The following is a 144,179-nucleotide window of genomic DNA, read 5'->3' on the forward strand; positions in this document are numbered from 1 at the left end:
GGCCATTCAGGTCCAATTCTTTCCTTTAGTTCAGATACATGAACAGTCAATTTTTGCTGTCTTCAGTCAAAGCTGTAAAAGCCTCTCTCTGGTTCAGTCACAAAAGCACTCAAGTTGCTGTCTGAGTAGAAGCTATAAAAGCCTCTATCTCTCTCTCTCTTTTTCTTATATTGATTGAACACGCTATTTATAGACGAGAATCAGTTAAGAAAATTTCTGCGATAAAGAAAGATTTACGTCATTAATTCTTATAATACTTAACAAAATATCACGTGATAACAAGGCGTGGTTTAAACCTTTTTCACACTTATTTCTGACGCGAAACATACAAATTTTACGTCAAAATGCGATTGCGAAACAGCCTCTGCCTCCAGTTAAAATGTCAACAGTTTAAAAATCACACAACCGGGGAAACCGACTAATGTTCAGACCGCGGTGTTTTGAAACATATACAAAAAAACGGATGTAAATACCTTGACGCATAAAAATTGGTGTCAACAATTTGAATTTTGCAAATTCGCTGCAAATATTATGTGGTTGCAAGAAATCTACGTAACGGAATTTTACCGAAAACTTTCCGCTTATCGTTTGCACATTGGCTGCAAGGAGTAACGTAAACATTAGAATATGGTTACAAAGAATTTAGGCCATAGATTTTTACTGAAAATTTTCCGTTACGACACATCGATTAAAAAACAAAAATTCTCTGTGTAAACACAATATGACAAAATGGCTTCTACAATCGTAACCGAACCAATTATTTTTAATCATAAAAGCGTTTTTTACCAATAATCAGAACGTTTATTTAAACTTGAAAAATAACTATCTAGTAGAAAGGCGCATCCCTACATCAAAGTGTCTCTCGGTGAGCTGACTTTTGTTTCTTTACACCAAGCTATATAATATATGTGAATGCTAGCCTCCACATAATGTTACTATATCAAAAGTAATTGTTGGTTGTCGTGATTGCCGCGATTGTTTTAAATTGTGAACAAACAATGGCAATTGGTTGTATAACAAACTTAATATTTTCTGAAAATTGGCTCTATAACAAATTGAGCTTTTTTGTCAATTGGCTAAATAACAATTTTAGTGTTTTTTGGGCAGGGCTTGCGTGCCATTTTTTATTAGGTCGCATGCCAAATGTGGCACCTTGTTGGACACCCCTGCATTAAACCTTGGCCCAACTGAAAATTTGATGCCACTCACCTGAGGTCTTGACCAAATGTGCCATGAAATGCTGACTGAAAACAACACATTTAACGGTTACTAATACTATTTTACCTTGCCAATCCTGTCTTCGACATGTAACTTGGCATCATTACAATTTTATTTTAATCACATGTGATAACTATGCAGTGCAAAGCGTTTTAGTAGAGTCAGAGCTTTATTATTCATGATATACTTTAAAAAAGGCAATACAGCAATCAACCGCAAAACAATTTGCTAACATTTATATTAATATCATGAAATTAAAACAAATATTCAACATTATAAACAAGTGACATTTCAAAAAGTTGTATAAATTGTAGTCCATAACTACCAACAAAAAATATCATAACAGAAACACCTGGTTGTTGCCCAAACTTAATTTTTTGTTTATTTAATGAGTGCGGTGCAGCACAATGAGCTCTTTACAAAAGGGGGGGGGGGGGGGGGACTGTTGTATTCTATTTAAGTTTTGCTACAACTGATCTGGTTATCCAGCTGAATATGATGCTGAAAAGAACATGTTACTATTTGCCATTAATATCTTATTATCACTGGGTAAATACACTGTAAATTAACCTTTGTTAACCTCGAGTAACCCCATGCAAATATTATTATTAGGCGAAGGTTAACAGCAAATAATTAGAAAAACGCTGGTGTCGCAGTACATGGCTACCTTTATAGCAAGTACAGTAATTGTATCGCCCGCTACAGACCTTTATTCAAACTTGCCACTTGCGTATGTACAATTAGGAGCAACTCTTTGCACGACAAGCTCAACCTATACTTCAAGCTAAAAACTATATTGGTTCCAACCATCAAATACAGCAAAATTAGATACAATATAAGCTTAAAGATCCTCTATTAAATATTGAATATCCCTATGTTTAACCCACTCTTCAGCTAAGCATAATGGGTGCAACAAATTCAGTCTGCAATTTCATTAATATTTTAAATTGCGTATGTACAATTGAGGCAATTCTTTGCTGTAAAACTTGAACTATATGGGTTTCAACATCCAAAACAGAGAAATTAGATACAATATAAATTTGGATTTGAATCTTAAGATCCTTTATTAAATATTAAATATCCCTATGTTTAACCAACTGTTTAGATAACCGTAATAGGTGTGTAGAAGCCACTTTGTCATATTGTGTTTACACAGAGAATTTTTGTTTTTAATCGATGTTTCGTAACGGAAAATTTTCAGTAAAAATCTATGGCCTAAATTCTTTGCAACCACATTGTAATGTTTGCGTTACTCCTTGCAGCCAATGTGCAAACGATAAGCGGAAAGTTTTCGGTAAAATTCCGTTACGTAGATTTCTTGCAACCACATTGTAATGTTTGCGAATTTGCAAAAATTCAAATTGTTGACACCAATTTTTATGCGTCAAGGTATTTACATCCGTTTTTTTTGTATATGTTTCAAAACACCGCGGTCTGAACATTAGTCGGTTTCCCCGGTCGGGTGATTTTCAAACTGTTGACATTTAACTGGAGTCAGAGGCTGTTTCGCAATCGCATTTTGACGTAAAATTTGTATGTTTCGCGTCAGAAATAAGTGTGAAAAAGGTTTACACCACGCCTTGTTATCACGTGATATTTTGTTAAGTATTATAAGAATTAATGACGTAAATCTTTCTTTATCGCAGAAATTTTCTTAACTGATTCTCGTCTATAAATAGCGTGTTCAATCAATATAAAATGGCTTTTATAGCTTCTACTCAGACAGCAAACTCGAGTGCTTTTGTGACTGAACCAGAGAGAGGCTTTTACAGCTTTGACTGAAGACAGCAAAAATTGACTGTTCATGTATCTGAACTAAAGGAAAGAATTGGACCTGAATGGCCTCACGAAGACAGGCCATCTCAAATCTTGTAGGAGTGTGGTCGATTCATCTTGGCAATTATATAAATGAAGACTCATTAATCTGACCCATACCCCTACAAATTGGTGCCCCGAGTGAGGAACGAACCACCTGCAAACTACTTTCCCAAGAAGCCGGACGACGAACTCTATTTTCCCGCATATATCTTATGGACAAGAAAAGATGTGCCTTCCAGCTACAAGCGACCGCCTAAAAACTGTCATGTTTGGAACTTGCAAGAAGCCAGCTTTAGAAGAAAATAATCTCATCGAAAGATACGTGAAGAGACGCTCCATAGCGTCAGCAAAGCATTTGCTTGGAATTCGAAACACGAAATACAAACAAGCGTTGCCGATAAAGACATCACCACCGTTTGGAATGATGGAAAACGAAACGGAAATATGGATTTCACAATAACTGATTCTGCCTAGTTTATCAGGTGAAAATCTATTATACTTTTAATATATATATATATAATTATTAAAATACCGACTGAAAGGTCTGTAAATTGTTTATGCGACATTTTTTTGAGCCATTCAAATGTGTCCAAATTTTGCCCGCGTCAAAGCACGCGTAGCGGAAATACTTCGTAAAAGCATAGTAATGTCATTCACAAGCGAAAAATATGCTTCAACTCGTGTAAGTCTATAAACACGACTTTAGGGATAAAACCCTGCTCGCGTTCGTAATGTGTTAAATGTTTTATGTAAATATTTTCAATGCATCGCTTGCCTTCGTGCTTTTCAAATGCAACCCCAATTAAATAGGCGTAAATCAAACAACTTCCGTAACGGCACTCTACGTGGAAACTGAACTCGTTTCCAACCGCATTTTCCCTTCCTAAAACAAACAGCGTGTCTATAAACGGATCCGCAGCTACTTATAAAACGCAAGCCAGTCAAAATGACTAATTTTAAGTGTACACTTCTATACGTCTAATATATTATATCTCATGAACCATTTTGTGAAACTCACTCGCAAAAGCGTACTATTTTAACACGGATTGCCAGTACGCGTTAAGACACTTGACCCTACCTAAAAAGTAGCTTGTTCATCTGTAAACTTACGCCCAAGGCGTGCCTGGCTTACAAGGCTTAGTTGCCACTCGATCGCTTTTGAATATGTTGGTAAGCTAGCAACCGACAAACCCATTAGCGGTGTTTCCGTAAGTTAGCACTTTTCGACGCCGGTACTTAATCCCTCCAAGCGAAATGTAAAGCAAAAATTCTACGTTTCCAGATAAATTTTACTTATCTTTTCAAAAGAATACATAGCATACGCATTAGTTCTCAGCGAGTGCTATAAATGTATTCCGCAAGTTACCAATGATATTCGGTAACGTCAAATATCCTATAGCTTGCTAGGTCACGAGTTTTCATCGCTAACGTGTTGTTGCTATGTTGACCCTAAATATATCATGGTGGTTAATTCTACCATTTCCACGATAAGAAAATCCCCTTATCCGACCAAGACCTATATGCGGTCGCAAATACAAAATAGCTGGATAGAATTTCCAACAACGCCTGTCCTACTTTACAAACCCTAGAGTTGCCATGCCAAATGAAGTTATGATAAACTTCGACTAGCCAGTCGAATGACGATAACCAATTTCAATGAAAATGCACGTTGCTCGCGAAATGCCCCACAAATGTTCACTTGTTGCAAAATTGTTATAACTATAATCATTGTATGTATCGCTTTTGAAGCGAAGAAATGTAAAAATGTTACCATTATGTATAAGTTACTCTATGTATCGCGTATAATGTAAATTAAATAACCATGTAATCGCTATAAAGTATATGTCATTGTATGAATCGCAAAGAATATAAATTTAAATGAATATATTGCAATAATTAATTATTTCAAACTTTAAGTGTAACCTGTCGCGCCTATATATATATATAAGTATAAAAAATATGTATGTCTATAAACAAAATGTTAATAACCTAAGTTTGAAGTGTTGCAATAAAAATGTTCAAGACATACGAACACACATCTGCCGGAAAATATTTCGCATTTTTCAGAATACAAAAGCACGTTGGACAGCGAAAGGTCACAGCACAGCGCAGCGCACAATGAATGGCTTTCCGGTGACGTCAAAATTACAACGCACCAAACAGGGAGTTTCCCCTGCTGCCGCACAGATCGCCTGAAAAGCTCAATCCACAGCAATGCAATGGTGTGTCAAGCACACAACAATTTCGAGCAACTCAGCGAACGCTGACATCAAAGTCCTTGGTTGCTAATTCAGGCACCAAAGAGAAAACTTTCTCGAGGAATCAGGAATCTGACTAAAACAATTGCGCATATGCGTTATGTGATCGAACAATTTTCGCGTCCACGTGTCCACACACATTTCACAAACAAATAACCAGCTTTTAATATGCAAGCTGTTCCAAAATCTAGCGTGGGAATATTTGTAGAAGCCACTTTGTCATATTGTGTTTACACAGAGAATTTTTGTTTTTAATCGATGTGTCGTAACGGAAAATTTTCAGTAAAAATCTATGGCCTAAATTCTTTGCAACCACATTGTAATGTTTGCGTTACTCCTTGCAGCCAATGTTCAAACGATAAGCGGAAAGTTTTCGGTAAAATTCCGTTACGTAGATTTCTTGCAACCACATTGTAATGTTTGCGAATTTGCAAAAATTCAAATTGTTGACACCAATTTTTATGCGTCAAGGTATTTACATCCGTTTTTTTTGTATATGTTTCAAAACACCGCGGTCTGAACATCAGTCGGTTTCCCCGGTCGGGTGATTTTCAAACTGTTGACATTTAACTGGAGTCAGAGGCTGTTTCGCAATCGCATTTTGACGTAAAATTTGTATGTTTCGCGTCAGAAATAAGTGTGAAAAAGGTTTAGACCACGCCTTGTTATCACGTGATATTTTGTTAAGTATTATAAGAATTAATGACGTAAATCTTTCTTTATCGCAGAAATTTTCTTAACTGATTCTCGTCTATAAATAGCGTGTTCAATCAATATAAAATAGCTTTTATAGCTTCTACTCAGACAGCAAACTCGAGTGCTTTTGTGACTGAACCAGAGAGAGGCTTTTACAGCTTTGACTGAAGACAGCAAAAATTGACTGTTCATGTATCTGAACTAAAGGAAAGAATTGGACCTGAATGGCCTCACGACGACAGGCCATCTCAAATCTTGTACGAGTGTGGTCGATTCATCTTGGCAATTATATAAATGAAGACTCATTAATCTGACCCATACCCCTACAGGTGCAACAAATGTCCATCAACAATTTCATTAATATTTTGATTACTTTTTGATAAACCGTCCAATACAAATCAGTTATTTTTTCGGGTTTACAAATCTCTTTAATGCATAGGTGATATTTTAGTTATATCTAAATAACAAACAGCTATGAAAATGCCTCAGAAAAACAAGATGCTGGTTATTTTAGAAAAATGTTGTTGGAAATATCTCTTATTGCAAGACAGAATCACAATTATGTTTAATGTTACTTTATGCCACTGGATTCTAAATAAAAAATTATATGTAATTTTTTGAACTGATAATATTTGAGACTACTAAATTATTTTCCCTTGGTTTTTACACATTATCAGCAAAGATGTACAGTGTAATTTATACTTATGTCTTATCGATAGATAACTTTAAGTATTTCAACCAGCACTTCTGCTAAACTATATATTGCCCTTCAAACTTCATGAGCATTTTGAGGCATTTTGCTAATAAAGTGTATCTGTACTGGTACGACATTCTCGATTACTAGATAATATTGGTATTTTGGAGTTCTAACAACCAGTTTATATTTGTGTCATTAATTGGAAAATACCAATCAAATTTTAACTACACTTCTGTTTTAATTTTTACATATTTTTAATAAACAAATTCTATTAGAATGTTGACTAAAAAAACAACATGACTAGGCATTTGTTTAAAGAATTGCTTTGCCTGTATTAAAATTGGGGTTTGAAGGCATAGGTTTAAACAAAAAAATCAGCTTCCAGACATTTTGTTAGATAACAGGAATCCTAGTTCCTTTTTTCAGCTTTAGGAAAAATTAATTACAAATTGGTCACTTGCTTAAATCCTATAGATGAAATGTGGAACAGTTTAACATTAGTTTTTTAATCAGGATTGTTTTTCTTCAATTTGTATTTTAGAATTTAGCAATAGTCTATCAAAATGTAAAGTTGCTTTTCTCTGAAGAACTGATACCAAATGATAAATATGATATTATTATGCTACATGTTATGATAAACCAGATGAGATGAATATTGAGGATATATCATTGTAAAATAATTGATCAATCAATACAAACAGGTGTTTAAAATTAAAATGACTAAGTTTCATATTTCATAAAACAGGGAATTTTCTTTTTCAGTTTTAGTCAGATATTGACGTTAAAGTTTGCCCACCATATACTTTAATAATTACTGCCAGATAACAACAACTTCTGTATATATGTATGTACAGAACAACTTGAGGGATTCCAATGTCAGCTTAACAAAGACAACTGATTTCAAGTTAAGCACAACACGCTTTCTCGCAAACTAATGTTGCTTGATTAAAGATTTATTCAAGCGTTTCAACAATGCTACATAGTTCTCTATGGGCTTTGATTTTGTTTAAGACAACTACAACCTCTAGTTTGTGTTCCAAGTTCATAGACTAATTTGTTAAAAAACTAATATATATGTTTCAAAAAAGGAATAATTTGTCACTCGCATTACAAGTGCATGTATGTTTAGTTTATGCGTTTATTTTTGTACATTGTTTTTCATTTTTGCTACATGACGTTAATTAATTAATATTTTCAATAGTGCATGATGTTTTTAAGGGGTTAAATAGCAATTGTACGAATTCGTCAACGGTTTGTTAAGTTGAACAAAGCTTAACTACCACTTATTTACCCAAATTGACATCCCTATTCCAACCCTTAACCTAACCCATTTTATAAACAAACAGATCAGTGCCCAATCTTCCCATTGCTCTCTAAGCTAAATATTTTGATGTTTTGATTTCAACGTAAGGGTATTTTGGTTGGCCACGGTCTACTCTGTCTTTGGATTATATTTAGGCTACATAAAAACTCTTTTTATTGCTATTTTGGGGCTAATGGTGCTTGTTCTTGCTTTTCTATTACGCTGTGGAATAAGCTTAACTGTCATATGTATTTCTTCGATTTGTGTCTCTTACTCACTAATTGGCTCACACTTTTGTTAAGAATTGCAACTTTCTCATTGACAATTTAGAACAAACTACTATGCCATGTAAAAAGTATCTGTTTTGTGTTGCTTTTGGGTGATATTGTTCATTTTTTTCCGTATTTATCTGTTTCGTAACCTTCTACTCTAAAACGGTTATCAATTTGGGGCGGCCTTCATTTTAAACGTCATTTTGAATATGCTTCCGTGTAAAAAAACAAATACTTTTCAAGTTATTCACTAACTTGATCGATTAATATTGTCATAAATCGTCATCTCTTGTCGTATAACGTGCCAAGAGTAAAATTTGATTGTGCTTAATAATATGAAATAAACAAAACAGTTGTTAATGAAAGACGATTTTAATGCTGTTAACAAGTCATTTAGAAATGTAGTCCCAGTCAAATCAAGAAAACCATTACGTGGTAAATAACGTGGTATTACAAAAAAATATTTCAAGAATGTTCTTAAATAAAAAAGTCTGGTATTTTTGACTAAAACGCTAAAATGTCAAGTCTTCAAAAACTAAAACTTGAGTGCATTTTATCATAGGAATACAATGTTGAGGAAAAAAACAGCTGTTGTGTAGTGTAGTAATCAAGTGACCTTGCGGGCAACAATTAAGTTTTGCGAGCCAAGTTTAAAAACGACTTGGATAACTTATTGTTATCTAATATACTTTTAAGAAAAGCAAAGAATTTAGTGTAAAGCAGGTTTAGTTACGTTATTTTGAAATAGAAGGTTAAAAATGTAACAAATCACATGTTTTTTTCCGCTTTTGTGTAACGTGTACGATGGAAAAATTTTATCTATCTGTATCTATGCCTATTAATTACATATTTGTGTTGGTGTTTTACCAATTTTTATTGAGAATGGTTTAATCTTGCTTTAAAATAAATCCGTCGTATGCTTGGTCAGCTGTGTTGTAGTGTTTCAGTGCAGACGACGTTTAATTCGCCCTCGCAAATTGTACAAACGACCTTGTTATTGCGGTGAATTCTATCGCTACCTTGCGGATTACATAATTCTGTAATTTTGTCAATTTATATAAAATTTTTAAATCGAATTTTATGCCTAAGCCTCGACAGATATAATTAAGACAGATGTACAACGTTCTAAAATATCAAAATTATTATCGATTAGGCCTAAATTTTACCTCAGTAAATATTGTTGCACATTTACTTCCGAAACAAGGTGAACATTTTAAGATCGACACTGATCAGAAAAGTTTTGATATCCACCTACTATAACTTCATAATCGAAATACAGATTTCGAGTTTAACTCATTTACTTCACAAGCGAGATGAATATTTCAAGATCGACACTGATCGAAATATAAGTTTTGATATCGACTTATTAACTCCACAAACGAGATGAATATTTCAAGATCGACACTGATCGAAATATAAGTTTTGATGTCGAATTATTATTTACTCCGCGATCGAAATATAGATTTCGTGTTTGACTCATTTACTTCACAAACGAGACGAATGTTTCAAGATCGTCACTGATCGAAATATAAGTTTTGATATCGACCTATTAGCTCCGCGATAGAAATACAGATTTCGTGTTTGACTCATTTACTTCACAAACGAGACGAATGTTTTAAGATCGACACTGATCGAAATATAAGTTTTGATATCGACTTATTAACTCCGCGATCGAAATACAGATTTCGTGTTTGACTCATTTGCTTCACAAACTAGATGAATATTTCAAGATCGACACTGATCGAAATATAAGTTTTGATATCGACTTATTAACTCCGCGATCGAAATACAGATTTCGTGTTTGACTCATTTACTTCACAAACGAGACGAATGTTTTAAGATCGACACTGATCGAAATATAAGTTTTGATATCGACTTATTAACTCCGCGATCGAAATACAGATTTCGTGTTTGACTCATTTGCTTCACAAACTAGATGAATATTTCAAGATCGACGCTTATCGAAATATCAGTTTTGATATCGGCTTATCAACGTTGCAATAGAAAAATATATTTCGAGTTTGCTTCATAATCAAGATAGCAATTTTGAGTTTGACTTATTAGCTCCACGATTGGGACCAACCTTCGAACGATTACATTAAGAATAAGATCAACATGTTTACTTTATGATCGAGATGTTTTAATATCGTCATACATACTAAGTAGCGGTAAATATTAAAGAACAATCTGTTTTTTTCCTGTAAAAATAGTTATATTTTGATAAAAAAATGAAATGTTTAAGATGATTGTTTTAGAAGATGGCACAAACTCGTAATCTGTATTTCGATTATGAAGTTAATAGGTGGATATCAAAACTTATATTCCGATCAGTGTCGATCTTGAAATGTTAGTCTCATTTCGGAAGTAAATGAATCAAACACGAAATCTGTATTTTGATCGCGAAGTTACTAAGTCGATATCGAAGCTTATATTCCGATCAGTGTCGATCTTGCAATGTCCATCTACTTTCCAAAGGAAATGATTCAAACACGAAATCTGTATTCCGATCAATGTCGATCTTGAAATGTTCCTCTCGTTTCGGAAGTAAATGATTTAAACTCGGAATCTATATTTCGATCGTGAAAACAATGCGTCGGTTTTTAAATGTTTGTCACGTTTGCGAAGTAAATATTCAACCCTTTAATAGTGAATCAAATAAAATGACCTTAATTGTTCGGGCCGTTTTTAATGCAATAAACTAAACTTACAATCTGTATCACGATTCAAGAATTGGATATTGAGATTAAAATATTATATGTCCATTGTAAAGCGAACACGTTAATACTAATAAGGTGTTTATCTCAGCCTCAAAATGTTTGTATCTCTTGTGGTAGTTCATCTCAATCATTTTTTCCACTAATGTAACACTTAGATTATCTTATTTAAAAAAATGTCGAGATAAACCAAGCAATATAGCAGAGCTATACATTTTAGGCTCCTGTTGTTATAAAACCTTACAATATTTTTTGTTAAAAAACGGAACCTTAGAATATTTTTGAGGTAACATTTAGGCCTAATCGATAAAAACTTCGATATTTTAGGACGTTGTACATCTGTCCCAATTATATCTGTCGAGGCTTAGGCATAAAATTCCACTAAAATATTTTATATAAATTGACGAAATCGCAGGATTATGTAATCCGCAAGGTGGCGATAGAACTCAACGCAATAACAAGGTCGTTTGTACAATTTGCAAAGGCGAATTAAACGTCGTCTGCACTGAAACACCACAACCCAGCTGACCGGATTTGTTTCAAAACAAGATTAAACCATTCTTAATAAAAATTGGTAAAACACCAGTGCAAATATCCAAATTAATAGGCATAGATGTAAAGTGATGAAATTTTTCCATCGTGTACGTTAAACAAAAGCGGAACAAATATGTGATATGTTAAATTTTTATCACTACATTTTAAAAGAACGTGACTAAACCTGCTTTACACTGAATTCTTTGCTTTTATTAAAAGTGAATTATATAACAATAAGTTATCCAAGTCGTTTTTAAACTTGGCTCGCACAACTTAATTGTTGCCCACAAGGTCACTAGATCACTACACTACACAACATGGAGCTGTTTTTTCCTCAACAATGTATTTCTATGATAAAGTGCACTTAAATTTTAGTTTTTTTGTAATAACACGTTATTTAGTAATATTTTGTAATAACACGTTATTTACCACGTAATAGTTTTCTTGATTTAACTAGCACTACATTTCTAAATAACTTGTTAACAGCATTAAAATCGTATTTTATTAACAACTGTTTTTTTTTATTTCATATTATTAGGCACAATCAAATTTTACTCTTGGCAAGTTATACTACGCAGGAGATGACGATTTATGACAATATTAATCGATCAAGTTAGTGAATATGGTCAAAAGTATTTTTTTTTTGCACAGAAGCATATTCAAAACAATGTTAAAAAGAAGGCCGCCGTACATTGATAACTGTTTCTTACCATTTCAGAGTAGCACGTTAAAAACGCAGACAAATACGGGAAAAAATGAACAATATTACCCAAAAGCAACACAAAACAGATACTTTTTACATGGCATAGTAGTTTGTTCTAAATTGACGAAAAGAAAGTTGCAATTCTTAACAAAAGTGTGAGCCAATTAGTGAGTAAGAGTCACAATATCTAAGTAGAAAAACATATACCAATGACAGATGAGCTTATTATTACACAGCGTAATAGAAAAGCGTAACGAGAATAAGCACCATTAGCGCAAAATAGCAATAAAATAACGTTTTTATGAAACCCAAATGTAATCCTACGACAGAGTAGACCGTGGCCAACCGGAATACCCTTACATTGAAATCAAAACATCAAAATATTTAGCTTGGAGAGCAATGGGACGATTGGGCACTGGTCTGTTTGTTTATAAAACTAAGGGTTAGGTTAAAGTGTCGTTTGGAATAGGGATATCGGGGTAAATAAGTGGTGGTTGACCTTTGTTCAACTTAACAAACCGTTAACGAATTCGAACAATTGCTATTTAACCCCTTAACAACATCATGCACTATTGGAAATTTTAATTAATTAACGTCATGTAGCAAAAATGAAAAACAATGTATAAAAATAAACGCATAAACTAAACATACTTGCACTTGTAATAGGAGTGACAAATTATGGCGGTTTTAAACAAATTAGTTTTTTTAACAAATTGGCCAATGAGTTTGGAACACAAACTAGAGGTTGCAGTTGGCTTTAAACAAAATCAAAGCCCATAGAGAACTATGTAGCATTCTTGGAACGTTTGAGTAAATCTTTAATCAAGCAACATTAGTCTGTTGAAAATCCTGTTGTGTTTAACTTAAAAGCAGTTGTCTTTGGAAAGTAGCTCTGTATATGTATACATAAGTTGTTATTATCTGACAGTAAATATCAAAGTATATAGTGTGCAAATGTTTCAATATCTGACTAAAACTGTAAAATAAATAGTTCAAGTGCTAGTCGTAGAAAAATCCCTCTTACCGTTACTAAGTTACAACAAACTGTAGGACTGTAAGATACCCATTGAATGTATATGTAAATTTATAAACAGAATAGGTAGTTCGAAAATACCATTTGCTTTATTTTAGTCAACACTGAAATTCCCTGTTTTATGAAATATGAAATTTGTCATTTTAATTTTAAAATACCTGTTTATATTGATTAATCAATTCTTTTACAATGATGTAGCCTCAATATTCATCTCATCTGTTTTTTTATAACATGTAGCATAATAATAGCATGTTCATCATTTGGTATCATTCTTTTCAGAGAAAAGCAACTTTACATTTAGATAGACTATTGCTGAAATCTAAAAAACAAATTAAAGAAAAACAATCCTGATTGAAAAACTAATGTTAAACTGTTGCACATGTCATCTATAGGATTTAAGCAAGTAACCATTTTTTAACTAATTTTTCCTCAAGGTGAAAAAAGGAACTAGGATTCCTGTTATCTAACAAAATGTCTGGAAGCTGATTTTTTTGTTTAAATCTATGCCTTCAAACCCCAATTTTAATACAGGCAAAGCAATTCTTTTAACAAATGCCTAGTCATGTTGTATTTTTAGTCAACATTCTAATAGGATTTGTTTATTAAATATATGTATAAATTAAAACAGAAGTGTAGTTAAAATTTGATTGGTATTTTCCAATTAATGACACAAATATAAACAGGTTGTTAGAACTCCAAAATACCTATATTATCTAGTAATCGAGAATGACGTACCAGTACAGATACACTTTATTAGCAAAATGCCTCAAAATGCTCATAAAGTTTGAAGGACAATATATAGTTTAGCAGAAGTGATGGTTGAAATACTTAAAGTTATCTATCGATAAGAAATAAGTATAAAGTACACTGTACATCTTTGCTGATAATGTGTAAAAATCCAGGGAAAATAATTTAGTAGTCTCAAATATTATCAGTACAAAAAATTACATATAATTTTTTATTTAGAATCCAGTGGTATAAAGTAACATTAAACATAATTGTGATTCTGTCTTGCAATAAGAGATATTTCCAACAAAATTTTTCTAAAATAACCAGCGTCTTGTTTTTCTGAGGCATTTTCATAGCTGTTTGTTATTTAGATGTAACTAAAATATCACCTATGCATTAAAAAGATTTGTAAACCCGAAAAAAAATAACTGATTTGTATTGGACGGTTTATTAAAAAGTAATCGCCCTACATATAACTAATACCAAAAAATGTATTAAATCCTATGGAATGTAATCAAATACTAATCATTCTTATAATAATTTGTTTAATTTTAGTATATTTAAAATATTAATGAAATTGCTGATGGACATTTGTTGCACCTATTACGATTATCTGAACAGTTGGTTAAACAAAGGGATATTCAATATTTAATAAAGAATCTTAAGATTCAAATCCAAATTTATATTGTATCTTATTTCGCTGTTTTGGATTGTTGAAACCAATATAGTTCAAGTTTTACAGCAAAGAATTGCCTCAATTGTACATACGCAATTTAAAATATTAATGAAATTGCAGACTGAATTTGTTGCACCCATTATGCTTAGCTGAAGAGTGGGTTAAACATAGGGATATTCAATATTTAATAGAGGATCTTTAAGCTTATATTGTATCTAATTTTGCTGTATTTGATGGTTGGAACCAATATAGTTTTTAGCTTGAAGTATAGGTTGAGCTTGGCGTGCAAAGAGTTGCTCCTAATTGTACATACGCAAGTGGCAAGTTTGAATAAAGGTCTGTAGCAGTGGCGAAACAAGTACTATACTTGCTATAAAGGTAGCCTTGTACTGCGACACCAGCGTTTTTCTAATTGTTTGCCGTTAACCTTCACCTAATAATAATATTTGTGTGGGGTTACTTGAGGTTAACAAAGGTTACTTTACAGTGTATTTACCCAGTGATAATAAGATATTAATGGCAAATAGTAACATGTTCTTTTCAGCATCATATCCAGCTGATTAACCAGATCAGTTGTAGCAAAACTTAAATACAATACAACAGTCACTGGTGCGCCATGGAAGGCTGCCAGGTGCGCCGCGAGCAAAAGGAAAAAATAATGTAGGTCCTATTATATAAAACATATTTTTTACTTTCCAATTAACTTAGCTCATTGATTTCACAAGGCTTTCAACGCCATATTCGCAGTAATAACCACGACAGAATAAGATCTAAAATAGTCTAGAAAAGACCTAAACATGTCAAAATAAGTCCAAAATTAATCGGAACTAGACTTAAATGGACAAAATAACGTTTTCAGTCTTAAACACTGGAGTCCCTTTAAAGATATGCAACTATTAAACAATATTTAAAAAATTGCAGTAAGAGAAATACCGGGGTACACCTAAAACATTTCTCGCTCGCTTCGCTCACAAGGTGCGCCGCCACGTTTTCATACGTCTTTAGGTGCGCCACCAAGTCTAAAGGTTAAGAAACTCTGGACTAGACCTTCAACCCTTGAAAATGAATATAATAGCAGTTTTTCAACAAATTATATTGGCGGGTACAGTTTTGACCTTAGTTGCATCAGGTCACCCCAAATTTTCTGGCAGTGCAATCGCAAGATTTCATCAAAATCTGTCATATTTCCCATACGGGACAAGGGCGATGGCGGGTAAGCTAGTCAGTTGCTGACTTTGGTTCGGGGGAAAACGAAATATGCCAGGACAGTTTTAAACTAAGATTTGGTCTATTTACACCCAGTGCACAAGTTATAATTTCAAATATGTTGGCTCGCTACATGTTTAGACCTGGGCAACTAGACAAGCCACAAAAAATGATTGTTTAAACGGCTGTGTTTCTTGATAAGTGATAGGTCCAGACTAGTAGTGAAAACAGTTAAATACTAATAAAAATGTGACCGAATGTTGGCGGAAGGCGGGTCACAGACTCGTTCTGCAGGTATAGCGTTATTTGAGTAACAAAGCCCTTTACTATACATTAGGCTGCCCAAATCGGTAGTAAAGACTAGTAAGCAACCATCTTGTATAGGTTAGATTGCGCCTAACATTTTCAACAATATATTATTGCTGCAATGCAATAACAGGGAAAGCTGTTTTTTTTTTTTTATTGAATTATAGTTTTGTCCCCTTATACGAGAGTATAAGTTTTTAAAAAAATATTAAAAATTCTACATTTTCGTATTTCCTAGTTATTCGTAAACTAAATATATTTTTTGCTGTTTTTATTCGTTATTGCTTAAGTAGTTCATCTTTGCATCATTCTCGGGTGAAATCGTTACCTTTGTGTAATAAAAAATCAAAATATTGCGTTTCTCTATAGCCGCTTGCCAGTAAATCACCTTCACGGAGATTCGTGAGTGCTGTGAACCGAGTGGAATAAGCAATTGGCATAAAGCAGGCAAGTTTACCCACCAGTGGGTCAGTGGACATCCACGGGACTGCTTTAAGGCCGAAGAAGTGAAATTATAACGGCTTGAAGCGACCCAAACGAGTCGGATCGGGTGTTCTAACAGGGAGTCGAAACCAAACAACGCTTTATTTAATAGATATTCATTTTTTCATAAACTTTCGAACATGGCATAACTGGACTCTGTTAAATACAAGTTGTGCGGCCATGCTATAGTAGGCCTAAACTGCTTTTCCGACAGGTTCGGTTTAGTTCCGGTTCGGCTCCTTAAAATTTTACAAAAAAACCGGGTCGGGGTCGGTTACGTCTAGAGAAAAATTGGCCCAAAACCGGTTAAGAAACTTCCGGATTTTTTTTTTTTATTATGACTGTCATTTTTTGTACGGGGAAACGTATTAAAACGCATTTTTCTGACACGTCGTTTAATGATTATTACTCAATATCGGATCCTAAAATTCGAATCCAATTCTGTCGTGTAAATCAGGTAGCCTAAGTGAAACCGATAAAATGTGTTCGTTTTATCGTGGAAAGCTACGCCCATAGTAGGCTACCACCCACATACGCGAGTGGCAAGATCAACGCCGCCTATCACTGTGGCGAAAGCGAAATAACATTTGTGCCGCTTGGTGGAGCTTAATAATGTGGCGTTAGTGTATTTTCGGGCGACCAATTACTTGCCGATAACATTCGCCTAATTACTAAGGATCCATCAAATGCTGTTGGGCAATCAACTAACTAACGTGTAATGCCAGGTGCAGATTTTTCGCAATATTTTAAAGGGCGTTAAGTTGCAAAATAAATATTCCAGTGTGAAACGTGCAAATTGCGCTACGGGGTTACTCAAGGTCAACTTTAGGCCGATATCCAGCGTCGTGGTAGTACAAACCTTCGTTATTATCGACTGCATGGCCAGAATAGAATCAAGGATGGGCATAAAAACGTCAGACGTTATAAAACACACGAATCACAGAGGCTCGTTAAGTTTAAAATGAAAATTGCTGACAAATCTTCCTCCTCACATGTGCAATGAAAGCTGGTATATGATAACAGAAGTGAGGGCTCCAGTTTTTAGTGTCTATCCGAGATTGCCCAATCCACTACTCAGCAAGAAGGCCGTCGTAATGTGCGTTTAATTGGCCACTATACCTATCTTTGCGAAGCTGGACTTTCTGATCTGTGTGCAATAAAACGAAATCCAGAAATCGTGTTGGCGTATGTAATGACATTCGCTTGGCTCAATACAAAACAGAGCCGAATAAAAAATACCCTGGCAAAGTACAAAAACAAGCTTTGCAATGACTAATAAGTTAATTTAAAGTGAATTGACTGATCCTATTTGTTATTAACGTGGAGTAGTAAAACAGGTAAAACACATTAAATACACTGCTATAGTTTTTTTTTTATATAAACAGGGGGCCACGAGGGTTGAGAGCCTATCAAAGGGGGCCACAGAAAATAAAAGGTTTAGAACCACTGGTGTAGATAATCACCATCGTGATGCGAACCTTTCTTTTTTTCCGGTGCTCACAACACAGTTAGCCTACGTATCAATTAATTCAGAAAATCCCACCATGATTTACATGTAAAGTGTTTCTATGTAGCTCGATTTTCACTATAAACTAGCTCGTTACCCGGAATGTAAGCAGGGTGACAATAAAAATGTCAATCAATTTTTACGTGATTTTATTAGAAATCAGGCATCGCGTAGGATTTGTTCTATACGCATATCGGTTTTGTCTAACACTCCATATTACAAACGGCGAGGGAAAATCGCGCATACAGCGATGGCGTTTTTTGTTTGTTTAAGCTGTACGTGAGTTGCTGGCATACTGTCATGGTGTTGACCTTTATCATAAACACCGATGTGGCATTTGCAGCAAGTTTTTCGCCTAAAGCTGGATAGAATTTGGCGCATTTATTTATAAGTAACCTATTAAGCTCATAAAAAACAGCCCGTTTTATTACTTGTTTTATCTCGCTTGTTATGGGTGTGGAGCCATCAAAACTGTTTTGCCTATGCTCTACCTTAAAGAGAACAGCACTATCACCACATAAAAATAGTTATATGTTTTCACTGCCGCTGTGCTTCGACATCAACATACGGTTCATCTTTGTACACCTCTTTCAGTTGAATCAAGTGTGTACAATCCTATATTAATACTTTTATTTTTGCTGCGATCTAGGAATGTTTATTTGCAAGTGCTATGATTTTCTAGAAATGACATAAAACTTGTAATATTAAAACGAAATCGTGCACAATGCGCAGCTGAAGGCCGTTTAAACGCACAAAGCGCCAAAAAATCGGTTTATTTGGATTAAATTGGCTTAACATTTAATTTTAAAGGACGCTTTAGCTCAGGGATGTCCAACCTGCGGCCCGCGTTGCGGCCCGCCTGATGTTTACGTGCGGCCCACCACTCATTGTCATTTTCAGTAGCCTTTATTACAAACAATTGTTTTCACATTTTTTTCGACTATCATCAATATGTAAAACTCCCAGTGTTTGATGTAGGCCTAATCTTTTGTTTTTTCTGAGACTATAATCGAGTCTAATGTCGCATTTCAACATCCATCGAACACTTTGTGAACACACCATTGCTAAGCAAGATGCGTGTTTTTCTAAATGTGCATTTTTCCGGACCGTTTTAAGGAAATGTATCAGCCCAAACATGTAAAAATATAAATTTTCCCGCTTCGCCATAATAAAAATAATAAATAAGGTCGAGATTACTTGCATTGCGCATGAGTTCACTCTTGAAGAGCGGGTATTTATATGTTAAGGTGTTTTATGACGTCATGATATGACGTAACTTATGACGTCACCCCTTTAATTTGAGAGGCTTTGCGACCCATCGAAATTTTTAAGTTGCAATGTGGCCCGTTCTGCTAAAAGGTTGGACATCCCTGCAGTTTAGCTATAATAATAAAAATGAACAAGGTTAATGGGTTGGGGGTCGGATGTTTTCATATGCCCGCAATTATATGCTGCGTGATGCTTGATAAGCACAGTCTTGGCTACGTTTGTCATACAACACTTGATAGGCAAAGTACGTTGCCGTCAGGGGTAAACATGTTTTTATCGCGCGAATCGACCTTATAAAAAGTCGGGTCCTTGTAATATTAAAAAGTTAATATTTGACAATGACAACAGTTCGTAGAAACTCAGTTACCGGTTGTTTTCCACTACACTTTCACCCACGCAGTAGCCTTTGCGGGATGAAAGTAGGCAACGAAAAGCGACAGTACCGGTACGCGGATAAACACTTAGTCGAAAGATTAACTTGTCGAAAGAATAGAAAGCTTTGTTTGTTTTCAACTTGTCACTAGACATCTTGTTGGCTTTTGTAATTAACAAATAAGGAAAAATAACTTTGATTTCATTTCGTTTGTAATTTACCAAAAGTGTAATAATATTTCTTCTGTGTAGTTATTTATACTTCATGTTTGTAACATTAATTGACCTTTAAGTTAAACTCTACGGCTTTATATAGTTTTAAATTTGAATAGCTTTAGTATATTCGATCAAAACTTGTCTCATGAAATCGGGTGGTAGGCAGTGACATTAAAACACCAGTATAGGCCTAGCAAAGCGGTTGGAAAATGTTTAGAATCACTCCTTTAAATCGTATAAGATTATAACCAATATCGAAAATCATTTATCTAGTGCGATTATTTTTTGACCTAAAAATGGGAAATGTTGACCTGAAAATTTAAAATTTTGACAAATTTTGACCTAGAAATATTTTTTTACCAAGTTTTGACCTATTAGAAATACATTGAAATAAACAACATATTTTTGTTTGACTTACTGGATTAGTGTCTTGGCGTCGCCAACCACACGTGTTAAATGTTTAACTGACTACCAGTCGAACACAAATCAGCTATGTTTTTGAATTTATGCAAAACTCATGAAAATGCAAGTTGATATTTTTGTGATTTGAAAATAACAAACAAACAAAACGCTGTTTATTTTAGGAAGGAGTTGTGTAAACAATTGAAATACTATAGTGTTTTAATTTTGTAAACGATTTATGGTTTATTTTTATCGATTTTGACTTGAAATAATTTTGACAAATTTTGACTTTTTTTGACAAGCCAACAAATAATCGCCCTATAATGTCACATATTCGAATCTCATTTTAGGCTAAAGTTTTTTCCGGAGGAATACACTTCCACATTTAACGACTCTTTTAAGCATAAGTAAATGTATGTTTTGCGCTTTGCGCGGCTACAATGTATATGTTTATAACATAATTATAATTTATAATCAAATCTGTGAAAAGTAAAAGTTTAGCAAATAAAATGAAATAAGAACAGTATGAATAAGACATAAATCTGTCGGAATAAGGCCTAAATAACGCCTGAAACTGTAGGAAGTAGGTATGGGACCTGTGACGATCGGCCGTTTTGGTGTCGAATTTTAGGCGCACTAGTTTGAAGGGTAATAGGTAAGGTTAGAAATTGGGTTAGTGTTGAAATTATTAGGGGAGTTAGTGATGTACTTAGTGAGAGTTAGTGATGAATAGTTGGTGTGCAGTGCACAAATATTGTTTTGTTTAAGTTCCTTAAAATAGCTATCATACAATGTCAGCTGTGAACTTTGATAAAAGCAAATTTCTTTGTATAAAAAGAAATGGATTGTGCTGCAATTTAACCATTTATGTTCGATAACACAATTTACAATTGTCTTGCCTCAATATTTTGTTGTGTGAATGTGAAATTTTTGTGCTTGCTAAAATCATGGTTTAGTATAACTTTTTCTTTTAATTAAAAGTATATTATTTTCTAGTTTTATATTCACTTACACACCATGTATTTGTGACTCAAAAATGCTTTATAAGCTTACACCCAACAGCATATTTTATTACAATAGTGAATTGTGTTTGTAATTCTGATGGCACTTCTGGCCTAAGGGTTTCTTAGGATGATTTAGTACAAAACTATTTGTTCCTAAAATAACATAAGTTTTATAAAGTTTATCTTCACGTTTGACGCTTTTGTGTAATGTATATTGAATAAATCATGGCAGATCCTGGACCACTGGTACACCATGGTATTATAATACCCCAAGTGTAACAGTTATTCATACAAAAATACTATTTTGATGCATAATATACATGCATGGATATTAATTGCTGAAATTTACCTCGTTCATATTTTTGCATTAGTTGTTTAGTACTGAATATGTACATGTTTAATAAAGTGAATCAAAAGCACCAATGAAATGAGTCATGGCATAAATTTGCTGCTTTCGCAAAATTCTTTAATTGGTTGAAAAAAAAATAAAACGTTCAAAGTAAAGTTGGTTTTAAATCAGTGTGTAACATAGACGCCGACTTTTTTTGACAGCGGTGCTAAGATTTTGTGCTAAATATGACGTTACAGAATGTCCACTAAAAATATAAGTTAAAAAAAACAAAAACAAAAAAAATACCTAAGTGTCATTATTTTTGAAATTAATTTTTTTAATTTTGTTTTATTATGACTGTCATTTTTTGTACGGGGAAACGTATTAAAACGCATTTTTCTGACACGTCGTGATTATTACTCATTATCGGATCCTAAAATTCGAATCCAATTCTGTCGTTTAAATCAGGTAGCCTAAGTGAAACCGATAAAATGTGTTCGTTTTATCGTGGAAAGCTACGCCCATAGTAGGCTACCACCCACATACGCGAGTGGCAAGATCAACGCCGCCTATCACTGTGGCGAAATAACATTTGTGCCGCTTAGTGTATTTTCGGGTGACCAATTACTTGCCGATAACATTCGCTTAATTACTAAGGATCCATCAAATGCTGTTGGGCAATCAACTAACTAACGTGTAATGCCAGGTGCAGATTTTTCGCAATTTTTTAAAGGGCGTTAAGTTGCAAAATAAATATTCCAGTGTGAAACGTGCAAATTGCGCTACGGGGTTACTCAAGGTCAACTTTAGGCCGATATCCAGCGTCGTGGTAGTACAAACCTTCGTTATTACCGACTGCATGGCCAGAATAGAATCAAGGATGGGCATAAAAACGTCAGACGTTATGAAACACACGAATCACAGAGGCTCGTTAAGTTTAAAATGAAAATTGCTGACAAATCTTCCTCCTTACATGTGCAATGAAAGCTGGTATATGATAACAGAAGTGAGGGCTCCAGTTTTTAGTGTCTATCCGAGATTGCCTAATCCGCTACTCAGCAAGAAGGCCGTCGTAATGTGCGTTTAATTGGCCACTATACCTATCTTTGCGAAGCTGGACTTTCTGATCTGTGTGCAATAAAACGAAATCCACAAATCGTGTTGGCGTATGTAATGACATTCGCTTGGCTCAATACAAAACAGAGCCGACTAAAAAAAATACCCTGGCAAAGTACTAAAACAAGCTTTGCAATGACTAATAAGTTAATTTAAACTGAATTGATAGTTTTTTTTTATAAACAGGGGGCCACGAGGGTTGAGAGCCTATCAAAGGGGGCCACAGAAAATAAAAGGTTTAGAACCACTGGTGTAGATAATCACCATCGTGATGCGAACCTTTCTTTTTTTCCCGGTGCTCACAACACAGTTAGCCTACGTATCAATTAATTCAGAAAATCCGACCATGATTTACATGTAAAGTGTTTCTATGTAGCTCGATTTTCACTATAAACTAGCTCGCTACCCGGAATGTAAACAAGGTGACACTAAAAATGTCAATCAATTTTTACGTGATTTTATTAGAAATCAGGCATCGCGTAGGATTTGTTCTATACGCATATCGGTTTTGTCTAACACTCCATATTACAAACGGCGAGGGAAAATCGCGCATACAGTGATGGCGTTTTTTGTTTGTTTAAGCTGTACGTGAGTTGCTGGCATACTGTCATGGTGTTGACCTTTATCATAAACACCGATGTGGCATTTGCAGCAAGTTTTGAGCTTTTGCCTAAAGCTGGATAGAATTTGGCGCATTTATTTATAAGTAACCTATTAAGCTCATAAAAAGCAGCCCGTTTTGTTACTTGTTTTATCTCGCTTGTTAAGGGAGCCATCAAAACTGTTTGCCTATGCTCTACCTTGAAGAGAACTGCATTATCACCACGTAAAACTAGTTATATGTTTTCACTGCCGCTGTGCTTCGACATCAACATACGGTTCATCTTTGTACACCTCTTTCAGTTGAATCAAGTGTGTACAATCCTATATTATTATTTTTTTGCTGCGATCTAGGAATGTTTATTTGCAAGTGCTATGATTTTTTAGAAATGACATAAAACTAATAATAGTAAAACGAAATCGTGCACAATGCGCAGCTGAAGGCCGTTCAAACGCGCGAAGCGCCAAAAAATCGGTTTATTTGGATTAAATTGGCTTAACATTTAATTTTAAAGGACGCTTTAGCTCAGGGATGTCCAACCTGCGGCCCGCGTTGCGGCCCGCCCGATGTTTACGTGCGGCCCACCACTCATTGTCATTTTCAGTAGCCTTTATTACAAACAATTGTTTTCACATTTTTTTCGACTATCATCAATATGTAAAACTCCCAGTGTTTGATGTAGGCTTAATCCTATGTTTTTTCTGAGACTATAATCGAGTCTAATGTCGCATTTCAACTTCCATCGAACACTTTGTGCACACACCATTGTTAAGCAAGATGCGTGTTTTTCTAAATGTGCATTTTTCCGGACCGTTTTAAGGAAATGTATCAGCCCAAACATGTAAAAACATAAATTTTCGCGCTTCGCCATAATAAAAATAATAAATAAGGTCGAGATTACTTGCATTGCGCAGGAGTTCACTCTTGAAGAGCGGGTATTTATATGTTAAGGTGTTTTATGACGTCATGATATGACGTAACTTATGACGTCACCCCTTTAATTTGAGAGGCTTTGCGACCCATCGAAATTTTTAAGTTGCAATGTGGCCCGTTCTGCTAAAAGGTTGGACATCCCTGCAGTTTAGCTATAATAATAAAAATGAACAAGGTTAATGGGTTGGGGGTCGGATGTTTTCATATGCCCGCAATTATATGCTGCGTGATGCTTGATAAGCACAGTCTTGGCTACGTTTGTCATACAACACTTGATAGGCAAAGTACGTTGCCGTCAGGGGTAAACATGTTTTTATCGCGCGAATCGACCTTATAAAAAGTCGGGTCCTTGTAATATTAAAAAGTTAATATTTGACAATGACAACAGTTCATAGAAACTCGGTTACCGGTTGTTTTCCACTACACTTTCACCCACGCAGTAGCCTTTGCGGGATGAAAGTAGGCAACGAAAAGCGACAGTACCGGTACGCGGATAAAACTTTAAGTTAAACTCTACGGCTTTATCTAGTTTTAAATTTGAATAGCTTTAGTAAATTCGATCAAAACTTGTCTCATAAAATCGGGTGGTAGGCAGTGACATTAAAACACCAGTATAGGCCTAGCAAAGCGGCTGGAAAAAGTTTAGAATCACTCCTTTAAATCGTATAAGATTATAACCAATATCGAAAATCATTTATCTAGTGCGATTATTTTTTGACCTAAAATTGGGAAATGTTGACCTGAAAAACGCTGTTTATTTTAGGAAGAAGTTGTGTAAACAATTGAAATACTATAGTGTTTTAATTTTGTCAACGATTTATGGTTTATTTTTATCGATTTTGACTTCATAATTTTGACAAATTTTGACTTTTTTTGACAAGCCAAAAAATAATCGCCCTATAATGTCACATATTGGAATCTCATTTTAGGCTAAAGTTTTTTTCTGGAGGAATACACTTCCATATTTATCGACTCTTTTAACCATAAGTAAATGTATGTTTTGCTCTTTGCGCGGCTACTATGTATATGTTTATAATATAATTATAATTTATAATTTAGTATTCATAGAGTTTAAGTTGACAAAAATGCATTTGTCGAACAAGGCCTTTGTTCATACTTTGTCTTGCCTGATAGTGGTAGATTAGGTCAGCTGATTTCCGTGATGGGGTACGTTATTAGAACATCAACTATTTACAGATTTTTACGTAGATTTCATAACCCTAGTCGCTGTTAACATGTCCCAACAGTTGAAGTGCTGTAAAGTATAACTCGTAAAATGTCTTCCAACCCAGAAAGACAGTCGGAGACCCCTCCAGATGGGGAAATCAACGAACTGCCTGGCACATCGGTAAGCTTTTCTTTTAATCTTTTAGGTTTTATTCTAATATTCTAAGCTATATTTTACATTGCATAAAAAACAATTTAATTTCATAAAAAAATCATCGGTTTTTTACATATTCGTGTACCAAACCAAATTTAGCAAGGTATCTGCTGCAGGCTGTAATACATTTTCTTCCATATGATTTTATAAAAATGTAAGGATTTTGGCAATTTTGAAACTTTAAGTTCTGCATTTTCCTGTCAACATGAATAAAGATTTGCAAATTATCAAAAAATTTATATAAAAAAGCTGGAAATCTGTCGTGATATAATAAAATGTGCTACAGGTGTGATACAGCTTGTAAAGTGATTTTGGGCTTGATTATTCACATTTTGGGGCTGCTGGTCATCAATTGCTGACTCTGGTCTAAAGCTAATGTGTTTGGTGCAGTGTTATCATTTTATCTAAGTTTTTTCTCCATACAACCTTAAAACATTAATTGTATCTGGTCAGCTAGCCGCTGGAAAAGCTATATCTAAATTCCTAATGTATACGCCTCTTTTAACTGAGATACGCTGGATCCTTCGTTTCCTGTCGTATTTATAATATTTACATATACTTAAACAGGTTAACAGCAATTTGAACAACATTGGATTAATTTTGGTAATGTAAAAATACGAAAGTTGAAATGTTTTTTTTGGTAACATAGAAAACGGTTGTCCTCACAAAGTTTCAACTTTTTGGATGATCAGTTCAATTTTACACACGAACACTTTTTTGTCACGTTTTTTAATTATACTGGTGTTGTTGTATTCAGGCTGGAGGCAATACAGTTTATGCTGAGCACGCCTACTTTGGTGAAGTAAATCAATATTTTCATCACCAAGATCGTCACCAATCTTTCACAACTTCAGAAATCATTCAACTCGGTAAGATTTGTTTAGATTTGAACAAACAGTGGCTGTTTCTGTTTAATCCAGGGCTGCAGAATCGGATCAGGTACTCGACGGAGTCGGTTTGCTTGGTAAAGTCTGAATCGGGACTCCAGTTGCTTTAAACACAATTCCATAGCCCTGGTTTAAACGCATGAGAACTGTATTTACAGCTGTTTCGCTATAGATTTCCTAATTACAACAAGCAATGATAAATGTTGCCTACCCGATGAAAAATATAGATGGATATAATTCTTAATGTGTTTTAAAAAGTAAAAATCGTTTTAAAACAACAACAAAAATACGCCATTTAATCTTCTTAAGTCGCTTAACGCAGGAGTCGGCAACCTTTTTTGCACTGCGGGCCGGTTTAAAACTAAGACGTTCTTTCTATCTAGGAATTATTGAACAGTGAAACCCGCGGGCGGCATCCGGCCAGCCAAACAATTTAGTTTAACCCAGCCCACGGCTCATTTCAATAAAACTTTTAGGCCTGTAGGTTTTTTCTTAAATTACGCTTGTATACCATTATTACCAATTCCTATATTTTTACCAGCTTGTCAAAATAAAAATATTTAAAGCATTTATTCTTTCAAAAGAAGTCACACTTTTGTATAACATATAATAATGTATGATCCCATTTTTGACCAGGCCCTACAAGACACTTTAAATAGTTATCCTAGGTAATGTAAAAACGGAAAAAAATTAAAGGCAATATGAAAAAGAACGAACCACAGACCGACACGTATAGCATAGACATACGATACGTACAAGGCTTGCCAGAATGACTTTTTTGACAACAAAAATATTTTTTTAACGTGGTTGATGTCGGAAAAATCATTAGGCTTTTTGAATTTTTTGTCATTTTTATTTAGTCTAAAATTATAGAGGCTAAAACTAATTATAATACATACGTTTTTTTGAAACCTTTCTTGCCTAAATGTCAAATAATAAATTACTTTATTATGGGTCATAGTTTATGAGCATTGTTTGCACTGGCCTAACGTATATGTTTGATCAGTGAGGGTAAAATAACTGACACTGAAAAAAGGTTCAACAATTCCACAATCAGTTCGGCTGACAACCTTTTGTGAGGGGAAATGTTACTCTACATATATATAATGTTCACTTTTCACGTTTTATTCTTTTTGTATTTTAAGTAAATCCACCGTGTTTTTCGCTAATTATATATGGTTGAAACTTATAAATTTTAAACCCTCTTATTTTATATATATATAGTTTTAAAAAATACACAGTTTTTGTGTTTGTTTTGGCTTAATGTTTGTATTTTGTCTATCATTTGCTTTATTCCCTTGTGTTTGTTCGTCCAAAACAAAGGAGCGAAGTCAGTCGAGAAACCAGCGTTGATATACCCGTTTGATGCCAAAATAATTTTAGTCAGGCAGATAGCAAAACGAAATTAGCTCCAATACATTGTTGCATCTATATTTACTGTTAAACAACATTATTTGTTTGGCAGATTCAGTACATTACAACCAGAGCCCAAAGTATTTACTAGCCATTCTAAGCGAGTTGTTTACTGGATGATTCTGGACGCTTGAAAACATGAGTTTTCACTACATATATTTGACCAGGATTTGTCTAAAAACAGCTACTTTCCTGTTAGCAAATCATCGTCAGAAACAGCTTCGTTCGGGCCACAACTATTACTGTGAAAGGGTTTGCGTTTATTGGTTTAAATTGTATAGGTTTTTTATAACAATGAAGAGAAGTGATACATAGAAAAGAATAATTACGATTTTTATTGTATTTATAAGGATATTGTCGACAAATCGTCAAGGTGTGTTCAGCAAAATGTTTATGTTGAGAGTATCAATGACCATATGGTTGGTTGTGCATAAACCCTAAGGCCAATTCCCGAAACGCAATGAACGGTGCGTTTTTTTATCTTCAAATTTGTAATTTGGAGAGATGTTACTTGTATGAAACAAATTCCCTTATTACAGTGGTTCTTACCCTTTTTTCAGCCGCGCGCCTTTTTGGTAATTTTCCTATGTCTTTCGCCCCTCTAGTAAAAGCAATTCGGGATTTTCAATTCAATATCACTGAGAAAACTTGAAAATTGTGAAATTTGTTGTCAGTCGCGCGAAGCGCAAAAAATTGAGTTTAATTGGCGCTAAACTGTAAATTCAAGAGGCTTTTCGCATTGGGCAAACAACAAATTGCTTGTGCTCGACACAATGATTTTTATCGACACATTGATTTTTATCCAGCTGATATTGACAAACGTGTTGTGAGGGCATTATCCTTCACAATTGTAAGGCTGTGATCAACGCCTATATATACAGGCGTTGCTGTGATGTAAAAGTGTCAAGCGCAAAAATTAAACGATCGTTATCGTTTTTCAAAAGATGTTACGACACACAATATAACAGCCATATTGCAAAAAATATTAAAGATTCGATTCCCCTGTTGCTAGCCTGTTATCATATATAAAATATGGACAAAAAATAGTTTGAACATGGGATGACTTTTATCGTTTATCTATAAGTTAGCAAAATTGTAATTAAATAGGGCTGTTATACCCTCGATGATATGAAAACATGCAATGGCACTCAAAGAATTTGGGCTAAACAATGAATTTGGGCTAAAACATAGTCAAGAAAACACAAGATTCGCGCTTAAAGTGTTAAAGCGGGCAAAACCGAGTTTGTAGCCTACAGCGCTGTAGAAGTGGTGTACAACCCAAACGAAACCAATAGAATAATTGCAAAAAATTTAAATATGAACTTGGATCTCGCGCCCTCCTAAGAATTACTTGGCGTCCCCCGGTTAAGAACCGCGAAAAAATATATGAACCAGTATTTAAAAATGTATGAACCATTTAGAAAAACGTCTGAGTGTAAACTCGGCTACTATAAGATCTGATAGACAATACGTTAATACTAGACGAAATACCCGGCGTTGCCCAGGTTAAATAGAATATTTACTGTTATTCTTACTGGTTAAGGAATAATTACACATATAATAACCATCATAATGTACGAAGTTTACCTGAATTTTATCTGGTTAATTAAAATGAAACAATCCACCATACTGCGGGCTCTTTATCACTATTGCACATTACGTTGTAACATGTTAAACTGCTAGCCTCATGTTATAGCCCATGGAAGATAATGTGGTAATCCGTATATACCCAAGAATTAATGTTACAGATAGCGTGAGATCTTCGTAAGAGGCATAAATAATGCAAAAATGTTTTTTTAAATGGCATAACATTGGTAATCAGTATATACCCATACTTTTTTAAATGGCATAACATTGGTAATCAGTATATACCCAAAAATTAATATTACAGATAGCGTGAGATCTTTGTAAGAGGCATAAATAATGCAAAAATATTTTTTTAAATGGCATAACATTTTACTTATGCCTAAACGTTTGCACTGCGTGTCACTAAATGGGAATTTCAAATCATGTAATGTGTTTCAAATCATGTCATATCGTGTGTCTAAAATCGGTTAACCTAATGACACCCCACAGCCTGTGTGAAAGCGGCATTTATGGAATGGCATGCTAAATTACGCCACTTGTCTGCGTGGCTCTAAAGTTCTAATTCTTGGTCTCCGTTGTTAATTTTTGTATTTGGTTAAAACAGTGTAAAAATAAAAAAATTAACGTATAACCTAAAAAATTGTTTTGTGTCTGAAATAGGTCACTATGGAAAGGCACGAACGCACTGTGACCATTTAATCACTAATCACGTGTTATAAGCATTGTATAAGCTTCCTCGCATATTTTCCATAACGAAAACCCGTGACATATGTCGATCGAAAATCACTAACAATCGTAAAAGTGTCGTAGCACCAATTGTTCAAATTGCGCGAATTCAAGCAAATACGTAACCCCGGTAGGTATCAAAATGCATCCCACGAAAGAAAATCCCGTTTAAAAAGTAAATTTGCTTAGTGTTTAAACAGCTGCAATAAACGGGACGCCTGTGGGGAAGCGAGCGAAAGGTGAGGGGTCGCCGGTCCTTTTATTAGGCGATTACATCGTTGCTCGGCCAGCGACCGACAGGGCGAACATATCGCGACAAGCGGACAAACAATGCCATTTATTATAAGAAATAAAGGACTAAATCAGGGGTTCCAACCTTTTTTGCTGCTCGTACCCCGTCAGGCCAGGGCATTCTTCGTACCCCCCAAAAAATTGTGATGGTATTTTTTAGATAGCTAAATTACCAATTAAACGTTAAACAGTTATTAAACGTCAATTATTTTGTCTGTTACTTCTCAGTGAGATATTTGTTGCTGCTTCATCGATAAAATTTGCTTACACGATGGTTCGATTTTATTTAAGGAAAATGAGCATATCATATTTAAAAGGTTTTTCATGTTTATAATTGTTTCGTAAATTGGCACAGCCAATTTCTGTGCACCAAATACCGTCTTTTACACTCTATAGTTTAGAGGTGATAGCAGACCGTTTGTAGCAGATTTACAGCAAGACAACGTTGAACGCATCCTTTATCGGTACATTTTCTTCCAAACTTTGTTATTTGTTGTTTATTGCTGGAGTAAGTAAATTCTTATTTAGTTCTCAATCTCTTAAAGTCGGATGGCGCGGTTAAAATACACATTGTTATGAGACAGTGGGTTTTCTTACTAAATAACAACAATTACATTTTATCCCACTTTAATGTGGATACTTTTTGTCGTTATTTATGTGCTTATTGAAGTGAGGAAGTAGTGCAGTTTGAAGTGAATATGGTTGCCCCCTCCAAAATAAAAATACCGCCAACTTGCTTGTCGGTTCGCATATTTATATGGGCCAAAAATTTATTTTCGGGACATATCTTGTTTTTGCCCGAAAATGTTTCAGACCGATATTTGTCCGAAGCTTTATAGAAAAAGAATACATTGTAGAATTCTTAAAATTTCAGACAAGACATAGAGTGGTATGTAGGTGTGCATAGGAGGTTTATGAGTCTATACCCTTAGGCAACTTTGATTAGGGGACAAAAAGCCTAAAATACTGTGACGTCATCGTTCTAGATTTTGGAAGCTATCGACTACCATCTAGCGGTATAAAAACTCAATACAGAATTCGGTTATAGTGATTGCTTTGTTTAGCCCGCGAAGAGATTGGACGCCTGCTGCGCTTTTTTGTCCCGGGGTGCGTCTTTGATTGAGCGCAGTGGCTCGTCTTAGTAAGTCAAGTATACCATAGGCGTTGAACCATCTTAGAAAAAGTGTACCGGTACATCGTAGAACTTTTAAATTTTCAGACATGACGTAGAGTGGTATGTAGGTGCGCTGTAGAGGTTTACGAGGCTGCACCCCTAGGTTCCTTTGATTTGGGGACATAAAACCCAATAATGTGCCGTCATCGCTTCAGTTCGCTATAGCTATCTACTCCCATCAGTTCGTTTTTGGTTTGCTATGGTTTGCTTGATATGTTTCAGACAGATTTTTTGCCCGGAACTTTATAGAAAAATTTTACATCGTAGAACTTTCAAATTTACAGATATGACGTAGAGTGGTATGTAGCTGCGCTGTAGAGGTTTATGAGGCTGCACCACTAGGTGCCTTTGATTGGGGGACAAAAACCCAATAATGTAACGTCATCGCTTTTGTTCGCTGTAGCTATCTACTCCGATCTAGTTAAATGGGGCGAAAATATATTTTCGGGACATATCTTGTTTTTCCTCGCATTCTTTTTTGGTTTGCTATGGTTTGCTTGGTATGTTTCAAACCGATTTTTGTCTGAAGCTTTATAGAAAAAGTGTATACGTAGAACTTCCAAATTTACAGATATGACGAAGAGTGGTATGTAGGTGCGCTGTAGAGATTTATGAGGCTGCATCACCAGAGGCCTTTGATTGGGGGACCAAAATCAAGAATGTGACGTCATCGTTATAGTTCGCTGTAGTTATCTACTGCCATCAAGCGGTTGAAAACTTCAATACAGAAGTACATATTCGCTTGTTAAACTCGTGAAGCGACGAAGCCACTTGGCACCATGCTGCGTGTTTTATTGTCACTTGGGAAATAAGCCGCGCATGCGACTTGCCTTTTAGAAAAACTAAAAAAAGTTTCTCTTCATATAAAAACTTATTGCTTCTATAACACAACATATTTTGCTGTCGCAAATTTTAATGCGAAATCTGGAGGCAGTGTACACCTCTTTGTTAGCACCTGTTGTGCATATTGCTCCAACCAACATACCAAGACCAGGCCTAAACAAATAAAAATTATACAAGGGCCGCAGAAAGCAAAATGCTAAATTTGAATGCATTTTAGCGACGACGTTAAGCTGCGTCATAAGATGGCTTCATACAAAATTAAATCTTTAAATACACTGCGTTTATTCGGTTTAAATTCGCAAAACTTTCGATTTAAAAGGTGGCGTATTAGGCACATAAAAGAGGTTTGCATATTGCTCGAAACAACAGATTCAAAACATGTATTAACAGAGAGTATACAGATCAAGGCGTGGTAAAAATTTACCAAGTAAAATTGGCAAAAGTATAGCAAACCATAGATGTTAAATTATTTTAAGAGAATGATTATATTTGCTTTTTTTAAAAGGGGGGGTAAAGCGGCACTGATTAAATAAATAAATAAAATGTTTCAATTTCAAAATGATTCTGAAATTATTTGCATAGTTTTTACCAAACTAACGTATATAAAAAAGAATCCCTGGCAACTACCCTTTTCGCTTCTAAGCCATAAATTAGGGCGGGAAGTTTTCGGCCCATATCTGTTTTTGCTTGCAGAAACAAGTTAAGGAAACTATAGAACATGCAACGCATATGCTGAACCACAAAGTGAAAATAATAGTATTTAGCAATAACTCTGTTAAGTAACGCTATTTTTAACGGTCCACTAACCCCCTTCCGCCACAAAAAAAAATAGAAATAAGCACTAAACCGTGAAAATATATCCTCCCAAAATTTGTACAACAACCGCAACCCGTCTAGTTTTTTTTACAGTCAATTTTTTTGTGGCTCACTTTTGACAACGAAAACAACATAGTTGGCACATGCAATTTTTACAACTGTTAGATAGTCTTTGAAAGTTGTTTATAATATAAAATTTTTGTACCCAAGAACTAAGGGGTGGTTTTTAGGGGGGCAACCGGTCATTTTTCGTTGGTTTTAAGTGCTTTTCAGAGATAAAAAATATAAAGGAAATCTGATTTATTTATGGATGATTGATACATGTCATATACAATGTTAAGTAACAAAATTTTAAACCTTACCCCTGAACTGTTCATCCAGGGGGTCAAAATGCACAACACTTTAGGAAATTTCTGTGATATATTTACAATACAAGGAAATGACATAAAAGTCTAAAAAATTTGCAAATGTAAGAGAACCACTTAAATCTAATGTTAAAATAAACATTTTACATTTGGAAAAAGGGGAGTATTTTAGGGGGGGATTTGTTGCGCCCCGCCGCGACCTGCGTACTGGGGCCTGGCCCCTGACCCCATACAGTTGCCCGGCGGGTCGCAACCGCGTAAGTTCTTGTTGTTTGCAAAGGTTTCTGGTCAGATATGCTACCTGTCATAATCACAACTAAAATTCCAATCAAAAGTATATTGTTACAACGAATTAAAACGTTATCAAATAGCATTAGTGAACGTATATCAATTTTCAAGTTAATGTGAGACAGACAGCCACCGCATATTGCAGCGACTGTCGGCTAAGACTTCGCAAAATACTTCTCTAGAGAAAAGCTCAAAGCAGCTAAGAAACGACATGTATATAGCCAATACGTAGGAAGAAAAAGAACACGAAAGTTACGTCATATTTGGCCAATAAGACTGGCCGGCACTCCGAAATCATGGCTAGGCATTACAGCGGCCATTCTAAGGTCAAATTGCTGCGGGAGTCAGACGCTAGCAAAACAAGTGGCAGAACGTGAGAACACCGCCCGCAAGACTGACAGTTATAGATTACGAGATTAAAGGTTACATGTCAAGTTTGAAACGAGGCGAACTGAAGCAGGAAAACTCAGGAATTTTACACACAACAATACGGAAAACTTTACATCATCAAATATGATATTATGTAACTGAAGAACATATTTGGCAAACGAAAGCTGAAACGCGTAATCTAAAGCCCTATTTGAAAATTCGTAAGATAACTTAATATTAATATGAACTCTAAGATTTGGCTTATGGCAATTAACTAATTTGGGTGTTTAAGTGTTAATAAACGTAACAGGATTAAAAAATCGGCCATTTTTGTGTTCGGGGGTGTCTAATAAATTAAAAAAAAAAAACAAAAAAAAAAAAAACATTTATTTTAATGTTTCTCAATTATAAAGACAAACTGCAGGTTTACGGCGCAGCAAAATTTTGACTTTCAACTCAAAATAATTAACCAAAAATATAAAAATTTAGGTAAAAATTTAATAAAAATTGCCAGCGGAAAGAGGTGTACATTTCCTCCAGATTTAAATTTGCGGCGATAAAATGTCTTGTGTTGTAATAGCAATAACTTTATTTACTAGGAGAAGCCTTTTTCTAAAAGGCAAGTCGCACGCGCCCAGTTTCACTGAAACAAGCCACTTCGCACAATGAACTTTGCACGCGCGGGACAAAAAAACGCAACAGAAAGCCAGCCGCTTCGCGACCTGAATAAAGCAAGCGATATGAACGAAATATGTATTGAAGGTTTTCTGCCGCTAGAAAGGAGTATATAACTGTAAAAGAACTAAAACGATGATGTCACAGTATTGACTTTTGTCCCCCAATTAGAGGCGCATAGGGGTGGAAGACAAAATTCTTAAATATTTTTTAATTATAAAGACAAATTTTAGGTTTGCTTTGCAGCAACATGTTGACAAAGACCACTGGCAACCTATCTTGTAAAAGTTCACAGTTGGTTAAAAAACAATCCGAGACCGACTCCGGCCAAATGTGCAATTTCATGGGGTCCCGAGTCCGGCTCAGACTCTACAGCAATGGTTATTAAACTTTTATTTATTTCGCAGCACAAATTAACAGAACAACAATATAGTAACTTTACTATCGTGCTATCTCTCCAGTGTGAATAACAGGTGTTGTTAGTGTGCAACACTTCAAAAAATTCAGTTGAGGAATGAGATATGTATGAGTAAAGAAGAAAAGGAGTGATATACAATTCTGACATTGTATAGTAGGGGTTATTTTCGTGACGTCATACTGACGCTTTCCACGTCAAATATGTATCTTCCTAAGCGTTTTTCAAAGCGACGCTATGCTCAAATAGTAAGATAGGAAATCAAAAAATTGAACAAAATTGGTCTTTTGTAGTAGGTGTGGTAGATCCATACCGCTAATCTATACAAAGTATGAAATCACTCAGAATTGTGTTTCCAAAGTATAACACCAATGATTAGAATGCGACAAGCAGGCATGAAATGATTAGATTCGTATGCTATACACTTTTAGCATACCAGAAGGCTATAGTCAAGTTATTGACCGATCTCAACTAAAGGAAAACATGTCGTTAAACGAGGCATATCCAAACCACTTATTTAAAACTGTATTTTTAAGAATAATGTGACAAATTCAGACACATTTATCATTGCTGAATATTTGTTTTTCCAATATATAACAGTCCGGAAAAAGCTTACTATCTGACGCCTTCATATTAATACAAATATAGAAAAGAAATTCCTTACATAAAGGGCACAGGAGTTTATAACTGTCACCAAAGCACTACATTGTATTCTGTTCTATGCGTTGTAGATGAAACATTACGACAATCACTGAAGGAAAACATTGATGTTGTCTTTGGATCGCAAAGAATCGAACCGGTTCTGCTCGATGTTATTCAAACAAAACAAAAAACTCAAGAAAAATTCGGCATCAGTGGGGGTTTATTACGTCACAAACACGTTACTAGTGACGCAACATTCCTTACTGTCGAAAACATATTTCCTTCTGCAAAGCGAAACGCCGAAACACAGTCGGAATTGGAATGCAACAACCAACCTGCTAAACGTAAATTTATCCAAAAACATGGCAACGTTGTGGGCGTGGTTGGTATTGCTGGAATTGGCAAATCTACTTTTGGAAAGCAATTCTTACAGCACATTAAGAGCACACGTGAGACGAATGGCGACTGTTATCTATTTCTTATCTTTCTTCGTGATTTCAACTTCAGCATCCCCATCTCCATTCTCCAGCTCCTGCTCCGATCTGCTCTTCCTGAGTGGGAACATAGTTCAGAAAGCGACAAGCAACTTCTACAACGTATCAGTAAATCGCCCAATACTTACATTGTGTTTGATGGTTTGGATGAAGCACGACTTCCAAATCTTTCCGAAGCTCCATCTGCTATCGGCTTGTTCGATAAGGCGACTCCTGACATAATCTTCAAGAATATTCAAAACGGTCGTGTGCTTTCTGATGCTCACAAGATGCTCATATCACGACCAGGATCATATGACGACCTCTATCATCTGTGCAAACCTATCTTCACAGGCTGTGTAGTTGGGTTGGGTGAAGAATCTAAAGATTTGTTGATTCGCAGAAATTTACCAAACGAAGAGGAGCGTAATAAGGTTTTAAATGCTTTGGAGAAAAATCCTTCGGCCAATAGCTTGTGTTTTATTCCAGTGTTTACAAACTTAGTGGTGTCATACGCTCAGCATTGTGATTCTGACATGGAAGATTTCTCCATTACAGATATATTTACTTCCTTTGTTATTCGCTGCTTTCAATATTCACATTCAGTTCTGGAACCAAACGATCTGTTTAAGCTTTCACAATTAGCACTAAATGGTATGCTTAAAAACGAGCTCGTTTTCCAATCTAGAGATCTGATAAGTTGCGGAGTGAACGCCAAGGCTTGGGAAGAATTCATCAACCTTCAATGGAAATTCAGCGATTTAAATTCTAAGATTCTAGAAGGCAATAGGAGCTACTTCTTCTCCCATCTTCTATGGCAGGAATTCTATACTTGTTTGCACTTAATGTTTGTCACAGAGATGGACGGATTCATAGGAATCCTTGAGGTTTTAGCGGAGAAAGAGTGGGAGATGGTTTTGCGCTTCCTCTTCGGCCTCATCAATCCAAAAGTCCTCGACAAACTCACATTTCTCATTCCTTCATTGGAAACATGTGATTTCGATACAAAGAAAATCGTGCTGATGGAAATGTTCACTAGAAATATTACCGAGTATAAAAGCTTATGTTTCTCAGATCACCCAGTGCACCATGATGCTATGTTTGAATACGAATATTTAGGCTTTCTGTACAAATTTTTAACTCGTGACGACAACGATTCACTTTTTACACTTTGCAGTTTAGCTCACGAATCCAGGTGTGGTGATTTCACGAACTGCCTTGCCAGTTTTCTCCCAGATAAAATTTTAATCTCGGGTGTAATTCTTCCGAATCACGTGACAAGTCTTTGTTACATGTTACGTGCAACTGACAGGCAAATATCGATCAATGTTGGGGTTTATATGAAACGAGCAACTTTCACGGAAAATGGATTACGTCATTTTTTTGACGGAATATCAACAACTCACCATCAGGTTAATACGTTTGACATCTTTATTTTTGTTGTTTATGCAACTATTTTCTTGTTGATTCTAGGTGATTAAGTGTTGCATTGAAAACACTAAGATAACAACTCACGAAATCGACGAAATTGTTTCTCATGTTCCACATATGAAAGAACTTGTGTTTGTGTCATGCGAACTTTCATGTGAGAGCATCAGAAAAATACTGGAATCCATCAAACTACGAACAAATTCAGTACGTCTAGCCACAGAAGTACATTATAAATTATATATTTCGTATTTGTATGATATTGTTATACTGTTTGCGTAATGGCATTTTCGAAAAGTCTAACTGGGGTCGCGGTAATTATTCGTTTGTCTGTTGTTATCTAAAAAAAGGCGAAAATATGCAGGATATTGCAATTAAGCCGTTTTGTAAGACATTTACGATTGTTATCCAGGCGAAGACTAAACATTTTTCCTGGATAATTGCAAATAGCCTATATTTTTTTACATTTGAAAGGCAATCAAAATGAAAGCTTTGCTTTTTAAAGTAAACCTTTCAATTGCTCAATATAACTTTTAAACGCCATTTTGTTTATTTAAAACTTAGTTACATTATACAGACTAAACGCTGCACACTTTGCATGATCATTGATGACTTTTGATGTTTTACCAGCTGCAAAGAAACTGTTCTAGCTTACCGATTTTAAATTTTTTAGGTATTTTAGTGATGAGCTGTTTGCTTTTTAATACGCCACGAAACTCGGATTTCATATAAGTTATAATTCAATAATTATTCTCCACATTTATTGATACACATTTTTGGATTTAGCGTAACTTAAATTGAATTCGAACCAGATCTTTATAAACCGGTTTTGAAATAACTGTGGTCGAACCGCAGGGCTGAACCGGAACTTTTAAATTGCTCCGAACCCAAACAGGAACTGAACCGTATTCCGAAAATCCTTGAACCCGAATCGAACCTGAACCTGAAAAGTCAAACTGTTCGACTCTCTGTTTAAAAGTCCTTTCAACGTACAAAGACAATAACCTACTTCAAATATATTGTTTTGTCACAATTGCTATATTTTGTTCACAATTGCAAATCGTCCGACCGAATAACTTATATTTATGTTTTGTTTTTCTGCGGTTTACTGAGACTAACTATCAAAAGGTTAGGAAAATAGTTCCATTAACAACATAGATCGTTGTATTATTATAACATTTGTTCCTGTTTTAGGGAAAACAGACTGGTCATGAAATTGTTTTTCGCTGGTAAATTAGTGTGGTTCTAAATATTAAAAAGAAGAATTTCTTACTTATAATAATAGACCTCCCATGGTTTCATCGCTTAGAAAGATGACAAAAGTATAATGCAAAATGCTTTACGTTTATTGTATTTAATTATAAAGAGGGTTCTTCCGACAATTATTTATTCTGTACTGACGTTTCGATAACCTATCCAGGTAATCTTCATCAGGGCATATAAACTTGTAACCTTGCAGAGGTATATATACAGTGAAGAAAAACGACGAAAAAACAAGGTGACAAATAGAGGCGTTTATTGTATTTGCAACCTTTTTTGGAAAAGTTATAGCAAAAATATTTAATGTTTCCCTAAATTTTTCAATAGGAAATACGGATAAAAAATTAATGGAACTCATTCTGTCGCTGAAAATCCATTTGACTTAACTTAGGTCTTATATGCAAAAGTCACGTAAAAATACATATCTCTTGTAAATAAAACAGCAAAATGCAAAATATTTTTCTTTAAAAAATAAGGACAAATCTATTTAAACGATGACATATGGGAGCCCTAACGGAAATGGCATTGATTTACCAAAGTCATAAAAAATACACTATTTGTATTAATCGGATGTGTACAAGACAACCCGAACAAGCCATTTTTTCCTGTTTCTCAACTAAAAATGCGACCCACATTAATCTGTATCCACTTTTTTTCCGTCAGATTGATCTCCTTGATTTGACCGGCCACGATCTGGGTGATGCTGGCGTCACACTCTTATGCCAATGCCTTGAAAAGACCGAAAGACTTGACCTGGAGCGGTGCAATATTACTGACGACCAAGTTGAGTGTCTGGCAACGAAACTGCTTGAATGCAGAGCTGCGGTAATATTATCTTACACATTGTGCAATCACATATTCGTTTAATATATACCTAACATACGGCACGTAATTATTTACCTTAGCAAGACAAGAGAAACTATTGGTTAGGTTGTTATATATTTTGTCGGGTGGTTTATATTTTATTTTGTTAGCCTTGTATCGTTGGTTTGTCAGTGCCAGCGGACCGGTATAATAGCTTCATTTACAAGGATTAATTTTAAACATTTCCCATTAGTGTTGTGGTTTAGGCTTCATATAGTGCTTGATACAATTTAGCATGGCTTGTTTTTGCAAGCAAATTAATATTCCACAAAAAACACTTTTTTATTTTTTATCCTTCTTCCCAAATAACCATCCCGGACCTCTGCACCCCGTCATGAAAATACAACTTGTATAAAAAACATATTTTAATTTGGATCTCCTGTCCAAAAAACTTACTTAAGCCATACGACCGAAATAAGAACAACATCAACATCGGAATAAAACGCAGTTCGAAATAAGCCAAAATAGAACTAATACCTAATAGTCGAAATCACGTCTCAATCGGAATAAGTCTTAAATCCGTCGTAATGAGACCTCAATGACCATATTCAGGCCTATGCAACTTTTCACCTGACCCCGAACCCCACCCCAACTACATCACTAACTCCCCTAATAATTTAAACACAAACTCAATCTGTAACACGAAAACATGGGCGTACAAACGTCGACACAAAAACGGCCGATGCCAGACCGACAAACCCTGATCGTCCCATACCATCTCCATACAGTTTCAGGTGCTATTTTGGCAATTTAGGCCTTATTACGATTAATGAACGTATTCCAACTAGTTCAAATCGTATTCTGTCGTAGATGTATATTAAAAACATAATTTTGGTCTCCAACCTAACAAAAAAACCAACCCTTATCACAAACTGCCCCTCGGTCAAAAAAATCTCGTAACACCCATACGGCAAATAAAATAATGAAAAATATTTTGAACCTCTCCCCTGAAAATAAATTGTCGGTCAGTAAAATACAAACTAATATTGTAGTACAGGGGTTTACAACCGGTCAAAGATAAAAATCTGCATTTTTTATACAAAGAACCACACCTTACGCATTTACAGAAATGAATGCAATTTCATTTTTTCTTTCTTAGTTACAAACAGCGTAACTTTGTTTCGCATTGAACTTATCATAAATGTTGCCCACTATCCAATATTGCGTAGGTTACAATTAAGCGAATTTTTGTTCACACTACAGGACTTCTTAACTAAAGGCCGTTACTCTGTTAAAGTTTCTGGCATATAATGACTTCACTTTACAGAAAAGAATAACTTCTGAGAAGGGATGAACCCAGTAATTTTGTACTATAGCCACTAATTTTCGAACCATGCCTCCTTAAATTTCTCTCACAGAAAACAAGCATAAATACATTCAAGAGGGAGATGTAATCCGCCCCCTTGTAAGTTAGCAAATAACGATGAGAAGCACAGTTAGCAACGTTTTTATGTTGCAAGATTTCGTAAACCGGCCTAAGATATATTGGAAGGTTGAACGCGTTTCGCAATATGCGCTTTAAATTTTGCAGTTAGATATTTAAAATAGGCCAATATTTAAGCGAAAATTGACACTAAACATCCTAAAAACTTTAATACAATCTGAACGCAATAGCCAGGTTGATGACAATACACCAGTAACCTAAGTCAATTATTTATTCACAGTTGCCAAGTACTCTATTGTTTCTTCACAGTTAAAGCCATTTGGGAAATATCTATAATGCAAGCATTTTTACATAAAATAAATATATAACTACGACGTAGCTACTACTTTATACATTCAAACAACGTTAACTTTCAGACAATTAGCGCATCCAAATTTTGTGTCTTGGTTTTTGGGTCAGGTGTGTCTATTGCAGTTCTCCATATTTTTTATAATTTTGTCTACTCTACCTGTAGGTTTAATTTTGTGTCACCAGGGTACATCGAAGTAATAAACCATATGTGATCAATACGTTTTTGTCGCAGATTTGTGCTCCCCTTCAGTTTTCCAAGTGGTATAGAAGGCGGCTCCCGCACTGTAACTTGACTTGACCACTTGGAAGCCGCATGCTTTTTGCGAATCGCTTGTTGACCAGCCCTGAATTAACACAACGTACTTTTTGCAGATCAAATCAGTAAATTTGAGGCGAAACAAGATCGGGTCACGTGGTTTTGAGATAATTGCACAAGTTGTTCATAAAATCGAGCGACTTGTATTGGAAGATTGCGGCATGAAAGACGACGATTTGTTAAAGTTGAGCAGTGCCATCACAAACCTGCAACATCCCGTACGTGAGAATGTTTAACGATTGCAAAATTCACATTAAATTGTTCTTATTTACGAAAACTAAGATATCAGATAAAATATGCAGCATATTTATTTCTTAGCTTACATTTGGTCTGCCTTGGACTCTACCGTTTCTAAATTTCATCAAGTCATTTTTTTTTTAATTTTTCTAAAACTTAAGTCCCGAAATTACTAGTAGCCACTAAGGTTTTCTTTCTAGTAGCTCTTGAGGTTATTTTTTTTTTTTGTTTGTTTAAAATTTTTTTTTTGTTTGTTTTGTATTTACTATATAACATTAGGGTTGTTCAGATTTAACTTTTATTTGAAAATTTATGCTTCCTGCTTGATTTCCCATTATGTTTCACATAAAAATGAGTTTCGTAAGTTTTCAAAACAATTGGACAACATTTAGGGGCTCCGCAGACACCCCAAAGTTATCACACTAAAATTGCTAAAATTTGGGACTTTTTTCTTAAAAAAACACAGAAACCTTATAATTTCTATATTAAACCATGGCAAGAAAGCATTACTAATCTATTTTTCAGTTTTATGTAACTTAAAATGTATTCTTAAAGCCCCCAAATCCCCACTTTATCCCATTTTTGGAGCTGTCATTTAATTTATCACATATGTACAAAAAAATATATTTTAACAAATTGTATTTTATGAAAAGCAAAGTATTTTAATCAACAGTGAATAAAGAAGGAATATAGCAAAAGTATACCAATGTCATAAGAATGTCAAAGCCCATACAGAAGTAGGTATCATTTTGGACGTTTCGAATAACTCTTATTTATTTTTTATGAGTTATTCGAAACGTCCAAAATGATACCTACTTCTGTATGGGCTTTGTTATTCTTATACCAATGTCATAGTTAAAAAATGTAAAAAGGAACATCAAGGAATAGCTTTTTTATTTTTTAGCCAAGGTTTTTTTTAGAAAATCTGGGTATGATCGCCTGTGATCTTCAAGTGCTTGTAGCAAGTTGTTTGTTGCTGTGGATTGTCAGTTAATATATCAGCACAATCAGTGTTTACTTTTAACCCCTCTTTCTGTGGCATCATTCACAACTTTAACAGTACATGAAGACTTAACTCGTTTAACCCATTATGAGCACCATGAATCGGGAGAATGCGTCGGCCAATCTCATATCTGACTGAGTAGCGTAAAATAAACCAGGAATCTGTGCCAATCAAATCCTCTAAAGTGGTATAACTTTTGATTTTATGATGCAAAACTTGAATGCCTTGGTAAAAATCTTCAGGTTTTGCAGTTGCAAGAAGTTTTCGGCCAATTGCTGCCTTTGTGTCCTTGGTCATTTGTGGGTGATTACTAAACAAGGAAAATGTGACAAGTTTGTCTAGAAAAATAGCATCATTACCCATCTGTTCAGAACACATAAACATTTTGGCCATAGAAAACTTGTCCCATCCACCTTGTATTGTGTGTTGCACCTGCTTGATCGTCTTCTTCTTTTGTATGGACGATCTTATTATTCCAGTTCAAACGTCCGGGCAGAAGTCGAGATGCCAGCGGATAGTCTCATCGTCCAAGAGTGTCAGACAATTTGTCCCACTTGGTTGGCGATATATCAGCACCGTGAGACTATGTGATCTGCAGTCTGTTCCTCCAAACCACAGTCGCAGAAGCCCCATTTATTCATGGAAGACCTGGCACGCCCGACCCCTGTTCTCAGCCTGTTAAGGCGAGTCTAGGCTCGAATAGACAGGCCAAAACCCTAAGGCATATTGGAGGTAGTGGGGCAATAGTGGTGGAGAGGGGTAATCTTGCTCCTCGTCCCATTTGGTGGCCATCCATTCACCTACACCAGAGCTGTCACATTTCTGCAGTGATTTGAGTGCAGCTGGTACAAAGGGTCATCTCGAGGATAGTAGCCTTTGGTATTTGTGGCTTCTCTCCTCTTGTGTTATTATTTATGTTATTTTTTTTTTTCGATGTTTGCAAACATGCACAAAAAAAAAATTGAATATGGGGCGAAGCTCAGCGGGCTAGATGCCTGCCAGTGTCGGAATGTGAGTGTCCTGTCCAGATGCAATGTGAGGTATGTAGACGTGGAAATCCAAAGTTCTTCCATTGGTATTGACGGACAACACACTTTTAATTTCCTTGTTATTAAGATGGACTAAGAATCCTCTCAACATTGCGCCAATTCCCTTCAGCATGCAAGATCGCCCAGTCATCAGCGTATGCTTGGAGACTGTGGCGGACAGATCACTGTAATAAACATTAAACAGCAAAGGAGCCAGAACTGATCCCTGAGGCTTTCCGTTTCTAAGGCGTCATAACCTGCTTTGATTTGTCTTAAAACAAAGCTGCGATTATTGACAAGTTCTATGATCATGCTGACCATGTGTTTGTTAAAAATATTAATCACTGATTATGCTGCTATGTTAAATGACAATCCTCAGCAACATGCAAGCTTGCTACAGGCTGTTGAAGATCACAGGCGATCATAAACAGGTTTTAAATAATTCGATAAAATGTATTTTATTGAATATATGTGATAAATCTAATGACAACTCAAAAAAAATGGGGTAAAGTAGGGCTTTGGGGGCTTTAAGAATACATTTTAAGTTACATAAAACTGGAAAATAGATTAGTGATGCTTTCTTGCCATTGTTGTATATAAAAATTACAAGGTTTCTTTGTTTTTAAAGAAAAACGTACAGTATCGTGTTAGGGGAAGTCCCAGATTTTAGCAATTTTAGTGTGATAACTTTGGGGTGCCTGCGGAGCCCCTAAATGTTTTCCAATTGTTTTGAAAACTTGTGAAACTGATTTTTATGTGACACATAATGGGAAATCAAGCAGGAAGCATAAATTTTTCAAAAAAAGTTAAATCTGAACATCTCTAATATAACATCCATAAAAAGTTATATTTTGACCGACCTCATTTAAAGGTTCCTTAAGTCGCTTATCTCCTCCTTGGTGAGCCTGCCTAGAAATTTTGCCTGTTTTCCGCCTGCTTTAAGAAAACAGGAATAACTAAGTCATAATTTGTATTTCTGTTTTCTACAAAGAAAGGCGAAAAATCATAAGGTACTTTGCAAATTTAGATTTCGTGGTTGATGTTGAATCACAACTCCTTTGGGTCACGTGGTTTGAAATCCCTTTCCGCTTGCGTCAGCAACATTGAAATTTTGTGGCTTGGTAAATGCGGAATTGTTGGACTTGATTTGGAGGATTTTACAAAAGGAATCGCAAAATTGAAGAAGCCGGTAAACATTGTCTTACATTTTTAACTTTTAATTGCTAAGGGCTAACATACGATCTTTTTACGATTTTTTTTAAATTAAAATTCGTTTATAATTATTACAATATTATAACGACATAAAATGTAATTATCCATTTCATTCAAAGATGCGTGTGTTTGATTTGTCTGGAAACGCAATTGGTTCAAGAGGTGTTCACTTTATTTCGACTTGCGTACACAATATTAAGGATCTACGGTTGAACAATTGCGACATCACAGACTCTGGATTAAAATATTTGGCGAACGCGATCGCAAAACTAAAGAAGCCGGTGAGATCAATATCTACATAGTGTATTAAATATATGCTGCAGCAAAGTTTATTTTTTCAACGTGGCCACCATATTTGCTGAGCAACATTTCGTGCATAGCTTGTGCCGAGGAAAATAAATATTAAAATGGTATTTACAGATGAAGGTACTGGATGTTAGGAACAACCCACTTGGAGATGAAGGAGAAGAACTGCTGGCCTCATGCGGTCACAACATTCAGGTTTTGGATTGTTCTGGTTGCGGAATATCGAATGACGTCATGCAAAAAGTCAGATTACGCCTTAAAGCTGGGGTACGTCACTTCATACATCATGGAGCTTACATGACTTTTTATCTGCGATTTGTTTTATAATTTAAGGCTCAATAAACAGAAATCCCAGAAACAATTTCAAAGAGGAAAAAGTGCGACATCATGTGATTGATTACAAAGCTACTACGCACCCAAGTGACTGAAAAACCTCGATTTGTCGCACAAAAACAACAACGCGCAGCTTCCAGCCCTTGCTGGGAAATATTGTGCGACAGGTTCACCCAGTTTTGCCAGGTCAAGAATGGCTATACAAATAAATATAACATTATTTTGGCTTCTGACGCCGTGGCGATCAGGTGGGGAATGAGACAAGGCGACCTGCTAAGTCTCACTTTCTTGCTGGTCGCCATCGACCTCATTTTACAAAGCTCCAGGAAAATATCACCATTTTAACCCCACAGCCCCTATTTATAAATCCCCCAGGCTTGCCGCCTATAAGCGTACGCGTATACCTTAACCCTTTTACACCCCCACTAACTACCAGCACTTTTTGAAAACCTAACCAAATTTGAAAATATCACCGGCCCACAAAAAAGAGCAACCTATACCCAATCCGTCGCCCCTCATAGAAATCATCCCTTGGAGAAACTGATTATCACAATATCAACTTATTATCCTAAAGAGTGACCCTACCCAAATTAAACTGGCAAAAATGAAACATAAAGTACTTTTATCTCGATGTCCACTTAAAACGTATAATCATCCCCCTTTTATCATTATGGAACCTTATACATTCCCTCATACAACCAATTTTAAATAATCGCTTGAAAATACCGCTTTCCTGTAAACACAACCTCAGAATACAGAACTCCCTTTCCCAGCAAACCATATTTCCCACACAATACTGTTGCAAAAAATGTTTAGAGCCTAATAAATAAATATGACCAATGCTAACGGAAATAACTTGCCCTAAATTCATACCCTCATACCTCCGCCTTACAACCGCGCAACAAAACTCCTAACCTAATAACAGTCCACTGCGTTGTTGGCAATAGCCTACTATTGTGGTTGTTAACGTCGTTTTCAGTCATAATAACTGTTGTGTCCATTCCAACACGTTGTTTTAATTATCAACACTTTTCTATTTTTGCCTTAAGAATTTCCTTTGCTCATGCATAGAGCATTTTACGTACAGTGCTATTTTTATTGCTTTTTTATTGCAATGCTATTTTAATTGTTTGCTGTCTCACTTTTACGTTATCGCTAGGATAAACTATTCAAGTTTTACGCGCCTCAAAAAATTTTTTGGAACCGTCAATGTATATATTGTGTGTATTGTTTGTTGTATACAGAATTTCGTTTCCTTGGCGCCTTTTATTTTACAAAATATTGCTGTAGTTCGATAATGTACCGTATAATTTTTAATTTTATGCTTACTTTTGTAAATATTATGATTACGATATGTTGTTAAGTTTGTTTATCTTATTATGTATAGGTTTGTAGTGGTCATTTTGTTATTGGATAAAATCGTTTGACTTGCTGTTGATTTTGCTTTGTTTGGTGTGATGCTAAATTGATTGCTTGTTTACTCCACAATAAAATGGCTTATGTTTTAGACTTAAAACAGTCACCTGATTTGTATCAAAATTTTTAAATTTGAATGTGTTTTATCTTTGACTGGGCATAAGTAGGACATTTGTTAATTGTTACCTATATACTCTATTACTATGATTCACATTGAAACTGTGCACTGCTGCTTACTGTGTGTATCAGCATTCCTGAAGTCCCATAAGTGCGGGCTTCGTCATCGGTGATAACAAAGCACTTTGACTGCTAGTATCAACACCCACTTATAGGGAAGTAGTAACTGAAATAAAAACAAACTCGTAAATAAACAAAATAATAAGGTGAAAAATGTATTGTATCGCACAAAAAGTTGCTGTTAGGTCAGTTAGAATCGCGGGAATATTGGCAAAACTCCAGGTTAATGCTGAGGTTGTAGATTAAACGTATCTTAAGCGGTTAAGATTTTTCTGATTTGCAGTTACAACTTAACGCTAGTATCTTTTTATACTTTTTGGGTTTTTTTAGTGTCGTGTTATGAGCAATAACTCAACTATAAAACAACATAAACACAACATATAGCAAGCTTATCGTTAAACATGCACAAACTGATATAAAGGATACAACAAAAATAAAGCGTAGTGAAAACACTTTCAACCCAAGTCATTTTGCCAAAAAGACTTATGTCATTTTAAACAGTAACTTAGGTGAGCTTAAGTCATTACAACACTGCTACCGGGAGTATTAACATGAAACAATTGTTTTTAAACTTTACACCAAAGCGGAAAGAGAAATTTACCAAACGCTCAAAACCCATAAAATATCTTGTAAATATACTATTGGCATTTTGTAATAAATTAGTCTTGGGAGCCGTTTTGAAAAATAACTGAAGCAAATGCTATTAAAAGCCCTCTGTTCTCTAATCAGCTATTGCACGGGAATACAGTTTCTAGGGCTTCAGAATGTTTTAGAAGTCTATAAAACCGCAAATCAGAAAAAAAGGAATGTAATACGTAACATTATTTTCGCCTTGGCGCGTTTCATCATTAATTGCTTCTTTTCTCTTGGCCATCTAGGGTATTTGCTGCTGTCTATTTACATATATTTAGAAGGTGTGACGCCGAACTGTTTTAGCTCTGTTGGTGTGCCGCAAGTGGAAAAGTTTGCGGAGCACTGAATTTAGAAATGAACCCTTAAACACAAGTAATACACCCACGGGAACATCGCGGCACAGCTGGCAGTTGGTCTCGCGGCACACCGGTGGCGGAGCACTAAGATATAATAGAGAAGGAAAAGACCATTGAAAGGTTTGTTTTTGTCAGTTGATAAGGTTTGTTTTTGTCAGTTGAACATTAATGTAGAGAGCAAGGGCGGGTCAATGCTCTTTTTACAGATGACGTCACAAGGTGACACGAAAACATTACGAACAAACGTTAAGTCTTAATCTGTCGTGATAAAGAAGTGAACCTAAGAACACCACGTTGTTCATTTAATTGGTTGAAGCTTGACTATAGTATAAAAACTGCTTTTTTCTATTTGCTTTAACTGGATATATCTGTTAAATATTGCATTTTGGAAAAAGCTGCGGCATTAGACTATGGCAGGGATGGCGATCATTTTTATTGTGTGGGTCACGAACGAGAACTTTTCCATGGAAAAGACACAAGTGGGCCATACATCTCGAGGGGTGAGAAATAGGGATCACATTTAAAATGATTTTAACATTTGTGCATTTTTACAAATATTCTTTGAAACTTTATTATTTTCTAAAATATTTTCTAATATTTTATTATTTTTAAAAGTCAAAGTAGGTCACTGATAATAAATAATTAATCTGCAATGGGCCACTTTGTGACCCACGGGTAAGTGGTTCGCCATTACTGGACTATGGTATAATTTGTCGCTCAGAACAAAAAAGCACACTTTTTTGACAAATAAGAAACAAGCACCAATTCTATCATAACTATACATCAACGTTGGGGCTGCACCACATCCCTTTGGAATAGCGATTTGTCCTTCGTCTGAGTTGAAGCTAACAAAAGCAACCTGCTTCGAGCTATGCGCGATTTCTTATATAGTCTCTACATTCAGACCAGCAATGGATTAACGATAATGGTGCTGATGAAATGCAGAGCACTAGAAATTAATCCTCTTAAAAATATATAGTTTCTTGTACTTTTCACAGGCGGTATGTGGGATTTCAGGCATAGCAATCGCAGGTCCTAAATGGAGAGTTTTAGATCCTTTTATTATTATCCACTTAATCTTTTCAAGATACACAACTTCTTTGCAACGGGCGGACAAACTTTATGTTGATCTCTTCTGACCTGCCTGTCGCGCTATCACGATCATTGCATGGAAAGGAATAGCAGGTAGGTTAAAATCAGTATGAAGACACCCATCATGAGGCCGGAAAATACTTTAACAATAAATACAATGGTTTGTAAGTCCAATTTTTGCGCTCCAGGCAAATCAACGCGGAGAGACATTTACTCTGGAGGACTGCATTTTCCAATTTCGTGTACATGTCATGGCGGTGACTTTGACATAACCCTTTTTTGGCCTCCAAAAAAAGTACTGGTGTGGTACATTGATTTCATATAGTTTCTTTTTGAATGAATTGGTTGATATATATTGGCAATGATGGTTATTTGAAGGCTTTAGGCTGTATGAGTATTGGGCGTCGAAACTTAAAATGCTTAGCGCGGAAGAGTACGCGACTAAGGCTCTAAGTCTAAAACGCAGATTCCTGGCAGTTATATTGTTACGTTAAACTATTGCAGAACTCTACTTCACGGCCTGTCGGCTGCCAAGCGCTACAAAGCGTGTCTTATAATTGTATTAAAATAAGCGCCAATTAAAATAAAAAAAACACTAAAACAGCGAAAAGCGGCCAACGCCTAAAAAGGTAACAGAAACGTCAATTCCGAGGGTTTCTATAATGATTCTCAAGCTAGCCCCAAAACATGACTGCCGATATTGGATTTCGTTTACGCCAACGACAACAACGAAAGAAAAAATGGTGTGTGTGTGACAAATGTAACTAATTATTAGGTGCCAACGGAAAACGTGATAAGATAAGAAATAAAGCGTGAAAGGTGAGGTGCAAAAGTGGAAAAGCGATATAATTTCGTGAAATAAAGCAAGGATTTGGGGCCTTAGTTCATGCGGAGTAACAAGTCTCAACAGTGTTTTTTATCCTGGCCGTAGAAATGAATTACCCCCTCTTTCCGTTTCAGTTGGCCAAAGTGACTCCATAGGTGCCTGGTCATGCGTGATGTTTTTGATACAGCGTTATTTGGGGGTCTGTGTCCTTGCCTTAACCATTGGAAAGCTGGAGCTATTTCTGGGTCTTGCACCTGTGCTTGCGCGATCTCACCTATTATCAAACCACTAGAACATCGATAGTGGCAACATTCGGCGCATCGGTCGACTGGTCTTCACCTATACGACTAAGAGCGTCTGCATTTTTATGTTTGACACCCGGACGATGCATTAGATTAAAAGCGTATTGTGACAGGTGCTCGACCCTTTGGCCACACTGGCCATAGAGGTCCTTAGACTGATATAGCCACTTAAGGGAAGCGTGGTCAATGCGCAAAGTGAAAGCTGGGCCTAGGAGGTAACAGCGAAATAACTTGGTGGTATGAACGACCGCTAATAATTATTAGCGAGTGGTGGAATAATTTCGTTCTGTTTTAGCCTGCTACTATAGGCTATAACGTGTTCTTTCCCTCGTGCCACTGCGCTCACACGCATCCAATGGCAAAATCAGACGAGTCGATGTCTAGTACGAAAGGCTTCTGGAAATCAGGGTAGCGAAGGAATGGTGATCTTATCAAAGAAGATTTTAGTTTAGCGAAGCTTGTCTGACACTCGTCCGACCATGCGAATGACCTCGACTTTTCTGTTAGACGGTGAAGCGGCGCAGCTATTTTGGCATAATCAGGTATGAACTTGCGGTAATAAGAAATTAAACCCACGAATTGTCGTACTTGCTTTGTATTCTTCGGGGCCGGCCATGATTTTACTGCAGCGATTCTTTCTGGGTCACCCAAAACGTCTTCGGCAGAAACAATGTGGCCTAAAAACTTTACCTCTTTCTTGAAAAGAGCGCACTTCTTGGGCTTGAGTGTCAGGCCCGCGTCGGCAAGTCGTTGTAGCACGTCCTTCAATTGCTCCAGATGCTCCTGAAAGGTGCACCCATACACAATGATGTCATCCAACTATGCGAGTACTCCCTGCCATTCTATGCCATATAAAACAATACAAATTAGTCGCTGGAAACTAGCAGCGGAATTGCAAAGAACCATTGACATCACATTGAACTCGAACAGACCCATATGGCTCGCGAAAGCGTTTTTTCGCGGGAACTCCTATCCATAGGAATTTGCCAATACCCAGATTTTAAATCGAGTGTACTAAAATAGGTGGAGTTAGACAAAAGATCGAGGCTTTCGTCCACTCGTAGTATAGGGTAACTGTTTTTTTTTTTGTCACCTCATAAAGGCCCCGGTAATCAATGCAAAACCGAGTTTCACGTGACTTTTTCCTCACAAGTACGATCGGGCTCGACCATGGGGACGATGATGGACGTATAAGATCATCCGATGAAAAGGGTTGTCGTACTGGGCGTGCATCTCTGGTGTTAATCACATGCTCGGCGAGGTCAGTCCGTCCTATTTCTGTTGAGTGGGTCGCGAACGATCTGGGATACTGTTGCAGTAAGGCCTGAACCCGTGCGATCTCGCTTGGTGTAAGACCGCCACCAATTTCAATTTCGTCTGCAAAATCCCTGTTTTCTTCAGTTGGTTATACCGAGCTGACGCTCTGTTGGATAGGACAAGAAAAGTCCACACATCTCTGGTCATTACAATAACATACAATAACATAACAACATGTGTGTTAACGACTCGACTATGACACAAGTACCACTTTGAATACATGCGACAACCCCGGATGTTAGAAAGGGTGAAAGTGTGGCAACCCGAGTGCCTTCAGGCAGCTCAATAACGTCGTCGGTCACATTTGCTATTCGAGCCTGGACCAAACAGCCTTTAGTTGTCGTTAAATATGACCCAATCATTGCACCATATTTATCCATTATTTCGGATCTCCCTTAAAAAAGTACAGCATGGGTAAGTACTGGGCGATATTCAGAATTATGAATAAAACTAGACGGGGGTGAGGCTGTAGTATATTTTCAGGGCTTAGTGTTTTATTTTTTTATTTTTTTATTTTTTTTATTATTTTTTTTTTATTTTTACATTTTAATTTTTAATTTTTAATTTTTAATTTTTCTTTTTTCTTTTTTCTTTTTTCTTTTTTCTTTTTTCTTTTTTCTTTTTTCTTTTTTCTTTTTCTTAACTTGTTTCTGCATGCAAAAGCCGATATGGGCCGAAAACTTCCCCATTTAACTTATGGCTTTGAAGCGAAAGGGGTTCAAATATGGCGTACATTTTGGAAAATGATCGAAACATATATTTGATCAATAAAAATTTACGTAGATAATGCTTACGGCCATGTTATTATATTTTGTTCAGCTAGCATGTTTAAAAAGCAAATATTTTCATTCTCTCTAAATTATTTAACGTCTATGGTTTGCTATACTTTTTCCAAATTTTACTGTGTAAATTTTTACCATGCCTTAGTCTGAGCAATCACTGTTGAAACAGAGTTTAAATCTGTAGTTTTGAGCAATATGCAAACACGTTTTTTTTATGTGCCTAATAAGCCACCTTTTATATTGAAAGTTTTGCAAAATTTAAATCCAATAAACGCAATATTTATTTATTTATGATCCCATGTTGTGACGTAGCTTTGTAACGTCGTCGCTAAGAATGCGTTAAATTTAAGCTTTTTGTTGTTGCGGCCCTTGTATAATTTTATTTGTTTAGGCCTGGTGTTGATATGTTTGAATGGTGCAACAATTGCAACAGGTGCTAACAGAGATGTGCCCACTGCCTCAAGGATTCGCATTTAAATTTGCAGTGGTAAAACACTTTGTGTTGTACGAGCAATAGGTTTTTTTACTTAGATAGGCCTCTTTATAAAAGGCAAGTCGCATGCACCTAGTTTTAGGGAATCACTTCGAACAAAAACGTTGCACGCGCAGGACAATGAGGCACAGCAGGGATGCCAGCAGCCGCCTCGTCGCGACGCGAGCTGAATAAAGCAAGTGATATGAAAGCATTCTGTATTGTTTTTCTGCCGCTAGATAGGAGTAGATAGCTGTTATGAACTAAAACGATGACGTAACACTTTTTTTTTTTTTGGTCCCGAAAATAAATTTTCGGCCCATATAAATAGCAGCCAAAACAAGATATGTCCCGAAAATAAATAACAAACCTCTGTGGACGGTGGGATCAGGACTTTATCGTCAACAAAGACGTCTCGGCTTCCCAGCTTGAATGGCATATCGAGCAGGGGTACGCTGCTGTTGTCGATTTCCAAGGTCTTATTGCGGTAACAAACGGCGCACTCCTGCGTTTCTAGGAAATCTATCCCAAGAATGCAATCGAATGAAATAGAGTCACAAACAAATACATTCATACGTAATACTTTAGCAGCTACTGTAAGTTGTACTGGAAGTAAACCATCCATATTTAGTTTGTGGCCGTCAGCATTGGCAAATGACAGAGTCTCCGGACACTTCGACAAGTTACGTTTAACTTTAGCCTTTAAACAGTTCCTACTTTTCTCGTAATGATGGTAACTGCTGAACCCATATCAACAAGGGCGCATACTGGCAGGTTTTCGATCATAATATTTATGAAGGAATGAGGTCTGTGACCAGATGCGATTTGTACGATATTCCTGTGGGGTTAAATCACTGAGGTCAAACCTGCTGACGTCCCTGTCCAGTTGCTGGTATTGACCGGAGCGAAGGTCGGCTACCTCTTGTCGTAGATGGTCGATTGTTTCCATGAAATTCCCTGTTTAACGTTGGAATTTCATTTGAAAATCTGCAAAGACGGGGTCTGCAGCGACACTCTCCGTCGTAGCATTACTGCTAATGTGGCCTACACCTGTGAGGGCTGGCACGCAATGCTGGCGTAGACAGTCATCTTCGCGGCTTTAGTAAAGCCGCGCTTTATTGACGCGTCCTTACTAATTGCAGTGGCGAGTGTTCTGTCGTTCAAGCCGCGCAGTAGAACCATATACATAACCTCATTTTCCATAGGTTTGTTGCCGCTGTCTGGGTAAGCTTGTTCGCCAAGGGTTTGCAAACGATAAACGTACTCCCTTATGCTTTTGTTAACCATTTGACCCCTTTCTAGCAACTGGTCACGTTTATCAGCGCCACATTTTTTGCCGTTGGTCGCTACAGCAAGTTCAATTATAGCGCTAGACGATAGTTCGTACAGGCTACTTGCGCCATCACTTATATCAAACAAAAAATCACAGTCGAGACATGTCAATAATAAATGTTTTTTAACATCTTCATTGGCTGCAATGCTCTTACAATACGATTCAAAAACTGGTTAAAACGATTTAAAACTGTCGCCTGATCTATAAAATGACGCGGGCAACGTAGAAGACATACTGTATGTAGCGCTTCTCCCCTCGACTGTAGAGTCCTGGCGTGCTCACCAATTCGTTACGTTAAACCAGTGGTCGGCAAACTGTTTTCTTCGCGGCCCAAAATACTCTTTTTAGAGCTATTGAAGGGCCACTACATAAAACTACTACGAAAACAGTGTCAGAATAATTGCTTTAAATCTAAGGCATTAAAATGACGTCATAGTGTTAGAAACACTTGTTTTTCCCGAACGAACTCGCGAGCTACCAGAAAGCTAAAATCCAGTTGAATAGAGCGTATAAAACAATAATAAATACAAATTGGGTTGATTAGTTTTACATTAGCATAACTTCAATTAAAAGAATACGTGAGGCATATGACACGAAATAACCGCATTTACAGTATACACAGGGTTTTCCAACCTTTTTCACCGTGGCCCCCAAATTTTGAGAAATCAATAGCTCCCTATTTTTCAACTTTTAACATGTTAAAAAACGTCATTTTAATTAAAAAAATATGATTAAAACAGTAATGTAACCGGTAGTTAGAATGATAAATTATATAAATACAACACACAATAAACACGATAGAACATTGAAAACACCAATGGTATGACGATTTTATTAGGCTTAAAATTTATTCTTTAAAAAAAAATTTCATTGCCCCCTTGAAAAAGGCTTTCCCCGATTTAACAGAAGTTGAACTGTACAGTTATGAGTCACGCGACGCAATAAATTATAGAATATCACTTTTTGTCTGAATAGATTTAAGTTTAAAACTTAATATAAACGTACACAAAAATCCTTACATTTGAGTTAAAAAGTAACATCGTAGTTCAAGTAGTTTGAGAAACTTGGTATAAACCGAAGAATATACGCGCGAAGCGCAAAAGATTCTGCATTTGCAAATAGTTATAGTTGGCAAAAAATATAGTTTGACAGGCACTCTTAGGGCCCCATTTGGCAAGCTCGCCTGAACCACGCTGAGACAATATAGTTCTTAGCCACATCAACCTTTAAAATACAGTAATATGAGTATCACGCGGCCAACAACTATCATGACAACACTAAACTATTCAAAAGTAACTCGCGGCCCACTAAAAATGGCTCTGCGTCCCACATTTGGGCCGCGGCCCACAGTTTGCCCACCACTGTGGTGAACTATTCCAGAACTCTACTTCACGGCCTGTCGGCTGCCAAGGGCTACAAAGCGTGTCTTTTAATTGTATTAAAATAAGCGACTAGTAAAATAATAAAACACTCAAACAACAAAAAGCGTCCAATGCCTAAAAAGGTGACAGAAACGTCAATTCCCAGGGTTTCTATATAGATTCGCAAGCTAGCCCCAAAACACGACTGCCGATATTGGTTTTCGTTTACCCCAACTACAATTACGAGAGAAAAAATGGTGTGTGTGTCAAACGTAACTAATTATTAGGTGCCAACGAAAACCGTTATAAGATAAGAAATAAAAGGTGAGGTGCAAAAGTGGAAAAGCGATATAATTTACGTGGGTGACAAAGAAAACGCGAGTAAGAAAGAAAGAGGAAAACGAAAACACGCGTACAAACGATAAAACTGAGAAACAATAACGCACACACAAACGATAAATAATCGGTGCAACAATATGATAAGCAAGTTGATCGCAGTCATGGTAGCAATGCTTGTGTGTAATATGGTTTTGCAGCCCTGTTAGTATGTCAATGTGTACAATGTAACTTTGCCAAATTTACTACGATGACACAAGTAGTCGGTTCGCCAAGCATAACGACCATTTAGATAACTTATTCTTGTGTAGTGTTTACACTGCTCTTGTTTTGCAGTGCCTTGCCTTGTGAACTTTTAGCGGGGTAAATATCGCTCTTTCATTTGAAACATTTGACAAACTAATAGTAAGTTTCACGTTTATGCGTTTTACTTCATAATGACGCGTTTTTTGTTAAATTGCTTGTGTTATTTAGGCGTTGGAAATGTAACTGACGTTAATTGCTTCAGATTCTCCCGTTTCCCCAAATAATTATTGAGCATAATATTTGAAATTGCACCACTGAGTTGTCTTTTGTGTAGAAACCGTCTCCTTCGTGTGATTGTTTTGTGTCTGTCATAGGAGACGCGTTTCACTACAGGAATGTTGCCCCATTCAGCGTTCTGCGCAGCATAGACCAGGGCGCGCAACGAACTTTATACTGGGTATCACATGACCACATCTGATAAAGCGCATTGCTTTATCTCTCCACTTTTATATATTTCACACACATTGTTTTGAAACCAATAAATGAACATGTTGCAAACTTACTAGCGTCTACCCAAAGTTTAGTCAAAGTTTTAAAAACAACTGACACATTTTTAGGGGGCACGTGGTAAACCACTAACTGTAATTTATCTTTGGCTTACGTTTTGTTCGTAAAATCATTACTGCCACCAGAGTCGCCACTATCACATGTTCTTCCAACTCACTTTTATTCGATTAAAGATGCGTATGGCATCTGTGCAAGGAAGACACGTAAAATCGTGAGGCCTTCCTTAATAAAACGAAAACTACAGCTGGCTATATAATATTCTATCAGTAGCTCTAAAGTCGACCATGCTGCCGGTTGTGTTGCCGCTTTTATTTCGTTCAACAGCTTGAGTAAACTATGCATAACTTGTGATCACGAATCAAGAGAGACCGACCCGTATACGAATTACATTTATAATTTGCGATACTTCTAAAGGTATTGAAAACAAAATAGCTTGCTTTGGAAAAAGGAGTTGCACTATAAAGCCTCACTCAGTGTTTTAGGAATGGACTATTTTGTAAATGTTGAATGGATACACTAACTAGATGCATGGGTAATACTAACTAGATGCAGCTGGTTGTCGAAGTTTGACAGTAACATCGAAAGTAAAAAAAGATTTATCTATTTCTTGTGCGAAATGGATGTGACCCTATTACCGATCACTGAATCCTTTTGCGCGACCCCCTGTAGCAGGCCTGCAAAAATACAGCCACAATTTTTGGTTTATTACTTCTATTTTTCTTGTACATTGCGCAATCTAACATTATCGCTGTATTGATTGGCGAAAACAACAATGCGCATAGTTTAGTAATGGGTATAAAGTTTCAAACGGGTGGGCAGACTTGTCAGCTCTCGAGTCTGATTTCTAATTCAGACGTAGAAAGAGTCGCACAGATGAGATTAGTGTGTAGCCTCCTGTACGCGGAGTAGTTTGCTGTTGGGTCACAGCACAGAGACTTTTTAAAACATGGTCAGTAATGGTGGTAATATGTACCTTCAACGAACGGCGCTCTTTAAAAGCATTATAACTTGTCAAACATTTTTCTATGCTCGTTGCAGGCCTTTGATAATTGTAAATTTTCAGTTGTGCAGTGCTGCCCAGTATTACCGCGAAGTCGATTTATTTTAAGCCCCGCCCTTAACGACCAACATGTGCATTCACTGCTAGGTTTACTGTGCGCTTTGTTAGTGCCCGCTATTTTTCATTGCTTTTCAGTTTTTTAGTTGATTACAGACTGTTCCAGATTTGTCAGAGAAAAAGTAGACTATTGAGAGGTTTGCTTTGTCAATTTTAACAGTGATTGTAGAGCAATGGTTCTCAACCTTTTTAGCTTGCGGATAGGTAAAATTTAAAAGAAATATTGCGGACCGGCGGACTTTCATAAATCAAATCGACCCACAATTTATTTACGACGCAAGTGTGCAAACTTAAAAGCAAAAAAAAACGAAGGCTTCAATTTAATGAGCAATTAGCTGCTGTATTTTTGATATCATACGTGTTAAACGTGGTTTTATTGTAGTTTTTCACATTCAACTGGTCTTATAGATCTAAACAAACTGTAGCCAACTTTTAAACACTTGGGCACAACACTTCGGCATTGTGACGTACGATAAAGTCCAAAGTAAACCATTAACTCCATGTTACGTCACAATGTTTCAAAATACGGAGCTGGCGAAGTTCTAAATTTGATGGACAAGCCTTCAACAACTTGCATTTTGAAATTGAGATATAAAATTGTAATATATTTGTCGGACCGGCAGGAAAGTTGACGCGGATCGGCGGTTGAGAACCATTGATGTAAAGAGCATGGGTGGACCAATGCTTTTTTCATAGATTCCATTACAAGTTTACATGCAAACGATACGTCACAAAGTTGGGCTTAAACGTGTGTTTTAAAGAATTAACGTTAAGCAACCATTTATTTGTTTATTTGCTTAAAGTTAAATTACAAAATCAACTATTTGCAGCTTTTTATGTAGATTTCATAACTCTATAGTCGCTGTTAACATGTCCAACAGTTGAAGTGCTGTAAAGGATAACTCGTAAAATGTCTTCCAACCCCGAAAGACAGTCGGAGACCCCTCCAGATGGGGAAAGCACCGAACTTCCCGGCACATCGGTAAGCTTATGCTTTAATCTTTTAAATCTAATTGCAATAATCCAAGCTCTATTTTAGTGTTTTGCTCCGTTTTACATAAAATACCACTTTGATTACATAAAAAAATTCTTAGGGTCTTGTACGTATATTCGTGCACCAAAATCATGTTGAGCAAGGTATCTGCAGGCTGTAATTCATTTTCTCCACACGATTTTATAAAAATGTAATAGTTTTGGCATTTTTATAACTTTTAACATCAATTTGCGCAACATTAAATTGAATTTTTGTAATGTAAAATACGAAAGTTGAAATACGTTTTCTGGATACCGGTATACTTAAGATTTTTTTGCCCTGACAAAGTTTTTCCAAAAGTTAGCGAGCACCTGTTTTGGGGGAACAGTTAAATTTATTAACGAAAGCTTTCTGTCACGTCTTTTAATTATACTTGTGTTGTTATATTCAGGCTGAAGGCAATACAGTTTATGCTGAGCACGCTTACTTTGGTGAAGTTCATTTTCATCAGCAAGATCGTCATCAACCTTTCACAACTTTGGAAATCATTGAACTCGGTAAGGTTTGTTTAGATTTGTCAAACAGTGGTTGTTGCTGTTTAATCCAGGGCTGCAGAATCGGATCAGGTACTCGACGGAGTCGGTTTGCTTGGTAAAATGCTGATTCGGGACTCGAATTGTTTTAAACCGTCTCCACAGCCCTGGTTTAAACACATGATTACTGTATTTACAGCTGTTTTGTTATAGATTTCCTATTTACAACAAGCAATGATAAATGTTGTCTACCCAATGAAAATTGTAGATGGAATGTTTTGTTTAATTCCTGATGTGTTATACAAATGTAATAACTATTTTAAACCAAAATTAAATTCCGCCTTCTTAATCTTGTCCATGGCCTAACTTATATGTTCAATCAGTGAGTGTAAAATAGCTTACACTGTACCAAAGTTTTAAAATTTCACAATCAGTTTTGCTGATAACATTTTGTGTTGAGAAATAGTACTCTGCATATGTATATATAATATTCATGTTTTATACTTGATCTTTCTGTATTTTAAGGAAATCCACGGTGTTATTGGCTTAGTTGGTTGAAACTTATGAATTGCAAACTTTTTCATTTTGTATATATACTTGTAAAAAATAGACATTTTTTGTGTTTGTTTAGGCTTAATTGTTGCATTTTTTTCTCTGCCTTTTTTGTTTATTCGTCAAAAAAGAAGGAGCGAAGTCAGTCTAAGTTTAACCAGCGTTGATATACCCGTTCGATGCCAAAATAATGTGAGGGCTGTGTATTTTAGTCAGGCAGATTTCAAAACGAAATTAGCTCCAATTATTGTGTCACGAACACAAATAATGTGCCCGCTATTTGGGAAATACTTCGACGCTTTTCAGCTTAGTTACCCAGAAGTGTTACCTTTCAGTTAGCTTTCTGAAGCACATAAAAACACACGTTATTTCACTGCCACGTTTAATTGTAGAATGACCGGTTTTAACCGGTAAACATTACGCCATTTTTGGGGCATTATGACGTAACACGAAGGCTAGTCGTAAACAAAATAACAAATTTATCGCATAGGAAAAGAATGTTACATACAATTGTTTATATTCTTATTTGTGACATCACCCCCAATTCAAGAGAAATTATCCCAATTTATGTCAACAGTAAACAAATTAGAAGACAACGAAAAACACTGCGAAGCGAAAACAACTAAAGCACATCACGCACGACACATAGTATATATCGTAACATTATTCAGTTAAGGCAACTCATAGAGTCTGCGCCAACGTTATCCACACCCTTAATTCATTCGTATTTAATACGATAATTTTGCAGGAACATTGCCCATCTGATAACACGATCATTTGCAAATTTCGCGCTTTCCAAATACACCAATGGTTAGTAGTCTGTCTGGAGGACAAAGCCAGCACCATATAGGTATATTCTAAACTTATTGCCCAAACAATGGCGAGACACTCCTTCTTGATGATGGAGTAGTTCTTCTCAGCGTCGTTCAACTTCTTGCTAGCATAGCTAACAGGGAAGCACCTCCCATCGTGTTCTTGCATCAGCAAAGCACCTAGTCCTTGTCGGACGCGTCAGTGCGCAATACAAATGGTTTACTGATGTCCAGTAAATGAAGTATGGGGTCGTTAATAGTGACACCTGCGTCACGAAGTCGCTGAAATAAGCTGTCTAGAGAGCAGTCAGGTGCTACTCCCACGCCGTAGAGTGGACGATGATCATCAATATAAATTTTCACGTTATTAAGTCCTTGTAGCAAAATCCTCATAGCCCGCACGAATGTGGCACCTGAGTTCATCATACCAAACAGCATTTTAAGAAACTCAAAACTTCTATCGGTGGTCACAAACGCGGTCCTTTGTGTATCATGTTTTGCAACAGGAACCTGTCTACAGCCCTTCTTCAAATCAATCTTTGTAAAAAAAGGATCACCTCCCAGTTTTTTTTAAAAACATGCGCTGCTGTCGTCATCGGCTCTGGGTCAAATTTTGTCAGTTTGTTAAACTTCCGATAGTCTACATAAATTATGTTAGTCCCATCTTTCTTTACAACCACCACGGGGGAGGCTTATGCTGAATCGGATCGCCTAATTATGCCCAACCGTAGCATTTCGTCCATGTCCTTTTTTAAACTGTCGCGTAACTTGTACGGGACAGCGTATAAGGTTTAGAACGAACTGGTCGTTCCTCCGTTAACCTTACGTGATGAACGAAGTTAATGTTGCCAGGTACGTCGCTAAACTGCTGTAATTCGTAGCCAGTGCAGCTGCCTCTGATACCTCCGTCAAGTTTTTGTCGCAACTCACATCGTGTACAGTTCCTTTCTCGGAAAATGAACATAGCTCCAGTAAATCGTCATCATTTTCTACTTCATCCGTGAGCGTCGCGCAACATGTTTCAACATTTTTTAGCTTAATCAGCTGGTTCGTCAATTCGCGCGATGTATTGCATCAACAAATTAATGTGAAACGTCTTCCTTTTTCCCCCAACATCCAGCACGTAGTCGCCAAGTCTGTTCCTATTTTGCAGTTCAAATGGACCCTTCCACTGCATAAGTAGTTTGTTGTTATCTGTTGGCAACAACACAAGGGCCTAATCACCTTCTTCCAAACTTCTGAGCTTTGATTTTTTGTCAAAGTACTTTATATGCTTCTCGTGTGACTTTTCCAGATCGGCCTGTGCAATTTTTAGTGTGTCCTTCATACGCTGCTTTAAAACGAAAACAATTCCTTTAGAATAGACATGGGTCCACGGACAGTCCTCCCATACAGCAATTCAAACGGCGCAAAACCTATAGATTCTTGCGGCACTTTAAGGTAAGCGAATAACATCGCGTTTATGCATAGATGCCACTGCTTAGGTTGGTCGCAGCACAGGCTCCTAAGCATTCTCTACAATGTTCCATTAATTTTTTTCACCAGCCCGTTACCCATCGGGTGGTACGGAGTCGTTGTCAAATGACGTATTCGTAACAGTCTTTCCACCTCCTTCATGCAGTCCGATATGAGCTCAGTTCCAAAATAGCTTAAAATCGGGTATTCCGAGGTGACTGTACATATCAACTAAAGCTTCCGCCACCGCTTTGGTTGTGATCGCTTTAATTGGAACCGCTTCTGGATAGCGAGTCGCATAGTCCACTAGAGTTAGTATGGCCAATCAAATCGACTGCCACACGTTTGAAAGGTACATCAATCAGGGGCATCTTTTCCATTGGCACCGTTGGAACGTTACCTTTGCTCACTGTCCGTTGGCATATGTCACACGACCTACAAAACCGCTTGACGTCATCCTTGAGACCAGGCCAATAGAAATCGGAAAGTATTTTAATAGCCGTCTTTTTAATGCCCATGTGTCCTTCCACCATGGCGTCGTGAGCGAGCTCCATTACTTTCCGGCGCAAGCTACTTGGTACAACCAGCTGTCTGATCCACCTTCCACTCATTAACTTTTGGGTACTGGTAATTCCTAAACAGTAACCCTTCATCCATTCCAAATACAGTAACCTGTTCACCCTTGACCCTTTCTTCATCCATTTCTTCAAGGCTTGCAAAGTTGTGTGGTCGTTTTGTGCGACCTCGAACCCGGCCCTATCAATAACAGACCACTCTTTTTAACTTGGCACTCTTAATGGTTTGCGCTCCAGCTGCGCTTTCTGTGAACGAGTCTTTGCGGCGCAACCTTCGTTCCACATTGGATTGGGACCGTCAGGGTCCCCGGCACCCGGTACATTTTCTATTATCAAATCGTGCAAAGCGTCTGGCAAACACAACGCATTCACATCTCCTTTAAAGTATGGCGAATCGATATGAATTCGAGCCACATCTGCCTTAACCGTACTAGAGTCCAACAACGTAACAAAACCACTGTGCCCCGTCAGTTGATCGTCTTTAACAAACTTCCTTTTAACCACAACCCCAGTGCAGCCTGTATTATGCAAAGTGTCAACCACATGATCTCCCACAAGTCCTTTGCGCCCTGGTAGCGTCCCAACCTTTACGGGTTATTCTTGCGGCGTCACAAACGGCTGTACGTCGGCTTTCTGACGTTGATATCATCCTAAGGGGTTGAACCAACTCCTCCACTTTGCTTAACCGACAGTGACGGCGCCACATGTGATGTGCAGTCTCTCGCCAAATGCCCAGTCTTACCACAAATAAAACATTTTCTGAAATTACGGGAATCCCCTTCAACCGTGGACACTCTCTTGCTAAATGTCCACGTTGTTTACAATTTAAGCATACGTCCAGGTTTTTTTTAAGGTTTGGTTTGGGTGACCGCTAAGTAGTTTTAAGAGACCGCAAGTGTTTCATTTTAATAACAAAAAGTTGCAAGTTCAAAATTTGGGAAACCGCTGGAGAAATTTGGGGACCGTTTCGGTCCCCCAAAACACCTTAACAAAAACACTGCATACGTCATAAGCCTGCTGATTAACTGGCGGTAAATTTCTGTTCACCAAAATTGACAAATTTTTCCCATGTGCAGTGAGAAATTGATCCGCTATCGTGGCTAGCAATTCCAACACCTAGCAATTCAAACACCCCGCAAATAAACTAAAAGTTCCTTAGAACACGATATTAAAAACTGTTCTTTAATGAACAAATCGCTTACTTCCTTCCATTCCGTAGAGAAACCAGACATTTCAACCCATTTCTGCAGGTAATTTTGTAAACACGATGAATTGTGTAGAGCTTTCATCGGTCCGAGGTTTCGCAGAACGGAATTTTGAGCGATAACCCAGCTCTGTGAGGTCATATCTGAATAACAAGGCCTGCTTCAGCACGTTATAATTAATTGCTTCAATATCTGACAACCGAGAATACACGTCTAGCGCTCTACCTGATAACAAAGCACTAAGAGACGTTGCTCACTCGCGTTTGTCCCAATTACTACTAGCAGCAAATCGTTCATACCTCAGTGAGTAGCTACCCAATTCATCTTTCCCGTCGACGAACGGCGGTAACTTTGGAACTTTAGCCTTACTTACTGCTTCTACATCCTTAGCGTTGTTTGCTATGGCTATTGGCTAGTTGTAACTCCAACCTTTTCATTACCAGTTGAAATACACGCTGCCTGATCGTCAGCTATTTTCTTTTCCTCTAGCCTGTTGGCTTCGGCTATTGTCAGTTCTTCAAGCTCATTCTGCTTAGCCTCAGCCTCTAAGTCACGTAACAAGTTAATCGCATAGGAAAAGAATGTTACATACAATTGTTTATATCAGGGGGTCACAACCTGTGGGTTATGACCCCCTAGGCAGGGGTCGGCCCCTAGGCAGGGGTAGGTTTCTCTAGTCGCGGGCCAACTCCGAAAAGTCTTTGCGGGCCGCACAAAATGTTAACTAAGAATTGTGTTATTGAAATGTTAGTACAACTTTGAATCAGGCGGGGCTCGGATATTTTTTGCACTTAAAAACGTGTTTAATTTCATTTACAAAGGCAGTAAAGTGTTGACGCAAAGCGCGAAAAAAAAACGTTTGTTTGATTTAAAATTCGAGTTCACACGTTCGTTATGTTGCGACTTTAACTAGTAATTCTAGAAAATTACCTAGGCCTCCTGTAAAGTCGCTGAGTTCTTATTTCCGGGCATTAAATAACCTACCAAATAGAACTTAGATGAAAGACCACAACAAGAAAACCCAATGTACAGATGTATTGGTTGCAAGAGTAGAATATTACCACACCATAAACAATAATGACACTTAGACGCACACAATTACTTACAAAAAAACCGACAGACATAATGACACTTAACGTTTTACTCGATAATTTCACAAGGCTACACCCAGACGTCTATTGAGCTGTAGGCGGTCAGTCGCTCGTAATATACGCTAAAACAAAACTCCTTCTCACGGGAACCGACGCGCTCCCGGAAACCCCAGGCCTGCCTTACAGGGCGGCCATTTCGTGGAAAGATAACATTGGGCGGACCTTTTCGTGAGAAGTTAAACCGCGCCGGAAAACAAGCGATAAATGATCGTGAGATTTGCAGAAATGTTTAGAGACAGGAAAAAACATGTCTAGAGTCCAATTAACAGCGCACACCAGAGCGCACAAAAATATTACGATATTATACAATTATACATGTCTCGAAATGCGAAAACCTAATTCCTAGCCCTACATTTAAGAACAAAGGCGCTAAATTAATAATGAATGTTCGAATTTACAGTCGGCGTAATTAGCAACCTGTGATAATTTTGTAGTGCTAATTAAGCACGTAACAGTTATCCATACTATTAACGAAATGTATGATAAAACTACTTCGAGGTTAATCTAGCTCAGTGTTTGTTAACCGTTTTATGGCAAGGCGCACCTGGCGAGCGAAGCGAGCGCGATTTTTTTAATATACCGGTATTTCTTTTAAACTGGTTGCAAGTTCTTATTACATTGCTGAAAATAAAAAATTAAAAAAAATGTTAAAAAATATATGTCCAATAATTTTAATATGTTTTCCGTTTTTATGCGACGCACTTGGCAACCTTCCAGAGCGCAACGGTAAAGAAGACCTGATCTATCGGAAAAGGCAGCATTAAAACGTAAACAAATCGGACGTAAAATAAACATTCGCGCGAAGCGCGAACATTTTATAGACTCGTGTCTAATTTTTAAAAGAGGCGGCGGGTCGGATGAATTACATCGGATCCAGCCCGCGGGCCGTAGGTTGCCGACCCCTGCTCTAGGGGGCATTAGCCTTTTTCAAGGGGGCCATGAAAAGTTTAAAAAATGATATTTTTTTGTTTATTATCTCAAAGTGGCTGTAAGAATTAACGGCAACCCGATTGAGCTTTGAGAAAGATAGTTTGACCACATTTTGGGCAAAACTAAGCAAACCGTACCCCAAGCTCAAGGAAATTGCGATGCCCTTGCTGTTACCTTTCCCATCAACATAACATTGTGAATGTGGGGTTTCAACAATGCTACTTGTGAAGACAAAACAGCGCGGTGTCTTGTATATTCAATATGACATTCGACTGGCTCTTTCAACCAAACCAGCAATTAAGAAATTTTCAGAGTAAAAACAATCTAAATCACCACATTAACTGAATATATCATTTTATCATTCTCACTACGGGTTACTGTATAAACCAGATTTTACTTAAAACGACGTTTTATTATTTTTTTAAAAGGTTGGAAAAAAATAGAGGGTCAAAAAAAAATTATATTAAAGAAAAAAAAACATAAAGCCCTAAAAATATCCCCCTTGACAAAATATACAACAACCGCACCCCCGTGTAACTATATGGGCCGAAAATTTATTTTCGGGACATATCTTGTTTTTGCCGTTGTTTTTTTTTTGGTTTCATATGGTTTGCTATGGTTTGCTATGGTTTGCTATGGTTTGCTATGGTTTGCTATGGTTTGCTATGGTTTGCTATGGCATGTTTCAGATCGATTTTTGTCCAGAGCATTATATAAAATGTGAACATCGTAGAACTTTCAAATTTTCAGACATGGCGTAGAGTGGTATGAAGGTGCTATGTAGAGGTTTATGAGGCTGCACCCCTAGGCACCTCCAATTGGGGGACAAAAAGCAAAAGTGTTACGTCATGCAACGTTTTTGTTCGAAGAGGCTTGCCTAGTAAAACTAGGCGCATGCGACTTGCCTTTCATAAAAAGGCCTCTCTAAGTAAAAAACCTATTGCTCTTACAACACAAAATATTTTACCACCGCAAATTTGAATGCGAATCCTTGAGGCAGTGGACACATCTCTGTTAGGACCTGTTGTAATTGTTGCACCATTCAAATATATCAACACTAGGCCTAAACAAATATAATTATACAAGGGTCGCAACAACAAAAAGCATAAGTTTAACACATTCTTAACGACGACGTTACAAAGCTACTTCATAACATGGCGTCATAAATAAATAAATCTTCCGTTTATTGGATTTAAATTGGCAAAACTTTCAATATAAAACGTGGCTTATTAGGCACATAATTTGCATATTGCTCAAAACTACATATTTAAAGTCTGTTTCAACAGTGATTACTCAGACCAAGGCGTGGTAAAAATTTACCCAGTAAAAGTTGGAAAAAGTATAGCAAACCATAGACGTTAAATCATTTAGAGAGAATGAAAATATTGGTTTTTTAAACATGCTAGCTGACCAAAATGTAATAACATGGCCGTAAGCATTATCTACGTAAATTTTTATTGATCAAATATATGTTTCGATCATTTCCCAAAATCTACGCCATATTTGAACCCCTTTTTCGCTTCAAAGCCATAAGTTATTATATTATTATACACAACTTATAATTGTGTGTTGATATGTTGGATTGGAGTAACATACAGAACAGGTGCAAATAGCAAATATTCTCCAAATACGTTTTTTCCAATATTCTCCAAATCGTATTTCATCGTATTGTCGCGATAATACAAAGAGGTAAGGCTGTGAATAAAGCTTCAACCACCGTACAATTAACGCAGGGAAGCATTGCGAGTAGAGATGTTCAAAGCAGAATATCGGCGACTCATTTATAATGCTTGCTTTCAATGCGGCGTTAGCTTTTTTTCGTGCGACCAATTACTTCGCGATAAGCTTCGCCTACTAATTAAGTGTCAATAGGGTGTATTTACCACCGCAAGTTTAAATGCGAAATCTTGAAGCAGTCTACGCCTCTCTGTTAGCACCTGTCGAGCATCTTGCTCCAACCAGCATCCCAACATCAGGCCTAAACATCTAGCAAAACTTTCGATTTAATAGTTTGCGTATTGAGAACATAATAGTGTTTTTCATATTGTTTGAAACTACAGATTTAAAGCCTGTTTTAACAGTGATTGCTCGGACCAAGCCATGGTAAAAAATTACCGAGTAAAAGTTTGCAAAAGTATAGCAAACCATAGACGTTAAACCATTTTTAGTCTTTAAGAGAATGGTAATTTTTGATTTTCAAACACGTAAGCTGGTCAAAATGTAATAAAATGGCCATACGCATTATCTACGTAAATTCTATTTGTCAAATATATGTTTCGATCATTCCCCAAAATCTACGCCATGTTTGAATCCCTTTCGCATCAAAGGCATATTTTAAGTGGGGAAGTTTTCGGCCCATATCTGTTTTTGATTGCAGAAACAAGTTAAGGAAAATGAAAAACAAAATATATAATATAAAGTACACAATACAAAATATTAAAAAAAAAAAAAAAAAAAAAAAAAATTAAAATAAAGTAAAAATTGAAAATAAACACTAAGCCCTGAAAATATAAACCTGACAAAATATACAACAACCGCACCCCCGTCTAGTTTTTGCCCGAAAATGTTTCAGACCGATATTTTTCCGGAGCTTTATAGAAAAAGTATACATCATAGAACTTTCAAATTTTCAGACATGGCGTAGAGTGGTATGAAGGTGCAATGTCGAGGTTTATGTGGCTGCACCCCTAGGTGCCTTTGACTGGGAGCAAAACCCTTAAATATTACGTTTTAGCTCTCTGTAGCTCACGACTGCCATCTAGCAGCAGAAAAATTTCCATGCAGAATTCGTTCATATTCGCTTGCTTTGTCCAGCTCGTGAAGTGATGAAGCGACTCGACGCCTGCTGCGCTTTATTGTCCCGCGCGTAAGACTTTCATTGTTACTCGTCGAAAACTGGACGGTGCGACTTGCATTTAAAAACGAGGCTTCTCTTTAGTAAAATTACAAAATTCTCTTAAGAAACAACATATTTTACCGCCGCAAATTTAAGTGCAAAATCTGGTGGCAATGTGCACCTTTCTCTCTTTGCACCCGTTTCGCATGTTACCAATCCAACATATCACCACCAGGCCTACACAACTTAAAATTGTGTGTTGATATGTTGGAATGAATCAACATACGAAACAGGTGCAAATGGCAGATATTCTCCAAATATATTTTTTAAATATTCTCCAAATCTTGTTTCATTTTATTGTCGCGGTAATACACAAAGAGCCAAGGCCGTGAATAAACTTTCACCCACCGTACAATTAACGCAGGGAAGCATTGCCAGTAGGGGAAGCAGAATATCGGCGACACATTTATAATGCTTGCTTTAAATGCGGAGTCAGCGTTTTTTCGGGCGACCAATTACTTTGCGATAAGCTTCGCCTAATAACCAAGTGTCAATAGGGTGTATTTACCGCCGCAAATTTAAATGCGAAATCTTGAAGCAGTCTACGCCTCTCAGTTAGCACCTATTGTGCATGTTGCTCCAACCAACATACCAACATCAGGCCTAAACAGCTAGCAAAACTTTCGAATTAATAGTTTGCGTATTAGGCAAAAAAGTGTTTTTCATATTGTTTGAATCTACAGATTTAAAGCCTGTTTTAATAGTGATTGCTCGACCTAGCCATGGTAAAAATTTACCGAGTAAAAGTTTGCAAAAGTATAGCAAACCATAGGCGTTAAACCATTTTAAGTCTTTAAGAGAATGATAATATTTGCTTTTCAAACACGTAAGCTGGTCAAAATGTAATAAAATGGCCATACGCATTATCTACGTAAATTCTATTAATCAAATATATGTTTCGATCATTCCCCAAAATCTACGCCATGTTTGAACCCCTTTCGCATCAAAGGCATAAGTTAAGTGTGGAAATTTTCGGCCCATATCTGTTTTTGCTTGCAGGAACAAGTTAAGGAAAATAAAAAACAAAATATAAAATGTATAATATAAAATACACAATACAAAATGCAAAATATTAAAAAATAAAAAACACTAAAATAAAAAAAAAATAAATAAAAAATAAAATAAACACTAAGCCCTGAAAATATACCCCTGACAAAATATACAACAACCGCACCCCCGTCTAGTTTTTGCCCGAAAATGTTTCAGACCGATTTTTGTCCGAAGCTTTATAGAAAAAGTATACATCGTAGAACCTTTAAATTTTCAAACATGGCTTAGAATGGTATGAAGGTGCGATGTCGAGGTTTATGAGGCTGCACACCCACTGGCCGTTGATTGGGGGGCAAAAACCTGAAATATTGCGTTTCAGCTCTCTGTAGCTAACGACTGCCATCTAGCAGCAGAAAACTTCCATACAGAATTCGTTCATATTCGCTTGCTTTGTCCAGCTCGTGAAGTGACGAAGCGACAAGAGGCCTGCTGCGCTTTATTGTCCCGCGCGTAAGACTTTCATTGTGACTCGTCCAAAACTGGGCGCGTGCGACTTGCATTTTTAAAAGAGGCTTCTCTTTAGAAAAATTATTCAATGCTCTTAAGAAACAACATATTTTACCGCCGCAAATTTAAGTGCAAAATCTGGTGGCAATGTGCACCTTTCTCTCTTTGCACCCGTTTCGCATGTTACCAATCCAACATATCACCACCAGGCCTACACAACTTAAAATTGTGTGTTGATATGTTGGAATGAATCAACATACGAAACAGGTGCAAATGGCAGATATTCTCCAAATATATTTTTTAAATATTCTCCAAATCTTGTTTCATTTTATTGTCGCGGTAATACACAAAGAGCCAAGGCCGTGAATAAACTTTCACCCACCGTACAATTAACGCAGGGAAGCATTGCCAGTAGGGGAAGCAGAATATCGGCGACACATTTATAATGCTTGCTTTAAATGCGGAGTCAGCGTTTTTTCGGGCGACCAATTACTTTGCGATAAGCTTCGCCTAATAACCAAGTGTCAATAGGGTGTATTTACCGCCGCAAATTTAAATGCGAAATCTTGAAGCAGTCTACGCCTCTCAGTTAGCACCTATTGTGCATGTTGCTCCAACCAACATACCAACATCAGGCCTAAACAGCTAGCAAAACTTTCGAATTAATAGTTTGCGTATTAGGCAAAAAAGTGTTTTTCATATTGTTTGAATCTACAGATTTAAAGCCTGTTTTAATAGTGATTGCTCGACCTAGCCATGGTAAAAATTTACCGAGTAAAAGTTTGCAAAAGTATAGCAAACCATAGGCGTTAAACCATTTTAAGTCTTTAAGAGAATGATAATATTTGCTTTTCAAACACGTAAGCTGGTCAAAATGTAATAAAATGGCCATACGCATTATCTACGTAAATTCTATTAATCAAATATATGTTTCGATCATTCCCCAAAATCTACGCCATGTTTGAACCCCTTTCGCATCAAAGGCATAAGTTAAGTGTGGAAATTTTCGGCCCATATCTGTTTTTGCTTGCAGGAACAAGTTAAGGAAAATAAAAAACAAAATATAAAATGTATAATATAAAATACACAATACAAAATGCAAAATATTAAAAAATAAAAAACACTAAAATAAAAAAAAAATAAATAAAAAATAAAATAAACACTAAGCCCTGAAAATATACCCCTGACAAAATATACAACAACCGCACCCCCGTCTAGTTTTTGCCCGAAAATGTTTCAGACCGATTTTTGTCCGAAGCTTTATAGAAAAAGTATACATCGTAGAACCTTTAAATTTTCAAACATGGCTTAGAATGGTATGAAGGTGCGATGTCGAGGTTTATGAGGCTGCACACCCACTGGCCGTTGATTGGGGGGCAAAAACCTGAAATATTGCGTTTCAGCTCTCTGTAGCTAACGACTGCCATCTAGCAGCAGAAAACTTCCATACAGAATTCGTTCATATTCGCTTGCTTTGTCCAGCTCGTGAAGTGACGAAGCGACAAGAGGCCTGCTGCGCTTTATTGTCCCGCGCGTAAGACTTTCATTGTGACTCGTCCAAAACTGGGCGCGTGCGACTTGCATTTTTAAAAGAGGCTTCTCTTTAGAAAAATTATTCAATGCTCTTAAAAAACAACATATTTTACCGCCGCAAATTTAAATGCGAAATCTGGTGGCAATGTACACCTCTCTATTTGCACCTGTTTTGCATGTTACTCCAATCCAACATATCAACACCAGGCCTACACAACTTAAAATTGTTTGCTGATATGTTGGAATAGGGTAACATACGAAACAGGTGCAAATAGCAAATATTCTCCAAATACGTTTTTTCCAATATTCTCCAAATCGTATTTCATCGTATTGTCGCGGTAATACACAAAGAGGTAAGGCCGTGAATAAACTTTCACCCACCGTGCAATTACCGCAAGGAAGGAAGCATTGCGAGTAGGGTTGTTCAAAGCAGAATGTCGGCGACACATTTATAATGCTTTCTTTAAATGCGGCGTCAGCGTTTTTTTGGGCGACCAATACTTCGCGATAAGCTTCGCCCCATAATCAAGTGTCAATAGGGTCTTATTGGGTGAGCGAGCGTCTAGCGCTGGGGTGGGCATTTAGTTTGTTACTGCAGGACACACGAGAAACATCAAATGTTATGGTAGAGTCACCTCTAATTGGGGGACAAAAAACAATGACGTCATCGTTTTAGTCCTTTACAGCTATTTACTCCTATCTATAGCGGCAGAAAAACTTTAACAGAGTATGCGTTCATATCACTTGCTTTATTTAGCTCGCAAAACGACGGCGGCTAGCATCCTGCTGTGCTTCATCATCCCACAGCAAAATAACTTATTGCTCTTACTGAACAGCATGTTTTACTGTCTCAAATTTAAATGCGAAACCTTAGTGCAGTGTACACCTTTCCGTTTGCACCTGTTTCGTATCTTACTTCAATCAAACATATCAACACCGGCCTGCACGACTTAAAATTGTACAAGGGCGCAGCGAGCAAACTACTCAAGTTTATTGCATTTTCAGCGACGACGTTACGCAGTCACGTCATAACATGGAGACTTACAAAAATAAGTTTTAAGAACACTGCGTTTATTTGGTTTAAATTTGTCTAACTTTCGCTTTAAAAGGTGGCGTATTAGGCAGATAAAAGAGGTTTGCATATTGCTCGAAACAAAAGATTGAAACTCTCTTTTAAAAGTGATTGCATGGACCAATGCATGGAAAAATTTACCGAATAAAATTGGCAAAAATCAAGCAAAATGATAGGCGGTAAACCGTTTTAAGAGAACGATTATCAGAGTGGCTTTTTAAACTTGTTAGCTGGCCGAAATTTAATAACATGGCCGTACGCAATATCTACGCAAATTCTATTTAACAAATATATTTTTCGATCATTTCCCAATTACCTCGCCGTATTTCAATTTATTTTTGCGGTAATGCATAAAGAGGCAAGGCCATGTATTAAAGTTTCACCAATCGTAGAAAACAGGGAGGCATTGCGAAAGGCTTCATTTATTATATGACGTTGGGGGGTTAAGCGGCACAGATTAAATAAGCGGCACAGATTAAATGAATAAATAAAATATTTTAATTCCAAAATGATTCTGAAATTAGTTTTGCATAGTTTTTACCAAACTAACGTATTTAAAAAAGAATCCCTGGCAACTACCCCTTTCGCTTCTAAGCCATAAATTAGAGCGGGAAGTTTTCGCCCCATATCTGTTTTTGCTTGCAGAAACAAGTTAAGGAAACTATAGAACATGCAACGCATATGCTGAACCACGAACCAAAGTGAAAATAATAGTATTTAGCAATAAGTCGCTATTTTTAACGGTCCACTACCAAAAAATAGAAATAAGCACTAAACCGTGAAAATATATCCTCCCAAAAATTCTACAACAACCGTCTAAGTTTTTTTTACAGTCAATTTTTTTGTGGCTCACTTTTGACAACAAAAACAACTTAGTTGGCACATGCAATTTTCACAACTGTTAGATAGCTTTGAAAGTTGTTTCTAATATAAAATTTTTGTACCCAATAATTAAGGGGTAAATGAACTTTGCACGCGCGGGACAAAAAAACGCAACAGAAAGCCAGCCGCTTCGCGACCTGAATAAAGCAAGCGATATGAACGAAATATGTATTGAAGGTTTTCTGCCGCTAGAAAGGAGTATATAACTGTAAAAGAACTAAAACGATGATGTCACAGTATTGACTTTTGTCCCCCAATTAGAGGCGCATAGGGGTGGAAGACAAAATTGTTAAATATTTTTTAATTATAAAGACAAATTATAGGTTTGCTTTGCAGCAACATGTTGACAAAGACCACTGGCAACCTATCTTGTAAAGTTCACAATGTCCAACTAATAACGCGCAACTTCGAGCCACATGCGCTTTTGCGTGCTAAAGCACCGAAACAGAAAACACAACATTTGGAGAATATGGACACTGACAAATACGACCCGTTGAAAGAATATAGATTAACTAGGGAATACCCCTGGTAAAATATAGCGGAACCGCACTATACCCCCTGGTATAATATAGTAGAACCGCAGTCGCACTATACCCCCTTGATATAATATAGTAGAACCGCGCTGTACCCCCCTGGTAAAATATACAAAAACCGCACACCCTGTCTAGTTCTATGTTTGGTTTTGCACTGGCAACCAGGGCTACAGAGTCGGTTAAAAACAATCCGAGTCCGACTCCGGCCAAATGTGCAATTTCATGGGGTCCCGAGTCCGGCTCAGACTCTACAGCAGTGGTAATTAAACTTTTATTTATTTCGCAGCACAAATTAACAGAACAACAATATAGTAACTTTCCTGTATGCTATCTCTCCAGTGTTAATAACAGCTGTTGTTAGTGTGCAACACTTCAAAAAATTCAGTTGAGGAATGAGATATGTATGAGTAAAGAAGAAAAGGAGTGATATACAATTCTGACATTGTATAGTAGGGGTTATTTTCGTGACGTCATACTGACGCTTGCCACGTCAAATATGTATCTTCCTAAGGGTTTTTCAAAGCGACGCTATGCTCAAATAGTAAGATAGGAAATCAAAAAATTGAACAAAATTGGTCTTTTGTAGTAGGTGTGGTAGATCCATACCGCTAATCTATACAAAGTATGAAATCACTCAGAATTGTGTTTCAAAAGTATAACACCAATGATTAGAATGCGACAAGCAGGCATGATATGATTAGTTTGGTATGCTATACACTTTTAGCGTACCAGAAGGTTATAGTCAAGTTATGGACTGATCTCAACTAAAGGAAAACATGTCGTTAAACGAGGCATATCCAAACCACTTATTTAAAACTGTATTTTTAAGAATAATTTGACAAATTCAGACACATTTATCATTGCTGAATATTTGTTTTTCCAATATATAACAATCTGGAAAAATCCTACTATCTGACGCCTACATATTAATACAAATATAGTAAAGAAATTCCTTACTTAAAGGGCACAGGAGTTTATAACTGTCACCAAAGCATTACATTGTAATCTGTTCTATGCGTTGTAGATGAAACATTACGACAATCACTGAAGGAAAACATTGATGTTGTCTTTGGATTGCAAAGAATAGAACCGGTTCTGCTCGATGTTATTCAAACAAAACAAAAAACTCAAGAAAAATTCGGCATCAGTGGGGGTTTATTACGTCACAAACACGTTACTAGTGACGCAACATTCCTAACCGTCGAAAATATATATCCTTCTGCAAAACGAAATGCCCAAACACAGTCGGAATTGGAATGCAACAACCAACCTGCAAAACGTAAATTTATCCAAAAACATGGCAACGTTGTGGGTGTGGTTGGTATTGCTGGAATTGGCAAATCTACTTTTGGAAAGCAATTCTTACAGCACATTAAGAGCACACGTGAGAGGAATGGCGACTGTTATCTATTTCTTATCTTTCTTCGTGATTTCGACTTCAGCATCCCCATCTCCATTCTCCAGCTCCTGCTCCGATCTGCTCTTCCTGAGTGGGAATATAGTCCAGAAAGCGACAAGCAACTTCTAAAACGTATCAGTAAATCGACCAATACTTACATTGTGTTTGATGGTTTGGATGAAGCACGACTGCCAAATCTTTCCGAAGCTCCATCTGCTATCGGCTTGTTCGATAAGGCGACTCCTGACATAATCTTCAAGAATATTCAGAATGGTCGTGTGCTTCCTGATGCTCACAAGATGCTCATATCACGACCAGGATCATATGACGACCTCTATCATCTGTGCAAACCTATCTTCACAGGCTGTGTAGTTGGGTTGGGTGAAGAATCTAAAGATTTGTTGATTCGCAGAAATTTACCAAACGAAGAGGAGTGTAATAAGGTTTTAAATGCTTTGGAGAAAAATCCTTTAGCCAATAGCTTGTGTTTTATTCCAGTGTTTACCAACTTAGTGGTGTCATACGCTCAAGATTGTGGTTCGGATATGGAAGGTTTCTCCATTACAGATATATTTACTTCCTTTGTTATTCGCTGCTTTCAATATTCACATTCAGTTCTGGAACCAAATGACTTGCTTAAGCTTTCACAACTAGCACTAAATGGTATGCTTAAGAACGAGCTCGTTTTTCAATCTAGAGATCTGATAAGTTGCGGAGTGAACGCTAAGGCTTGGGAAGAATTCATCAACCTTCAATGGAAATTCAGCGATTTACATTCTAAGATTCTAAAAGGCAATCGGAGTTACTTCTTTTCTCATCTTCTATGGCAGGAATTCTATACTTCTTTGCACTTAATGTTGGTTACAGAGATGGACGGATTCATAGGAATCCTTGAGGTTTTAGAGGAGAAAGAGTGGGAGATGGTTTTGCGCTTTCTCTTCGGCCTCATCAATCCAACAGTCCTCGACAAACTCACATCTCTCATTCCTTCATTGGAAACATGTGATTTCGAAACAAAGAAAACCGTGCTGATGGAAATGTTCACCAGAAAGGCTACCGAGTATAAAACCTTATGTTTCTCAGATTACCCAGTGCATATCGATGCTTGTTTTGATTTCGAATCTTTAGTTGTTCTGTACGAATTTGGATCTCGTGACGATAATGATTCACTTTTTACACTTTGCAGTTTAGCTCACGAATCCAGGTGTGGCGAATTCACGAACTGCCTTGCCAGTTTTCTCCCAGATAAAATTTTAATCTCGGGTGTAATTCTTCCGAATCACGTGACAAGTCTTTGTTACGTGTTACGTGCAACTGACAGGCAAATATCGATCAATATTGGGGTTTGTATGGAACGAGCAACTTTCGCGGAAAATGGATTACGTCATTTTTTTGACGGAATATCAACAACACGTCATCAGGTTAATACGTTTGACATCTTTATTTTTGTTGTTTATGCAACTATTTTCTTGTTGATTCTAGGTGATTAAGTGTTGCATTGAAAACACTAAGATAAAAACTCACGAAATCGACGAAATTATTTCTCAAGTTCCACATATGAAAGAACTTGTGCTGGCGTTTTGCGAACTTTCATGTGAGAGCATCAGAAAAATACTGGAATCCATCAAACTACGAACAAATTCAGTACGTCTAGCCACATAAGTACATTATAAATTATATTTTTCGTATTTGTATGATATTGTTATACTGTTTGCGTAATGGCATTTTCGAAAAGTCTAACTGGGGTCGCGGTAATTATTCGTTTGTCTGTTGTTATCTAAAAAAAGGCGAACATATGCAGGATATTGCAATTAAGCCGTTTTGTAAGACATTTACCACTGTTATCCAGGCGAAAACTATACATTTTTCCTGGATAATTGAAAATAGCCTATATTTTTTTACATTTGAAAGGCAATCAAAATGAAAGCTTTGCTTTTTAAAGTAAACCTTTCAATTGCTCAATATAACTTTTAAACGCCATTTTGTTTATTTAAAACTTAGTTACATTATACAGACTAAATGCTGCACACTTTGCATGATCATTGATGACTTTTGATGTTTTACCAGCTGCAAAGAAACTGTTCTAGCTTACCGATTTTAATTGTTATAGTCTGTGCCTAAAAAGTGCATTAAGCCTTAATTATTTTAAACGCTTTTTCCATTTAGAAGCAGGTAGTGAAACCGAACGCAAACCAAATTGTAATTTTTTTCATAATAATATAACCGGTTTTAAGCCAAATTTTTCCGAAACGTAACCGAACCTAAACCGTTTTGTAAGATTTTAGAGAACCGAACAGGAACTCAATCGAATATTTTAAAAGAACCTGAACTTTTATCGAACCCGAACCTGTAAGGAAATCGGTTCACTCCAGCATGACGTTATAACTTGTATTTTACAGAGTCAAGTCATGCTATTTTCGAACTTTTATGAAAAAAAATAACATTTTTCGAAACCACGTTGCTTTTTAATTTTTTAGGTATTTTAGTGATGAGCTGTTTGCTTTTTAATACGCCACGAAACTCGGATTTCATATAAGTTATAATTCAATAATTATTCTCCACATTTATTGATACACATTTTTGGATTTAGCGTAACTTAAATTAAATTCGAACCGGATCTTTATAAACCGGTTTTGAAATAACTGTGGTCGAACCGCAGGGCTGAACCGGAACTTTTAAATTGCTCCGCACCCAAACAGGAACTGAACCGTATTCCGAAAATCCTTGAACCCGAATCGAACCTGAAACTGAAAAGTCAAACTGTTCGACTCTCTGTTTAGAAGTCCTTTCAACGTACAAAGACAATAACCTACTTCAAATATATTGTTTTGTCACAATTGCTATATTTTGTTCACAATTGAAATCGTACGACCGAATAACTTATTTTTATGTTTTGTTTTTCTGCGGTTTACTGAGACAAACTATCAAAAGGTTAGGAAAATAGTCCCATTGACAACATAGATCGTTGTGTTATTATAACATTTGTTCCTCGTTTAGGGAAAACAGACTGGTCATGAAATTGTTTTTCGCTGGTAAATTAGTGTGGTTCTAAATATTAAAAAGAAGAATTTCTAACTTATAATAATAGACCTCCCATGGTTTCATCGCTTAGAAAGATGACAAAAGTATAATGCAAAATGCTTTACGTTTATTGTATTTAATTATAAAGAGGGTTCTTCCGACAATTATTTATTCTGTACCGACGTTTCGATAACCTATCCAGGTAATCTTCATCAGGGCATATAAACTTGTAACCTTGCAGAGGTATATATACAGTGAAGAAAAACGACGAAAAAACAAGGTGACAAAACGAGGCGTTTATTGTATTTGTAACCTATTTTGGAAAATTACACACATTAAGTAAAGTTATAGCAAAAATATTTAATGTTTCCCTAAATTTTTCAATAGGAAATACGGATAAAAAATTAATGGAACTCATTCTGTCGCTGAAAATCCATTTGACTTAACTTAGGTCTTATATGCAAAAGTCACGTAAAAATACATATCTCTTGTAAATAAAAGAACAAAGTGCAAAATATTTTTCTTTAAAAAATAAGGACAAATCTATTTAAACGATGACATATGGGAGCCCTAACGGAAATGGCATTGATTTACCAAAGTCATAAAAAATACACTATTTGTATTAATCGGATGTGTACAAGACAACCCGAACAAGCCATTTTTTCCTGTTTCTCAACTAAAAATGCGACCCACATTAATATTTATCCACCTGTGTTCCGTCAGATTGATCTCCTTGATTTGACCGGCCACGATCTGGGTGATGCTGGCGTCACACTCTTATGCCAATGCCTTGAAAAGACCGAAAGACTTGACCTGGAGCGGTGCAATATTACTGACGACCAAGTTGAGTGTCTGGCAACGAAACTGCTTGAATGCAGAACTGCGGTAATATTATCTTACTCATTTTGCAATCAGATATTCGTTTAATATAAACCTAACATACGGCACGTAATTATTTACCTTAGCAAGACAAGAGAAACTATTGGTTAGGTTGTTATATATTTTGTTGGGTGTTATATATTTTAATTTGTTAGCCTAGTATCGTTAGTTTGTCAGTGCCAGCGGGCCGGTATAATAGCTTTATTTGCCAGGGTTAATTTTAAACATTTCTCATCAGGGTTTTGGTTTAGGCTTCATATAGCTTGTTACACTTTAACATCTAGGGGCGCCCGCAGAAAATTTTCCAGGGGGGGCAATCAAAAAATCAAAAAGGGGTGCTGCATTGGCAACTTAGGGTATTCCCCTATTTTTCCTTAAACGGTAATAAACAATGACGTCATAAGATAGTGACCGTATGACGTCACAAATTGTAATTGCAAGACGTCATAAAAACTAATCAGAAACAGCCGATTTACGTCCTAGCAAAATCGAACTTTTAGACGCAAAGCGAACACGTGGGTCGTCGACAACTTAGTGTGCAATCGTTACTTTTAGACGAAAAAATTTCCTAAGTTCTATAAAGAGACTAGCGCTAAACTACAAGCACGCCTTTCGTCACCTGCAATACTAAACGAAGATCGTTTTTCCCGCGTGTTATTATGCCACGATTAGCGCAACATCTGCGCCGAGCTGTGTGCCAAGTCAGCTAAATTACAAGCTGCGGTTGAGGAAAAATGAGTTGTGTCAATTGAACACTTAACACGTGGTCTTAGAAAATGCTTAAATGCCTAATTTTGCGTTGACATGCATCGCGTGTCGCGTGTCGCGTGCCGCTGAACCCGGCTTAACGATTGTTTGACCAAAGGGAAGGGCGTGATTTATCAGTTCGCGATTCCGCGAGAAGCTGTAAATACGAGCTTGAGTATCACTTGAGCATTCGACGAAGCAAGCGATAAACATGTCGTTGCGATATTTGGTATTTTATTGCGTTGTTTTACGAGATCATTAAATACAGTTGTTTGCCCCCCCCCTGCGCTTGATTTTGGTTTCGCATCACATTAAGACGCGTGACCCAACTACCATTAAAAGGCACGCCGCTTCGAACAGTTTGTTAAACCGTGACAAAACGATTAAAAAAACGATAATATCACTTGCAAATAGGGGGATAAGAACCCCCCAACCCCCTGGATACGCCACTGGAGGCAATGGATAGTGCATAATATTTTTAACCTTTATTAGTAATATATATTACACTTACGAATAATACTAATAACCCTCTTCCCTTAATAATCAAAGAAATACAACTTGTATATAAAAAACATATTTTAATTAGAATCCTATGGCCACCAAAAAAAACATACTCTAACGATATTCCGATTTAAGAACAATACAAACATCGGAATAAAACACAGTTCTGGAGAACATCAAAATTAGACTCATACTTAATAGTCGAAATAACGTCTGAATATTACTATGCATTTTATGGCATTTGACTTTCTTATGTTGTTGGTCTTAAAGCTATCGTATATAGATTAATCTTCTTTAGATTTGGTTCCTTTTTCTGTAATATTGTGTGTTCCCGTTTTGGTTAGTCCATCTTTAAAAAAAACTATAACCCCCGGTAAACAATTAATTCTATTAAAAAATGATACTCCTTACCCCTCAAAAAAATATCTCCCGACACCCTCCGGGAAAAAATAAAATAGTATACATAAAATAACACCGTCAACCCAAGAATGAATTGTCGGTACAAACTATTGTTGTAGTAGCACAGAGGTCAACAATCGATTAAAGATAAAAAGCTGCATTTTTTAATTTTTTCTATGCAAAGAGCCACACCTTACTTATCTACAGAAATAAATGTAACTTCGTTTCCTCCTTCCTCACATACAGGGTAATTTTGCTCCGCTTTGGACTTTTTATAAATATTGCCCACTAACCAATTTTACGTATAGGTTACATTTAAGCTGAGGAGGGTTGGGTCTAGTAGTTTTGTACCATGCTCTCTTATATTCTCGAACCACGCCTCCTTAAATTTCTCTCACAGAAAATAAGCTTAAATACATTCTTCGCCCTTTCTGAGCTACCAAATAGCCGTGAGACGCACAGTTAACAGACTGATATGAAATACACCACGTTTTTATGCTGCAAGATTTCGTAAAACGGGACAAGATATATTGCAGCATAAAAACGTGTCTCGCAATATGCGCACCAAATTTTAAATTAAGGCAATTAAAATGGGCCAAAAATTAAGCAAGCGAAAATTTACACTAAACATTCTAAAAACATTAATACAATCTGAACGTAAGGACGGAAAAAAATTGGTTGAAGAGCCGCATGCGGTTCGCGAGTCGCGTGTTAGCCAGCCCTGAATTAACACAACGTATTTTTTACAGATCAAATTTATCAATTTGAGACAAAACAAGATCGGGTCACGTGGCTTTGAGATCATTGCACAAGTTGTTCATAAAATCGAGCGGCTTCGGTTGGTCGATTGCGACATGAAAGACGACGATTTGTCAAAGCTGAGCAGTGCCATCACAAACCTGCAACAACCCGTACGTGAGAATGTTTAACGATTGCAACAGTCACGTAAAGTTGTTCTTATTTACGAAAACTAAGAGATTAGATAAAATGTGAAGCATATTTATTTCTTAGCATACATTTGGTCCGCCATGGAATCTACGATTTCTAAATTTCATCAAGTTTTTTTTTTTAATTTTTCTAAAACTTAAGTCTCAAAATTACTAGTAGCCACAAAGTTTTTCTTTCTAGTAGCTCTGGTAATTCTTAAATGACTAACAGTTTGTTTTGTATTTACTATATCGAATGCATAAAAAGTTATTTTTTGACCGACGTCATTCAAAAGTTCTTTAACTCGCTTATCTCCTCCTTGAAGAGCCTGCTTTGCAGTTTACCCCGATAGTTTTACAATCAAGTCATAGTTTTACCATTCGGTCGAATTTTAGCCAAAGGTTTTTCTAAAAGAAAAAAAAACTGTGTAAAAGTTATTTACCACGATTTAAGACTTTACCTCTTTGCAAATTTAGATTTCGTGGTTGATGTTGGATGATATCTCCTTTGGGTCACGTGGTTTGAAATCCCTTTCCGCTTGCGTCAGCAACATTGAAAGTTTATGGCTCCGTTATTGCGGGATTGTTGGACTTGATTTGGAAGATCTTACCAAAGCAATCGGCAAATTGAAGAAGCCGGTAAAAATTGCCTTACATTTTAAACTGTTAATTGTTAAGGCTACCATACGGTCTTTTTACTTTTTTTAACTAAAATTCGTTTATAATTATTACAATATTATAACGACATAAAATGTAATTATCTTTTTGTTTTAAAGATGCGTATGCTTAATTTAACTGGAAACGCAATTGGTTCAAGAGGTATTGAATTTATTTCGACTTGCGTACACAACATTGAGCATCTACGACTTATCAATAGTGACATCACAGACTCTGGATTAAAATATTTGACGAATGCGATCGCAAATCTGAAGAAGCCGGTGAGTTCAATATTTACATTTAATGTATTAAATTGATGTTGCAACAAAGATTATTTTTTCAACGTGGCCACCACATTTCCTGAGCAATATTTTCTTGTGCCAAGGAAAATAAATATTAAAATGGTGTTTACAGATAAAGGTACTGGATGTTAGGTACAACCCACTTGGAGATGAAGGAGGCGAACTACTGACCTCATGCGCTCACAACATTCAGGTTTTGTCTTGTGATGGTTGCGGAATATCGAATGACGTCATACAAAAAATCAGATTACGCCTCAAATCTGTGGTACGTCACTTTATAGTTTATGGCGGTTTTATGACTTCTTACCTGCGATTTGTTATGTTTAAGGCTCAATAAACAGAAATCTCAGACAGTATTTCAAAGAAGAAAAAGTGCGACATAATGTGATTCAGGACAAGGCTAATACGCCCCCAAGTTACTGAAAAACCTCAATTTGTCGCACAAAAATAAAAAACGCTCAGCTTTTCTGCCGTTCCTGGAAAATATTGTGCGACAGGTTCACCCAGACGGCTGTATAAATATATAACATTATTTTGGCTTCTGACACCGTGGCTATCATGTGGGGAATGAAACAAGGTCACCTGCATGTCTCACTTTGCTGGTCGCCATCGACCTCCTTTAACAAAGTGAAAATCTCACCATTTCAACACCAAAGCCCCTAATTATAAATCACCCAGGCTTGTCGCCTATAAGCGGACGGCGTTAACTTAACCTTTTTACCCCCTAACTACCAGGACTTTTAGAAACCCTTACAAAATTGAAAAAAAAAAAACGGTCGCACAGAAAGAAAGCAAACTATACCCGGTCCGTTCCCCCTCATAAAAAACATCCCTTGGAGAAACTGGATATCAATATATCCACTTATTATCCTAATGGGTGCAACCCAAATTGAACTGGCAAAAATGATATACAAAGTTAAAGCTAGATCCTGCAAATTTGACATTTTTAACAGAAAAGCAATCCATTGTATAACCCTTCGTCTTCCACACTTTATTCAGCTATATTACATCTAGTATCACCCAAACCGATTCCAAAATTTGATTAAACGAAAAATTGTTGAAATATGTTATAGGCCCCAGTAATCCAACTATACCCGTAATCACCTTGGCGAAAAATCGTCCCCACGGTGGTTACTTGATTGTCCACATTACCTTTTATCTCGATGTCCACTTAAAACGTATAATCAGCCTCCTTTTTCATCATCGAACCTTATACACTTCCCATATTTCAGATAGTTGAGTTCCCCTTGATAGTCACGCTACCCAGTAAATACAACCTTTGAGTACAAAACTCCCTCCCCCAGCACACCATTTTCCAACATGATACTATAAAACAATTGCACCTAATTGATAAATAAGATCCAATGCTAACCGAAATTACTAGTCCTAAATTCATACCCCTATACCTCCGCCTTACAACCGCGCAACTAAACCCCTAACCTAATAACAGTCCACGACCCTTTGTTGGCAATACTCTACTCTAGTGGTTGTTAGCGTCGTCTTCTGTCATAAGAACTGTTGTGTCCATTCCAACACGTTGTTTTAATTTTTAACACTTTTCTATTTTTGCCTTATGAATTTCCTTTGCTCATGCATAGAGCATTTTACGTACAGTTACGTTTGTCTCGCTTTTTGTATTAAGTATTTTCTTTGCCCATGCATAGGGCATTTTACGACTTTTTGGCGTGTAGCACTCAGCCATATTTTAGAATCAACCCTCCTAGTTGTCCCTTTACCGTTAGGAAAAATAAATTATCTCTAGTTCAAACATGCTAGACGTCACTGTAGGCTACCAGTGCTGTTAACCCAGGCCATTTGTACAAAGGGTCAAATCACACCTCGCATGCGTATATTTGTTTTAGTTGAAATAACTATATTTTGGCTTGTTTGGCAATGTTATGCTTTTGTTTGCTGTTTCACTTTCACGCTGTCTCTGATATGAGCTACTTAACTTTTTTTTTAAAGTTTATGGAACGATCAATGGAAATATTTGTATGTATCGCTTGTTTTAAACAGAGTTTTGTTTACTGGGCTTCTTTTATTTTACAAGATATTGCTGTAAGTGTAGTTCGATAATGTGTAATTTTCAATTTCTGCTTACTTTTGTAAATATTATGATTACGGTGTTTTGTTAGGTTTGTTTTGTATAGGTTTGTAGTGGTAATGCTGTAGTTCGATAATAATGGATCATTTTTTAGTTTTCTACTTACCGTTGTATATATTATGATTACGATGTTTTGTTAGGTTTGTTTGTCTTATTAAGTAGGTTTGTAATGGCAAATTTTAATATTGGATAAATACGTTTGACTTGCTGTTCATTTTGGTTTGGTCTGTGTTATGCTCAATTGATTGCTTGTTTACTCCACAATAAAGGACTCATGTTTTAAAGAAACAGTCACCTGGGTTATATCAGGATTTTCACACTTGAATGTGTTTTAACTGTGACTTAGCATAAGTATAGGATACTTGCTCTCTATACTCTATTATTGTGATTCACACGGAAACTATACGTAGCAGACCTGGACAACTGAAAAATTCTAGTTTTCTAATCCAATGAATTAGAGCAAAATTCGGCTAATTGTTATTCCAATCTAGTTTGTAGATTGCTAGTGTGCTCTAATTCTAGTTTTAATCTAATTCGATTTGCACCAAAAATGCTAATTTGTCGAACGGCGATTTTAGTCTCTCAGCCAAAATAAAGAGATTGAAATAAAACTCTTTGGGTGGAACGAGTTGTTGTTGATTTGAACATTCCGAAAAGCATATGCAATGCTAAAGAGCATAAAATTGTAATGCAAATCTATAGTTTAAATTCCAGTTGAAATTCGTTGTTCTAAAAATTCGGTAATTCTAATTCGAATTCAATTTGAGAAAACTAAAATGATCTAAGTCTAATTCTAATCTAATTTGGAAAAAGCTTAAACGCTCTAATTTTAGTTTTATTCTAATTTTAAAGGCTAAAATAAATATAGTTCCCCAAGTCTGCTACGCACTGCTGCTTACTATGTGTATCAGCTTTGGATCCGGAAGTCCCATAAGTGCTGGTCTCGTTATCGGTGATACAAAGCACGTTGACTGCTAGTATTAAGACCCACTTATAGGGAAGTAGCAACTGAAATAAAAAGAACTGGTAAATAAACAAAACAATGTTGTGAAAAGGATTGTTTCGCACAAAAGGGGAGATGTTAGCTCAGTAAAAATCGAGTGAAAATTGGCAAAACCCCACTTAAGTAATTATTGCAGATAAAACGTATAACGCGGGTAAGCGCGCTTGTGGAGATTGTTTTGATTTGCAGTTACAATTTAACCTAATATCTCCATACTTTTCGGTTTTCTTGTCGTTTATTTTTAAATCTTCAGACGTTATTTGACATTCTTTAAACCTCAGTGACATAATAGGTCAATTCTAGAAATGTATTCTGATTAAGAAAGACTAAATCCGCTTTCAGATGGTGAAGACACCTAACCACCTGGCACATCGGTAAGCTATTATTATAATCTATGTATAATTTAAATCTAACTCCAAGCAAAAATTGTTTAACGCACTCCCGAAATTTCTTATCATCTGACCATAAAGGCAGGTTGTATGCTGCAGGTTTATTTGTCTATGCCACGCATCGCCAAGTTTTTAGAGCTGAAAGGCCATTTGATCTCGTTTTCTTAAAAAATAATACGTACAAAAAATAATACCTACATGATTCACAAGGTTAAAACTAAAACCTAAACGCCACACCCATATGTAGCATTTAAAAACGAATGCTAAACTTACACGCAAAAAGATTAATCCTACAAAATTGCCATGGCAATGATCATAAAGATCAGTATGGAGTACAAAAACAACACAGTTTCACGTTTAATGTTTCCTGGTGTTTGACAAAACATAAATGAAAATATGAAAATAAAAAATATACAAGACAAAGACTTTCAAAAAATTATTGGGTATAGTGATTAAATATTTTTGTTACATAACTAGCGGTAAATTTATTTAGTCATAAGGTCATTTTAATTTAGAAATCATTTTAACGTAACTGGAAACCGGCCATTATGGTATCGCCATTTTGGAATCGATTGTTTCCATGTTTTTTACCATTAATTGGGTATTCTTAAATTTTCAACATAAACGAATTTTTGATAAGAGTCTACGGAAAACTTGCTATTTGTGGCAACAAGCTAAAACGTGTTTTTTGCCGAAAAAGGTGTTGGTTCATTAGATAGTAAATGCAAAAATGGCGACTCAAAATCGTTCCATTACCTCTCAATCTATAGGCAAGGTAAGAAATCTCAGTCGGTCGAGTCTTACATAAGCGCTGATTTTAAAGCACTTTAATATTGTTCCTACGTATAAAATGGTAACTAGTTAACACTCATTACAATAACGACTTGCTTATCGTCCTAATTACCTATATTTTTTACTTACTTCGTGGCAAATAAGACAATATTAAAGGCTACTAAATGGGATTTAAAATATAAAACTCGAAAATTGTGTAATGTACAACAACCAAATTAAATTTATGAAACACTAACCAAGATAAACAAAAATTACAGTGCGAAACGAGGCGGTTAATTAAGACAAAAATATTTGCGTGTTTCTTCTTTTGATGTGCAGTTTGGAAACATGTTGTATTGGCTGTATTTTGGGGGGGGCTTGCGCGCCATTTTTTTACTAGGTCGCCTGCCACATGTTGCACGCGTGCCTCATGTTGGACACCCCTGTGCTAGGCCTATACATAAATGTTATTATGATTTTTGTTTCGAAGTATTGAAAAATCAAGTCACAAAATTACCATATCCATAGGCAACATATCACAAATTGAAAGTTAAAATATTTACAACACAAAGCAGTTTTTTATGCCTTTTAATGGCGAACAGACTGTGGTACATTTCGTTTATATTTCAACAAAGAGAAAACCACCTAATGACACTTTATAGAGCAGCGCGGTAGGCACAATGCACTTTTGCTCGAGTTAATAGGCGAGATGACGTCAAGTAAAACTGTTTATGCGAAGAAACTAAACAGAAATTTACTATGAGCCCGGAACAAGCCTTTGCAGTACGAAATGAAATGTCAAGAGAATAAGGGAACTTTTAGAAATAAAGTTTGGGGAACGATTGAGGTTGACGTCGTAGACCAGTGGTTCTCAAATTTTTATGCTTCGTGGCCCCCTTTGATAATATCTCAACCCTCGTGGCCCCCCTGCTTATAAAAATAACTAGCATTGCATTAACGTGTTTTCACTTGTTTTACTTCTCCACGTCAGGAACAAACAACAATTAAACGAAGTCTAACGAATAAACTTACTCACTTTCTAATAAATTGACAAATCTGTTTACTTTAAATTAACGTAGTTAGTAGTCATTGCAAAGCTTATTCTTGTACTCCGCAAGGTTTTTTTATTCGACTCTGTTTTGTTTTGGACAATTCGGTTTTATTCACGCAAGATACGAAAATTCAGCTTCGCAAAGATAGTTGTAGTTGCGAACTAAACGCACTTTACGTTCTTGTTATTAGTGAGGACGAATCTCGAATAGACACAACAATCTTGAGCTATTACGAGTTTTTTTGACAGACACCTAATGATAAGTCGAAAGGTTATCGGTCAATAACTGGCCGTCCCGAAAAGCTCTAACGCCACATATATGGCTGCATTTGAAGCAGCACAGTATTTGTTTCGCCCCAGCGATAGGCGGCTTTAATCGAATAAATTATATCGGTTACAATTACCTGACATAAACGGCAGAAGTTTTGTAATACCATGACCTATATAGATTAAAGAGTTATGCCCGTTACCCCCCAATCATCGCTCCGTGGCCCCCCAAGAGGGCCGAGGGCCACGGTTGAGAAACCCTGTCGTAGAGTATAGGGAAATGTTACCTGTTCATACAATAACTAAGTCGCTTTATCATAATGCGATTCGTCGATTTTAAGTTTGGTCTGTTAGATCACCATATAGCTACAACAACAACAACAACAACAAAAATTAGTTAAAATTTTAGTCAGGTCGGCGATTTCCAAGTTATGTATTGTATCATGTTTCAAATTTCTTCTAATATTTCAACAAGGAAGTCTAAAAGCGAAAGTAAAGCGAGTGAAGCGAGAAAATAATTGGAGGAACTTCCATTGTTTTGCTACTTTAAAAAATTCCCTGGCGAGAGATGACTGTAAAGCTGCTGCGAAACGTGCTGTGGCCAATCACCAACTCAAAAACGACGGGCTCAATTGAAATCAGAACAATTGGTAACTTACGGTTATAAACCGATAACAGTCCAGGAAGTTTTATTGTTGACCGCGCAAAACACCACAAATCCCAAAGACGCCCCAGTCAAGGTATTTTGAACATATTTTTGAACAACAAGAAAATCGTTTTTTGAACAACAAGAAATCGTAGTGGGTTGTTTTTGAAAATAAATGACGAACTTTCTGAGACACCAATAATATAAACAAGAATGTGAAGAGTTCCGCTGCAAATATGAAAAAACGCCTAACACAAAGCGCTTTAATTATTATGCTAATTATTTTATGCTAAAATAAAGTTTGTTGGAGTCAATGACTGGAAACCTCTCTAGAAAACAGTGTTTTACAACCAAACGTATAGAAAGTTGAGCTTGTTTTCATTAATGTAATTTAAGAAAAATAGGCCGCCGGCCGGATAGAATTGCGGGCCGTATAGTTTGTTCAACTCTTCCCTAAGCCAAACACGTCCACTTTCAGGAGGTTTAATTTTGTTGCACTTCTAACATGAGGGCCGACCATTCTCAGTTGGCCACAGAGTTATTGAGTAGTTAAAAGTTTTATTGTATCAAAAAAGGAATTGTTAGCCTCCCAAACTGGCAAAAAATACAGGCAAACTGGCAAAAATACATTAATCCCAAATCAACGGTGTCCAACGGCGGCCTTTAACAAGTATTCTTTAAAGCATTTGTTGGCGGCCGTGTCCGTGCTGGTATGCGTTTATGGTTGATATGCTAAATGCAGCTTGGAAATTTTTGCAACTAATCCAAAAAGAAATCAGTGTAGAAGATATGTAACAATTTGGACGGCAATGTCACAGCAAGATGAAATAATAATTGATGATTCATACTAATTAACGGCTCATGTGTTATGCAGCTTGAGCGGCAGTAATCGAAAGCCTTGTTTAAACGGATAAGATTGTGTGAGTGTTTCTTAAACTGTTATTGAGCAAGTGGGAAGGATTAAATGTCCAGACACAAAAAATCTGTATGTCGTTAATAGGCCCAAAAAACAAAAATGATTAAACCATAAACCACAGACAGTTCAAAGAACTTGGTACCAGCCTGGGACTTCGCATGCGCGCCGTTTCGACGATCAGCCGCACAGCTGCGTCACATGACACATTAAAAAACCCAATAAACACATTTTTTCACGCTTCGCGCGATTAGACTATATTTCAGTTATATATTTTTCAAAAGTTCATTAGACAACATCCAGTTTATGTTTTACAATAATTGTTCTATGACGTTTTTCTGGCATTGTTCGTTTAGGTTTCGACGTTTGGGCGCCCTAATCTGAGCATTAGGGCGCTGATGTTTTGGCACCGGATTGTTTACCCTTGTTTGGGGTAAGGGGGGGATGGTAGGGGTTAAAAATTGTGTTAAGGTTAAAACTATTACTTGAGTTAGTGATGTACTTAGGGGTGTGGTTTGGTGTTGAGTAAAATGTTGTATAGGCCTGATTCTGACCATAGGTCTTATTGCGACTGATGTAGGACGTATTCTGATTTAAACATTTTTCACGACAATTCGGCTTAGTCCTATTTCGGTCATATTGCGAAGTGTGTTTTTTCGAAGTTGCTGTTTGTCTTGTTTTCGTCTTATGGCTGAAGTCCGTCAGAAAAGGGCGACATGTGTTTCGCGGGTGGCAACAGGTGTTATTCATCAGAACACGCTGAACGAATACAAGCATGTAATTAGAATCTAATGTTAAACTTCGCGTTTACTTGCTTTGCACTTTATAATATTGAGAATAATTGTCAACAATTGCCGACCGTCATCAAAACGTCCCCCACAATAGTGGTTTTAATTTTACGCGAAATATTTGCTGGAGGTGGACATCACTCCGCGATTACTGAAACGTTTTTAAAGTCGCACAAATGGCATTTTTATTGACGAAATTAACCATATGTTCTCTATTTGCGGACCTCCCGAAATGGTTTCCCAGCTAGTAGCAAAAACTGATCTATAGACAATTATACTTTATACTTTAAACCACGAGACGTTTAGTCAACTGTATTCTCTGTACCTTTCATTATTCAGGCTGGAGGCACTACAGTTTACGCTGAGCACGTTTACTTTGGCGAAGTAAATCAATTCATACACCACCAAGATTGTCACAGATCATTTGATATTGTGGAAATCATTGAACTCGGTAAGGTCTCTATATATCAGTTAGTAGTGCAACAGTTAAAGTGCTATGATGCTGTGGCAAAACATAAGATAGGGGCGCTCATATATTCCAGGATTGATTTGCTTATCCGACACGTTTGGTGAAAAGGACATTATAGTTCAAATTTATACGTTTTTTTTAACCTTCGTCTTTCTTTTGAACAAAGTGTGGCTTAAGCCGCTTAAAAGTCCTAGTATTTACTAGGTGCGTTGCTAATGTGCAAGTTCAATGGCCTAGTACTATTCATCAACTTAACGTAATTAATCTTTGAAATCCACATGGGAATATACTGTAATTTTGCCCTGAAATAATATGCTAACCAAGACTGCGGTATACCGTACTCATAATAACATAACGGTTGACTTTGAAAGGATTTTCGAAATCAGTCAGCTTTATCACAATATAGTTTATAAGGCAAAGTTAGAGTTTCAACCTCGCGACTTCGACCACACTGATTGCTTAATTGACTGATGAGCTTATACACAGGCTCAGTTGGAGCTGGTCGAGAAACGATCATAGCACCGTTGCCTATATTGTATCCTGTCGATACATGCAGCTTTATGTTAGGGAATCAACAGCCCGAATTCAGCAAGTTAGCCTCACTCTGCAAAAGTATTACCTATCAACAACTTACGGCAGGGGTCGGCAACCCCTGGCACGCGAGATGATTTTGCAGGACGAAAAATGGTTTAGCGCGCACGTTATATCACCTTAAGAAAGTGCATCCTTTACATCACTACCACATCATTAACATATCACTAACGCTAACTAAATGGTTGCACCCACTTTCCAGTTCGATCTTTTGGTCGTGTCACAGATTAGTGTCTTAACTGTTGTGTTTAACATTATTTTTTGTGGTCGTTAAACTTTGTTGTTTACGATTTTTTTTAATAAATTCAACATTGATTTAACAAGTTCAACATTGTATCCCTTTGTAACAAACTTGCCCATTATTTTTTGTCAAACCATGTGAAAATGTTTTGTGGAAAATGAATTTATTTAAATAAAAAATGTTTTTAAGTGGAAATGAATTTGCTTAAGTAAAAATAATATCAGCATAATATGCCAAGTCGAAAATGTGCGACTACTGCTTTACAGTTGCAGTCATTAAAGTTTAGGAAAAAAACATCTTTAAAGCTAAAATACACGTCATCAGCGTCGTTCATCCGCTATGTCACAGTCGGGCGCACAACCGCTCGACCTTAAAACCGCAGCTGATGTCTTGAATAGTTTCTTATGTTCTGTTGCGGGCTAAAATGCTCTTTGGTTGGCGGCATTTTGGTAAAACTGATGCCTGACCGAGCGGGCGGCCAGAAAAATACCGAGTGATGTAATCTGATTTATGTTTGTAGTTGCGTACAAACTGAAGTTGATGTGATTCTATAGCAGCCTTTCTCAGCCTTCCTCACTTTAGGGGGTAAATTAGCTATCAATCAAAATATCCACATCAGCTGAAGAGACAGAAAAATAGTGCCAGCTGTAGGTATTGGTTGCATAGTTTCCTAGAACTGCTTTTTTGAAGCTAGTTGATTTTTTATCGCCTTGTATCAATAACGTTATGCTTCGCTAATTGATCATTTTTTTAGTTTCTTTACAATATTCTTATCTTTCAGTTACTTCATTAATACGTCATTTACTGTTTGCAAGATCAGGTTCTTCGGCAGTCACGGCATAGATTAAGGCAGTGGTCTCCAATCGTGGGTCGCGACCCCAAGTGAGGTCGCCTAACATTTTTGTGGAGTCGCCATAACTCACCATATTCGTGTCAACTTTAGTTTTAGTACAATTCATGTATTTAGTTTTCTTTACAATGAGGTCCCACTAATAAACGTGAATGAGTGCATCTTCTACATAAAAATTGCTGTTTTTAACTCTTAAAGAGCTGCTATGTCAGTTAACGTACATTTCACAAAATTTTTGTTTTTTGATTTAGCGCGGCAAATGTCGCACTTTTTCTAAAACCACAGCAAGTTACATGTACAAGTGTGTCAAACGTAGACAGTAGACGGAGATGTGTAAAATCGTCCCTCTTTTGTAACATCATAACAAATGCTGTTGATTTCTAGTAAAACATCCGCGTTTTCTGAGGTTGCATTCCACAGGGCAAATTAGAAAGCATATCCACTTAGAAACACAAACAGGCGAAGAGGCTTATCACTGAAAACAGTTTTACTTTTCATTATGAATACATTACCCGACGAAGGAGGTGCCCGTTCTGCTGCATTCCAGCACTTGTTTTAACATTGCCAATAATTGTCTCCAAAATGAGGTCGCAATGTAAATTATGATTACATCTTATTTAAATTGGGGTCGCTTAATTCAAAGATTGGAGACCACTGTAGAACGTGTCTGTGAGCAGTTTTCAAAGTTCCAATACACTTTTTCAAATGTCAGTGCTGGTTATACATGTGATTGCCTAATTTTGTCACTGGGTACGGCTTAACTGGCCAAGCTAGTTTAAGAAGGTTGATCTTTTTAGTCCAACCATTAAGGCTTTAAACAACTCATTGACTGATCATTATAGTCTGTAAGAGTAACACAAAATGTAATCTTAAAAATGGCGTGAACGAAGAGAAAGTACCAAAAAATATATTTTAATTTTAGATTTTCACATTATATTGAGACTGGTCTTTAAGTTCCTCAGTGTGTCCAGTGGTTGGAAACATTTTTAAACAGTACCATGAAACCGTCTCCTTTAAAAAGGCACCTAGCAAATTCTCATCCAATTATGATGAGCAAAAACTGGCGTTAAATAGACCAAACTGGAATTTTTTGACAACAACTCGTTGCCAAACGCAAGCGAACGCGTCGCATTGATTATATGTGATGTAATTTGTTACTTTCCTTATTCTAATAGATTGAGAAGTAAATCTAATATTCATCTTTGTTAAAGGGGTAAAACATACAAAAAAGGTTGAGAACCCCTGTTCTATAGGGACCTCCAACGAAGACTAAGAGGGGAACATGGCATCGCCAAAACAAAGCCAAACCATTATTATTTATTGCCCCATTTAAATGACTTTTTCACTAAAAATAAAATTGCCAAACAGCAGGGCAATGATGAGCCCAAACCAAAGGGAGGTTTAGCAAATTGCCAACCTCACCAACCTCGGAAAAAAATATGTAAAGAATAGTGTAACATACTAAACGGAATGAATTACGCTTAATGGGTGCTGCAAGCTTCGACGCGCTTGCTATTAAACAACAAAGTTTGTTTATTGCTACACTACCATGAAAACGTATTCGCAAGGATTAGGAAGAATCAATATTTTGAATTTAAACTGGAAAAAATCATTACACAAAAGTTGCAAAACGTTTCGCTTGCGATGGTAAAACATAATGGACAATTAAAAAGGTAGTTAGTCTTTGAAAATATTGCCACAATATTTCGTGGTACCGGACATTTCGTTAAGCACCAACAGATTTCACGACAAAATCTGTTTGATGTCGTCCCCTGTAATGAACAAGTCAAACGAAACAGAACCAACTAAACGGGTTGGGCATGTCTTCTTGTTTTCAAAGAACTAAACCAATTTGCCGCTATCTCCCAAGTGGAACCTGCACGAAATGTTCGTGGACTTTTACTTAAAATAATTCTGACCTATCGTGTGTATTTTGACAAAATTTTGACTTTTTTTGACAAGTCAAAAAATCATAGCCCTAATTATCTGTCATCATTATTGTCTTTAGTTATGCTTTGTTATTCCGTCATATAGCGTGTTACATGGTGTCTCTTGTGACGTCAAAGCCTATGTAATGCTATACTACCTGTTATAAACGAATTGTTCAGTTAACGATATAATTGAATAGGCGAGGTTATGCGTTGCCTTAAATCAGCTAGGCTAGACGTTGTTTGGATAAAGCTATGCTTGAATGAGGTTGTTGTGTAGCATATTGCTTTTCATTCGGGTATTGTACATGCCAGGGTGTACCAGAATTATTAAAGGGTGTACCACATTGATGGGGTGTACTAGGGTGTACAAAATACCACATAGCAATAAGCCTATGGTTAGGTATCATAATAAATAAACGGGTTTATTACCACACTGACTGGTAACCAAAATATTTCTCTTGGTTTTCGTTATTGTGAGGTACTTTACTGCATTTCTGGGGTGTACAAGTTATATAGTAAACGTAACTACGTAAGAGTGTGTACTGTTCCAAAAAAGGTTGACAAGCACTGGTGTAGCAGCCGAGCTCAATCGAACGTGAACTTTACTGTAACCACGAGGAATAGGATATTTTCTTTGGGCTTGTCGAGGGATATATTTTCCGCTCGCTCGACCATCAGATATTTTGTCTCTTCGGCAGAGAATGAAATAAGGAAATGTTCTGTTGAAGACAAGCTTTATATTTGCCAGCCAGTCTGTATGTTGATTTAGATGGTTGGTAAGACTGAAGCAAATGATTTTAGCATAGTCTTTATAAAAACAACATAACAGAAAATGTATCTCTTGGCTAACTTTTCCATTTGCATCAGTATATAGGAGAAGGCAATTTTCGGCCCATATCTGTTTTTGTTTGCAGAAACAAGTCAAGGTAAAGTACAACTTAATGTAAACCGTAAAACCAACAAACCACAGTGTAATATATAATATTACAAGAAATAACCTAGTAAATAAATATTTTTAGTGACCAAACTATACTGAAAAATATCACCCTGAAAAATACCCCTCGAAAAAATATACAACAACCGCAACCCCGTCTAGTGTTCTGTTGTTAATGCCTTTACAGAAGTAATTTAAAATCTTAATTTAAACTGTGTAAAGTTATATTTGCTGTGTACTTGAAAGTTAAGCTATTTTGTGGTAAATGTTGTGTTGACTGTTGCAGATGTACATGCAAACATTAACTCAGTGTGTTGTGTAGTAATTTCAAAAAAATCGTCGTTATTGTTCATTGTTACGGCGATTGTTTTCATTGTGCCAACTATAAGTAGCCTAAATATAATATAATATTGACAGTGAAACTTCGTAGTGACACATATTTAATTGAAGATCCAGTCACAAACGTTTCTGTGAGATTTGTGCTATTTGTTGTTTGGTGTTGCAAAATGTGTATATAATGCGCCCATTCGTTGATTTTAGAAACCGTTCACTCGCCTACATACTTGCTCATCCTGCCAGTTGAAGCATTTAAAGCAGAGGTTGGCAAGTTATAAGGGGGGCGTTTTGGGTCTTTTTCTCATTTGGGGGGGAACTGAAGTCACATAAGGAGGTGTTGCATAAAAGTACTTTTCTAAAACCTTTATAAAAGTATTATATAAAAATAATAACAAACAATGCAGTAATATGTAACACTTAAGCTTAAACTTGTAGTATTTTTCCGTCCATTGTTAACTTCAGGCGTAATAATTGGCTTTCTTATGTAAGGTTATTTGATGTTGTTGCGATTTACCATTTTATGCGCGGAAAATGTTTGTAACTAACAGGGTTTGGCAACCTACGGGCCGGATTCGGCTCGCCGCCTCTTTGACAAACTAGACACGAGTCCATATCGAATACTTTTTTACCATTTTAACTACTAAAGTGCGAAAAATTTTCGAATGATCTTTCTGCGTCCGGTTTGTTTACGTTTTGATGCTATCTTTTGAGCTAGATCAGCGCTTCTTTACCGTTGTGCCGTGGAAGGCTGCTAAGTGCGTCGCGGGCAAACGGAAAACGTATTAAGAAATATTGGACATACATTTTTTTACTATTTGTTTTCGGCAAGGTAATAAAAACTAGCGAGAAATTTAAAAGAAATGCCAGTGTAATAAAAAATACGAGCTCGCTTCGCTCGCCAGGGACGCCCGCATTTCAAAAGGTTAACAAACACTGAACTAGATTAACTATTAAGGTGGCCGCATTTCCTCAAAGTAGTTCTATTACACTTTTCACTAGTAGTAGGGATGACGACATGTGGACTCGAATTTTAAACCAATCAAACGCTTTTTTTGTCGCGTTTTGCGCCAGCACTATACTGCCTCCTTAAATGTAATTAAACACGTTTTTTTTAATTTTGTTTGGTAATGACATAACCTTGTGAAATAATGTATGTATATTAGGAATTGGTCTTTATTATGAAACATGTGTTAAATCGTCAGCCATTTATTTGCGTAGTAGTTTGCACCAATGTGTTCGTGGATTTTTACTTAAAATTATTCTGACCGATCGTGTGTATTTTGACAAAATTTTGACTTTTTTTGACAAGTCAAAAAATCATAGCCCTAATTATCTGTCATCATTATTGTCTTTAGTTATGCTTTGTTATTCCGTCATATAGCGTGTTACATGGTGTCTCTTGTGACATCAAAGCCTATGTAATGCTATACTACCTGTTATAAACGAATTGTTCAGTTAACGATATAATTGAATAGGCGAGGTTATGCGTTGCCTTAAATCAGCTAGGCAAGACGTTGTTTGGATAAAGCTATGTTTGAATGAGGTTGTTGTGTAGCATATTGCTTTTCATTCGGGTATTGTACACGCCCGGGTGTACCAGAATTATTAAAGGGTGTACCACATTGATGGGGTGTACTGGGGTGTACAAAATATCACATAGCAGTAAGCCTATGGTTAGGTATCATAATAAATAAACGGGTTTATTACCACACTGACTGGTAACCAAAATATTTCTTTTGATTTTCGTTATTGTGAGGTACTTTACTGCATTTCTGGGGTGTACAAGTTATGTAGTAAACGTAACTACGTAAGAGTGTGTACTGTTCCAAAAAAGGTTGACAAGCACTGGTGTAGCAGCCGAGCTCAATCGAACGTGAACTTTACTGTAACCACGAGGAATAGGATATTTTCTTTGGGCTTGTCGAGGGATATATTTTCCGCTCGCTCGACCATCAGATATTTTGTCTCTTCGGCAGAGAATGAAATGAGGAAATGTTCTGTTGAAGACAAGCTTTATATTTGCCAGCCAGTCTGTATGTTGATTTAGATGGTTGGTAAGACTGAAGCAAATGATTTTAGCATAGTCTTTATAAAAACAACATAACAGAAAATGTATCTCTTGGCTAACTTTTCCATTTGCATCAGTATATAGGAGAAGGCAATTTTCGGCCCATATCTGTTTTTGTTTGCAGAAACAAGTCAAGGTAAAGTACAACTTAATATAAACCGTAAAACCAACAAACCACAGTGTAATATATAATATTACAAGAAATAACCTAGTAAATAAATATTTTTAGTGACCAAACTATACTGAAAAATATCACCCTGAAAAATACCCCTCGAAAAAATATACAACAACCGCAACCCCGTCTAGTGTTCTGTTGTTAATGCCTTTACAGAGGTAATTTAAAATCTTAATTTAAACTGTGTAAAGTTAAATTTGCTGTGTACTTGAAAGTTAAGCTATTTTGTGGTAAATGTTGTGTTGACTGTTGTAGATGTACATGCAAACATTAACTCAGTGTGTTGTGTAGCAATTTCAAAAAAATCGTCGTTATTTTTCATTGTTACGGCGATTGTTTTCATTGTGCCAACTATAAGTAGCCTAAATATAATATAATATTGACAGTGAAACTTCGTAGTGACACATATTTAATTGAAGATCCAGTCACAAACGTTTCTGTGAGATTTGTGCTATTTGTTGTTTGGTGTTGCAAAATGTGTATATAATGCGCCCATTCGTTGATTTTAGAAACCGTTCACTCGCCTACATACTTGCTCATCCTGCCAGTTGAAGCATTTAAAGCAGAGGTTGGCAAGTTATAAGGGGGGCGTTTTGGGTCTTTTTCTCATTTGGGGGGGGCACTGAAGTCACATAAGGAGGTGTTGCATAAAAGTACTTTTCTAAAACCTTTATAAAAGTATTATATAAAAATAATAACAAACAATGCAGTAATATGTAACACTTAAGCTTAAACTTGTAGTATTTTTCCGTCCATTGTTAACTTCAGGCGTAAAAATTGGCTTTCTTATGTAAGGTTATTTGCTGTTGTTGCAATTTACCATTTTATGCGCGGAAAATGTTTGTAACTAACAGGGGCTGGCAACCTACGGGCCGGTTTCGGCTCGCCGCCTCTTTGACAAACTAGACACGAGTCCATATCGAATACTTTTTTACCATTTTAACTACTAAAGTGCGAAAAATTTTCGAATTATCTTTCTGCGTCCGGTTTGTTTACGTTTTGATGCTATCTTTTGAGCTAGATCAGCGCTTCTTTACCGTTGTGCCGTGGAAGGCTGCTAAGTGCGTCGCGGGCAAACGGAAAACGTATTAAGAAATATTGGACATATATTTTTTTACTATTTGTTTTCGGCAAGGTAATAAAAACTAGCGAGAAATTTAAAAGAAATGCCAGTGTAATAAAAAATACGAGCTCGCTTCGCTCGCCAGGGACGCCCGCATTTCAAAAGGTTAACAAACACTGAACTAGATTAACTATTAAGGTGGCCGCATTTCCTCAAAGTAGTTCTATTACACTTTTCACTAGTAGTAGGGATGACGACATGTGGACTCGAATTTTAAACCAATCAAACGCTTTTTTTGTCGCGTTTTGCGCCAGCACTATACTGCCTCCTTAAATGTAATTAAACACGTTTTTTTTAATTTTGTTTGGTAATGACATAACCTTGTGAAATAATGTATGTATATTAGGAATTGGTCTTTATTATGAAACATGTGTTAAATCGTCAGCCATTTATTTGCGTAGTAGTTTGCACCAATGTGTTCGTGGATTTTTACTTAAAATTATTCTGACCTATCGTGTGTATTTTGACAAAATTTTGACTTTTTTTGACAAGTCAAAAAATCATAGCCCTAATTATCTGTCATCATTATTGTCTTTAGTTATGCTTTGTTATTCCGTCATATAGCGTGTTACATGGTGTCTCTTGTGACATCAAAGCCTATGTAATGCTATACTACCTGTTATAAACGAATTGTTCAGTTAACGATATAATTGAATAGGCGAGGTTATGCGTTGCCTTAAATCAGCTAGGCAAGACGTTGTTTGGATAAAGCTATGTTTGAATGAGGTTGTTGTGTAGCATATTGCTTTTCATTCGGGTATTGTACACGCCCGGGTGTACCAGAATTATTAAAGGGTGTACCACATTGATGGGGTGTACTGGGGTGTACAAAATATCACATAGCAGTAAGCCTATGGTTAGGTATCATAATAAATAAACGGGTTTATTACCACACTGACTGGTAACCAAAATATTTCTTTTGATTTTCGTTATTGTGAGGTACTTTACTGCATTTCTGGGGTGTACAAGTTATGTAGTAAACGTAACTACGTAAGAGTGTGTACTGTTCCAAAAAAGGTTGACAAGCACTGGTGTAGCAGCCGAGCTCAATCGAACGTGAACTTTACTGTAACCACGAGGAATAGGATATTTTCTTTGGGCTTGTCGAGGGATATATTTTCCGCTCGCTCGACCATCAGATATTTTGTCTCTTCGGCAGAGAATGAAATGAGGAAATGTTCTGTTGAAGACAAGCTTTATATTTGCCAGCCAGTCTGTATGTTGATTTAGATGGTTGGTAAGACTGAAGCAAATGATTTTAGCATAGTCTTTATAAAAACAACATAACAGAAAATGTATCTCTTGGCTAACTTTTCCATTTGCATCAGTATATAGGAGAAGGCAATTTTCGGCCCATATCTGTTTTTGTTTGCAGAAACAAGTCAAGGTAAAGTACAACTTAATATAAACCGTAAAACCAACAAACCACAGTGTAATATATAATATTACAAGAAATAACCTAGTAAATAAATATTTTTAGTGACCAAACTATACTGAAAAATATCACCCTGAAAAATACCCCTCGAAAAAATATACAACAACCGCAACCCCGTCTAGTGTTCTGTTGTTAATGCCTTTACAGAGGTAATTTAAAATCTTAATTTAAACTGTGTAAAGTTAAATTTGCTGTGTACTTGAAAGTTAAGCTATTTTGTGGTAAATGTTGTGTTGACTGTTGTAGATGTACATGCAAACATTAACTCAGTGTGTTGTGTAGCAATTTCAAAAAAATCGTCGTTATTTTTCATTGTTACGGCGATTGTTTTCATTGTGCCAACTATAAGTAGCCTAAATATAATATAATATTGACAGTGAAACTTCGTAGTGACACATATTTAATTGAAGATCCAGTCACAAACGTTTCTGTGAGATTTGTGCTATTTGTTGTTTGGTGTTGCAAAATGTGTATATAATGCGCCCATTCGTTGATTTTAGAAACCGTTCACTCGCCTACATACTTGCTCATCCTGCCAGTTGAAGCATTTAAAGCAGAGGTTGGCAAGTTATAAGGGGGGCGTTTTGGGTCTTTTTCTCATTTGGGGGGGGCACTGAAGTCACATAAGGAGGTGTTGCATAAAAGTACTTTTCTAAAACCTTTATAAAAGTATTATATAAAAATAATAACAAACAATGCAGTAATATGTAACACTTAAGCTTAAACTTGTAGTATTTTTCCGTCCATTGTTAACTTCAGGCGTAAAAATTGGCTTTCTTATGTAAGGTTATTTGCTGTTGTTGCAATTTACCATTTTATGCGCGGAAAATGTTTGTAACTAACAGGGGCTGGCAACCTACGGGCCGGTTTCGGCTCGCCGCCTCTTTGACAAACTAGACACGAGTCCATATCGAATACTTTTTTACCATTTTAACTACTAAAGTGCGAAAAATTTTCGAATTATCTTTCTGCGTCCGGTTTGTTTACGTTTTGATGCTATCTTTTGAGCTAGATCAGCGCTTCTTTACCGTTGTGCCGTGGAAGGCTGCTAAGTGCGTCGCGGGCAAACGGAAAACGTATTAAGAAATATTGGACATATATTTTTTTACTATTTGTTTTCGGCAAGGTAATCAAAACTAGCGAGAAATTTAAAAGAAATGCCAGTGTAATAAAAAAAACGAGCTCGCTTCGCTCGCTCTCCAGGTACGCCCGCATTTCAAAAGGTTAACAAACACTGAACTAGATTAACTATTATGGTGGCCGCATTTCCTCAAAGTAGTTCTATTACACTTTTCACTAGTAGTAGGGATGACGACATGTGGACTCGAATTTTAAACCAATCAAACGCTTTTTTTGTCGCGTTTTGCGCCAGCACTATACTGCCTCCTTAAATGTAATTAAACACGTTTTTTTTAATTTTGTTTGGTAATGACATAACCTTGTGAAATAATGTATGTATATTAGGAATTGGTCTTTATTATGAAACATGTGTTAAATCGTCAGCCATTTATTTGCGCAGTAGTTTGCACCAATGTGTTCGTGGATTTTTACTTAAAATTATTCTGACCTATCGTGTGTATTTTGACAAAATTTTGACTTTTTTTGACAAGTCAAAAAATCATAGCCCTAATTATCTGTCATCATTATTGTCTTTAGTTATGCTTTGTTATTCCGTCATATAGCGTGTTACATGGTGTCTCTTGTGACATCAAAGCCTATGTAATGCTATACTACCTGTTATAAACGAATTGTTCAGTTAACGATATAATTGAATAGGCGAGGTTATGCGTTGCCTTAAATCAGCTAGGCAAGACGTTGTTTGGATAAAGCTATGTTTGAATGAGGTTGTTGTGTAGCATATTGCTTTTCATTCGGGTATTGTACACGCCCGGGTGTACCAGAATTATTAAAGGGTGTACCACATTGATGGGGTGTACTGGGGTGTACAAAATATCACATAGCAGTAAGCCTATGGTTAGGTATCATAATAAATAAACGGGTTTATTACCACACTGACTGGTAACCAAAATATTTCTTTTGATTTTCGTTATTGTGAGGTACTTTACTGCATTTCTGGGGTGTACAAGTTATGTAGTAAACGTAACTACGTAAGAGTGTGTACTGTTCCAAAAAAGGTTGACAAGCACTGGTGTAGCAGCCGAGCTCAATCGAACGTGAACTTTACTGTAACCACGAGGAATAGGATATTTTCTTTGGGCTTGTCGAGGGATATATTTTCCGCTCGCTCGACCATCAGATATTTTGTCTCTTCGGCAGAGAATGAAATGAGGAAATGTTCTGTTGAAGACAAGCTTTATATTTGCCAGCCAGTCTGTATGTTGATTTAGATGGTTGGTAAGACTGAAGCAAATGATTTTAGCATAGTCTTTATAAAAACAACATAACAGAAAATGTATCTCTTGGCTAACTTTTCCATTTGCATCAGTATATAGGAGAAGGCAATTTTCGGCCCATATCTGTTTTTGTTTGCAGAAACAAGTCAAGGTAAAGTACAACTTAATATAAACCGTAAAACCAACAAACCACAGTGTAATATATAATATTACAAGAAATAACCTAGTAAATAAATATTTTTAGTGACCAAACTATACTGAAAAATATCACCCTGAAAAATACCCCTCGAAAAAATATACAACAACCGCAACCCCGTCTAGTGTTCTGTTGTTAATGCCTTTACAGAGGTAATTTAAAATCTTAATTTAAACTGTGTAAAGTTATATTTGCTGTGTACTTGAAAGTTAAGCTATTTTGTGGTAAATGTTGTGTTGACTGTTGTAGATGTACATGCAAACATTAACTCAGTGTGTTGCGTAGCAATTTCAAAAAAATCGTCGTTATTTTTCATTGTTACGGCGATTGTTTTCATTGTGCCAACTATAAGTAGCCTAAATATAATATAATATTGACAGTGAAACTTCGTAGTGACACATATTTAATTGAAGATCCAGTCACAAACGTTTCTGTGAGATTTGTGCTATTTGTTGTTTGGTGTTGCAAAATGTGTATATAATGCGCCCATTCGTTGATTTTAGAAACCGTTCACTCGCCTACATACTTGCTCATCCTGCCAGTTGAAGCATTTAAAGCAGAGGTTGGCAAGTTATAAGGGGGGCGTTTTGGGTCTTTTTCTCATTTGGGGGGGCACTGAAGTCACATAAGGAGGTGTTGCATAAAAGTACTTTTCTAAAACCTTTATAAAAGTATTATATAAAAATAATAACAAACAATGCAGTAATATGTAACACTTAAGCTTAAACTTGTAGTATTTTTCCGTCCATTGTTAACTTCAGGCGTAATAATTGGCTTTCTTATGTAAGGTTATTTGCTGTTGTTGCGATTTACCATTTTATGCGCGGAAAATGTTTGTAACTAACAGGGGCTGGCAACCTACGGGCCGGTTTCGGCTCGCCGCCTCTTTGACAAACTAGACACGAGTCCATATCGAATACTTTTTTACCATTTTAACTACTAAAGTGCGAAAAATTTTCGAATGATCTTTCTGCGTCCGGTTTGTTTACGTTTTGATGCTATCTTTTGAGCTAGATCAGCGCTTCTTTACCGTTGTGCCGTGGAAGGCTGCTAAGTGCGTCGCGGGCAAACGGAAAACGTATTAAGAAATATTGGACATACATTTTTTTACTATTTGTTTTCGGCAAGGTAATAAAAACTAGCGAGAAATTTAAAAGAAATGCCAGTGTAATAAAAAAAACGAGCTCGCCAGGGACGCCCGCATTTCAAAAGGTTAACAAACACTGAACTAGATTAACTATTATGGTGGCCGCATTTCCTCAAAGTAGTTCTATTACACTTTTCACTAGTAGTAGGGATGACGACACGTGGACTCGAGTTTTAAACCAATCAAACGCTTTTTTTATCGCGTTTTGCGCCAGCACTATACTGCCTCCTTAAATGTACTTAAACACGTTTTTTTTTTATTTTGTTTGGTAATGACATAACCTTGTGAAATAATGTATGTATATTAGGAATTGGTCTTTATTATGAAACATGTGTTAAATCGTCAGCCATTTATTTGCGCAGTAGTTTGCACCAATGTGTTTAAACCTTAACGCAATTATTGTCGTATGTAAATTTTATGTTGTGTTACCACAAGACCTAATTTTTTAAGGTATAAGCACGTATGCGTAGGCAAACCACAATATAATTAATTCTTGAAATTGTATAACGTCACAAAACACGTACTACGGTATGTAGCATCTACAGTATGTTATGTATTCTTCACTAAAAGCTTACATTGTATAACCTTGTAGCCCTAGTATGATATAGCTCGTTTTAAGTAAATCGTTGCAGAATTCCATTCTGGTTTAAATGTTTAATTAAAGCAATAATTGGAAAATATTTTCAAATGTATAATCGTTTTTTCAAATGTAATATCAGCAAAGTATGTCAATTGCAGTCTTGCGATTTTGAGAAAATCAATTTTAAAATAAAATACAATTTATCAGTGTCGTTCATCCGTTATGTCACGATTGAGCGCACAAACATTTGTCGTCAGTCTGTAGGAGTTTCTACTGCTCTGGCCGTCCTAAACAGACACCGCGCAACGGCAGTGGTCGGCAAACTTTTTTTGTCGCGGCCCGAAGTATTTTTTTACAGCTTTTTTTTTGCATTTTTTTTTTTTTTTTTTTTACTGAAGGCCCACTACGAAACAGGCGGATTTCGAATATATTTGATTTTAAGATAAAATACTACACAGCGCCTTTATGCCCAAAACTCTGCCATACCATAATATAACATTTTTTCAATTACACATAGTTAAAGTTGGCAAAAATATAGTTCGACTGGCTGTTAGCGTCACATTTGCTACGTGGCCGTTTTAAACTGAGCCAAATCAAAAATCCTATGCCACACCAACTTTTAAATAAAGTGCTATGAATGTACGACTATCACGCGGCACACAATTACATGATAACACTAAACTTTTTAAAGTAACTCACGACCCAATAAAATGGTATGTGGCCCACGTAACGCAATCTGATTTCTGTTTATTGAAACTACAGTGATGTGGTTCTAGTGACCTCCAATGCACACAGGGGAACGAAAATATGTAATGAATATTGAAACATACTAAAAAAATGAACTAGGCTACGCTTAATCGCTGCACTGCCATGAAAACACAATTATTCGCAAGGATTAGGAAGAACTAAAATTTTAAATTTTAATTGGAAAAATTAGTTACACAAAAACTGCAAAACTTTTCGCTTGCAATGGTAGAATATAATGGGCAATTGTAAAATAAATTCAGTCTTTGAATATAATGCCACAAATTTTTGTGGTCTTGGAAATTTCGTTAAGCACCAACAGGTTTAACGACAAAACCTGGTGGATATCAGCTCCCTGTAGTAAACAATTGCTAACGAAACAGAACATATCTAACGGTTTAAACCTGTGTTCTTGTTTAAAAAAGCAATTTTACTAGTGGAACATGCATTTATTGTCTTATAAATGTACCGAATAAAATAATTTCACTTTTAGACAAAACACACACCTTAATCTCCATTACCAGGATTAGCATTTAAATCGCAAAGGCTTGGCATAAGTTATGTTAAACGTTGAAAATTGGACAAGATCAATTATAGGTGTGTGGTACAACTTTAACGTTTTGTACAGCTGTTTGGAATATAATTTAAATAGCCATAATTATAGGTTAAAAGGAAAAAATTGTGGATGCTGTCTCGCGCTAATAATTGACAAAGGGGCACTTTGATTGCAGCGAAACAGCGTTGTATAAATTTGCGTGCATGTCCGTTTGTTTGTAACTGTGGTAAGCGGAAAACGAACAACGCTCAGAAACAAACGCTCCTATTTATAAATCGATAACGCGCCCACCGCTGAACTCATACACGAGTTACCATATACAGTATGTTGGTAACGACATAACGACGTCCGTCAGTAAATTTGCCCAAAACACACATAGAACGTCTCGGCGCTGCTCCATCGAGACCCTAAAACATATTTTGACAGCATATCACTGGGCGTTATACAGGGGCATAGGGCGGGCGCGCTTTTTCTAAAAAGGTCTTTCACGGCCGTTCAAGGATATAAATTGGCTAGCGGTGCAAAGTTTAGTTTAACTTGAGTCTAACTGAAGCATCGAAGCCTAACGACAATAATACGATTATATCGACTCCATAGCTACCGGCAGGAACCGGCAGGAAAGTTGACGCGGATCGGCGGTTGAGAACCACTGATGTAGAGAGCATGGGTGGACCAATGCTTTTTTCATAGATTCCATTACAAGTTTACATGCAAACGATACGTCACAAAGTTGGGCTTAAACGTGTGTTCTAAAATAATTAAGGTTAAGAAACCATTTATTTGTTTATTTGCTTAAAGTTAAATCACAAAATCAACTATTTACAGCTTTTTACGTAGATTTCATAACTCTATAGTCGCTGTTAACTTGTCCAACAGTTGAAGTGCTGTGAAGGATAACTCGTAAAATGTCTTCCAACCCCGAAAGACAGTCGGAGACCCCTCCAGATGGGGAAAGCACCGAACTGCCCGGCACGGTAAGCTTATGCTTTAATCTTTTAAATCTAATTCCAATAATCCAAGCTCTATTTTAATGTTTTGCTCCGTTTTACATAAAATACCACTTTGATTACATAAACAAAATCTTAGGGTCTTGTACGTATATTCGTGCACCAAAGTCAAATCTAGCAAGGTATTTGCAGGCTGTAATTCATTTTCTCCACACGATTTTATAAAAATGAATAATTTTGGCATTTTTATAACTTTTAACTCAACGTTATTGTTTCTACATGAATAAAGATTTCTATAAATTTTAAATACATAAAAAAAAACTGGAAATCTATTGCAATATATTGAAGTAGATGCTACAAGTGTGACAATACTTGTAAAGAACTCCTAATGTAGAAGCCTCTTTTAATTGAGCTACGCAGGTTTGTAGTTATTTAACCACTTCTTTTCCTGTAGATACCTAAACAGGTTAACAGCAATTTGCGCAATATTAAATTGAATTTGTGTAATGTAAAGCAAGAATGTTGAAATACGTTTTCTGGGTAGGCCTACCGGTATACTTAGGATTTCTTTGCCCTGACAAAGTTTTTCCAAAAGTTAGCGAGCACCTGTTTTGGGGAACAGTTAAATTTATGAACGAACACTTTTTTTTTACGTTTTTTATTCCTACTTGTGTTGTTATATTCAGGCTGGAGGCAATCCAGTTTATGCTGAGCACGCTTACCTTGGTGAAGTTAATCAATATTTTCATCACCAAGATCGTCATCAACCTTTCACAACTTCAGAAATCATTCAACTCGGTAAGGTTTGTTTAGATTTAAAAAAAAAAAACAGTGGCAGTAGCTGTTTAATCCAGGGCTGCAGAATCGGTTCAACTACTCGACGGCAGTCTTGGACAACTAGATTTATTTTAGCTTTTTAAACTTAGATTAGAATTAAAATTAGAGCATTTTGAGTTTTCTCAAATTACATTAGAATTAGAATTACCGAATTCTTAAAAAAACGATTTTTAACTAGAATTTAAACTAAAATTACATTTTATTATTCACAATCAATTACATTTAAATCGAAAAGTATTTTAATAGGAATGTGCATGTCAATTATATGTGTGCTAATTTTTAATCATTTTAGCATAACATATGATTTTTAGTCCGTGAAAATTACGTTTCAACCAAAGCATTGAATTCAAATTCTTTGTTTTTACTGAGAGACTAAAAATGTCGTTGGACAAAGTAGATTTTTTGGTAAAATCCGAATTAGATTAGAACTAGAATTAGAGCACAGAAGCAATTCACAAATTAGATTAGAATTAGAATTAGCCGCATTTTGCTCTAATTCATTGAATTAGAAAACTAGAATTATCTAGTTGTGCAAGTCTGCTCGACGGAGTCGGTTTGCTTGGTAAAATGCTGATTCGGGACTCGATTTGTTTTAAACCGTCTCCACAGCCCTGGTCACATGATTACTGTATTTACAGCTGTTTTGTTATAGATTTCCTATTTACAACAAGCAATGATAAATGTTGTCTACCCAATGAAAATTGTAGATGGAAATTTTTGTTTAATTCCTTATGTGTTATACAAATGTAAAAATTATTTTAAACCAAAATTAAATTCCGCCTTCTTAATCTTCTCCATGGCCTAACTTATATGTTCAATCAGTGAGTGTAAAATATCCGACACTGTACCAAAGTTTTAAAATTACACAATCAGTTTTGCTGATAACATTTTGTGTTGGGAAATAGTACTCTGCATACGTAGGTATATATAATGCCCATATTTTATACTTGATCTTTTTGTATTTTTAAGGAAATCCACGGTGTTATTGGCTTAGTTGATTGAAACTTATGAATTGCAAACTTTTTCATTTTGTATATATACTTGTAAAAAATAGACATTTTTTGTGTTTGTTTAGGCTTAATTGTTGCATTTTTTTTTCTGCTTTCTGTTTATTCGTCAAAAAAGAAGGAGCGAACTCAGTCTAAGTTTAACCACCCGTTCGATGTCAAAATAATGTGAGGGCTGTGTATTTTAGTCAGACAGATTTCAAAACGAAATTAGCTCCAATTATTGTGTCACGAACACAAATAATGTGCCCGCTATTTGGGAAATACTTCGACGCTTTTCAGCTTAGTTACCCAGAAGTGTTACCTTTCAGTTAGCTTTCTGAAGCACATAAAAACACACGTGATTTCACTGCCACATTTAATTGTAGAATGACCGGTTTTAACCGGTAAACATCACGCCATTTTGGGGACATTATGACGTAACACGAAGGCTAGTCGTAAACAAAATAACAAGTTTATCGCATAGGAAAAGAATGTTACATACAATTGTTTATATACTAATTTGTGACATCACCCCCAATTCAAGAGAAATTATCCCAATTTATGTCAACAGTAAACAATTTAGAAGACAACGAAAAACACTACGAAGCGAAAACAACTAAAGCACATCACACACGATATATAGTATATATCGTAACATTATTCAGTTAAGGCGACTCATAGAGTCTGCGCCAACGTTATCCACACCCTTAATTCATTTGTATTTAATACGATAATTTTGCATCAGCAAAGCACCTTGTCCTTGTCGGACGCGTCAGTGCGCAATACAAATGGTTTACTGATGTCCGGTAAATGAAGTATGGGGTCGCTTAACAGACTGCCCTTCAGTGAACGTAATGCGGCCTCCAGTGCGTCTCCCCAGTTCACCACGTTCGGTTGACCTTTCTTTGTCAGGTCGGTCAAGGGAGAAGCAACCGCTGCATACTGTGGAATAAAATCCCGGTAGTAACCGGTAAGCCCGAGAAACGATCTAACTTCTTTCTTAGTCGATGATCGTTGCGCCATTTTAATCTTTTTGACATTGTCATTGTGGAGTCCCATAACGCCCTGGTCTGTGCCTCAGAAAATCGACGTTATCTGTACCAACCACGCACAATTCGATGGCTTAATAGTGACAACTGCGTCACGAAGTCGCTGGAATAAGCTGTCTAGAGAGCAGTCAGGTGCTACTCCCACGCCGTAGAGTGGACGATGATCATCAATATAACTTTCCACGTTATTAAGTCCTTGTAGCAAAATCCTCATAGCCCGAACAAATGTGGCACCTGAGTTCATCATACCAAACAGCATTTTAAGAAACTCAAAACTTCTATCGGTGGTCACAAGGTCCTTTGTGTATCATCTTTTGCAACAGGAACCTGTCTGCAGCCCTTCGTCAAATCGATCTTTGTAAAAAAACGATCACCTCCCAGTTTTTTTAAAAACATGCGCTGCTGTCGTCATCGGCTCTGGGTCAAATGTTGTCACTTTGTTAAACTTCCGATAGTCTACATAAATTATGTTAGTCCCATCTTTCTTTACAACCACCACGGGGGAGGCTTATGCTGAATCGGATCGCCTAATTACGCCCAACCGTAGCATTTCGACCATGTCCTTCTTTAAACTGTCGCGTAACTTGTACGGGACAGCGTATAAGGTTTAGAACGAACTGGTCGTTCCTCCGTTAACCTTACGTGATGAACGAAGTTAATGTTGCCAGGTCGTCGCTAAACACACTGCTGTAATTCGTAGCCAGTGCAGCTGCCTCTGATACCTGCGTGTCCGTCAAGTTTTTGTCGCAACTCACGTCGTGCACAGTTCCTTTCGCGGAAAATGAACACAGCTCCAGTAAATCGTCATCATTTTCTACTTCATCCGTGAGCGTCGCGCAACATGTTTCAACATTTTTTAGCTTAATCCGCTGGTTCGTCAATTCGCGCGATGTATTGCATCAACAAATTAATGTGAAACGTCTTCCTTTTTCCCCCAACATCCAGCACGTAGTCGCCAAGTCTGTTCCTAATTTGCAGTACAAATGGACCCTTCCACTGCATAAGTAGTTTGTTGTTATCTGTTGGCAACAACACAAGGGCCTAATCACCTTCTTCCAAACTTCTGAGCTTTGATTTGTTGTCAAAGTACTTTATATACTTCTCGTGTGACTTTTCCAGCTCAGCCTGTGCAATTTTTAGTGTGTCCTTCATACGCTGCTTTAAAACAAAAACAATTCCTTTAGAATAGACATGGGTCCACGGACAGTCCTCCCATACAGCAATTCAAACGGCGCAAAACCTGTAGATTCTTGCGGCACTTCAAGGTAAGCGAATAACATCGCGTTTATGCATAGATGCCACTGCTTAGGTGGGTCGCAGCACAGGCGTCTAAGCATTCTCTTCAATGTTCCATTAATTTTTTTCACCAGCCCGTTACCCATCGGGTGGTACGGAGTCGTTGTCAAATGACGTATTCTTAACAGTCTTTCCACCTCCTTCATGCAGTCTGATATGAGCTGAGTTCCAAAATAGCTTAAAATCGGGTATTCCGAGGCGACTGTACATATCAACTAAAGCTTCCGCCACCGCTTTGGTTGTGATCGATTTAATTGGAACCGCTTCTGGATAGCGAGTCGCATAGTCAACTAGGGTAAGGATGGCCAATCAAATCGACTGCCACACGTTTAAAAGGTACATCAATCAGGGGCATCTTTTCCATCGGCACCGTTGGAACGTTACCTTTGCTCACTGTCCGTTGGCATATGTCACACGACCTACAAAACCGTTTGACGTCATCCTTGAGACCAGGCCAAGAGAAATCGGAAAGTATTTTAACAGCCGTCTTTTTAATGCCCATGTGTCCTCCCACCATGGCGTCGTGAGCGAGCTCCATTACTTTCCGGCGCAAGCTACTTGGTACAACCAGCTGTCTGATCCACCTTCCACCATTAACTTTTGGGTACTGGTAATTCCTATACAGTAACCCTTCATCCATTCCAAATACAGTAACCTGTTCACCTTTGGCCCTTTCTTCATCCATTTCTTCAAGGCTTGCAAAGTTGTGTGGTCGTTTTGTGTGACCTCGAACCCGGTCCTATCAATAACAGAACATTCTTTTTAACTTGGAACTCTTAATGGTTTGCGCTCCGCTGCGCTTTCTGTGAACGAGTCTTTGCGGCGCAACCTTCGTTCCACATTGGATTGGGACCGTCAGGGTCCCCGGCACCCGGTACATTTTCTATTATCAAATCGTGCAAAGCGTCTGGCAAACACAACGCATCCACATCTCCTTTAAAGTATGGCGAATCGATGTGAATTCGAGCCACATCTGCCTTAACCGTACTAGAGTCCAACAACGTAACAAAACCACTGTGCCCCGTCAGTTGACCGTCATTAACAAACTTCCTTTTAACACAACCCCAGTGCAGCCTGTGTTATGCAAAGTGTCAACCACATGATCTCCCACAAGTCATTTGCGCACTGGTAGCGGCCCAACCTCTACGGGTTATTCTTGCGGCGTCACAAACGGCTGTACGTCGGCTTTCTGACGTTGATATCATCCTAAGGGGTTGAACCAGCTCCTCCACTTTGCTTAACTGGCCGTGACGGCGCCACATGTGATCTGCAGTCTCTCGCCAAATGCCCTTTCAACCGTGGACACTCTCTTGCTAAATGTCCACGTTGTTTACAATTTAAGCATACGTCCAGGGTTTTTTTTAAGGTTTGGTTTGGGTGATCGATAAGTAGTTTTAAGAGACCGCAAGTGTTTCATTTTAATAACAAAAGTTGCAAGTTCAAAATTTGGGAAACTGCTGGAGAAATCTAAGGACCGTTTTGGTCCCCCAAAACACCTTAAAAAAACACTGCATACGTCATAAGCCTGCTGATTAACTGGCGGTAAATTTCTGTTCACCAAAATTGACAAATTTTTCCCATGTGCAGTGAGAAATTGATCCGCTATCGTGGCTAGCAATTCCAACACCTAGCAATTCCAACACCCCGCAAATAAACTACAACTTCCTTAGAACACGATTTTAAAAACTGTTCTTCAATGAACAAATCGCTTACTTCCTTCCATTCCGTAGAGAAACCAGACATTTCAACCCATTTCTGCAGGTAATTTTGTAAGCGCACGATGAATTGTGTAGAGCTTTCATCCGACTGAGGTTTCGCAGAACGGAATTTTGAGCGATAACCCAGCTCTGTGAGGTCATATCTATATAACAAGGCCTGCTTCAGCACGTTATAATTAATTGCTTCAATATCTGACAACCGAGAATACACGTCTAGCGCTCTTCCTGATAACAAAGCACTGAGAGACGTTGCTCACTCGCGTTTGTCCCAATTACTACTAGCAGCAAATCGTTCATACCTCAGTGAGTAGCTACCCAATTCATCTTTCCCGTCGACGAACAGTGGTAACTTTGGAACTTTAGCCTTACTTACTGCTGCTACATGCTTAGCATTGTTTGCTATGGCTATTGGCTAGTTGTAACTCCATCCTTTTCATTTCCAGTTGAAATACACGCTGCCTGATCGTCAGCTATTTTCTTTTCCTCTAGCCTGTTGGCTTCGGCTATTGTCAGTTCTTCAAGCTCATTCTGCTTAGCCTCAGCCTCTAAGTCACGTAACAAGTTTATCGCATAGGAAAAGAATGTTACATACAATTGTTTATATCAGGGGGTCCCAACCTGTGGGTTATGACCCCCTAGGCAGGGGTCGGCAACCTTTCTCTAGTCGCGGGCCAAAACCAAACTCCGAAAAGTCTTTGCGGGCCGCACAAAATGTTAACTAAGAATTGTGTTATTGAAATGTTAGAACAACTTTGAATCAGGCGGGGCTCGGATATTTTTTGCACTTAAAAACGTGTTTAATTACATTTACAAAGGCAGTAAAGTGTTGACGCAAAGCGCGAAAAAAAACGTTTGTTCGATTTAAAATTCGAGTTCACACGTTCGTTATGTTGCGACTTTAACTAGTAATTCTAGAAAATTACCTAGGCCTCCTGTAAAGTCGCTGTGAGTTCTTATTTCCGGACATTAAATAACCTACCAAATAGAACTTAGATGAAAGACCACAACAAGAAAACCCAATGTACAGATGTATTGGTTGCAAGAGTAGAATATTACCACACCACAAACAATAATGACACTTAGACGCACACAATTACTTACAAAAAAACCGACAGACATAATGACACTTAACGTTTTACTCGATAATTTCACAAGGCTACACCCAGACGTCTATTGAGCTGTAGGCGGTCAGTCGCTCGTAATATACGCTAAAACAAAACTCCTTCTCACTGGAACCGACGCGCTCCCGGAAACCCCAGGCCTGCCTTACAGGGCGGCCATTTCGTGGAAAGATAACATTGGGCGAACCTTTTCGTGAGAAGTTAAACCGCGCCGGAAAACAAGCGATAAATGATCGTGTGATTTGCAGAAATGTTTAGAGACAGGAAAAAACATGTCTAGAGTCCAATTAACAGCGCACACTAGAGCGCACAAAAATATTACGATATTATACAATTATACATGTCTCGAAATGCGAAAACCTAATTCCTAGCCCTACATTTAAGAACAAAGGCGCTAAATTAATAATGAATGTTCGAATTTACAGTCGGCGTAATTAGCAACCTGTGATAATTTTGTAGTGCTAATTAAGCACGTAACAGTTATCCATACTATTAACGAAATGTATGATAAAACTACTTCGAGGTTAATCTAGCTCAGTGTTTGTTAACCGTTTTATGGCAAGGCGCACCTGGCGAGCGAAGCGAGCGCGATTTTTTTAATATACCGGTATTTCTTTTAAACTGGTTGCAAGTTCTTATTACATTGCTGAAAATAAAAAATTAAAAAAAATCTTAAAAAATATATGTCCAATAATTTTAATATGTTTTCCGTTTTTATGCGACGCACTTGGCAGCCTTCCAGCGGTAAAGAAGACCTGATCTATCGGAAAAGGCAGCTTTAAAACGTAAACAAATCGGACGTAAAATAAACATTCGCGCGAAGCGCGAAAATTTTATAGACTCGTGACTAATTTTTAAAAGAGGCGGCGGGTCGGATGAATTACATCGGATCCAGCCCGCGGGCCGTAGGTTGCCGACCCCTGCTCTAGGGGGCATTAGCCTTTTTCAAGGGGGCCATGAAAAGTTTAAAAAATGATATTTTTTTGTTTATTATCTCAAAGTGGCCGTAAGAACTGACGGCAACCCGATTGAGCTTTGAGAAAGATAGTTTGACCACATTTTGGGCAAAACTAAGCAAACCGTACCCCAAGCTCAAGGAAATTGTGATGCCCTTGCTGTTACCTTTCCCATCAACATAACATTGTGAATGTGGGGTTTCAACAACGCTACTTGTGAAGACAAAACAGCGCAGTGTCTTGTATATTCAATATGACATGCGACTGGCTCTTTCAACTACTAAACCAGCAATTAAGACATTTTCAGAGTAAAACAATCTAAATCACCACATTAACTGAATATATCATTTTATCATTCTAACTACGGGTTACTGTATAAACCAGATTTTACTTAAAACGACGTTTTTTTTATTTTTTTGAAAGGTTGGAAAAAAATAGAGGGTCAAAAAAAATCATATTAAAGAAAAAAAACATTAAGCCCTGAAAATAACCCCCTTGACAAAATATACAACAACCGCACCCCCGTCTAGTTATATGGGCCGAACATTAATTTTCGGGACATATCTTGTTATATGGGCCGAAAATAAATTTTCGGGACATATCTTGTTTTTTGAACTTTCAAATTTTCAGACATGGCGTAGAGTGGTATGAAGGTGCAATGTCGAGGTTTATGTGGCTGCACCCCTAGGTGTCTTTGACTGGGGAGCAAAAGCCTGAAATATTACGTTTTTGCTCCCTGTAGCTAACGACTGCCATCTAGCAGCAGAAAAACTTCCATACAGAATTCGTTCATATTTGCTTGCTTTGTCTAGCTCGTGAAGTGACGAAGCGAGTCGACGCCTGCTGCGCTTTATTGTCCTGCGCGACTTTCATTGTGACTCGTCCAAAACTGGGACTTGCATTTTAAAAAGAGGCTTCTCTTTAGTAAAATTACAAAATTCTTTTAAGAAACAACATGTTTTACCGCCGCGAATTTAAATGCGAAATCTGGTGGCAATATACACCTTTCTGTTTCGCATGTTACCAATCCAACATATCAACACCAGGCCTACACAACTTAAAATTGTGTGTTGATATGTTGGAATGAAGCAACATACGAAACAGGTGCAAATGGCAGATATTCTCCAAATATATTTTTCCAATATTCTCCAAATCTTATTTCATTTTATTGTCGCGGTAATACACAAAGAGCCAAGGCCGTGAATAAACTTTCACCCACCGTACAATTAACGCAGGGAAGCATTGCCAGTAGGGGAAGCAGAATATCGGCGACACATTTATAATGCTTGCTTTAAATGCGGCGTCAGCGTTTTTTCGGGCGACCAATACTTCGCGATAAGCTTCGCCCCATAATAAAGTGTCAATAGGGTCTTATTGGGTGAGCGAGCGTCTAGCGCTGGGGTGGGCATTTAGTTTGTTACTGCAGGACACACGAGAAACATCAAATGTTGTGGTAGAGTCACCTCTAATTGGGGGCCAAAAAACAATGACGTCATAGTTTTAGTCCTTTACAGCTATTTACTCCTATCTATAGCGGCAGAAAAACTTTAACAGAGTATACGTTCATATCACTTGCTTTATTTAGCTCGCAAAACGACGGCGGCTGGCATCCTGCTGTGCTTCATTATCCCACAGCAAAATAACTTATTGTTCTTACTGAACAGCATGTTTTACTGTCTCAAATTTAAATGCGAAACCTTAGGGCAGTGTACACCTTTCCGTTTGCACCTGTTTCGTATCTTACTTCAATCAAACATATCAACACCAGGCCTGCACGACTTAAAATTGTACAAGGGCGCAGCGAGCAAACTACTCAAGTTTATTGCATTTTCAGCGACGACGTTACGCAGTCACGTCATAACATGGTGCCTTACAAATATAAGTCTTGAGAACACTGCGTTTATTTGGTTTAAATTTGCCGAATTTTCGATATAAAAGGTGGCGTATTAGGCACATAAAAGAGGTTTGCATATTGCTCGAAACAAAAGATTGAAACTCTCTTTTAAAAGTGATTGCATGGACCAATGCATGGTAAAAATTTTTAAGCGGCACAGATTAAATGAATAAATAAAATATTTTAATTTCAAAATGCTTCTGAAATTAGTTTTGCATAGTTTTTACCAAACTAACGTATTTAAAAAAGAATCCCTGGCAACTACCCTTTTCGCTTCTAAGCCATAAATTAGAGCGGGAAGTTTTCGCCCCATATCTGTTTTTGCTTGCAGAAACGAGTTAAGGAAACTATAGAACATGCAACGCATATGCTGAACCACGAACCAAAGTGAAAATAATAGTATTTAGCAATAACTCTGTTAAGTAACGCTATTTTTAACGGTCCACTACCCAAAAAATAGAAATAAGCACTAAACCGTGAAAATATATCCTCCCAAAAATTGTACAACAACCGCAACCCGTCTAGTTTTTTTACAGTCAATTTTTTTGTGGCTCACTTTTGACAACGAAAACAACTTAGTTGGCACATGCAATTTTCACAACTGTTAGATAGCCTTTGAAAGTTGTTTCTAATATAAAATTGTTGTACCCAAGAATTAAGGGGTGAATGAACTTTGCACGCGCGGGACAAAAAAACGCAACAGAAAGCCAGCCGCTTCGCGAACTGAATAAAGCAAGCGATATGAACGAAATATGTATTGAAGGTTTTCTGCCGCTAGAAAGGAGTATATAACTGTAAAAGAACTAAAACGATGATGTCACAGTATTGACTTTTGTCCCCCAATTAGAGGTGCATAGGGGTGGAAGACAAAATTGTTAAATATTTTTTAATTATAAAGACAAATTATAGGTTTGCTTTGCAGCAAAATTTAGACAAAGACCACTGGCAACCTATCTTGTAAAGTTCACAATGTCCAACTAATAACGCGCAACTTCGAGCCACATGCGCTTTTGCCTGCTAAAGCACTGAAACAGAAAACACAACATTTGGAGAATATGGACACTGACAAATACGACCCGTTGAAAGAATATAGATTAACTAGGGAATACCCCTGGTAAAATATAGCGGAACCGCACTATACCCCCTGGTATAATATAGTAGAACCGCAGTCGCACTATACCCCTATGATATAATATAGTAGAACCGCGCTGTACCCCCCTGGTAAAATATACAAAAACCGCACACCCTGTCTAGTTCTATGTTTGGTTTTGCACTGGCAACCAGGGCAACAGAGTCGGTTAAAAACAATCCGAGTCCGACTCCGGCCAAATGTACAATTTCATGGGGTCCCGAGTCCGGCTCAGACTCTACAGCAGTGGTTATTAAACTTTTATTTATTTCGCAGCACAAATTAACAGAACAACAATATAGTAACTTTACTATATGCTATCTCTCCAGTGTGAATAACAGGTGTTGTTAGTGTGCAACACTTCAAAAAATTCAGTTGAGGAATGAGATATGTATGAGTAAAGAAGAAAATAAGTGATATACAATTCTGACATTGTATAGTAGGGGTTATTTTCGTGACGTCATACTGACGCTTGCCACGTCAAATATGTATCTTCCTAAGGGTTTTTCAAAGCGACGCTATGCTCAAATAGTAAGATAGGAAATCAAAAAATTGAACAAAATTGGTCTTTTGTAGTAGGTGTGGTAGATCCATACCGCTAATCTATACAAAGTATGAAATCACTCAGAATTGTGTTTCAAAAGTATAACACCAATGATTAGAATGCGACAAGCAGGCATGATATGATTAGTTTCGTATGCTATACACTTTTAGCGTACCAGAAGGCTATAGTCAAGTTATGGATTGATCTTAATTAAAGGAAAACATGTCGTTAAACGAGGCATATCCAAACCACTTATTTAAAACTGTATTTTTAAGAATAATTTGACAAATTCAGACACATTTATCATTGCCGAATATTTGTTTTTCCAATATATAACAGTCCGGAAAAAGCCTACTATCTGACGCCTACATATTAATACAAATATAAAAAAGAAATTCTCTACATAAAGGGCACAGGAGTTTATAACTGTCACCAAAACATTACATTGTAATCTGTTCTATGCGTTGTAGATGAAACATTACGACAATCACTGAAGGAAAACATTGATGTTGTCTTTGGATTGCAAAGAATCGAACCGGTTCTGCTCGATGTTATTCAAACAAAACAAAAAACTCAAGAAAAATTCGGCATCAGTGGGGGTTTATTACGTCACAAACACGTTACTAGTGACGCAACATTCCTTACCGTCGAAAATATATTTCCTTCTGCAAAGCGAAACGCCGAAACGCAGTCGGAATTGGAATGCAACAACCAACCTGCAAAACGTAAATTTATCCAAAAACATGGCAACGTTGTGGGTGTGGTTGGTATTGCTGGAATTGGCAAATCTACTTTTGGAAAACAATTCTTACAGCACATTAAGAGCACACGTGAGACGAATGGCGACTGTTATCTATTTCTTATCTTTCTTCGTGATTTTGACTTCAGCATCCCCATCTCCATTCTCCAGCTCCTGCTCCGATCTGCTTTTCCTGAGTGGGAATATAGTCCAGAAAGCGACAAGCAACTTCTACAACGTATCAGTAAATCGCCCAATACTTACATTGTGTTTGATGGTTTGGATGAAGCACGACTTCCAAATCTTTCCGAAGCTCCATCTGCTATCGGCTTGTTCGATAAGGCGACTCCTGACATAATCTTCAAGAATATTCAAAACGGTCGTTTGCTTTCTGATGCTCACAAGATGCTCATATCACGACCAGGATCATATGACGACCTCTATCATCTGTGCAAACCTATCTTCACAGGCTGTGTAGTTGGGTTGGATGAAGAATCTAAAGATTTGTTGATTCGCAGAAATTTACCAAACGAAGAGGAGTGTAATAAGGTTTTAATTGCTTTGGAGAAAAATCCTTTGGCCAATAGCTTGTGTTTTATTCCAGTGTTTACCAACCTAGTGGTGTCATACGCTCAGCATTGTGATTCGGATATGGAAGGTTTCTCCATTACAGATATATTTACTTCCTTTGTTATTCGCTGCTTTCAATATTCACATTCAGTTCTGGATCCAAATGATCTGCTTAAGCTTTCACAACTAGCACTAAATGGTATGCTTAAGAACGAGCTCGTTTTTCAATCTAGAGATCTGATAAGTTGCGGAGTGAACGCTAAGTCTTGGGAAGAATTTATCAACCTTCAATGGAAATTCAGCGATTTAAATTCTAAGATTCTAGAAGGCAATAGGAGCTATTTCTTCTCTCACCTTCTTTGGTAGGAATTCTATACTTCTTTGCACTTAATGTTGGTTACAGAAATGGACGGATTCATAGGAATCCTTGAGGTTTTAGAGGAGAAAGAGTGGGAGATGGTTTTGCGCTTCCTCTTCGGCCTCATCAATCCAGCAGTCCTCGACAAACTCACATCTCTCATTCCTTCATTGGAAACATGTGATTTCGAAACAAAGAAAATCGTGCTGATGGAAATGTTCACTACAAAGATTATCGAGTATAAAACTGTATGTTTCTCAGATTACCCAGTGCGCATCGATGCTTGTTTTGATTCCGAATCTTTCGGCGTTCTGTACAAATTTGAATCTCGTGACGACAACGATTCACTTTTTACACTTTGCAGTTTAGCTCACGAATCCAGGTCTGGTGAATTCACGAACTGCCTTGCCACTTTTCTCCCAGATAAAATTTTAATCTCGGGTGTAATTCTTCCGAATCACGTGACAAGTCTTTGTTACGTGTTACGTGCAACTGACAGGCAAATATCGATCAATATTGGGGTTTATATGGAACGAGCAACTTTCGCGGAAAATGGATTACGTCATTTTTTTGACGGAATATCAACAACTCACCATCAGGTTAATACGTTTGACATCTTTATTTTTGTTGTTTATGCAACTATTTTCTTGTTGATTCTAGGTGATTAAGTGTTGCTTTGAAAACACTAAGATAACAACTCACGAAATCGACGAAATTATTTCTCATGTTCCACATATGAAAGAACTTGTGTTTGATTCATGCGAACTTTCATGTGAGAGCATCAGAAAAATACTGGAATCCATCAAACTACGAACAAATTCAGTACGTCTAGCCACAGAAGTACATTATAAATTATATTTTTCGTATTTGTATGATATTGTTATACTGTTTGCGTAATGGCATTTCCAAAAGTCTAACTGGGGTCGCGGTAATTATTCGTTTTTCTGTTGTTATCTAAAAAAAGGCGAAAATATGCAGGATATTGCAATTAAGCCGTTTTTTAAGACATTTACCACTGTTATCCAGGCGAAAACTATACATTTTTCCTGGATAATTGAAAATAGCCTATATTTTTTTACATTTGAAAGGCAATCAAAATGAAAGCTTTGCTTTTTAAAGTAAACCTTTCAATTGCTCAATATAACTTTTAAACGCCATTTTGTTTATTTAAAACTTAGTTACATTATACAGACTAAACGCTGCACACTTTGCATGATCATTGATGACTTTTGATGTTTTACCAGCTGCAAAGAAACTGTTCTAGCTTACCGATTTTAATTCTTATAGTCTGCGCCTAAAAAGTGAATTAAGCCTTAATTATTTTAAACGCTTTTTCCATTTAGAAGCAGGTAGTGAAACCGAACCCAAACCAAATTGTAATTTTTTTCATAATAATATAACCGGTTTTAAGCCAATTTTTTCCGAAACGTAACCGAACCTAAACCGTTTTGTAAGATTTTAGAGAACCGAACAGGAACTCAATCGAATATTTTAAAAGAACCTGAACTTTTATCGAACCCGAACCTGTAAGGAAATCGGTTCACTCCAGCATGACGTTATAACTTGTATTTTACAGAGTCAAGTCATGCTATTTTCGAACTTTTATGAAAAAAAATAACATTTTTCGAAACCACGTTGCTGTTTAATTTTTTAGGTATTTTAGTGATGAGCTGTTTGCTTTTTAATACGCCACGAAACTCGGATTTCATATAAGTTATAATTCAATAATTATTCTCCACATTTATTTATACACATTTTTGGATTTAGCGTAACTTAAATTGAATTCGAACCGGATCTTTATAAACCGGTTTTGAAATAACTGTGGTCGAACCGCAGGGCTGAACCGGAACTTTTAAATTGCTCCGAACCCAAACAGGAACTGAACCGTTTTCCGAAAATCCTTGAACCTGAATCGAACCTGAACCTGAAAAGTCAAACTGTTCGACTCTCTGTTTAGAAGTCCTTTCAACGTACAAAGACAATAACCTACTTCAAATATATTGTTTTGTCACAATTGCTATATTTTGTTCACAATTGCAATCGTCCGACCGAATAACTTATTTTTATGTTTTGTTTTTCTGCGGTTTCCAGAGACTAACTATCAATAGGTTAGGAAAATAGCCCCATTATCAACATAGATCGTTGTATTATTATAACATTTGTTCCTCTTTTAGGGAAAACAGACTGGTCATGAAATTGTTTTTCGCTGGTAAATTAGTATGGTTCTATTGAACAGATGAATTTCTCACTTATAATAACACACCTACCATAGTTTCATCGCTTAGAAAGAGGACAAAAGTATAATGCAAAATGCTTTACGTTTATTGTATTTAACTATAAGAGGGTTCTTCCGACAATTATTTATTCTGTACCGACGTTTCGATAACCTATCCAGGTAATCTTCATCAGGGCATATAAACTTGTAACCTTGCAGAGGTATATATACAGTGAAGAAAAACGACGAAAAAACAAGGTGACAAATAGAGGCGTTTATTGTATTTGTAACCTTTTTTGGAAAATTACACACATTAAGTAAAGTTATAGCAAAAATATTTAATGTTTTCCTAAATTTTTCAATAGGAAAAACGGATAAAAAATTAATGGAACTCATTCTGTCGCTGAAAATCCATTTGACTTAACTTAGGTCTTATATGCAAAAGTCACGTAAAAATACATATCTCTTGTAAATAAAAGAACAAAGTGCAAAATATTTTTCTTTAAAAAATAAGGACAAATCTATTTAAACGATAACATATGGGAGCCCTAACGGAAATGGCATTGATTTACCAAAGTCGTAAAAATACACTATTTGTGTTAATCGGATGTGTACAAGACAACCCGAACAAGCCATTTTTTTCCTGTTTCTTAACTAAAAATGCGACCCACATTAATCTTTATCCACCTTTTTCCGTCAGATTGATCTCCTTGTATTGACTGGCCACGATCTAGGCGATGCTGGCGTCAAACTCTTATGCCAATGCCTTGATAAGATTGAAAGACTTGACCTGGATCGTTGCAATATTACTGACGACCAAATTGAGTGTCTGGCAACGAAACTGCTTGAATGCAGAGCTGCGGTAATATTATCTTACACATTTTGCAATCAGATGTTCGTTTAATATATACCTAAAATACGGTACCAGTACGTAATTATTTACCGTAGCAAGACAAGAGAAACTATTGGTGAGGTTGTTATATGTTTTGTCGGGTTGTATATATTTTATTTTGTTAGCCTTGTATCGTTGGTTTGTCAGTGCCATCGGATCGGTAATAGCTTCATTTACAAGGATTAATTTTAAACATTTCTCATTAGTGTTGTGGTTTAGGGTTCATATAATGCTTGATACAATTTAGCATGGCTTGTTTTTGCAAGCAAATTAATATTTCACATAAAGAACCTTTTTTCTTTTTTATCCCTCTTCCCAAATAATCAAGCCTGACCTCTGCACCCCGCCAAAGAAATACAGCTTGTATAATAAAACATATTTTAATTTGGATCTCCTGTCCAAAAACTTACCTAAGCCTAAAGACCGAAACATCAACATCGGAATAAAACGCAGTTCGAAATAAGCCAAAATAGAACTAATACCTAATAGTCGAAATAACGTCTCAATCGGAATAAGTCTTAAATCCGTCGTAATGAGACCTCAATGACCATATTCAGGCCTATGCAACTTTTCACCTGACTCCGAACCCCACCCCTAACTACATCACTAACTCCCCTAATAATTTAAACACAAACTCAATTTGTAACAACAAAACATGGGCGTACGAACGTCGACACAAAAACGGCCGATGCCAGACCGACAAACCCTGATCGTCCCATACCATCTCCATACAGTTTCAGGTGCTATTTTGGCCATTTAGGCCTTATTACGATTAATGTTGAACGTATTTCAACTAGTTTAAATCTTATTCTGTCGTAGATGTATATTAAAAATATAACTTTTGATCTCCAACCTAACAAAAAAACTAACCCCTATCACAAACTGCTCCTCGGTCAAAAAAATCTCCTGACACCCATAATAATGATAAATATTTTGAACCTCTCCTTGAAAAGAAATCATCGGTCAGTAAAATACAAACTACTATTGTAGTACAGGGGTTAACAACCGGTCGAATATAAAAAGCTGCAGTTTTTTATACAAAGAGCCACTCCTTACGCATTTACAGAAATGAATGCAATTTCGTTTTTCCTTCCTCACATACAGCGTAACTTTGTTTCGCTTTGAACTTATTATAAATGTTGCCCACTATCCAATATTGCGTGGGATACAATTAAGCGAGTTTTTATTCACACTACAGGACTTCGTAACTAAAGGCCGTTACTCTGTTAAGTTTCTGAAATATAACTTTACTTTACAAAAAACAATAACTTCTGAGAAGGGATGAACCCAGTAATTTTGTACTATGGCCACTTAAATTTTCGAACCATGCCTCCTTAAATTCCTCTCACAGAAAACAAGCATAAATACATTAAAGAAAAGGGAGACAAAATCCGCCCCCTTGTAAGTTAGCAAACATCCATTAGACGCAAAGTTAGCAACGTTTTTATGCTGCAAGATTTCGTAAACCGGGCTAAGATATATTGCAAAGTTAAACGTGTTTCGCAAGATGCGCTTTAAATTTTGCAGTTAAATAATTAAAATAGGCCAATATTTAAGCACGCGAAAATTGACACTAAACATCCTAAAAACTTTAATACAATCTGAACGCAATAGCCTGGTTGATGACAATAGACCAGTAACCTAAGTCAATTATTTATTCACAGTTGCATAGTACTCTATTGTTTCTTCACAGTTAAAGCCATTTGGGAAATATCTATAATGCAAGCATTTTTACATAAAATAAATATATAACTACGACGTAGTTACTACGTTATACATTCAAACAACGTTAACTTTCAGACAATTAGCGCATCAGAATTTTGTGTCTTGGTTTTTGGGTCAGGTGTGTCTATTGCAGTTCTCCATATTTTTTATCATTTTGTCTACTCTACCTGTAGGTTTAATTTTGTGTCACCAGGGTACATCGAAGTAATAAACCATATGTGACCAATACGTTTTTGTCGCAGATTTGTGCTCCCCTTCAGTTTTCCAAGTGGTTGAAAGGTGGCTCCCGCACTGTAATCTATTCTTGACTTGACCACTTGAAAGTCGCATGCTTTTTGCGAGTCGCTTGTTGGCCAGCCCTGAATTAACACAACGCACTTTTTTTAGATCAAATTTGTAAATTTGAGGCGAAACAAGATCGGGTCACGTGGCTTTGAGATCATTGCACAAGTTGTACATAAAATCGACCGACTTTGGTTGAACGATTGCGACATGAAAGACGACGATTTGTCAAAGCTGAGCAGTGCCATCACAAACCTGCAACATCCCGTACGTGAGAATGTTTAACGATTGCAAAATTCACGTTAAATTGTTCTTATTTACGAAACTAAGATATCAGATAAAATATGCAGCATATTTATTTCTTAGCTTACATTTGGTCTGCCGTGGAATCTACGGTTTCTAAATTTCATCAAGTCATTTTTTTTTAATTTTTCTAAAGTCCCAAAATTACTAGTAGCCATTAGGGTTTTCTTCTAGTAGCTCTTGAGGTAACTTTTAAATGACTAACAGTTTTTTTTTTGTATTTACTATATCCAATGCATAAAAAGCTATGTTTTGACTGACCTCATTAAAAGGTTGTTTAACTCGCTTATCTCCTCCTTGGTGAGCCTGCCTAGCAGTTTTCCCCGATAGTTTTACAATCAAGTCATTTTACAATTTTTTACTTTTTACCTCTTTACAAATTTAGATTTCGTGGTTGATATTGAATGACAACTTCTTTGGGTCACATGGTTTAACATCCCTTTCTGCTTGCGTCAGCAACATTGAAATTTTGTTGCTTTGTAAATGCGGAATTGTTGGACTTGATTTGGAGGATTTTACAAAAGGAATCGCAAAATTGAAGAAGCCGGTAAACATTGTCTTACATTTTTAACTTTTAATTGTTAAGGGCGACCATACTGTCTTTTAACGTTTTTTTATTTTAAAATAACTACAATATTATACCGACATAAAATTTAAATATTTATTTCATTTAAGATGCGTATGTTTGATTTATCTGGAAACGCAATTGGTTCAAGAGGTGTTCACTTTATTTCGACTTGCGTACACAATATTGAGAAACTACGGCTTTACAATTGCGACATCACAGGCTCTGGATTAAAATATTTGACGAACGCGATCGCAAAACTAAAGAAGCCGGTGAGATCAATATCTAAATTTAGTGTATTAAATATATGGTGCAGCAGCATTTACTTTTTTAAACGTTTCCATCCTATTCCTGAGCAACATTTTGTGCATAACTTGAGCCGAGGAAAATAAATATTAAAATGGTATTTACAGATGAAGGTACTGGATGTAGGTAACAACCCACTTGGAGATGAAGGAGGCGAACTACTGGCCTCATGCGCTCATAACATTGAGGTTTTGTCTTTTGGTGATTGCGGGATATCGAATGACGTCATGGAAAAAATCAGATTAGCCCATGAAGCTGTGGTACGTCACTTTATACATCATGGCGCTTATTTGACTTCTTATCTACGATTTGTTTTATTTTAGGCTCAAGAAACAGAAATCCCAGACAGTATTTGAAAATGGAAAAAGTGCGATATAGTGTGATTCATGAACAGGCTACTACGCCCCGAAGTGACTGAAACCCCCCAGTTTGTCGCACGAAAATAAACACGAGCAGCTTTCCAGCCTTTCCTGGAAAATATAATGGCTGTATAAATATATATAACATTATTTTGGTTTCTGACACCGTTGCGATCAGGTGGGGAGTGAGACAAGGCAACCTGCTAAGTCTCACTTTCTTGCCGGTCGGCATTGATTTCATTTTTTCTCCAGGAAAATAACGCATTTTCCACCCCTACAGCCCCTATTCGCAAATCACCCAGGCTTGCCGCATACGCGGAAGGCGTTACCTTACTCTTTTTACACCCCACTATAACTACCAGCACTTTTCGAAACCCTATTTAAATTTGAAAATATAACGGATTCCACTAAAATAAAGTAATACTCGGTCTGTTCCCCCTCATAAAAACGTCCCTCGGGGAAACTGACTATCATTGTATCCACTTATTATCCTAATAGGTGACCCAACCCAAATTGAACTGACAGGGCAACAAATACACAAAGCTATAGCAAGATCTTCGAATTAAACACCTTCACCCAACCTTTGACAGAAAAGCAATCAATTGTAAAACCTTCCTTTCAAACGCTTTCCGCTTCCAAAAAACTTTGAAATATGTTATAGGTCCCTGTAACCCAACTGGGAACCTAAACACCTTGGCGGCAAGTCGTCCCATGGTGGTTACTCGGTCGCCAACATTAACTTTCTCGGTGTCCATTTAAAACGTATAATCAGCTTCTTTTTTTCATCATCGAACTTTATACAGTCCCTCATAAACCCAATTGCAGATAATCCAGCATCGCTTAATAATCCTGCTACCCTGTAAATACAACCTTAGAGCACGAAACTCCCTCCCCAGCACACCATCTTTCCAACATATTACTGTCAAAAAAAATTTGAACCTAATAAATAAATATGACCAATGCTAACCGAAATTGCTTGTCCTAAATTCATACCCTATACCTCCGCCTTGCAACTGCGCAACTAAACTCCTAACCTAATAACAGTCCACTGTGCGTTGTTGGCAATAGCCTACTATTGTGGTTGTTAACGTCGTCTTCTGTCATAAGAACTGTTGTGTTCTTTCCAACAAGTTGTTCTAATTTTCAACACTTTTCTGTTTTTGCCGTAAGAATTTTCTTTGCTCATGCATAGAACATTTTACGTACAGTTACGTTTGTCTCGCTTTTTTGTATTAAATATTTTCTTCTCCTATGTATAGAGCATTTTACGACTTTTTTGTACTTTTTTGGCGTGTAGTACATCGCCATATTGTGAAATCAGTCCTTTTAGTTGTCCCTTCGCCGCAAGGGAACAAAAATTATCTCTAGTTCAAACATGTTAGACGTCCGCTACGGTCCCTGTGCTGCGAACCCTGGCTATTTGTACAAAAGCGTCAAATCACACCTCGCATGCGCATATACATTTTTTTGAAATACCTTTATTTCGACTTGTTTCGCAAAGTTATGTTCATTGTTTGCTGTTTTACTTTCACGTCCTCTTTGATATGAGCTATTTCAAGTTTTTTATATTTGTTTGTATCGTTTGCTTTAAACAGAGTTTCGTTTCCTTGGCGCCTTTTATTTTACAGAATATTGCTGTAAGTGTAGTTCGATAATGTATAATTTTCAATTTTCTGCTTACTTTTGTAAATATTATGATTACGATATGTTGTTAAGTTTGTTTATCTTATTATGTATAGGTTTGTAGTGGTAATTTTGTTATTGGATAAAATCGTTTGACTTGCTGTTGATTTTGCTTTGTTTGGTGTTTTGCTAAATTGATTGCTTGTTTACTCCACAATAAAATGGCTTATGTTTTAGACTTAAAACAGTCACCTGATTTGTATCAAAATTTTTAAATTTGAATGTGTTTTATCTTTGACTGGGCATAAGTAGGATATTTGTTAATTGTTACCTATATACTCTATTACTATGATTCACACTGAAACTGTACACTGCTGCTTACTGTGTGTATCAGCATTCCGGAAGTCCCATAAGTGCGGGCTTCGTCATCGGTGATAACAAAGCACTTTGACTGCTAGTATCAACACCCACTTATAGGGAAGTAGTAACTGAAATAAAAACGAACTCGTAAATAAACAAAATAATAAGGTGAAAAATGTATTGCATCGCACAAAAAGTTGCTGTTAGGTCAGTAAGAATCGCGGGAATATTGGCAAAACTCCGAGTTAATGCTGAGGTTGTAGATTAAACGTATCTTAAGCGGTTAAGCGCGCTGGTAGAGATTTTTCTGATTTGCAGTTACAACTTAACGCTAGTATCTTTTTATACTTTTTGGTTTTCTGTGTCGTGTTATGAGCAATAACTCAACTATAAAATAACATAAACACAACATATAGCACGCTTATCGTTAAACATGCACAAACTGATATAAAGGATACAACAAAAATAAAGCGTAGTGAAAACACTTTCAACCCAAGTCATTTTGCCAAAAAGACTTATGTCATTTTAAACCAGTGGTTCTCAAACTGGGGTCCGCGGTACTTTTGGGGTCCGCGAGACAATTTTCTGGGACCGCGAAGCACCCAACAAAATGTCATTTTAAACAGTGACTTAGGTGAGGTTAAGTTATTACAACACTGCTACCGGGAGTATTAACATAAAACAATTGTATACTTTACACCAAAGCGGAAAGAGAAATTAACCAAACGCTCAAAACCCATAAAATACCTTGTAAATATATTATTGCCATTTTGTAATAAATTAGTCTTGGGAGCTGTTTTGAAAAACAACTGAAGTAAATGCTATAAAAAGCCCTCTGTTCTCTAATTAGCTATTGAACGGGAATACAATTTCTAGGGCTTCAGAATTCTTTAGAAGTCTATAAAACCGCAAATCAGAAAAAAAAGGAATGTAACACGTAACATTATTTTCGCTTTGGCGCGTTTCATCATTAATTGCTTCTTTTTCTCTTGGCCATCTAGGGTATTTGCTGCTGTCTATTGACATATATTTAGAAGGTGTGACGCCGAACTGTTTTAGCTCTGTTGGTGTGCCGCAAGTGGAAAAGTTTGCGGAGCACTTAATTTAGAAATGAACCCTTGAACACAAGTAATACACCCACGGGAACATCGCGGCACACCTGGCAAGGTCTCGCGGTACACCGGTTGCGGAGCACTAAGATATATAAGAGAAGGAAAAGACCATTGATAGGTTTGTTTTTGTCAGTTTGAACATTAATTTAGAGAGCAAGGGCGGGTCAATGCTCTTTTTACAGATGACGTCACAAGGTGACACGAAAACGTTACGAACAAAAGTTAAGTCTTAATCTGTCGTGATAAAGAAGTGAACCTACGAACACCACGTTGTTCATTTATTTGGTTGAACCTTGACTATAGTATAAAAACTGCTTTATAAAGATGTTATCGATTCTATTTGCTTTAACTGGATAAATCTGTGCGGCATTAGACTATGGCAGGGATGGCGATCATTTTTATTGTGTGGGTCACGAACGAGAACTTAATCCATGGAAAAGACACAAGTGGGCCATACATTAAATTATATGTTAATATAAATGCGAAACTTGCTGCTGCATCTTCTTTACAAATAATATTATCTTTATTAGGTACAAAATAGGGATCACATTTAACATCATCTTGACATTAGTGCATTTTTACAAATATTCTTTGAAACTTTATTATTTTCTAAAATATTTTTTAATATTTATATTATTTTTAAAAGTCAAAGTGGGTCACTGGTAATAAATAATTAATCTGCAATGGGCCACTTTGTGACCCACAGGTAAGTGGTTCGCCATTACTGGACTATGGTATAATTTGTCGCTCAGAACAAAAAAAGCACACTTTTTTGACAAATGAGAAAGAAACTCCAATTCTAGCATAACTATACAACAACGTTGGGGCTGCACCAAATCCCTTTGGAATAGCGATTTCTCCTTCGTCTGAGTTGAAGCTAACAAAAGCAACCTGCTTCGAGCTATGCGCGATTTCTTATATAGTCTCTACATTCAAACCAGCAATGGATTAACGATAATGGTGCTGATGAAATGCAGAGCAGTAAAAATTAATCCTCTTTAAAACATATATAGGTTCTTGTAATAAATTTTTCACAGTTGGCATGTTGATTTCAGGCATAGCAATCGCAGGTCCTAAATGGTGAGTTTTAGAGCCTTTTATTATTATTAACTTAAGCTTTTCAAGATACACAACTACAACGGGCGGAAAAATTTATGTTCCTCTATTCCAGGGGTGTCCAACTCAAACATGCCGGCGTGCCAATTTTTATCTTATAACTTCTTCCCGTGCCAAAGTTTCGTAACCCAACCAATTCTTTTTAATCATAAAAGCGTTTTTTACCAAAAATAAGAACGTTTATTTAAACTTGAAGAAAAAAATACTGTCTAGTAGAAATACGCATCACTACATCAAAGTGTCTCTCGGTGAGCTGACTTTTGTCTCTTCACACCAAGCTATATAATATTATGTGAATGTTAGCCTCCACTACTATATCAAAAGTAATTGTTGGTTGTCGTGATTGCCGCGATTGTTTTATATTGTGAACAAATATTTTCTGTCGCTTGGTGGACATCCCTGCTCTATTTTAACCTGCCTGTTGTTCGCGCTATTACGGTCATCGCATGGGAAGTTATAGCTAGCACGTTAAAGCAGTACGACACCCATTATGAGGCCAGAAAATACTTTAACAATATTAGAATAGTTTGCAAGTCCAATTTTGCGCACCAGACAAATCAATATAGCTATCGTGTAGCTGTCATGACGGTGCGTTTCACATGTTATATTTTGAGATCCCCAATAAATTTACTGGTGTGGTATATTGATTTCTTATAATTTTCTGGCAAGTATAGGTTAATATTGGCAATAAAGGTAATTTGAAGGCCTTAGGCAACGTGAGTTAAATGACTAAACGCGTAAAATGTTCAGCCCGGAAGCGTAGGTGATCAAGCCTCTAAAACGCGGCTTCCTGTTATAGTGCAGTTATTGCCTGATGTTTGATAAACAAGTTGATCGCAGTCGTGAAAAAGTTTTCCTGCAATGCTGAAAGAACTAAGTGCTTTAAGTTAAACTGTTTGCGCCGCAGTCATTGACCTTGGAAAATTTTGCAGATCAGCCGTTCTGATTTTGCAACGTTAACGCTTAATATTAGTAATAGTTCATATAAACTGAGTCACCGCCGGTTTTCCAAATGGTTCAGCAAAGCGGACGGGATACTTACGAGAAACAGACATTTGCCGAATGAGCAGAAAGCTTTGTTTTAGTCTGGCTTGTTATTAGCATGATGTGGCTTCTAATTGACTCTATTGGATTTCGGTAAAATCGATTAAGCTAGTATCTGATGACTACCTCATTCCAAATTAATGATTATTTAAAACTGCATCTAGATTTTTTAATAACATTTACATTAAAACCTTGTGATCGTTTCTGGAAATAATTGGATTTATTGAGATTGGTTTTGGGCAAGATTTTTCAGACATTTGAGAAAACTGTTTCAATACAAATGCAAAGACATGCTTCATAGTAATTAAATTTGAATTTATCTATACTAATGTCTTTTTTATATATATATATATATATATAGGATGCAATTAAGAGTATAATTTCGCAAAATGTCTTCCAACAATGAAGAACAGTCGGATCTACCTTCAAATGGGGAAAGCACCGAACAGCAGAGTACATCGGTAAGCTTTTCTTTTAATATTTTGGATCTAAGGGCGATTTTTTTTACACTTTTAACAATAAAAAAACATTTTAATTTCATAAAAAAACTTGGGTATCTCGTCGGGAGGCCAAAACTAAATTTAACAAGGTATAAAATATTTTATCTTACCGGCTTGTTGTTGTTTCCTGCTTAGAATTTTTACTAAAGCCTGAACTTTTCTACGTTAATATAATTTTATATAAATAATAAAAGTATAACATTTACTTAATAATTGCTAGTCTATATCGGTCATGTTCAAATGGCGGATCGCGATCCGGTTCCGGATCTTTTCAGCGTTTTGTGCGGATTATCTTCTAATGTAGTCTTGAAAGAATAAACTTTCTACAGTGTTTTCATGTGAATAACAACTGTCAGTTTTGATGAATTTTCTAAAGCATAGAACGAGATTACCAAATGCTATTCTATGTGAGCGTTTGATGATGTCCGTCAGCGACAGAAAGCCCCAATTCGATGCTATTGTAAGACCTAAGGTTTGAAACATGGGTCGGCAACCAACAGCCCCCTGTCCTAATGTAATTCATTCGGCCCGCCGCCTCTTTGACAGCCTAGATACGTTCATTTCAAATAGGCTACTTTTTGACTATTTTAACTACGTAAGTTTGAAAAATTTCCCCGCTTCGAGCGAATCATCTTTCTACGTCCGGCTTATTCACTTTTTGATGCGGCCATTTGGAACTAGATCAGCGCTTCGTTACCGTTAATGGAAAACGCATTCAAAAATATTATACATATATTTTTTAACATTTTGTATTTTCGGCAATGTAATAAAAACTTGCAAGAAATTTAAAAGAAATGTCGGTATTCCCAAAAAAATCGCGATCGCTTCGCTCGCCACGTGCGCCCTCACTTATAGCTTAACAAGCGCTACAAAGATTAACTATTAAAAATATCGCGTTTCTAAAAAAAGTTTTATTACACTTATCATTAGTAGTATGGATGACGAAGTTTGGGCTCGAATTTTAAACCAAACAACGCCTTTTCTCTCGCTTTGTGCCAACACTTTAATGCCTCTTGAAATGTAATTAAAAGCGCTTTTAAGAGAAAAAAATATCCGAGGCCGCCAGATTAAAACTTGTTCTAATATTTTAATAACACAATTCAATTCTTACTCATAATATGCCTCTGAAATGGAGTCTAACCAAAAATATGCGTTAAATTAATTTGAATTTGCAAAATTCTCACTTTAAAATGTTACGTTACGTCTTAGTCATATAAAATAGATTCAATAGTTTAAATTTGTTAAAATAACCTTATTTATTGCCTAAAATAGAAATTCCGCTTTGTGGAGTTTATGAGTTGGTAGTCGAGTACCGGCACTACCACATTGCATCGGGTATCGGCTCCGATCTGTTATTATCAAACATCCCTATCTATGAGTTACATGACGCAACATGCCTAAGTGTGTCAATCGCCGTTGGGCTGAATAGATTAATTAAAAAGGGACCATTTTCCTTTGAAGGAACCATACTGTAACAAAACGGATAAAAGTTCGCGTCCAGAAAATTCGCGTCCATAAAAAAATTATCTACGTAAGTTAAAGTAAAAACTGTAGTTTATTAGTGCCATGACCTGGTGCCCCCTTGATCTGCACTTGGTGATTGTTTAAGCAGCACATTAACGAAAATGCAGGAATTTAGGAAATAACATTAGCGAGGTTGTTTGAATTAGCCTAAACAAGCGTCATTGCATTATAATCAACAACAGCATTGTGTTTTTTTGCCAGTTATTTTCCGTTTTCATACCCGTGAAAAAGTTATTTGGAACTGGTCAGTCCTGCCGCCCAGAGACGGTTTAAAAGACACGTGGCCATGCCCCCCCAAAACTGCATATTTTCCCTTTTTCTAGTATGTAGCCCATAATTTGGTAAAATCGTTTTAGACCAAAGGCGCCGTGCGTTTTATCGCAGTTTTGCAAACTTGAACGATGTAAAGAAGGTTTTTCGGTTGCGCAAACCGGCCTGATTTTTGTAATGCAGCCTTCTTATTGAAAGTAGCACATCGAAACCTAAAACTAATAAAATAAACAAATTGTGATTCTAAAGGTACTTCCTCATGACGCTTCGTTTAGATGTAGCTTAGTGACGTCATCCCTGAAAACACACACACACAAAAAAAACGCAAACAAAATATCCTCCACGCCTGCACTTGGTTGAAAACCTTGTTATTTTACGGACAATTTTTTGCCTGCCCAACTTTGTCCAATAATTGGATTCCATAACGATACGCCCTTCTATTGTCCAATAGTAACACTTTATTCGTTAAATCAGTCAGTCTGGAGTCATTCCAGTGAACTTCATTGGTTGTGAAGTCAATCTACCTTACACTTACCAAAACTAAATTCAATGTTGCGCTAATTGCTGTTAACTGTTTAAGTATGCAGGTATTGCGACTACAGGAAACGACATGTTTCGGTATACTACAAATTTTGCGTATTTCAACTCTTAATGTAGAAGCCTTTTAACACGCCTTTTTCTGGTCTTTAACAATACTAACTTTACTATAATAAGTATATTTGGGATTCTAGCATGAAAAACTTTTCTCTTGCTCTATGGGACAACTAACAAAGTTTAAGAAATTTGGCCTCAGACCTATAAAGAATATTTATAGGCCAGTAAACATAGTAGAAAACTCTAACAAGTTTAAACAGAAGTTTTTCTGTTAATTTATAACTGATCTCCTGTAAAAGATATAAAGACGTTATGCATTTTCGTTATTGGCTACAACATTTAGTATGCATACACTCGAAATTGGTTTCAAATTAAAGAATATACCGCGGGTAACAAAAAAAACTAATTAGACCGATTGAGTTAGCCTAAGTTATGACGTCTTGAAAACGTCGTAAATTGGGTAAAATTGCAATTTATCGTACGCATTTAGCGCTTCTTAATTCAGCTACGTGATTTGTAGTAGGCCTATACCAAAACCTTTCGTTTCCTGTAGTCGAAATACCTTCATATATTTAAACAGGTTAACAGCAATTTGCGCAACTTTGAATTTAATTTTGGTAAATGTAAGGCACGAAAGCTTAACTATTTCATCTATTCACGAACACTTTTTTTCCGCCTTTTAATCATACTTTAATTGTTATATTCGGGCTGGAGGCGCTACAGTTTATGCTGAGCACGCTTACTTTGGTGAAGTTAACCAATATTTTCATCACCAAGATCGTCACCAATCTTTCATCACATCAGAAATCATTCCACTCGGTGAGGCACAACTTCAGAAATCATTGAAACTCGGTGAGGCCGCTTTGTTTTGATTTGCTATAAAACGGAAGCTTGTGCTGGTTGAACCCGTTCTAACGCGGCCTGTTATGGCAGTGGGCGGCTAGGTTCCTAGCTGCGTCACACGCTGCCTCTGCTTTTAAGTTGTAACACCGATCGTTGTCGAAGTGTCCACAAAAATTATAAAACCTCTAACGAATTAAGTGAAGCAATCACGAACAGTTTTAAAACCGTGACCGTATAGCCCAGTGCTTGTCAACATTTGTGGAACAGTACGCACTTTTGCGCCTACTAAAGAACTTGTATACCCCAGCAAAAACTTTGAACTTTTTTTGTTTAGCTTTTGCCATTGTATGAGCTGCGCATCGGACACAAATAAATATGCTAGCAAACCGTTTCAAGCAGCAACTGGCTGAGTTTTAACGCAATACTCAAAAACCATTCAAAAAGCAAACACAAAATGACTAAAAACTAGTAAAACTACATTAATAAGTATAGCAAACATAATAGTACCTACATCGTTTATGACGTTACAGTGCATGACAATTAAAGGTGCGTCATTCCTGTCATCGACTGTTTTGGTACTGCTCATCAATGCTACAAAACAAATTATTATTAAGAGTTCAATATTTAATAATTTTTTAGGGGCCTTGGCCCCTATGACCCCCCTGGCTACGCCTATGGCAGGCACACATCCACTCCTTTGCGACCAATCTCTTTGAAAGTTGCGTGATACTTTTTTTTGTCCACGTCTAAACCAGTGGTTCTTAACCTTTTGTAACCTGTCTAACTCCTATGTTATTCTGCAAGCGTTCGTCGAATCCCAAATTTTCGCTCAGTATTGGTTTCTTCTTCTTAGCACAGTGGTCGGCAAGCTGTGGGCGGCGGACCAAATGTGGGCCGCGAGTTGCTTTTGAATAGCGTAGTGTTATAATGTAGTTGTGAACCGCGTGATAGTCGTACTAAGTACTTTCATTGCACTTTATTTTAAAAATGGTGTGGCATAGAATTTTTAAATTGGCTCAGCTTGGAAAGGCCCACTTGCCAAATGTGGTCCTGGGAGCCAGTCGAACTATATTTTTTGCCAACCTAAACTGTGTGTACCGGTAATTGAAAAAATTTTCGCGGTTCGCGCGTTTATTCGTCGTTTTATAGTATGTTTTACATTATGATATGGCAGTGTTCGCCGTGTAATACATCAAGGTGCCGTGTAATATTTCACCTTAAAATCAAATATCCTAAATCCGCCACTTTTTTGTAGTGGTTTTAGGAAATGGGCCTTCAATAGCTCTGAAAAAAGTACTTTGGGCCGCGACAAAAAAAGTTTGCCGACCACTGTCTTTGCAGCTGAAACTGGGCATATTCAAGTTACGAAGTTGCATTTATATAGGTTAAATTGGTCAAATTTTTAATTTATAACGTTACATGAAACCTTGGCACATAAAAGAGATTTGAATTTAGTTTGAAATATCAGCATTTATGTTTCAGAGGACGTGCTCACCGAACCCTTGAAACTGTTGCGTCGAACCCCAAGGGTTCGATCGAGCCCTGGTTAAGAACCACTGGTCTAAACTAATGCAAACTTTTTAAATCTGGAACAGGTCTGCCTTTATTTATGACTTCAACTTTAGATTGAAAGTTTATTTTTAAAAAATCTCAAAGCTTAGGTACTAAATTTTCCTCAAAATTAGTTGGGACGTCACAATTGAGGCATGCTTCAAATCATAGCTAAATATTTATATTTGCATTATATTGGCCGAAAATTTATTTTCGGAGAGATTTCTAATGCCCCGACACGACGGAGGCTTATATGTAGATAAGCTTTTAAGGGTTTAGAAGTCTATTTACCCAGTGGCATTAAGTTGGGGGTACAAATTGCAAACAAAATATGACGTCATCGTAAAATTAGTCTTAGCTCTGTACTCCTCTCTAGTGGCGGCAATATTTCCTAAAAAGAATGTGGTTGAAACGGCACCGGTTATGCAGACTGTCTCGCGTTAATACGCGATAAAGGGAAACAGATTTCGCCAAGGGAGTACATTCTGCTTTAAGAACGCCAGACTCAAGTATGGCAATACTTACAGCCGAAACCTAAACATCTTTCCTGCCATCCGCTATTTTATGCAATTATGAAAACTGTTCATTATGATTTTAAAAGCCTTCAGATTTGTGTATTTTTATTTTTATCATTACTACACTAGGCAAACCACAATATAATTAATTCTTTGAAATGTATCACGTCTCTCTAAAATACACGAACTACGGTATGTAGCGGCTACGGTATGTTATGGATTGTACACTAAAAGCTAACATTGTATAACCTTGTAGCCGTAGTATGATTTAGCTCGTTGCGCCATTCTATAAGATTTACAAAATTCAGCATTGTATCTCATGCGACCCTTTGTAACAAACTTGCCCATTCTGGTTAGAATGTTTAATTAAGGCAATAGGTGGAAAATGGTTTTTAAATGTAAAATCATTTTTTCAAATGAAATATCAGCATAATATGTCAATTGCAGTCTTGCGATTTTAGAAAAATTAATTTTGAAATAAAATTAAAATTTATCAGCGTCGATCATCCATTATGTCACAGTTGGGCGCACAAGCGTATGACGTGTATATCGCAGCTGCAGGCTGGGGGAGTAGTTTCTACTGCTCTGCTGCGGTAGGAAATAATCTCTGGTTGGCTGCATTATTTAACTGGTGTCTTGCCGCCCTAAACAGACACCGCGTAAAGCAATCTGATTTCTGTTTATTGTCGCGTACAAACTGCAGTGATGGGGTTCTAGTAATCTCCAATGCAGACAGGGAACGAAAATACGTGGTGAATAGTGAAACATACCAAACGAAAGGAAGGCTACGCTTATTCGGAACCGGAACCTTTTACGCGCTTGCGATTACACAACAACGTTTATTTATTGCTACACTGCCATGAAAACATAATTATTCGCAAGAATTAAAAAAATGTAAAATTTTGAACTTTAAATGAAAAATTTATTTACACAAAACCTGCAAAATTTTTCGCTTGTGATGGTAGAAAATATTGGGCAAATATAAAACGAATTTAGTCTTTGAATATAACGCCACAAATGTTTTGTGGTCCTAGAAATTTCGTTAGGCACCGACAGGTTTAACACCGAAACCTGGTAGAAATCAGCCCACGTAATAAACAAGTCCTATCGAAACAGAACCTATCTAAGTGGTTAAGCTTGTGATTTAGTTTTAAAATAACTAAATTAGTTTGCCGCAATCTTACAAATAAAACCTGCACTAAATATTTTATAAATATACAGAGCAGAATAATTTAACTTTTAACCAAATAACAAACTTCAAAGAAAATTACAATCTTCATTACCAAGATTTACATTTAAAACGCAAAGTCTTGGCATAAGTTATCTCAAAAGTCGAATATTGGACAAGATCAAATATAAGTATCAGTGTGTAGTGCAACTTTAACATTGTGTACAGCTTTAGACTACAATTTCGCTAGCCATAATGGGTTAAAAGGAAAAAGATGCGAAGGCTGTTTCGCGCTAATAAGAAACAAAGGGGCACTTTGATTGCAGCGAAACAGATTACGTCAAAGCGTTGTATTTTGCTTTAAAACGCCAAAATCCAGTATGCCAAACAAATACGCAGACAAACCTAAACGTCTTCCTGGCCATCAGATGTTAATATGCCATTATGAAAAATGTATAATATGTTTCCATAGGCCTTTAGATTTCGCAGTATAACCAGTTGTTTGGAATGTAAAACGTCACCTTGAAATTGTGTGCGCAAAATTTTTATTTGAATAAACAAATACGGAATACGATAAAAAACAGTCTAATAAATTCTAGACTAAAATCTTACAGTTTTAAGAAGGATATGTAATTTTTGAAACTTTGCAAAAATATTTTGACTATAATTGTAAAACCAATCATCTATTTATACAATGAAGATGATAAAATGATTTTATTATCACAAGTGAACAAAACAAAATCGGTCATGGAATACTATTTACTAGCGTGGCAATATTTTGTACATATCCGATGATAAAAAAGTTGTGACGTTAAGTTATTTGAAGCTCTCTACGCCTACCTAGCGACAGTAATATCTAGCAATATATCTCCCGTTTTTAGTGTCGCCAATATGCTATTTATATAAATCAAATCGCTATTAAACCATAAAAATGATACTACGAATCCCTTTTTTGTTTTTCATTGGTTAACAATCCAACAATCGGGTGGTTTTATGGCAAATTAACACAAAAAGTTGATTAATAAGAGAGTGTTAATTGGTCGTAATTCGAATTTAGACCAGCAAAATGATCAAGAAGCTTGTAGATTTTTGTGGTTTGGGCCCAAGGGTTGGGTTTTTTTTGAAGGGTGGGTAAAAGAAAATTAAAAATACTGTTTGGTTAATGAAATATTTACTCCTGAGTGGAGACTGTTTTTGTTGATTGTTTCAGGTGCATCAAACATATAGTTTTTCAATTGATTGTAGCTTTTTTATTAATAGGGAAAAATATGTTTTTTTATTTGGTTTGAGGGCAAGGAGGAGAGTGGGATAAAACAATAAGCGTTTTTTGTTGAAAATATATTTGCATTTACGTCGGAACGGATGGCAGAGAATTTTCGGCCCATATCTGTTTTTGCTTACAGAAACAAGTCAAGAAAAAGTTTTGGGATTTGTAGATGTCCACCAAAAGTTCTTATGCATCTGTAAAGTCATAGGCGAAGGCAAGACATTTTTCGGCCAAGAGAATGTAGCCTGCAACTTAATATAAACCGTAAAACGAGTAAACCAAAGTGTAATATATAATATTACAAAAATTAACCTGGTAAATAACCTTGTTTATAATGACCCAATTATTAAACCACCCATGAAAATAAGACCCTGAAAAATATCCCCTGACAAAATATAGAACAACCGCAACCCTGTCAAGTTACATGGGCCGAAAATTTTTTTCCGGGACATATCTTGTTTTTGCCGTTGTTTTTTTTTGGTTTCATATGGTTTGCTATGGTTTGCTATGGCACGTTTTCCGATTTTTGTCCAAAGCATTGTAGAAAAAGTGAACATCGTAGAACTTTCAAATTTTTAGACATGGCGTAGAGTGGTATGAAGGTGCGATGTAGAGGTCTATGAGGCTGCACCCCTAGGCACCTCCAATTGGGGGACAAAAAACTAAAGCGTTACGTCACCGTTTTAGTTCATAACAGCTATCTACTACTATCTAGCGGCAGAAAAACTTTAACACAGAATGCTTTCATATCACTTACTTTATTCAGCTCGCGTCGCGACGAGGCGGCTACTGACATCCCTGCTGTGCCTCATTGTCCTGCGCGTGCAACGTTTTTGTTCGAAGTGGCTTGACTAGTAAAACTAGGCGCATGCGACTTGCCTTTCATAAAGAGGCCTCTCTAAGTAAAAAAACCTATTGGTCTTACAACACAAAGTGTTTTACCACCGCAAATTTAAATGCGAATCCTTGAGGCAGTGGACACATCTCTGTTAGCACCTGTTGTAATTATTGTACCATTCAAACATATCAACACCAGGCCTAAACAAATATAATTATACAAGGGCCGCAACAACTTTAACGCATTCTTAACGACGACGTTACAAAGCTACTTCATAACATGGCGTCATAAATAAATAAATATTGCGTTTATTGGATTTAAATTGGCAAAACTTTCAATACAAAAGGTGGCTAATTAGGCACATAAACGTGTTTGCATATTGCTCAAAACTACAGATTTGATCTCTGTTTCAACAGTGATTGCTCAGACCAAGGCATGGTAAAAATTTACCCAGTAAATTTGGAAAAATTATAGCAAACCATAGACGTTAAATCATTTATAGAGAATGAAAATATTGGCTTTTTAAACATGCTAGCTGACCAAAATGTAATAACATGGCCGTAAGCATTATCTACGTAAATTTTTATTGATTAAATATATTTTTCGATCATTTCCCAAAATCTACGCCATATTTAAACCCCTTTCGCTTCAAAGCCATAAGTTATTATATTATTATACATAACTTAAAATTGTGTATTGATATGTTGGAATGAAGCAACATACGAAACAGGTGCAAATGGCAGATATTCTCCAAATATATTTTTCAAATATTCTCCAAATCTTATTTCATTTTATTGTCGCGGTAATACACAAAGAGCCAAGGCCGTGAATAAACTTTCACCCACCGTACAATTAACGCAGGGAAGCATTGCCAGTAGGGGAAGCAGAATATCTGCGACACATTTATAATGCTTGCTTTAAATGCGGAGTCAGCGTTTTTTCGGGCGACCAATTACTTTGCGATAAGCTTCGTCTAATAATCAAGTGTCAATAGGGTGTATTTACCGCCGCAAATTTAAATGCGAAATCTTGAGGCAGTGTACATCTCTCTGTTAGCTCCTGTTGTGCATGTTGCTCCAACCAACATACCAACATCAGGCCTAAACTACTA

At 36.7% G+C, this 144,179-nt stretch overlaps 4 protein-coding genes and 2 pseudogenes across 4 annotated transcripts in view; 4 read left to right on the plus strand and 2 right to left on the minus strand.

Annotated features, from left to right (window-relative positions):
- The first annotated feature begins 25,673 nt into the window (after positions 1 to 25,673).
- LOC146138656 (NACHT, LRR and PYD domains-containing protein 12-like) lies at positions 25,674 to 44,804 on the plus strand. The gene is made up of 8 exons (XM_083394640.1): positions 25,674 to 25,745; positions 26,536 to 26,647; positions 36,359 to 37,824; positions 38,216 to 38,377; positions 40,094 to 40,255; positions 42,402 to 42,563; positions 44,204 to 44,268; positions 44,702 to 44,804. The coding sequence occupies exons 1-8, from the start codon at positions 25,674 to 25,676 to the stop codon at positions 44,802 to 44,804; spliced, it is 2,304 nt and encodes a 767-aa protein (XP_083250766.1).
- Positions 44,805 to 61,907: 17,103 nt separating this feature from the next.
- Positions 61,908 to 66,086, minus strand: LOC146138657 (uncharacterized; annotated as a pseudogene).
- Positions 66,087 to 76,753: 10,667 nt separating this feature from the next.
- Positions 76,754 to 91,407, plus strand: LOC146138658 (NACHT, LRR and PYD domains-containing protein 3-like). The gene is made up of 8 exons (XM_083394641.1): positions 76,754 to 76,773; positions 76,899 to 77,946; positions 80,600 to 80,761; positions 83,152 to 83,313; positions 83,806 to 83,967; positions 84,105 to 84,266; positions 84,400 to 84,552; positions 91,393 to 91,407. The coding sequence occupies exons 1-8, from the start codon at positions 76,754 to 76,756 to the stop codon at positions 91,405 to 91,407; spliced, it is 1,884 nt and encodes a 627-aa protein (XP_083250767.1).
- Positions 91,408 to 112,567: 21,160 nt separating this feature from the next.
- Positions 112,568 to 115,904, minus strand: LOC146138659 (uncharacterized; annotated as a pseudogene).
- Positions 115,905 to 120,371: 4,467 nt separating this feature from the next.
- Positions 120,372 to 128,740, plus strand: LOC146138660 (NACHT, LRR and PYD domains-containing protein 3-like). The gene is made up of 10 exons (XM_083394642.1): positions 120,372 to 120,387; positions 120,900 to 121,937; positions 122,142 to 122,344; positions 122,757 to 122,918; positions 125,012 to 125,173; positions 127,171 to 127,221; positions 127,316 to 127,477; positions 128,189 to 128,350; positions 128,492 to 128,644; positions 128,708 to 128,740. The coding sequence occupies exons 1-10, from the start codon at positions 120,372 to 120,374 to the stop codon at positions 128,738 to 128,740; spliced, it is 2,142 nt and encodes a 713-aa protein (XP_083250768.1).
- A 5,647-nt stretch (positions 128,741 to 134,387) lies between these two features.
- Positions 134,388 to 144,179, plus strand: part of LOC146138661 (NACHT, LRR and PYD domains-containing protein 3-like) — a 19,466-nt gene continuing 9,674 nt past the window's right edge. Inside the window, exon 1 of the mRNA XM_083394643.1 lies at positions 134,388 to 134,459. Coding sequence (XP_083250769.1) covers positions 134,388 to 134,459 — 72 coding nt within the window. The remainder of the gene's footprint in view (positions 134,460 to 144,179) is intronic.

Source organism: Ascidiella aspersa, chromosome 7 (genome assembly GCF_963924565.1).
Source record: "Ascidiella aspersa chromosome 7, kaAscAspe10.2, whole genome shotgun sequence".
NCBI lineage: Eukaryota > Metazoa > Chordata > Ascidiacea > Phlebobranchia > Ascidiidae > Ascidiella > Ascidiella aspersa.

Bases quoted from the DNA above. Each gene is read 5' to 3' on its own strand.
- LOC146138660 (XM_083394642.1), top strand. The intron at 122,345-122,756 runs GTATGTTTCTCA...TGTTGATTCTAG, and splicing joins AGATTATCGAGTATAAAACT to GTGATTAAGTGTTGCTTTGA. The intron at 128,351-128,491 runs GTGAGATCAATA...TGGTATTTACAG, and splicing joins TCGCAAAACTAAAGAAGCCG to ATGAAGGTACTGGATGTAGG.
- LOC146138656 (XM_083394640.1), top strand. From the start codon at position 25,674: ATGTCTTCCAACCCAGAAAGACAGTCGGAGACCCCTCCAGATGGGGAA. The intron at 37,825-38,215 runs GTGCACCATGAT...TGTTGATTCTAG, and splicing joins TATGTTTCTCAGATCACCCA to GTGATTAAGTGTTGCATTGA. The intron at 38,378-40,093 runs GTACGTCTAGCC...TTTTTCCGTCAG, and splicing joins TCAAACTACGAACAAATTCA to ATTGATCTCCTTGATTTGAC.
- LOC146138658 (XM_083394641.1), top strand. From the start codon at position 76,754: ATGGCAACGTTGTGGGTGTG. The intron at 77,947-80,599 runs GTGCATATCGAT...GTGTTCCGTCAG, and splicing joins TATGTTTCTCAGATTACCCA to ATTGATCTCCTTGATTTGAC. The intron at 83,314-83,805 runs GTACGTGAGAAT...TTGCAAATTTAG, and splicing joins TCACAAACCTGCAACAACCC to ATTTCGTGGTTGATGTTGGA.